The sequence below is a fragment of the Sminthopsis crassicaudata genome, chromosome 1 (assembly GCF_048593235.1).
Source record: "Sminthopsis crassicaudata isolate SCR6 chromosome 1, ASM4859323v1, whole genome shotgun sequence".
In the NCBI taxonomy this organism is placed as follows: domain Eukaryota; kingdom Metazoa; phylum Chordata; class Mammalia; order Dasyuromorphia; family Dasyuridae; genus Sminthopsis; species Sminthopsis crassicaudata.
The window spans coordinates 618,944,543-619,055,609 of record NC_133617.1 but is presented as its reverse complement, the minus strand read 5'-3'; the positions used below and the strand labels follow the sequence as shown (position 1 = coordinate 619,055,609).

At 34.3% G+C, this 111,067-nt stretch overlaps 1 protein-coding gene across 2 annotated transcripts; it reads left to right on the top strand.

Moving 5' to 3' along the window:
- The first annotated feature begins 42,528 nt into the window (after positions 1 to 42,528).
- C7 (complement C7) lies at positions 42,529 to 109,099 on the top strand. Of its 2 annotated transcripts, none has more exons than XM_074282598.1 (18): positions 42,529 to 42,824; positions 44,887 to 44,939; positions 45,121 to 45,196; positions 49,645 to 49,786; positions 51,844 to 51,988; positions 53,182 to 53,320; positions 62,088 to 62,222; positions 63,803 to 64,046; positions 73,210 to 73,323; positions 75,601 to 75,767; positions 79,610 to 79,838; positions 81,029 to 81,200; positions 87,406 to 87,493; positions 89,665 to 89,797; positions 91,611 to 91,799; positions 99,498 to 99,594; positions 107,855 to 108,039; positions 108,733 to 109,099. In XM_074282598.1, the coding sequence occupies exons 1-18, from the start codon at positions 42,819 to 42,821 to the stop codon at positions 108,915 to 108,917; spliced, it is 2,499 nt and encodes an 832-aa protein (XP_074138699.1). In that variant the 5' UTR covers positions 42,529 to 42,818; the 3' UTR covers positions 108,918 to 109,099. The 2 variants fall into 2 exon arrangements, with proteins under 2 accessions (XP_074138699.1, XP_074138698.1); XM_074282597.1 differs by having other exon boundaries at positions 42,530 to 42,824; positions 63,803 to 64,061.
- Positions 109,100 to 111,067: the final 1,968 nt, after the last annotated feature.

Genomic DNA, 111,067 nt, shown 5'->3' with positions numbered 1-111,067 from the left:
CTCACCTCCCTGAGAAGTCAGGGATATGACCACCTGTGTACTAAAACAAAAGAAAGCTGGAGATGTAAAGGGCTAAAACTGAGATGCACTTGAATAGCCAAGTACTTGAGGCTAATTACCAATTGGACAATATTCTATTAGCATATGCCTGGAGAATGGCCTGGCCCACTATCCTGTGCTGGCTCAATCTGTAGGTGTATACAGAGAATTATAAGAGGCATCAGGGTGGAGTAAGACAAGTGGGGATTACTTTTTGGTGGTGGAGAGAGAAAGAAGGTGTGGAGATTCCTATATCTATTCCCTTGACTGGGACCCCAAAAGACTTAAGAATAAAGATTTGCTTATCCTGACTCTGGCTGATTCTAAGGTATCCAGGGGGCTAACTTGGTCTTCACAATCTTTCACCACCTGCTGCCAACCCAATCTTCCTATTGGAATTTGAACAACTTCCAGTGCAAAAGCAATCCTTCCTTCAACAATAAGGCCTCCAAATCTCCTGCTGTACCTGTCCTTTAAGGATAGAAGACTGGTACTCTGCATTTAATATTAAACATTCTTACATGTGATCATTCCCTTCACATTTTAGTGTCTCTTAATTCTCTAATCATCATTTAAATCATCTAAAATCTTTTGAAGAGTGGTATTCAATCTGTCTAAGCAAACTTCTTTAGCCTGGAGTCAGATGCTCCTGACTTTCAAGTATGGTTCTCTATTACCAGGATTCAAGTTAGGATAGTTGCATATCTGGAAATCAAAGAAATGATTGGGAAATAGAGTGGTTAAGGAGAATAAAAACAAGAATTTAGAGAAAAGAATGTCATTGGGTTCTCTACCTTATGCCATCTTTATGTCACAAACAAAGGGACATCCAGCAATGTATAAGACAATGTTAACCATAGCTGTTAATGAGAGATAATCTAAAATCTAGAAAAATGTTTTCCTTAACAAATAAATTTAAGAAAAACATAAACAGAAGTAAGACTGGGATAGGGTAAGTCTGCCTAATTTTTCTGTGTCTGAGTCTGTTTTTTCCCCAAATTCCTTCTCCTGAGTGAACACACAGTCATGAAGTTGTCCATTCAAATGGATGTCATTTCCATGATGTTACAATAGAAAACTGCAAACATAGAAGTACCAGTTGCTGTTGCAGTTTAGTGTCGCTGCTATGGTATAATTGACACCTCTCCTTTCTATCTTTATTCTTCTTGAAAGTCTCTCTTAACCTGCAATAGTCATACATGAACTTTCATGATAAAAATTGATTTTCCATTGATTTCTTCTATTCCCAAAATGGGAAGAACTATAAATCCCAGAGGATTTTGTGACCAGTGTTTTATCAGGGACTGTTACATTGAAATAGAGGGAATATTTGTCTATGATTAAAGGAAGAAGGTAAAGAGTTTTGTAGGCGAGGTAGAAGATAGAAGGAGAAAAGACTACATAGGAGAAATAATGCTATTAAAATGCCTTTGATAGATGCAATGAAGCAACTATAATGCTTTGTGGTTTTCCATTCCCTTTTTAAAATGTGCAATCCATTTAAATATATTTCCATATTTGTCATGTCGTGCAAAAAAAATCAGACTAAAAGGGGAAAAACCACGAGAAAGAAAAAGCAAACAAGGTTATTGTCCATCTTAAGGATGACCAAAATGACATAGCTATGTTGGGGTCAAGATATAATATATTCAATTGTGGCTGATAAGTTTCTAGCACAGATCAGGTGATACACTCACATACGAACATTTGGAATGGAGATGTCTATGCATCTTATGTTTCTTTTGAGCTACTGCAATTCTACTTTTCATAGAATGTAGAACCTTCTTTGATGTGGGCACACAATGTTGGGGATTGTTGTGCCAGTATTTCTTATGTTTCAGAGTAGATTCCAGAGTTCTTCATAGAGACTTTGGGAATGTCCTTATGTCACTTCTTTTGATCTCTATGTGAGTGCTAGCTTTGCCTGAGCAAGTTTTCTGTAGAATAATCTTTTAGGCAAGTGTGCTTTTAGCATTTGAAAAATGTGGCCAGCTCATCTGCTGTTGAGTTTGAAAGCTGGGCAATTCTGCTCAATAAAAGACCTTCAGCTCAAGAAAAGACCTTAGAAACTGTATCTTATCTTACTAGATGATCTTTAAAATATTTCTAAACAATTCAGGTGGAAATGATTCAGTTTCCTGCAATAACATTGGATTTCATGGATATACAACAATGAGGTCAGCACAATGGCTCTGTAGACTTTCAATTTGACAGACTATCTAATATCTCTTCTCTCCTTCTCTTTCCTTCAGAACCTTCCACTGAGTTAGTTCTACTAATATATGTTTATATCCCTGAAAAGTATACTGTGAAGATAAGTGAACTTATTCACAACATTCAAAATTTCTCCATTTGCTGTAATAGATGGTTCGATGTATGAATGGTACAACTGCAATGAGTATCGAGCATTGAGCTGCATTGTGAACAAAAAGTTGCACACCATATCTCTCTCCACTTTAGTCTTAACTCACAGTCTTTTCAAATTAAACAATTTACCATTAGTGTAGTAGCTGATATGATGCTATTTTCATTTTTGTTGATGGCATCTCATAATATCACTGAAAACATACTAAAAAGCATAGGAGTAAGCACATAATCTTGCTCTTTTCCATTGGTGACTGGGAAAGCATGAGAGCAATGTCCATTATCTAGAATTCATGTAAGTATAGCATCATGAAACTGACATCTTATACTGATGAACACAAGGGAATGAAATTCTGCCATAATTTTCCACAAACTCTCATGGCTGACTGTCAAAAGCCTTAGTCCAATCAGCAAACATATACAGACCAACAAACATACAGAAATGCTCCTGGCATTTTTCCTGAAACTATCATGCAGCAAACACCATATCAGCCATTCCTCAGCCCTTTCTGAAGCTACACTGGGTTTCAGGTAGATGATCATCTTCCAAGTGAAGGATCAACCTATTATGGAGAATTTTGCAAAGAATTTTTCCAGCAATGGTTGAGAGACCTCTCTGTGATTGTCATAGGATAACCTATCTCCCTTTCCTTTATAGAGAGGGACATCCTTGAACTTGTGGGGACTAACTACCTTTTGTCATTATGCCTGAAAAGCTTCAATTGGATTTTATATGAACAGTAGATCCTATTTTCTAAATTTCAGCTGGAATAAAATCAGTACCAGATGCTTTGCCACATGAGAGGAATCTAATGGCATTCAAAATCTCTTCTTCAGTTGGAATTTAAGCTAGAGAGGAAATGACTTCAAGTTGAGGTAAACAGTAGTACCTTCAGCATTGATTGATTGATGACAGTCTATAGAAAATACTTTGGAAGCCCATCTCTCCAGGATCATATCCCTATCACTAATTAATGCGGTTCTATCAATTATTGAATTACTGAGATGCAGCACAAGTCTTTGGCCCATACATAGTATTCAGGGTACCATAAAAGTGCTTTGGATTATTATTATCAGCATAAAACTGAATTTCATCTGCCTTCTCACTGAGTCAAGAATCCTGCATCTCTCTTAAGTTTCAATTGTACTTTACTTTTGATGGAATTGAATGCCAATTTTTTTTTTAATAGTATAGCTTTTTATTTACAAGTATATGCATGGGTAATTTTTCAGCATTGACAGTTGCAAAACCTTTTGTTCCAACTTTTCCCCTCCTTTCCCGTACTCCCTCCCCAAGATGGCAGGTAGACCAATACATGTTGAATATATTAAATACAATATATGTATACATGTCCATACAGTTATTTTGCTTCACAAAAAGAATCGGACTTTGAAATAGTGTACAATTAGCCTGTGAAGGAAACCCGAAATGCAGGCGGACAAAATTAGAGGGATTGGGAATTCTATATAGTGGTTCATAGTCATCTCCCAGAGTTCTTTTGCTGGGTGTAGCTGGTTCAGTTAATTACTGTTCTATTGGAACTGATTTGGTTCATCTCATTATTGAAAATGGCCACATCTATCAGAATTGATCATCATATAGTATTGTTGTTGAAGTATACAATAATCTCCTGGTCCTGCTCATTTCACTCAATATCAGTTCATGTAAGTCTCTCTAGGCCTTTCTGATATCATCCTGTTGGTCATTTCTTACAGAACAATAATATTTCATAATATTCATATACCACAATTTATTCAACCAATCTCCAATTGATGGGCATCCACTCGGTTTCCAGTTTCTGGCCACTACAAAGAGGGCTGCCACAAACATTCTTGCACATACAGGTGCCTTTCCCTTCTTTAAAATCTCTTTGGGTTATAAGCCCAGTAGTTACAGTGCTGGGTCAAAGGGTATGCACAGTTTGATAACTTTTTGGGCATAGTTCCAAATTGTTCTCCAGAATGGCTGGATGTGTTCACAATCCCACCAACAACGTAACAGTGTCCCAGTTTTCCCACATCCCCTCCAATATTTAGCATTATCTTTTCATGTCATTCTAGCGAATCTGACAGGTGTGTAGTGGTATCTCAGAGTTGGCTTAATTTGTATTTATCTGATTAATAATAACTTGGAGCATCTTTTCATATGGCTAGAAATAGTTTCAATTTCTTCGTCTGAGAATTGTTTGTTCATATCCTTTGAGACCATTTATCAATTGAATAATGGCTTGATTTCTTATAAATTAGAGTTAATTCTCTATATATTTTGCAAATGAGGCCTTTATCAGAACCTTTGACTGTAAAAATGTTTTCCCAGTTTATTGCTTCCCTTCTATAAGCTTATCTCCTTTTGGCACATTGATGATGAGGGTCTCATAAAATTTTTCTTTGACTTCATCATTTGTCATGGGAGGAACTTATGCACTGATGATGGTTTCCTGCTTTCCTGCAAAGAGTAATTGCTTTGCCTTGAGTCTGTTCACTTCTTACGTGGCATACAAGTTAGACTAGATTAGTTTGATTTCAAAACATTTGGTAGTTTCATGACACTTCCCATCATTGTGGCCACTCCCAAAAACCATTAGCATTCAGAGTCCAGCATGTTGCAGATTCTTTTTTGCCATCAAAGACTTTATTCAGTCACTGATTGATTCTCTCTGACTACTGTTCTCTTCCTCTGATCACATTTTCCTAGATGATGGTATCTTCCCTTTTTTTTTTTCTTATACATTTCCTACTTTTTTTCCCCCTTTCCCTTTGTGTACCTATTTATTGCTTTATCTCCTAGTTGGTGCTTTTTTGTGACTTTCATTATGTTTTGACTAGCTAGTAGAATTTACAAATTTATACTCTGTGAAGCTTACTTATATGAACATGTTTTATCTGTCAAACTAGGGCTAGATATTTTGTTCTCTTATAAGGATCATACTTTGTACTTAGTAGATGCTAAATAAACATTGATTAATCCAGTCAACCTTTGAATAATAAGTTTATGACTAATTTACTCATCCTTTCTCATATTTTAGGAAAATTGGGAGAAAAAGAAAGAAAGAACAAAATTTTAAACTATTTTAAATTGTCAGTTTAAGGAAATACAATTTTTCCCTTCAAGAAAAAGTGCCATTCTACTGCCACCTTCTGGACAATTTTAATAATTACATATCAATGAACAATAGGGCATTATTTAGGAAAATTTGTTATTTATAACCAATTTATATACTTTCTTGATGTAGCACTTTGATATTGTTAAAGAATCTTGATTTCTTGGGTAGTTCTACAACCAGTAAAGATTACAACTCTTTTAGAAAGAGAGATAAAGCGCTTTTTAAGTCTTTAGGCACTGTGTTAAGCATTAAATAATACAAATAATGACAAGCAAGACTATTCCTGTCCTCCAGGAGCTTATATTCTAATTGGATAAATTATCATAACAAAGTTGCTGAACAATATGTAGTACATGGTGTGGAGATGTCTCAGAAGTATTTAGAGATCTAATTCAGGGCAATATAAGATCAGAGTTGGACTTGTATGTTTCTTATTCATGTCTTTCTATAATTGTTCCAGGAAGATTTAATCAACAGGTTTCAGCTAATTTTAACAGTTATTGATCAATATGTGCTTAAGCTGTAAGTTCTTCATCTTTCCCACGAAATTTCTATCATGAATTTTTCCATTGTTCTTCAGTTTATTTATTTTGTTTCTTTCAAGATTCAATTCCAATAGACTTGTGATTGTGAGGGATGTAAAAGACCCTTACCTAAAATGACTACTCAATGATCCTTCAGTAAAAAAAGCAGAAAAGTTGTTTATTGAAAACCCTGGAGGATGAGTCATCCCATCACAAGATAAGAAAGGGAAAGCTGGTGGTAGGAGGGCTAAAGAAATATTAAAGATACGCAATTTTTATAGTTTCTGTTACAAAGAATTACATCATAGATTGGGGAGCATCAAGAAATAGATACCAAAAGCAGATTAGAATAGAACATTTTCAGTTTCCCTGATTCCAAGAGGAATCACCCATCAGACCTTCAAACTTCAGATTACTGAGCTGACAGCATTTAATAATCTAAATATTGATAATATTGAACAAGGACAAATGTCATCATCTCTGGTTAAGTAAATGTATCTAAAGTTTAAGTAAATATTGGCTAGCACACATCATACTTATGTAGGTCACAGAGACATAGAAATAATAATAAAAAATACAGAAAAAAAATCCATACATTCCTGTAAGTTCTTAACCTTATCTCTCTATTCCACACATGATAGAGAGAGCCATCTGCATCCAGAAAGAGGATTGTTGGGACTAAATGTGGATCACAATATAATATTTTCGCTTTTTTTATTGTAGTTGTTTGCTTGCTTTTTGTTTTCTTTCTCATTTTTTACTTTTTTTTTTATCTGATTTTTCTTGTGCAGCATGATAAACATAGAAATATATATAAAGATTGTTAGGATTGCTTGCTGTCTAGGGGAGGGGTGGTAAAAAGGGAGGGAGAAAAATTTGGAACACAAGGTTTTTCAAGAGTGAATATTGAAAACTATCTTTGCATATATTTTGATAATAAAAGATGTTATTAAAAAAAAAGAATATGTGGTTTCTAGCTACCAGGTTAAAAAGACTGTTTAAGAACAAGTTTTCTTAACATGGAGTACTTGGTGAGACTTATAAACCTGGATGGAGAAAATTTTTTGTATCTTTGTTTTCATTGGCCTTTAACTGAAATTTAGCATTTCCTTCAATTATGAATTAAAAAAAAATATTCTGAGAAGAGGTACAGAGACTTCTCCATACTTTCAGAGGAGTCCATAATACACATAATAAAGATTAAAAGCTTCTGTTTTAGAGAGATGGACTTTTGCCACAGTGAATAATTTGGATCAATGAAAACATGATAGAATTGATTAAATAGGATATATCTTCCTACTCAATCATGAGTCTAGTTCAGCACCAATTTTTTTTATTTAGAATTTTTTTCCACAGTATATATGCATGAGTAATTTTTTTAATAATATTATCCCTTGTATTCATTTTTCCAAATTATCCCCCCCTCCCTTTATTCCCTCCCCCCATGACAGGCAATCCCATACATTTTACATGTGTTACAATATAACCTAGATACAATATATGTGTGTAAATACCATTTTCTTGTTGCACATTAAGTATTAGATTTCAAAGGTATAAGTAACCTGGGTAGATAGACAGTAGTGCTAACAATATACATTCACTTCCCAGTGTTCCTTCTCTGGGTGTAGTTGTTTCTGTCCATCATTGATCAACTGGAAGTGAGTTGGATCTTCTTTATGTTGAAGATTTCCACTTCCATCAGAATACATCTTCATACAGCATTGAAGTGTACAGCGATCTTCTGATTCTATTCATTTCACATAGCATCAGTTGATGTAAGTCTCTCCAAGCCTCTCTGTATTCCTCCTGCTGGTCATTTCTTACAGAGCAATAATATTCCATAACCTTCATATACCATAATTTACCCAACCATTCTCCAATTGATGGGCATCCATTCATCTTCCAGTTTCTAGCTACAACAAAAAGAGCTGCCACAAACATTTTGGCACATACAGGTCCCTTTCTGCTCTTTAGTATTTCTTTGGGATATAAGCCCAATAACAGCAATGCTGGGTCAAAGGGTATGCACAGTTTGATAACTTTTTGGGCATAGTTCCAAATTGCTCTCCAGAATGGCTGGATTCTTTCACAACTCCAACAACAATGCATCAGTGTCCCAGTTTTCCCACATCCCCTTCAACATTCATCATTATTTGTTCCTGTCATCTTAGCCAATCTGCCAGGTGTGTAGTGGTATCTCAGAGTTGTCTTAATTTGCATTTCTCTGATCAGTAGTGATTTGGAACACTCTTTCATATGAGTGGATATAGTTTCAATTTCATCATCTGAGAATTGTCTGTTCATATCCTTTGACCATTTATCAATTGGAGAATGGTTTGATTTCTTATAAATTATGGTCAGTTCTCTATATATTTTGGAAATGAGACCTTTGTCAGAACCTTTAACTTTAAAAATATTTTCCCAATTTGTTACTTCCCTTCTAATCTTGTTTACATTAGTATTGTTTGTACAGAAACTTTTTAGTTTGATGTAATCAAAATCTTCTATTTTGTGATCAATAATGATCTCTAGTTCTACTCTAGTCATAAATTCCTTCCTCCTCCACAGGTCTGAGAGGTAGACTATTCTCTGTTTCTCTAATCTATTTATTATCTCATTCTTTATGCCTAAATCGTGGACCCATTTTGATCTTATCTTGGTATATGGCAGCACCCATTTTTTAATGACAATTTAATATGCATATATATATGTATATATATATATATATATATATATACATATATATATGATATACATATGTTGAGGTTGGGAAAGGGGACCCCAAAAACTCAGAGTCACAGACCGGGATTGCAAGGTATCTCAAAAGAATTCACAGGCTTGAATTCATCTCCTTAGCTAAGGGACAAAATTTTATTGCAATTGTAACATCATTACAAGTAGATTGAATTGTAAGGGAAATTAGAGGAAAAACAGAAGCAAGGAGGCAGGTCTATCCAGCTTTTATGCTAATTCTATGGCTCATAGGTAGGAAGAAATTTGCTTCTCATTGACCAGATTATTACTGACCAGATCAGATTACTGATCAGCAATCAGTTGTATAACCAAGACCCTAGTGCCATAAAAGCCTACCTATATTCTAGAGACAAATAAAGGAATAAAAGTTGTTTGCCAATGATGTTAGGAGGATTAACAGGAGTGGGTAAGCGAACAGTTTCTGTAATTTTTTTTTTCTCACTGACCATTTAAATGATCTCATAGCCTTTTTGAAATTGATCCTCCTCCCTCTGGAACTCCAGTGAGAGGATTATCTGATTCTTGCAAGATCTTAAAGCTTCTGTCTTTCACTTTGAGATATATATCTCTGAGTATTTTTGAATTGGAGTTTGCCATCCCACACAAAAGGAGTGCTAAGAAATCCACAAGGAGTATATAATAGAAGTAAAACTCAGAATTATAAGGCTAGAAGGCATTTCAGATGATCTGGTCCAACCCTTAACCTTATAAGGAATTTCCTCTCTAAAATTAAGTGGTCAAACCTTTTGGAAACCTTCAATGAGGGGTGTCTACTTCTTCTCAAAGGAAGCTCATTCAACTTACATGTTTTTCCTTACAAGAAGAATCTTTCCTTTTCTGCAACTTCTAATTCAATGCTTCTTGTTTATAAGATTATAACCTAAGAAGGCACCTAAGAGGTCATCTCATCCACTGTCCCAACCCCCAAGAAAAATATAGTAAAATAAAGTATATTTTGATCTGAATTCAGATCGTTCTATGGAAGTAGATAACATTTTTCCTCATATGTCCTTTGAAATTGTCTTTAATCATTGAATTGCTATGAATAAGTTACTCACAAGAGATCACTGTACAATATTATTGTTATTATGTACAAGTGCTCCTGATTCTGTCTACTTCACTTGCATCCATTCATATAAATCTTTCCAGGTTTTTCTGGAACCATCCTACTGTTCATCCTTTCTTATAGTACAATATTTCTAATATTTTTTAGACAATTTAAAATTTTTTCTTAATCTTTAAAGACAATATAAGAACTGCATGGTTTTTAATACCTTCTACTCCCTTTTCTGACATTTTGCAAATTTAATAAATGGTAGAGGACAATACAAGACTGAGAGTGTTTTTGTTTCTTCTATGACTTGACATGCCAAAAAAAAAAAAAAAGGGAAAAAGAAGCTTTCAATCTAGTGTCTAACCTTTTGGTGATCATATTCTCTTTGCATAACTAGAATGGCCCTCAGGCAGTAAGCACATAGTTTATTGCTGGGTCATATGTTTCAAGAGATGAAGTAATAAATCATGACCTAGATTATGGGGACATGAATAATTTGTAGATAATTTTAAATTATTTTAATAATTAATGACTTAATTTTTAACCTCAATTTTATATTATTTATTTAAATATATCTCTATTGATCTTAGAATGGGAGGAAGAAATCTTTCTTCAGATTTTTTGGATCAGTCAAAATCATCATTGTTATTTTTTAAAAGCACTTACAAATAGACTTGAAGGATTTCTTTAGAGATAAAGTAGAAATAAAAAAACAAGATCTGGTAGAAGGAAATCATTAAGAAGGAAAGAAGGAGCTGATAAAAGAGCAAGGTTTAGTATTCTGTAGTATATAAGCCTGGGATTAAACTTCAGGAACCTTTGTAAATCATATAAATCATATATTTATTCTATCTCTTATTGCCTCTTATTATCCAGGAGCAATGGATAGAGTATTGGACCTAGAGTCAGGAAAACCTGAATCAAATCTAGTCTTGGATACTTACTATTTATAAGTTACTGGGCAAGGCTCTTAATTTCTGTCTTCCTTGGTTTCCTCAAGAGTTACACACGGATAATACCAGAATTTATCTCACAGGATTGTTGTGAGGATTAAACAGAAAATTAAACATAGCTGGCAATTGCTTCTTTTCTTTCCTATACTTTCCCACTGTCAAGATTTCTGTAACAAATCTCTTAAAAACACTAGAGGGCAGTTGGGTACAACTTTTGGGGAGTAGCTGCAGGAAGTTGGAGAGGAATGTCCCTCCTAAAAGAGGTAGGAAGTAGTGGCAGTAAAATTGCATCAGGTTAAAACAGAAGATGCCAGAAACCAGGTCTTAGGGTTACCACAATATAGGTATGGTTCCACAATACCCGTGGAGTTCCTCTTTTTTTTTTTTTTTTTTTTTTTTTGAGTACCTCTTAATACAAGTTTAAAAAGTAATAATAAGAGTAACTCCCATGTTTGTAGCATTTTAACAGTGTTAGGGAATCCTCTCTACCAATTCATTTATGATTTAGTTGAGAAGTTTTAGATAATTGTTTAATGCATATAGCATATCTAGAGATTAAGATGAGGCTAATAATAATATTTATAGAAACTTTAAGGTTTGCAATATATTCTTTCATTTATATAATCTGCTCAGGGTCACTTGCCTATACAATCAAAAGGTGGAATGTTCCCTTAGTTCTTGCTTTATATGCTTTTATAAATTTGTATATGTTTCCCTAAATTACTCTGAATTCCTTGTATCTATTGTTTTGTTACAGGGTTATACTATTTCATTACATTCACATATACTTCTTTTTATTATCCCTAATTTATGGGTACCCACTTTATTTCCATTTTTTTGGTACCACAAAAATGTTACTATGAATATTTTAGTACATATGAAGTCTTTGCCTGGTTCTTTTGGGGGATATATACCTTCAGTCTGTTCCCCTCTAAAGATTTCCTTTTCTTTTGCTTACAATTTAATTCAATTTAACAAACATTTATTTAGCTTTCTGACTTAAAATAGCTTATGTTTTAGTTGGGAGTTACATCAAGAACACAAATGAGTAAATGTAATATAGTTTGAAGACAGAGAGGTCACTAAAATTGGGAGAGATCAGGGAAGACTTGTGGGGGAGGGGAGGTAGCACTTTAATTGAGCCTTGAAGAAAAATAAGGACTTTGAGGGGCAGTTAGGTGGCACAGTGGATAAAGTACCCGCCCTGAAGTCAGGAAGGCCTGAGTTTAAATGTGGTCTCAGACACATTATACTTCCTGGTTGTGTGGGGCAAGTCACTTAACCCCAATTGCCTCAGGAAAAAAAAAAAAAAAAAAAAAGGACTTTGAGAGACAAAATTGAGAAACTCATGATCTCTCTTTTTCCTGTTCCCCTTAACCCCTCACCCCCAATAACCTACCCCTCTTCCAAACTTCTTGATTTCTCTTGAGGTTACCATCCTTCTCCTAGTCACCCAGAGTTTTAGTCTTGGAATCATCCTTGAACCTTTACTTACCATCAAGTCCAATCTATTTCTTAGTCTTGTGTTACTCTCTCTGTGTAATTAACAACAATAATGATAGTATTCATATATAGTACTTTAAGATTTTCAAAACACTTTGCAAATATTATCTAATTTTATTCTCACAATTAACCCTGGAAGGGTCATTATCCCCATTTTACAGATCAGTACAATAAGATGCAACAACAACAACAACAAAACAATGAGGTACATAGAGGTAACGTGTTTTTCATAGAATCACACAGCTAGAAGATATCTGAGATAGCATTTGAATTTAAGTCTTCCTGACTTCAATCCAGCACTCTATCCCCACTGAATCATTTCACTGCCTTTTGTAATATGAAAGAAGCCTTTTTGTCTCCTCTCGCCCTTTTCTGAGCTCTTTGCTTACTTTCTAGTTTCTTCCTTTACTCCTCTCAGTACTTACACCCAAATGAGCATATAAGTTCATTTTGCTTTAGAGAAGTTATTTAGCCACAAAAAGTACATGGCTACTAATAATAGAATGCCAAGTATTAATAAGTTGGGGGGTGGGCTTAGATATAGAGGAAATTGATCAATCAACAAAAATTTATTAAGCGCTATCATCAAATAAGGGCCTGGATTTGAATTGTGGGAGAACTGCAATATGATACCAAAAACCTTAAAAACAAAACAAAATAAATGGTATATTAGGTGTTTCAAAGGCTTTTTGTATAAAATTCTTATTATTGGTAGAAATTGGTCACTCAATGTTTCATGCCTGCATGTAGGTTGGATCTGGGAAGAAATTAAGAAAGTAGAGAAAGAAGACACCTTCAGGTCCCTGAAGGGAGAGAAAGACTGTGGGAATAAGCCAATGTCTAGAGAAGCCAGCACTTTGATCATGTCCTAATTCCCAGCTTAATCCATGATGGACTTTGGGAAATTTCCACTTGGATAAGATTTGAGACTTTATTGGCTGATCTGAGTTATCTCACCCCTAATGGGAAACTTCATTTACTCTGTGCATTGTCTGATCTGGCTCTAATATGGATACTTTTTTTTTTGGCTATTGATTTGGATATTCTTTATGAAACTGGCATTTTGTGGGAAGGGAATTAAGTTTTGGATATATGGCTTGGGACAGCTCCATTAAGGGACAGTGAACAGAGGTACAACTTGAAACTAAACATTTTTTCTCTTAAATGAACAATATTTAAAGCACAAAATAGATGTAATTCTAGTCTAGTATCCTCTCTGTCTGAGGAAAGGAGAATAGCCAACTTCTTGCTATAACCTCCTTTCTCCTTTTCTGGTAGCAATCAAATTTACATTGAGAAGGATAGAGGAGGAGACTCTAGGGACAACTATTTTTGCCTTCCTGTGAGCCACATCTAGATAGACCATATGGACACACATTATTTGCATAAATGAAAAAAAAAGCAATAGGACTTACCTACTTAAATAAAGGGTATTGGAGAATGATTAAATGAGGGAGTTCAAATGCTTAGAGCATGAAGGAGACCTGGAAAAGACTCTTCCAAATGGTCACTTATATAGGAAACTTCTAGCATCATTGACACAATCTGAATGGAGGCATTCATGAGTTATTTAGGGCTTTGTCTTTTATTTATATTGCTCATTGGTATGCAACCTAGAGAGTCACATAAATCAAGTAAGAGACATTCTGCTAGTCAGTCTCTGGCTAAGCAAGTGTTACATATAATTCTAATAATCAGCTTCATATAGTGGTAACTATCATAACTGAAACTGAGAAACTCTTTGTTAACTATTTCTTTTCATATAAACTTTTTTTTGCAAGTTTCCTGTCTCCTAAAAATGCCTGCTGTGTGCGATGGATACAAATATGAAAGTGAAACAGTTCCTGTCCTCAAGAAGTTTACTAGAATTAGATTCCTTAGATTCTTTAAAATCATACCTATCTTAATTGCTCTGAAGTAGGTGGACCACATTCAGGATCTAGAAGTCTCCCACTCTTAGAGAGAGATAAGAGGCAGTACTGAGCAGGTCAAACAACTACTTGACAACTCTCTCCTCTCAGATGCTGATGAACAAAGCTCCAAATCCTAAACCCAAGAACCTTAGGAATAACACTATCCTCCAAGCCATTAAATTTGTATCCTGTTCAACTCATGAAGCAATCGATGAGGCTGAGAGATCACTATGGAGAGGGGATTCACCTTCCTCATCACTACCAGCAACACCTACCTTGGCTTGACAGATTACAAGAGTCCTGGGAGTGGTTCTAATCCTTAGTCCATTTGTCCTGCTTCCTGTCCAGCCCTCATTTGGGGAAACAAATCCTGTGGAACAGAGTCCCCACCAATTGCCAACAAATTGTCATTCAAATAGCAGGTGGACCGGCTTAGCTGAAGTAGGAGAATAAGGAATAAGAATAAGGGATAAGGAATAAGGAATAAAAAAACTCAGGCAAGTAAAATCACAACTGTCATCATTTTAATTAGCATCTCCCCATAGATGGACACATCCAAAGACCTTGAATCAAAAGTTTTTGGAAAAGTAATACTTCAATTCTAGCACTTACAGCTATTATCTTGGGATATAATTCTTGGAAATATAGTCTGGCAACTGCATCTATTGAAAACAGAAAAGAATGGATTTTTTCCACTCTACTAAAGTCTTTGACATTGTCAGAAATTGATATGATTTTTTCAACAGAAATGTGAAGCTTTGCTGCTGCACCCTAAAGATCATGACACTTCTCTGTCTGATTTGCAGCTGAAGTCTTCCATGTATATTCTCTTCTTCATTAGAAAATGAGTGCCATGAGAGCTGTTTGTCCTTCTAGTACCTAATATGGTACTTTGGACATAGTAATCACTTAAACACTTTATTCATTCTTTCATTTATGAAAATTGGTGAAGTGCATTGAACATTGAAGGAAAGAAGAAACAGAGGAACAAAGAGACAGTAAAGAGAAGATAGGAGTTCCAGTGAACTCACTTGTGATCTGCATCTGGCCCATTAGAAAGCCCTGTTTTCTTTACAAATCTAAATTGAAAAAAATCAGGCTCCCATCTCTTTTCATTATTGGTAGCACAATCTGCATTTTCTGCCTTTTTTTCCCCCCTATTTCAAAGGCTATTTGCAACAGGACATTTTGGTCTCAATGAGGTTTATTCAGGCCAATATAAGGAATGTAAACCATGTTTAAGAAACTCAGTTCTATTTTGGTCCACAGCTACATTCCTATTGAAAGGAGTGAATGGATGGTGATTTTAGCTTTTCATACCAAAAATTCACACATACAATCACTTGGCAGAATACCTACTACTTATGTGAGTAGTAGTAGTAATAATAATAATAATAATAATAATGAAAGGCATCTTCCTCAGCTGTGTAGAAATTACTGGTTTAAGAAATTGTAATGTACTTTCTTCCCTGGGAACAACCCCAATCAATATTATTATTATAGTTCTTTACTGGCAGCCTTCATTAATTATAGATCAAACACTTGGGAGAGATTGTTGTGAGTGCTAGAGGATATTTTTTTTCCAGATGTAGCATTGTGACCTTGTGCTATATCTGATAATGCCTCAAATCCTGTGCAATATTAGATTCTCTTGATATAGAATGAAGATGGTAACTCACTGGTTGTACAGTGGCTCAGCTGGGTGCTTTATTGCAAAGGGATAAAGGGGAAGGTAGAATAGAGAGCAGAACTATTTTTGTGCTAGCATTTTTATTTCTAAACATATATTTTAAAATATCATTAAATTTTTAAATTAAAAATAAATTAAAATTTTTTTTCCCAAATTTTCCATCATTATTATTATCCCCAGTATACTTCTTCCTCTCTCTCCCAGAGAGTTAGCTCATGTAATAAATTGAATTTTTTAAAAGAAGAAAAAAAACCAGAACTGATTGATCATTGAAAAAGCCCAAAAACATATGCAGTGTGTGATATCTGTGAACCTTCCACTTATATGAAGGAGAGGATTGGGAATGATTTCTTATATTTTTTCATTCAATTCATAGTTGATTTGTTTAATTTTTTTTTTTTACAGTTTTTTTTCAGTGTTTTACAATCTCATGATATCACTGGAATAGTACTGAAGGAGAGAGAAGAGGGAAAAAAAAATCTATTAAAAACTTATTATTTGCCAGTATCTAGCATATGTGCTAGTTTGACATATTTAATAAGTGGTTATTGAATTGTTATTCTCCACATAAAAATTGAAATTTCACAAATACATACATATATCTAGGAATGTCTTACTTCATTTTTAAAGTTTAATAGCTTAAAATTCTACTAGGACCTTTAGGAAAACTCTGCATATCAGATATTATTATATAGTGCAAAGCATATTTTATTTGGATTCAGATAACTCAAGTTTTAATGCCAGCTCTGCTGTTTCCTATCTGCTTGATAAGCAAAAATCACTTGATCACTTTGGGTTTTAATTTTTAAAAATCTTTAAAACTAATGCATTATAAAATCTTGCAAGTCTGTGATTTTGTGATTCTACAAGCTTACTTTGATGAAACCAGATAAAAATTAAATTACATACAATTTTTTCTTTAAATCCTGTGATTAAAGGAAAGTTAGTACAACCATGATAACAAAAATTGGACCCAGCAAATTAAAACCAGAAGTGGATTAGGCTGTGCTTAAAATGAAGTTATAGAAGAATTTAAATATTCTGCAAATATTATCTCTAGTATACTTCTTTTTTTTTTCTTTGAAATTTCTTTATTACTATATTGTTGTCTCAGTTAATGTAGGTGTTGCCCAAGGAGAATATATATATATATATATATATATATATATATTATAGCTTTTTATTTACAAGATATATGCATGGGTAATTTTTTCAGCATTGACCCTTGCAAAACTTTCTGTTCCAACTTTTCCCCTCCTTCCCCCAACCCCCTCCACTAGATGGCAGGTAGACCAATACATGTTAAATATGCTAAAGTATATGCTAAATACAATATATGCATATATATCCATACAGTTATTTTGCTGCACAAGAAAAATCAGACTTAGAAATAAGGTAAAAATAACCCAAGAAGGAAATCAAAAATGCAAGTGGACAAAAACAGAAGGCGTGGAAATTCTGTTATGGTTCACATTCATTTCCCATAGTTCTTTCGTTGGGTGTAGCTGGTTCTCTTCATTATTAAACAAATGGTACTGATTTGGTTCATCTCATTTTTGAAGAGAGCCATGTTATTGAAGTGTATAATGATCTCCTGGTTCTGCTCATTTTGTTCAGCATCAGTTCATCTAAGTCTCTCCATTCTTTTCTGAAATCATCCTGCTGGTCATTTCTTACAGAACAATAATATTCCATAACATTTATATACCACAACTTATTCAGCCATTCTCCAATTGAAGGGCATCTATTCAATTTCCAGTTTCTAGCCACTACAAAAAGGGCACTACAAATATTTTTGCACACATAGGTCCCTTTCCTTTCTTTAAGATCTCTTTGGGATATAAGCCCAGTAGTAACACTGCTGGATCAAAGGGTATGTACAATTTGATAACTTTTTGAGCCTAGTTCCAAATTGCTCTCCAGAATGGCTGGATGTATTCACAATTCCACCAACAATGTATCAGTATTCCAATTTTCCCACATCCCCTCCAATAGTCAGCATTATTTTTTCATGTCATTCTAGCAAATCTGAAAGGTGTGTAGTGGTATCTCAGAGTTGTCTTAATTTGCATTTCTCTGATTAATAATGATTTGGAGCATCTTTTCATATGGCTAGAAATAGTTTCAATTTCATCATCTGAAAATTGTCTGTTCATATCCTTTGAACATTTATCAATTGAAGAATGGCTTGATATAAATTAGAATCAATTCTCTATATATTTTGGAAATGAAGCCTTTATCAGAACCTTTGACTGTAAAAATATTTTCCTGGTTTATTGCTTCCCTTCTAATCTTGTCTGCATTTGTTTTGTTTGTACAAAAACTTTTTAATTTGATATAATCAAAGTTTTCTATTTTGTGATCAATAATGATTTCTAGTTATTCTTGGTCACAAATTCCTTCCTCCTCCACAGGTCTGAGAGGTAAACTATCCTATATTTTTCTAATTTATTTATAATCTCATTCTTTATGCCTAAATCATGAACCCATTTTGACCATATCTTGGTGTACAGTATTAAGTGTGGGTCAATTCTTAGTTTCTGCCATACTAATTTCCAATTTCCTAGCAGTTTTTGTCAAACAGTGAATTCTTATCCCAAAAGTTGGGGTCTTTGGGTTTGCCAAACACTAGATTATTATAGTTATTGACTATTTTGTCCTGTGAACTCAACTTATTCCACTGATCAACTAATCTATTTCTTAGCCAATACCAAATGGTTTTGGTGACCACTGCTTTATAATATAGTTTTAGATGTGGTATAGCTAGGCCACCTTCATTTGATTTTTTTTTTTTTTTCATTAGTTCCCTTGAAAGTCTTGACTTTTTGTTCTTCCAGACGAACTTCGTTGTTATTTTTTCTAGGTCATTAAAATAGTTTTTGGAAGTTTGATTAGTATAGTACTAAATAAATAGATTAGTTTAGGTAGTATTGCCATCTTTATTATATTTACTCTATCTATCCAAGAGCCCTTAATATTTTTCCATTTAGTTAGATATGACTATATTTTATACTATTGGCAGTTACTTTAAATGGAATTTCTCTTTGTATCTCTAGCTGTTGGATTTGGTTAGTAATGTATAAGAATGCTGATGATTTATATAGGTTTATTTTGTATCTTGCAACTTTGCTAAAGTTGTGGATTATTTCTAATAGCTTTTTAGTAGAATCTCTGGGGTTTTCTAAGTATACCATCATATCATCTGCAAAGAGTGATAATTTGGTTTCCTCATTACCTACTCTAATTCCTTTAATTTCTTTCTCAACTCTTATTGCCAAAGGTAGCCTTTCTAATACAATATTGAATAATAATGGTGATAGTGGGCAACCTTGTTTCACTCCTGATCTTATTGGGAATAGTTCTAGTTTATCCCCATTACATATGATGTTTTCAATAGATGCTACTGATTATTTTAAGGAAAAGTCCATTTATTCCTATACTCTCAAGTGTTTTTTAATGGGAATGGATGCTGGATTTTATCAAATGCTTTTTCTGCATCTATTGAGATGATCATATGGCTTTTGTTAATTTGGTTATTAATATGTTCAATTATACTAATAGTTTTCCTAATATTGAATCAGCCCTGCATTCCTGGAATAAATCCTACTTGATCATGGTGTATAACACTGGGGATGATTTTTTTAGTCTTTTTGCTAATATCTTATTTAAGATTTTAGCATCAATATTCATTAGGGAGACTGGTCTATAATTTTCTTTCTCTGTTTTCAACCTACCTGGTTTAGGTATCAGTACCATGTCTGTGTCATAAAAGGTATTTGGTAGGACTCCTACATTCCCTATTTTTTCAAATAGTTTATTGGGGCTAATTGTTCTTTAAATATTTGGTAGAATTCACATGTAAATCCATCTGGTCCTGGGGAGTTTTTCTTAGGGTGTTGATTAATAGCTTGTTCTATTTCTTTTTCTAAAATGGGACTATTTAAGCAATTTATTTCCTCCTCTGTTAATCTGGGCAGCCTATATTTTTGAAGGTAGTCATACATTTCACTTAGGTTATCAAATTTATTGGCATAAAATTGGGCAAAGTAACTCCTAATTATTACCTTAGTTTCCTCTTTATTGGTGGAAAATTCCCCCTTTTTATTTTTAAGACTAACAGTTTGATTTTCCTCTTTCCTTTTTCTAATCAAATTTACCAAAGATTCATCTATTTTGTTGGTTTTTTCATAAAACCAACTCTTAGTTTTATTTATTAATTCAATAGGTTTTTTTAACTTTCAATTTTATTAATTTCTCCTTTTAATTTTGGAATTTCAAGTTTAGTATTTGATTGGGGGTTTTAAAATTTGCTCTTTTTCTAACTTTTTTAACTAGCAAGCCTAATGATTGATCTCTTTCTCTATTTTATTCAAGCCTCTAGAAATATAAACCTCTAGAGAAGCCTCTAGAGATATAACATTTCCCCTTATTACCGCTTTGGCTGCATCCCACAAATTTTGGTATATAGTCTCATTGTTGTCATTCTCTTGGGTGAGATTATTAATTGTATCTATGACTTGCTGGTTCACCCATTAATTTTTTAGGATGAAATTATTTACTTTCCTATTGCTTTTTGGTCTATTTACCCCTAGCTTTTTGTTGAATGTAGTTTTTATTGCATTGTGATCTGAAAAGAATACATTTACTATTGCATTGTGATCTGAAAAAAATGCACCTTTCTGCATTTAATTTAATTTAATTTAGGACATAATCTTTATGTCCTAATTTTTGGTCAATTTTTTAATAGGTTCCATAAACTGCTGAGAAGAAAGTGTACTCCTTTCTGTCTCCATTCAGTTTTCTCCAAAGAGCTATCATAACTAACTTTTCTAATATTCTATTTACCTCTTTAATTTTTTTCTTCTTTGTTTTGTGGTTTGATTTATCTAAATTCTGAGAGTGCAAGGTTGAGATCCCCCACTATTATAGTTTTGCTATCTATTTCTTCTTGCAACTCTCTTTAGGAATTTAGATGCTATAACCACTTGGTACATATATGTTTAGTATTGATATTGCTTCATTGTCTATGCTACCCTTTAGCAAGTTATAGTTTCCTTCCTTATTTCTTTTAATTAGATCAATTTTTTGATTTTTTCTTGATCTGAGATAAGGATGGCTATCCTTGGTTCTTTTACTTCACCTGAAGCATAATAGATTTCTGCTCCATCTATTACCTTTATTCTGTATGTATCACTCTGCTTTAAATATGTTTCCTATAAAACAACATAGTAGGGATTCTGGCTTTTGATCCAGTCTGCTATCTGCCTTCTCTTTATGGGAGAGTTCATCCCATTCACATTTATAGTTAAAATTACTAATTCTGTATTTCCTACCATCTTATTATCCCCAGATCATACTTTTCTTATTCTTTCCCCTCTTACCACTCTCCCCAGTATTAAACTTTTGGGCACCACTTGCCTCACACAACTTTCCCTCTTTAAAATCTCTCCTACCCCCTTTGAGTCCTTCCCCCTTTCCCTTATTTTTTTTTCTATATTCCTTTCTATTTAGCCTACTCTTTTCCTTTTATACCACTTAATTCTGTTTGTCTCAGTTTCTTTATCTGTAAAATGAGCTGGAGAAGTAAATGGCAAACCACATCCATAACTTTGCCAAGAAAATCCCAAATGGAATCATGAAGAATCAGACATGACTGAAGCAACTGGACAACAAACTTTAATAGACCCCATGATACCACTTAACATAACTCCCCTCCATCTCTAATATTTTATGATTGTATATATATGCAAATAAAGTATAAATCCACATTCAAGGACCAGAGGAAACAGAAGACATTTCCTTTTTTAAGTGGTATAAAATTCCACTTGATCACAACAAAAGATTTCTTGATAAATAACTGTAGTTTGACAGGATTTTATTTAAAAAATTTTGAAGTCAATGTTCATTAATGATATTGGCTGATAATTTTTCTTCTGTTTTGTCCTTCCCTGCTTTAGGTATTAGGATTATATTTGTCTTATGAAAGGATTCTGTTGGGATTTTGCCAATTTTTAAAATTAATTTATAAAGTTTTGAGTACTAAATGTTTTTGAATAGTTTAGTAGAATTTTCCTATGAATCCATTAAGAGTGAGAATTTTCTGTTGTCTTGAGTGTTTACAAAGCAAATTATCTCTTCAGTTCTGGTTTTGTTATAAAAAATGTTTCAAATCTCTCTGTTATTGAGCATCCATATTTTTTCACTTGATTAAGCTCAGATTTGCAAAGTAGGTGATCCTGGGCTGCTTCCTGAGCTCCCTTGCTGTTCTGAACACACTGTTTCATTCCCTCTTGCATCTTCTTGTGGGTGTAGGATAGTCATGTTATTCAAATTTCCTTTCAATTTTAATTCCTGATGGTTTGCAGAACTCATTTCTGAATTGAATTACTAAATTTAACCACTGTATATTTTGGTGTTTGAAACTTTTTTTTGGTAGATGATCTATGAATTCTTTCAATTGGTATTTCATTTTCTATATTAAGAAGTTTTGGGCAATTCTTTTATAATTATTTTTTGCATTGTGGTGTTAAGACTATTTGTCCTGAAGTATTCTTTTGTAGGACCTATGACCTTTATATTTTCTCTCTGCATTCTGTCTTTGAGATCATTATGTTTTGCTTGAATAGTGAGTCTATTTTCCTTTAATATTATTATTTTTTGCTTTTCTTCTTCTATAATGGCCTTCATTTCTATGATTTGTATAAGCAATCTATTGTTCTTTTTAAAATTTTTTTGGTGAGGCTTGCCATTTCAGATTCCAATTTTTCTATGTTGCCCATTATTTTTGTCATACAGGCCATGAATTCTGCTTTCATAATTATTACTTCTTTTTTTCAACCTCTCAGGAACATCATGCTGTGGTTCCATATTCTTCTCACATTCCATATAAGCCTGTATCTCATCAAGCTTTAGATTATTTTCTTTTTGCTAGATCTGGAAACCATATTTACTTTTGTTGTTATCATTATGTCTATAGATTTATCTGCTAATGTTCAAGGTCTTTGAGTTTTCTCTACCCTTAAATCCTTGGTAATTTCAGTCTTTTTTCCTCTTATTTTCCCTTATTGTTTCCCTTATAGACTGAAATCATTTTTTTGATTTCTTCCCCTCTGATAGTGGCTTTCCAAGGAGATGAATATCAAAGCATCTCAACCTTCTCCCATACTGGAAATGATTTATTATCCTAGATTTTTGCCCCTAAATGACTTTTGAATGCATAAAACTGGCTCCAGCTGGATGCTGAGATCATTCCCTCAGACTTAGTGAAATGCCACATTATTGTTCAGTGATTGATTCAACTGTATCTGACTCTTCATGACCCTGTATGGGATTTTCTTGGCAAAAATACTGGAATGGTATGGAATTTACTTCTCCAGCAGATTAAAGCAAAGGGTTACATAGCTAGTGAGTGTTTAAGGCCAAATTTGAACTCAGGTTTTTCTGATTCCACCTGGCTCTCTATTTAGAAACATCTAGCTACCTCTAGGAATGGCACATGGCTCTCCATATATGGAAATCTTTTCTAGTATCTTGTTCCACTCCTTACGCTCAGCATTGGCAGTTCAAAACATCTTGATGCTTTTTGATTTTTTGTATTTCGAATTTCCATGACTTTGGGGGGGACACCTATGTGAGGTTTGGTGTTGAACTTTATTTCAAAACCAGATGCATATCCTGATTCATTCCCTCCATTCTTGGTTTTCTTGGAAAGATCTTTTGTAACAGAAACTGCTATCCACCATGATTCTGTCTATGGAGTCCCCAGCACCTGCCAGGGTGCTGACAATGGCTATCTGTCACTGTCTAGGCAACAAACTTCTGCATCCTGGAGCTATGATCTCTATGCCACTAGAGAGAGGGAAGAATTGGGGTATGGAGTTCCATTTTTTTGTGAGCAAGTGCAGCTGTTGGTGTAGGAGGTGGGAGATAGGCAAGAGATGCTGAATGAGCTCAATGCAAAAAAATCAGTTCATTTTAAAATATTCCTTAATATTCATCTACCATAACTTATTTAGCTATTCTCCAACTGATGGGCATCCACTCAGTTTCCGGTTTGTAGCCACAACAAAAACCCTATATTATAAATTTTATACATTGTTTTTCATAGCTGTCCACCTTTCATTTTAAATATTTTTAAATTTTTTCCTATGAGATATTTCACATTTCATCCTTTCCTTCTCAGCCTCCTGTTAGACTTTTGATTTAATTTTATTATTTCTTGATGTCTCATGTGCCATTTCCTCCTCTTTGGCTTAGGAGTCATCTTCAGAAAGATTTTTTACCTTTTCCTCCAAATTGTTAATTCTCTTTGTTTATGTCTTTTATAATTTCCCTGTGATTTTTTTTTTTTTTTTTTTGGCTGGGGCAATTGGGATTAAGTGACTTGCCTAGGGTCATATAGCTAGGAAGTATTAAGTGTCTAAAGCCAAATTTGAACTCAGGTCCTCTTGACTTCTGGGCCAGTGCTCTATCCACTGAGCCATCTAGCAGCCCCTTTTCCTCTGATTTTAAGAATAATTTTTAGCTTTTTTTTTTTTTTTCCTTTTTTAAACTTGTGCTTTAATTCTACTGAGTATTGTTATTGGGCTTGTTTACAAATTGCATTTTTTTTTTAAGGCTTTGCATATAAGTATTTCCAAGTCTTTCTCTTTTTTTGGAGTGTTTATGTTTTGAGCTTTACTGTTACCAGAGTAATTCTTTATGATGGTTTTTGTTTGTTTATTTCTTCTTCCAGCCTACATCTTGATTTTGGACTTTTATAGGCTGGGAAGGATGAATGGCTTGAGTTTCTACCCTTTTTATATCTTTCTGTTTCTTTTGCAGTTCAGTTTGGAGCCTTGAAAGTTTTAAGTAATATCATATAATCATATAATGCAGAGAAAATTCTGGTCTGACCTCAGTAATTTCCTGACCAAGGTTGGGGTCTTGCTATTGGGAAGCTCTGAAAATTCAGAGTGGCTAAACTGCTCACTTCCTCTTGGTCAAGAATTCCTACTTTGGTTATTTTATTGCAGGGTTAGACTCTAGGCTAAAGATTAGAATTGAATTGCTCTGCTCCTGGGATCAAAGCCATATAGTTACATTATATGTTCCCTAATCAGTACAAGATAGGCCCCATACTTTTAACTACTCCTTTTCATTCTGAATCTGTTCTTGTTCTTGTTCTTCCTCTTCTTCTTGTTCTTCCTCTTCTTGTTCTTGTTCTTCCTTCTTTCTTCTTTCTTCTTCTTCTTTTTTTCTTTTTTTTCTTTTTTTTTTTTTTGCTGAGGCAATTGGGGTTAAGTGACTTGCCCAGGGACACACAGCTAGGACATGTTAAGTGTCTGAGATCAGATCTGAACTCAGGTTCTCCTAACTTCAGGGCTGGTGCCCTATCCACTGCATCACCTAGCTGCCCTTCCTTATATCTTTTCTTATCTCTCTTTTTATCTCTATGCAATAGAGTGCTTTTCATCAAGAAGACTTTTGATCAGACCCTGTTTATGTCTTCATGGTCTGCAGACTTTCTGTATGTCTCCCTAAGTTGACCTAGGCTGGACAGTTGTGACTTTTTCTTGATTTTTCTGATCAGAATTCAGACGTGATTTTTAGATCATTGTGGAGAAAGGGTAATGCTGAGCTAGATTCAGTTTTTCTTCTTACTCCTCCCTCTGGCATCTTGACTCCCTCTTACACCAGGAAATTTTTTTGAAGGTATAGTTAAGGCCTTAATCGTGTTAGGAATTAGCAAGTATTATTCTATTAAAACATGCATTGACTAGCTATAAGTTCCAGGTCTGGCCCTCTAAATCAGTCCATTCATCAATAAAATAACCCACAGGCTTTTATTAAATGCTCACTGTGTGCCAGATACTGTGCTGGTTGTTAGGGGTATAAAAGTGAAACCGTTCTTGTTCTCAAGAGGCTTAGATTGTACTAGATTCTGAGGCTATATCATTGTCTACTTACATCCGAACTTTTCCAGAATGGCAACCTTCTTTTAATCTTTGGATTACTGTCTTGCTTTTCTTCTTAAATTTTCAATCCCAAAGGGAAAGGTGATGAGGTCTAACACCCTGCAGTATTCCTAGGCATCTTTTGATTGTCTAGCTTTTGGCTATTTTATCAACTAAATCATGCTAATCAGTTTACCAATTAAAATCAGTTTTGGCTGGACTGTTGCTGACTGGCAAATTATATCATGTACTTGTATTTTAAGGTACCCCCAAACTGGTTTCCTATTGATGCTAACTTCCCACATAGAGTCCTGATAGCAATGCATAAAAAAACCTCAGCATCTTTTCTGATTCTGGTTTTCATCTCAGTGGAATAAAAACCGACTTTTACTTATGATTAAACATTAGGAAATACAAGGGTGCAACTCAGAAAACACGACAAAATCTGAATTTCTCAATCCACATCTATCTAAAAATTGATGAGATTATTGTTTGGAAAAGAATGTTTCTTTTTTTAAAAAAATGTTTAACAATTACATTTTCTTCATGAAGTTTTCCTGTCACAGAAGTTACATAAATTAGTGCATGTATAAAGTTGCTCAAAGATTAAGGACTACATTTTAATGTGAAACACAATAATAATTTATAACCAGAATTAGAGGTGGAGAGTGATAAATTTCAGAGGCAATTTAGCCTTTTTGGCTTTTCTCTTTTCCTTACTCTTTACTTGGAAATATGAAAAAGAATCAGAGGTATATCAAGTATCAGAAAATAATAGAATCTCAGATCCACACAATCATGTTAAAAAGCAGTTTTTGAAATTATTTGGAATTGAGGGATATAGGATCACATTTAGAATTAATTTGAGTTAAAGAATGTTTTTCTAACCCAAAGTAAAAGTTTGAGACAATAAAGTGGCTCTTATTTGTAGGAAGAAGTGAATTTAAAGAAAAGACTTGATCTTGTAGTCATTTTTTGTTTTGCTTGGCTCAATGTAATGGATTATAACCAAGGAGCTATAATTTAGAGGTTTTCTAGTCACCTCAGGAACTGATGGAAATCTTAAGCATTGCCATTGTGCTCTAAATTAAAAGAATCTACCCAAAGAAAAGTCAAGAAGTTGCTAGCCAAGAGATGTGGAGAGTAGCAGATATGTTACTTATTACCACCTACTGAATAAGCGAATTAATGTTCTTATCTTAGGAACATAGGATCACTGATTCAGGGATGGAAGGGACATCAAAGGCCATCTAGTTGAATTTCTTTTATCAATGAAGTGACTTGTTTTCTAATTGGTGATGTGAAATGTATAGCCATAACAAAAGTAAAGTCCACCAATTTTACCTTTCTTTATCACTTATTCCTTAGCAAAGAATTTTGGCAAAGGTCAACTTGATTAAAACCTTTTAGCTCTTAAAAGATCAATATAAAATAAGAAATTTTTATGAAAGTTTCCTTGGAAATGTACCTGATTTAAAAAAAAAACAATACCTGACTGAATCTTTTTGTCCATTTTCTGCCTATGATATAGTCTTACCTTGATTATAGTCATCAGCAGCAAGACTGCATTTGTGTGTGTATACACAAATGTAAGTGCATATGTAAGTGTATATATATCTATACACACATACAACTAATATATATCCTCTCTATATATGTATGTGTGTGTATGTGATTAGCGTATTTTGCTGTAGGGTGATAAATATATATCTATATATATCTATATACCTAATGTATACATATACATAATTCATTGTTGCTATATAGTTACCAACTTGGGAAAACTGTGCTTGTCTATACACATACTTATAAATATATATGTATATATGCTCTCTCTCTCCATAATGCACATACATATGTGTTTGTATGTATGTAAATATATGTCTATATATGTATGCACACATACATATATACACACATACATTCATATACACATATATCATTATTAAACCTTATAGCAAGGAAGGAAAGAAGTGTGTTTGTATATGACTATGTATAAATATATTCAATATCCTTTTTATTTTCAGATATGTTATGTATAAGATGGAATTAGCATTGATAGGTATGATTATGCTCTTTGTATTAGTCCAATATTGTTGTTCAGTTGTTTCAGTCATGTCCAATTCTTTGTGACCTCATATGGAGTTTTCTTGGCAAAGATACTGGAGTAGTTTGCCATTTCCCTCTCTAGTTCATTTTACAGAGGAGGAAATTGAGATAAACAGAGTTAAGTGATTTGTCCAAGGTCACAAAACTAGTAAGTATCTGAGAGCAGTTTTAAACTCAGGAAGATGAATCTTCCTGACATTAGACCTGTTTCTCTATCCATTGTGCCACCTAGCTGACCATGTTAGTAGAGATGCACACACACACACACACACACACACACACACACACACACACACAAATGGAATATTCAATTAAAATTTTCTACTTGTTATTTGGCTTTCATTCTCAAAGAGGATCACTACATTGGGGAGAATTTAATTGAGGAAGGGCTGGGCAAGGTCACCTGCCTCACTTTCCCCTCCAGAGCCATCTGGGTCCAGGAGTCAGATATGATGCCTCATCATGCTGTGGAAAGAAAATTGGGTTTTCAAAGTCTCTACTACTTGGAATCAAGTTCTGGAAGGTTGATGTCAAAATGAAATCTTCAACTGTGGACCTTTGTGGAATTTGTATCTATTGTCCAAGATCCAATTTAAATAAGCTTGAAAAAACTTATCACAGGAGATTGACCATATAGTTAGATTTCAATCACTGCAAACAGAGAATCTCACAAAGTGATTTTATATTTAAATATGCACTATTTGAAGTCATAATTATGTTCACATAGTAATTGGTTCCAAATCAAATTGAAATATATGGTGGATTAATTCCTGAACATTACTTAGGTTCTAGCTGTGGTTGACTATCAGACTGAGGGAACTGAGTGACATTGACTCCATCTTGTATCTCATTTCTGGTTTTCACTCAGGTCTCTTTCTATTCAGTTATGAGTCTAGTACAACTTCTGTCTTATAAGACTTTAATCAATTATGGGAATTGTGAGAAAACTTTATTGCATTGCTTGAACCTAGTCCTGAAAGGTGAAGCTGCATCATCTCTTATCTGTTGCTTAGAGATTTTTAACTAAGGATCTAAGTTATGCTGAACAGAAAGTCAGATTCAAAGATTGATGCAAGAAGTTTTCTCAGAATTATACATGACATACAACTCATATGTTTTATTTGAAAACTAGTCCTGGTCAGTCACTTATTGTTTCTTTTTCCTTTGACTGTATACAGATACTTGAGGGAGGAGGAGAATGGTACACGTCTTTTTCTGATTTCAGGGAATTATGCCTGTTTACTCTCCCCTTACCAACTTGTAAAGTCCCTAATCTTTCCTCCAACTAGAAATCAAATTACCTCATTTCATATTCTAATTAATTTTTTCTTTTAGTTAATTGGACTTATTTGATTAATTGTTTTTAATACATAAAAATCTTTTAATACATAAAAATACATACACAAAAACTCTATTCAGGGTTTTTGGACTGACTGGGCAGTCCATTGACCTGTTTATTATGCCTGTTTTGCTAATAAATTGTATAGGTCAAATTGTTCCTCAGTCATCCACCCCATGGGTGGATATTAATAAAAATAATGGGATTGTGATCTGTGCTAATGGAGTGTAATAATGTGCTAACGGGGTGTAATGTAATGAAATCACAGACCCATAAAGCAATATATAGGTATTTTAAATAATAGCAAGATGGAGAGCCTCATAGTTTACTGGTGCTGATATAATGTTAAAAGACCTAAATGGATGGATCTCTTATGGAGACTAATGAGAATATATTCATTAGAGAGACACAGGATGAGATTCTGGGGGTGAGTTGAATTACTCAACATTGGAGGTCTACCTACATTGATGAGATTATGGATTCATTGAATTGTAAAAATATGTATTATTTAATAAGCCTTAACAATAGAGACAACATCCACTCGATGGAACACACAGATGTGTGAATATTATAAACTTTGGCAAATTAGAGTTGATCTAACATTATATTTTGTTGTGCTCCTCCTCTTCCTTTTCCTTCTCTTTTTCTTCTCCTTTTGTCCATATGGGGGAGTTATACCCTTACATGTGGATGCTCTGTTCAAAGCAGTATAAACTTTGGTTACTTATATTTTCCAAGGTATCTCAAGGTTTGGGGCTGAATTTTTTTTTCTTTCTTATTGATTCCATTACTGTTTCATTTTGTTCCCTATACTAGGATAATTAACTTTTTGTCTTATGAAATTTTCATTTATAATTTCTTGAAATATGCTTGGGGAAACCAAGTTTTGATAAAGACCATTCATTGATTAATGCCTTTAAATCCAAATCACTGGTGCTCACAGACTGGCCAATAATAGATCCCAGCCCAAGCCTCACTTGCTCAGAGTTTGGGTTCTGATGGTTCTGGATGACTGTAAATAACAAGTGTTTTTTTTTTGTTTTTTAATTTATTTTTTTAAATTTTATAATTATAATTTTTTGATAGTATATATACATGAGTAATTTTTAAAATAACATTATCCCTTGTATTCATTTTTCCAAATTTTCTCCTCCCTCCCTCTATTCCCTCCCCTAGATGACAGGCAATCCCATACATTTTACATGTGAAGAACAAGTGTTTTTGTTCTGGACAGAAATTCTAAGGATCTCCTCTTCGATAGATTCTTATGTAAAGGTGAACTAGGGCTATTTTTACCTCCATTCTTAACTTAACCTTTAATTACTGAATGGGTGTAGTTTCAGACAAACTGAGACCTGGAAAAGACATGACTTAAAAAGGCCAAGGTCTCCCACTACATCCAGAGCCATTTCGAGTCACTTGACTTATGTCTTGCTATTAGACTCTGATGGAGTAAAGAGTGAGTTGATGACTTTGCACAGCTTTGCCTTACTCAAATCCAATTCCCTTACAAGTTAAGACACCATCATTCTGATGTCCTTTTTGAAAATACAGGACAAACAACAACGGCAAAATTTTATTATGCAGAGATGTTCTCAAGACCTGACTAATGACTTCAATGCTCTCTAAGAATATAAATCTAATAAATCCCTTTTTTGTACCAATGAACTTTTTGTTTTACATGGACAATTCAATCAGTTTTGTTTTGATGTAAAATGCTAATCATAAGGTGAACCTCTAAGTCTTTTAATGGTATTTTAACAGATTGTCTAAAACTTTCCTGCTCTAGATTTTCAGATTTTTATACTATTTCAGTGGTCCCATATCTCTGAAATTTTACCTTCATAGGACCATAAATTTAGAGTTAGAGGGATTTTGCATGTCACATTGGAGCTTACATAGTGGAGAAAGTACTGAGCCTGGAGTTAGGAAGACCTGAGTTAAAATTGGGCCTCAGATATTTGCTGACTGCGTGACTCTGATTACACATATATAAGTTATATATAGGTTACACATGTATAATCATGTTAAACATTAGTAAGACATATAATTTTAAAAGACAATTAAGGGAAGTGGAGCTTATACAAAAGATTTCCTGTGAAATAATCTGACTTTTCTTGAAAATGCAACTAATTTTTTATTTCAGGGATATTATATATTGAACTCTTGGCCTATAAATATGAATGCTACTGACCCGGCTCCACAAACTATAGTATTCTTCACATAAATGAGCCTCTCTTGGGAATCTGAGTCCTTTAAAGAATCTTCAGTATTGCATTATGGAAAAACTACTGGTAAATTCTTTTCACTTCAAATCTTTCATCTCACAGCATTGACATCCAAATTTAAACCAAGTGAAATGTATTGGGGGCATAGAGACTGAGGCAGCAAAAGTGAGTACTTTGATGATAACTAGAAAACCCAGGTGACATTATAGAAACCCAAGCAAATCTAGAATTTCCCCTAAATTTAGAGCATGCAAATACTAATCAAGAATTCTGAGACAAAATGTTCAAACTCCAACTGATTGTAATATGATCTTTGCCATTTGTAACAATCAGTTATTGTCAGATGAAAGATTTATCTAATATAGTAAAGTGTAGTGAAGTCATTCAGAATAGAAGGTACAGGGTCATTTATATAATTTTTATGCTTCTTAAGCTTCAAAATCATTCTTCTGAAGGGCTGAATGACCTTAGTTTAAATTCCAATCCAAATCACATCATTTTATGCAATTCTATTTGCAGCCATGGACAGAATCATCATTAGGCTTAATAATAAAGTACTTTACCTTTCATCCTTGTGTTGAAATCCTCAGTCTGGGGGAGGCTTTGTATGTCAGGCCCCCCTTTTCATTTCAAAACCCATTCATGCAGTGACACATTAACAGAAAAGGCAATGCCACCCAGAGTACTTATTAGTTTAACAATCTCTTGACAGAATTTCTGAGCAGAGCCAATGCATCTCCTCACTTCTGTTTGAGCTAATGTCACACATGCTATTCTTGAAGCCACCATCAAAATCTAATAGAATACTGCTCCAGGTATAGTAGACAGAGGTACACCTGACATCTTCTGTGGAGTGCTGCTTTTTCCTTACTCCATTTCTTTATAATTTCTGACCATTTGAGTATTAAAGTATGAAAGAAATAGCTCTTCTCTTGGTCCAGCTTAGCCTCTTTCTGTTATTCAGTTATTTTAGGCTTTTATATCAATTAAAGTAGAAATTAAAGGGACACAGTATAAAAAAATCTTGCAAATAATTTGGAAATATTTCCCTGTGGAGGTCCAGGATAGGTCTTTTCTTTCTTTAAAGACATGACCTAGTTTGATTAGAAGGAGAAAGGACTGATTGTAGTGTAAGCAGCAGGAAAAGTGAAAGGTGTGTGTGTGTGTGGTGTGAAAGTAGAAGTCAAGAAACAAGGATATGTATCAATAGTAACAGCAGAAGAGGAGAAGCAATGATTCACAAAGTAGGACTCATGGTCTTGTTGACGATGGGCTCAATGTGCCCTCATGCTGATCTGGATATAACAGCCTACAGCCTTCCAAACTTAATTCATTATATAATCTTCAGAAAGATCAAAACAGCCTATCTTTTTCTTAGGTCATAAGTATATGTCCATACGATAAGATAGCAATACAATGGAAATTATTAGAAGTAATGATTAGTAAAGTATCAGTAACAATAATTAATACTATTGGGGCAGCTAGATGGCACAGTGAATAGATTACTAGGCATGAAGTCAGGAATACTCATCTTCATGAGTTCAGGTTTGTTCTCAGACATTAGCTGTATGATCCTGAGCAAGTCACTTAACTCTGTTTGTCTCAATTTCTTCATCTGTAAAATGAGTTGGAGAAGTAAATGACAAACCACATCCATAACTTTGCCAAGAAAATCCCAAATGGGATCATGAAGAGTCAGACATGACTGAAGCAACTGGACAACAACTTTAATAGACCCCATGATACCACTTAACATAGCTCCCCACTTAACATAGCTCCCCTCCATCTCTAATATTTTATGATTGTATATATATGCAAATAAGGTATAAATCCACATTCAAGGACCAGAGGAAACAGAAGACATTTAAAGAGGAAGAAAGGAATAGATGACTGATATTTCGTGAAAGGAAAGAAGAGAAAGAGAAAAGGTAAGATTTGGATAGGAGATATATTTCTATTAAAGACCTTCTTATAGAGAACATGGATATCCTAATTACATATCAAAGGCAACAGAATAAATGAATGTTCAATTGTAACAAAACATGGAGAAAGCCCAGAAAAAAAGCAGCAAGTTCACTAAATAAAACCATGTTTAAAGGCTCCTATTATAACTGATATGGATTACAAACAGGAAATTTTTCATGGATTTTGGCCATATGACATAAATGTTAGAGCTATAAGATTGACAGAGATTTGGGAATCTCACTTCTGGCAAGTGTGGAGAGAAATGAAAATTTTTCAGTGATTTATAGATTTGAACTCATTTCTTCTAATAATAACTAACACTTTGGTTGCATAAAATGAAGACTGGTCATTTTCCTAAAATAGAAGATAAAAAGACAGGAAGAATGTTTAACACTAGGTGGTGGTATTAGCCATTAATTGAACCTGTTCTGAATCGATCTGTCCACAATTTAAATAGCTCTGAGCCTCCACCTACTGAAAAAGTTATCTCCTTCTTAATCTATTCTCTTTCAATCAGCCCTAAATATAGATAGATAGAAACTTCTGTGTTGAACATTCTTCTGCTCAGTGCACTGTTGACTACTTATTAAGATGGTTAGTTCCTTGCTCATAGAGTAAGACTAATGGGACCAAAGACAGTCCTGGACATGGAAATCCTGCTCAGCCATTCTCCTCTCTTGCCTCTCTGATCTTGGAGTAGAATTTCTGGTGACTAAGAAGAGCTTCAAGTCCATCTTTGTCCCCTTAGTACTCCTCGCCCCTAAACTTTTGGCTTTTTGGTTCAGAATAACCTGAAGTACATATCTAAACTTATCAAATGAGGTATAGTTATTTACCCCCTGATTAATATGCCTCTCTCTCTACAGTATAGTGTATGAAGAAGAATGACCATCTTGAAATATTGGAAGAAAATTTTCAAAGGAGAAACAAAGAATAAGAAGAATCTGAATAGGTAAAAGAGCATGTTAAACTTTCATGGGAGAATGGATAGTTGAAGAATGTGACAGAGAAAAAGAAATGAAGTACAATACTTTATCCCAGCTACTCTCTCAATTCTACTTGAATTCATGAGTTGAGTCCTCATAGAAGCACTAGTATTCAGATACTACTCTTATACTCAGAATGTAACGGGGATGAAGCACAAGAGTAGGATACATGTGTGGCAAAGATAACTCACAATTTCTGCTACTCCTAAACCTGGAAGTCATTTCTCTGTTTGTATCATCTTCATTCACTTCCTTTGGTTGTAATAATTCTACTGGGGTGTAATGGTGGTCAGGGAAGACTAATACATCTGGTGTGAGGGCTGGTGTGAGCCCTTTTCCAGCCTGTTTTCTATTTTTGGTATGCATTTGATTTACCCAACTCTCACTTGTGGCTCCTAGAAGTTGAATAGTAGCATAATAGACATAATAGGCAAATAAGAACAATAGCCATTAAGGCAGCAGAAGCAGTGTTGGGAGTACTTAGAGCTTGGTTGGACATCAAAAATTCCATGGTTATCTAAAGCTTCTAGCAGTGGTCCTCAAACTTTTTAAATAGGGGCCAGTTCACAGAACCTCAGACTGTGGGAGGGCCGGACTATGTAAAAACAAAAACTCACACTCTGTCTCTGCCCCTCAGCCCATTTGCCATAACCCGGGGGGGGGGGGGGGGGGGGGCTGCATAAACGTCCTCAGCAGCCTCATCTGGTTTGAGAACCCCTGCAGCCATCAGAAGCTATTTTTGATTTTTATCTTGTCTTTGGTCTCTGATGCTTTTAAAGAGGAAATGAAGCTGATGCTTTGTGCAACTCTGTTTCACTTGTGTGAGAGTTAAAAGATATCACCCATACCATTTTACCACTTTTACCTACTTCAAAATCCTGCGGCAAAAGACAAATGACAAAGCAACACTGGGAGCTATTGCCACAACCTTGCATGTAAGTGACCTAGGCTACCGAGTATCTCCTCATAGTGGGATTTAGTAGGCCCCTATGTGTCTGAGCAGTCTTTTAAAGTCATTACCTAGTATGAGGAAGGGGCTAGAAAAGGTGCTTTAAAATTATATGTTTCACTCAGCCCTGGCCTTCTTACTGTGGTAGGTGGGGATGCCACTCTACAGTCAAAACACACTCAAAAAATGTATGAAAATGTTTTTTGCAAAGATGATTGCATTCACCATTGTTACATGGCCTTGGGAGGAATGGAATCAGACACAGCAATAATAACAGTGACTTACAGAAAGCATGTGTATCTCATAACCTTCTTATCATCAAGATTATCTTCAATTTACCTAAATACAATAAAACTTTATAGATGCACTCTTGCAGCAAATTTTGGCATTTAATAGATTATTCATTGTAAGAAGAGATAAGCAAGATGTGAGAGTGACAAAGGCAATGGTGTGACATAGAATTCTGGACCACTTGCTGACTTATGCTCTCCAAGCTGAACATTCACATTCAACAAAAGTGAGGGCCCTAAGGGAAGACAACTGTCCAAAGACTTTTAATGTCAACAGATTAGAATACTTCTTCAGGGAGGAACAGTTTGTTGCTAATTTGGAACAAAAGCTGAGCCAACATATGATCGACTATAATGAAGCAGAAAAGGAGGAGGAGGCAGCTTTCACAAATTTACTTATGCAGTGTAACACTGCATTTACTTATCTGTGCCAGAATACTCCCAAACATCATAATTGGTTTGATAAAAATGATGGGGAAATTCAGAAACTGCTAAACAAAAAACAAGAATTTCACAAGGTTTACTAGCAGAATAATGCATTCATCTCTAAGAAGGTAGTATTAAACTCTACCAACAGTGAAGGGCAAGTGAAGCTTAGAGAGATGCAGGCTTCTTGGCTCAATAGGAAGGTAGATAAAATTCAGTTTTATGGTGATAGTAATAATCCAAAATGCTTTTATGATGCTCTGCAGGTTATTTATGGGTCAAAGATTTATGGTATACTTCAACCAATGCTGATGGTGCTAAATAGATTAGGGATAAGAATATGGTCTTAGAGAGATGGGCTAACCACTTTCATAGTGTTTTTAACAGATCTTCATCAGTCAGTCCTGAAGCCATTGACTATTCTTCAAGTTAAAGTTGATACTTCTTTAGTGAAACTTCCAACTGAAGAAGAGATTTAAAATGCCATCAGGATCCTCTTATATGGTGAAGTTCTTAGTATTTATTCTATTCCAGCTGAGATTTACAAAGCAGGGAATTCACTGCTCATACAAAAGCTTTCTGAACATTTCCAGACTATATGGAAAAAGTTCAAAGGATGCCTCCAAGTCCAACTCTATAAAGGAAAGGGAATAGGTTGTCTTATGACAACCACAAAGTGGGAGGGGGATCTTGCTTTTACTCATGGCTGGAAATATACTTGCCAGATTCCTACTTAATAGACTGATCCTTCATCTGGAAGATGATCATGGCTTCAGAAAGGGTTAAGGAATAGTTAATAAGATGTTTGTTGCTCAACAACTGGAGAAGAAATGTCAGGAGCAAAATAGACATCTGTACATAATGTACATCAATCCAACAGAGGCCTTTGATACTGCCAGTGGAAAATTAGAGCAAAATTTCATTATCTGTAGAACGTTCATCAGGATTGTATGTCAGTTTCATGTTGTTTATGCTTGTATGGGTTTTGGATAATGCTCTTGTCTTTTCTCAGTCACCAATGGTGCGAAGCAAAATTGTGTGCTTGATCCCATGACTTGCAACATTATATTTTCAGTGATGTTGCCAGATGTCTTGAAGGAGGATAAAAATTGGTCATAGTTAGCTATCTCATAATTGGTAAATTATTTAACTTGAAAAGGTTACAAGCTAAGACTAAAGTAGAGAGTTGGTGGGTGTCTTTTTGTTTGCAAATGATTGTGCATTCAATGCAGCCTCTGAAATTGAAATGCAAGAAAGTATGGATTGATTCGTCATTACTAGTGCTAATAATTTTGGCTTAACAAAGGATCTCCATCAGCCATCACCAAAACCATCCATACATGGAGCCATTGGTTGCAGCAAATGGAGAATTTTGAATGCTATGGATAAGTTCACTTACCTTGTCAATATTCTTTCCAAGGGTTGTACACACTAATAATGAGGTTGGTACATGCATTGCCAGAGCTAGCACAGCATGTGGGAGGCTCAGAAGGAAAATGTGTGAGAGAAAAGGTATTAGACTGACTACCAAATCGAAAGTCTACAGAGCCACAGTGTTGATCTCATTGTTGCATACTTGTGAAACCTGGACACTGTACCAGCTCCATTCAAGGAAACTCAATTCCATTTGAATTGTTTTTAAGAAAATTCTGAGGATCACCTGGCAAGATAAGGTATTGGACACTGAGGTCTTTTCTTGTGCTGAATTGCCAAGCATTCAGATTCTACTACAGAGAGCACAACTCTGATGGGATGGCTACATTGTTCAAATGCCAAAAATGTACTTGCCTAAAAAATTATTTTACAAATAATTCATGCAAGGAAAGCACACACATGGTGATCAGAATAAAAGATAGAAGGACATACTTAAGGTCTCCCTGAAGAACTTTGGAATTGATTGTATAACATGGGAAATATCTAGCAAAAGAATACCCAGCAGGGGTGCCTGCATCAAGAAAGATCCTGTGCTGTAGGAGCCAAGCAGAATTGCAGTAGCTCAAAAGAAGCATAAGATGCCCAAATTTACAGGCATTTTCCTCCCATATGATCTTATGGAATATTTGTGCCCAACCTGGAGTACAGCTTTCTGAGCAAGTACTGGTCTGGTGAGCCAGTTGTACTTTAACATTGTACTTTAATTCCAACATAGTGATGATGTCATTTTGATCTTCTTTGAGAATGAAGAACTTTAACTAACCAACTCTTTTCTGCCCTCTGGTAAAAATGAAAGGCTTTGCCTTCAAGGCAAACTTCTGAACTTGGATTTCTTTAACTTTCAAATAGGATGTCATATTACTGAAAATCATCCATTTAAAGAAACAACCCAGAGTTGTGGCTAGTTTGTTTGCCAAGTCCATTGACCTGTTCTAGTTCTTGACACAAAGAGGTTTGATCGTCATAAAGGAATAGTATAGACACATCTTGTCTGTGATTTTATGACATTATTCTTCCTCCCTCTTTCCTTCCCTCCATCGCTCCTCCCTCCCCCCCCATCTCTTCTCCCTCCCTCCCTCCCTCCCTCTATTTTTTCTTTCTTTTTTGACTTGCTAATATGGGAGTTTGTTTTGCATGATTATTCATATTTGTAATAATTTTTTTTCTTTTTGATCTTTTCAATGGCCAGTAGAGGGAGGAGGAAGAGAAAGGGAAAGAATTTGATACCAAGAATAAAATAAAATTGAGTTATTAGAAAAGAAAACATAATGACCAACTATGATTTCAGGGAATGGATGATAAAGAATGTTAATCAACTCCTAAGAGAAAGGTAATAAAGGTAATAAACTATTTCAACTAAGACACACATTTTAATATGTAATATGGGAGTTATGAAATGAAAAAAATTTGAATTTTGCTTGACAATTCATATAGATGTTTTCTATATCAAAAGTGGGGAGAGGAATTGGGATGGAAAGAGAATAGATGCTAATTGCAAATAGTAAAATTCAATTAAAATATCATTCTTATTCAGATGACAAAAGTCTATACATTTGTCTTAATTTCTCTTCTGAGCTCTGTTCTCTCTCATGAGTCCCAATGTCAAATCACTGTTTTTTAACTCCTGTAAGGAAAGGAAGAAGGTGCATTTCTTGTTTCTTCTTTATGGGCTTTGTAAATACACAGAATTCTTTTTTTTTCTTCCTTTTTTGAGACTAGATTTCTTCCTTCCTTCTTGTACTATTTTTTCTAAAATGTAATCTTCTCTTGTTGGGGTTTTCTTGGGGTCTCTGGAGGCAATCTTCGTTTCAGTTTAGTAATCAGCCAGGGGTTAAAGTCCAAATCCTTTATTATCTCTTTCAAAGTCTTATCTCCTTTCCTGGGGCCCAGTTAGCTTTCTTAGAGGCCTATCTCTCTCCTTGGTTCCAAGAGCTTGAGCTAATGCCTGCCTTCTCTGGTTTCTGAATCTTCCCCACTGAATCCTGGTTGAGGCTCCTAGCTTATATAGGCTCTCTTAAAGATGTGAATCTTGTAAAACTATAGTAACTACTAAGTACATGTACTGAACTAGAGAACTGTTAAGTACCACACTAAATTAGGTAACTATTTTCTCTATCAATTCCACTGATTTAGCACCTTGTTTCAAGTTCTGGCCCATAACACCCCCTTCCTTCCTTCCTTCCTTCCTTCCTTCCTTCCTTCCTTCCTTCCTTCCTTCCTTCCTTCCTTCCTTCCTTCCTTCCTTCCTTCCTTCCTTCCTTCCCTCCCTCCCTTCCTTCCCTCCCTTCCTTCCCTTCCCTCCCTTCCCTCCCTTCCCTCCCTTCCTTCCCTTCCTTCCTTCCTTCCTTCCTTCCTTCTTTCCTTCCTTCCTTCCTTCCTTCCTTCCTTCCTTCCTTCCTTCCTTCCTTCCTTCCTTCCTTCCCTCCTTCCTTTCTTCCTTCCTTCCCTTCTTTCCCTTCCTTCCTTCCTTTCTTCCTTCCTTTCTTCCTTTCTTTCTCTTTCTTTTTTTTTTTTTTTTTTTTTGTTGAGACAGTTGGGGTTAAGTGACTTGCCCAGGGTCACACAGCTAGAAAGTGGTAAGTGTCTGAGACCAGATTTTAATTCAGGTCCTTTTGACTTCAGGGCTGGTGCTCTATCCAGCTGCCCCACCTAGCTGCCCCAAGACTAGATTTCTGTATCTTACTAAGGTAGGCTCAAGTACATTGGCCATTCATGGTTCCAATCCTACTTCTGATTGGCATGGAAATTTGACCTATCCTGTTTTTAACTTGGGATGGTTAACCATTATTTAAGCAACATATATTGGAGTTTTCAGCAGCATGTCAGATAGAAAGACCACATGGTGTTCATTGGGCAGTGGCAAAGAAGAGAGTAATGTATCTTCTTTAATATTATTTTTACTGATAAAATCTTGTTTCTAATCTTACTCTATTTGTCAGTATCAGGAACTTTGGTGTCCAAAACTTTGGGTCTATGGTAACTGTGTATGCTGGAAGTATGGTGTGAGGTGTGGTGTGACTGCAGCAAAAGCAGAATCAGTTGCTAGGTCATATGCCTAAAAGAATTACTTACCTAGAGGGTGACTAGTGGTCCCCGGAAGGAGTTCCTGAGTATACTTGTTCTTTCATACAAGTTGGTTCTAGGCGGGTTTTAGTAACAGTGTGAAAGCTATTTTCCCTTATCACAGAGACTACTCACCTCAATGAAACTACTTCATCTGTAAGTATGTGCTGTTCCCATAGCCCCTTTTTCTTATTGAGTGATTCCTCCTAAAACATCCATTTTAAGAAGAATAATCAAGCCATTTATGTCTTCCTTCTTCAAGTTCCACTACTGACTTTCTGGACTTTCCTATATTGCCAAAGTTCATTCAAATGTTGTTTTCCCCCATTAGAATGTAAACTCTTTCAGGGAAGATCTTATCTTTCTTTCAGCTCTTGTTTTTATTCCCAAGGTTTAGCACAGGTCCTGGCACTCAACAAATACTTAATACATGCTTGTTGGTCTAACTTGATTGTAAACCTAGCCTGGGAGTAAGGTAGGTAGTCTGGGGGTGGTATAGACAGGGCAGCAGTGGTATAGACACTGTTATGTCCAAGACTTTTGGGCTTAGGACCCAGAAAGATCTGAGAAAGAGAATTGATGATTTCTCCTGGTCCATTTTCCTTCTTTATCTAATTCCAAAAATCTTAGTGCTTTGGTGCTGGAAGTTGTCTGGTTTGTATGCTTCCCGAAAATGAAACGCTTAGATATGATAGAGAGAAAACAGTTTTTAAAAGAAATTTATTCTCAAACATCTTTCTCCCAAGATACATTCTCCTCTCACCTAAAATTCTCATAATCTCTCTAATGGTTTAGATAGGCCAAATCTTTTGTCTTTTGCCTCCAGGAGGCTGTTCAGTCTACCAGCCTTTTCTCAGCACTCTTTAGTTTATCTGATCAGGAGGTTAATCCTATAAGGACCTGAAGGGAAGTAAAAACTGAGAGGTAAATTTCTTTTTTTTTCAAATATATTTTTATTGATATCATTTATTTATTTACCAGAAGTTCTCCCTATACTCCTTTTGTGTTTTCCCAGAGAGCATCCCATATAATAAATAATATTTTTAAAGAAAAGGAGGGAGAAAAGAAAAAAATCAGCAAAACTAATCAATATGAAGAAAAACCTGAAAACATATGTAATGTTCCATACTTCCTACCTCTTCAAGGGAATAGAGTATTTCTTCCTTTCTCTTCTTTGGGGCATACTTATCCTTTGTAATTTTGCACCATTCGTGTATGATTATTTTGAGGTTGTCATTTTTCTCATTTACATTTTTGTGGTTATTGTGTGTATTGTTTTCCTGATTCTGCTTTCTTCTCTATTTTTCAGATCATGTAAATCTTTTTACTTTTGAGAGATTAATTTCACTTGGGAAGAATGTGACAATGGCATTAGCTTGCATGGATGGGAAATTGAAGAATTCTTGGAAGAGGAGCTCCAAACTAATGGGGATTATTAAGTGCAAATGAATAGTAGAAGGGAAGAGGGGTAGACTCTCAGCACAAAACTTCATGTGCAGCATGATTTTCCCTGATGACTTGACCTAATGTTCTTGGGTCTTGTAGTTGTTTTTTTGTGAGCTACTTGACATCCATGATACTTGATTAAACTCTGTCTAATGTTTTAAATTCCTTTATATTTTGGAGAGAGAGAAAGCCATATTTGAAACTTCACCTCATCCCTTGTCTTTTACAGGGTTTAATACCAAACTCTAATGTTTCAATATTCTATAAACCCTTCCCCCAACACATATGCCATTTAGCAGCTTTCCTCCATGAAAGGGAGATAAGACTCATCTTTTGGCTTACATGACATTTCCTCTCTTGGAAAGCACTTAAATGTGCATGAACTGGGAACACTTTCTGCCCTTCCTGATCGACAAATACCATTTCTCAGAATAACAGTTCCAGGCAGCCCCAGCTGGCTGCAGTCAAGAATTGTTTAAAGGATAAGATGTATCTGGCTTTAAGACATGGGATCAGTGTGAGGGCAGACTGTTTGTGTCTCTGGAGAATCCAGATAGGTTAAGAGTTAAAGTCCTCAGGATCACTCACTTTATATGTGAATGAGTGCTAAGTAAAACAACCGCTAAGCAGAGACAGAGAAGGAGGCAGACTGACTGACTCTTTCCAGCTCTTGAGTAGCCCCAACTTGACTCTCCCAGGAGATAAATTTCATTCCTTCTCTGCAGAGACTGTGAATGCTTTTTTCCAGACATGAAGGTAAGATATGCACACCTCTGATTTGTGCCAATGAAATCATCTCTAAAGGGAAACTATTTACTGAGAAAACAGAAAAGGCAATTCCCAGCTATGGGTTGGGTTAGATGATTTCTGGAGCCACTTTTAACTCTTAGATCTATGAAAAGAGAGAGGAAAGAAACATGGGCTGGTGATTATTACAAAGCTTTAAAAATCATGCTTTAAAAGACTTAAGAACTTTGATCAAGTCACTGCTTCATAATGATTCCACAGGGCTGATGAAGAAATAAAGCAACCCACCTACTGCTCAGTAGTGAGGGACAAGATGCAGAATAAGCATGATTTGTGTGAAAATTTATTTTGCTTGACTATTTCTGTTCATTACAGGAACTTCTTTTCCTTTTTTTTCCTTCTTCCTACAAGGATTATGGGAGGCAAAATGAAAGTAGAAATAAGGTATTACAAAAGGAAAAAGGAAAAGAAGGTCATTGACATTTTTAAAAAAAAGAAATATGCATGTAAGAGAAGGAAGGCCAGAGAGAATCACAGAGTAGTAGAACAACTTTGAAAGTTATATATTGAATTTATTAATATAACTATATATTCAGGAGAAAAACAGGATATATGAAAATTCACATTTCAATGGGAAATCTATTATACTCTGTATACAGAAATGACCATTTTATTTGGTGTTCAAAATAAATTTAGTCATTTTGAACTCAAATCTATTTAAACAGATAAATTTAAATAGTTCTCTAAAGAGAATTCTCTGTAAACTATACTGTCCTTGAGGGCAGGAACCATTTTTTTGGGGTAAGGGATTTCTCCTATTTAGCAGTTCCTGGAACCTAGTAAGTGCTAATAATGGTTGTTGATTAATCAAATGGGTGAGTCAACAAATCCATGTCTGGAATTTGATAGGAACTGAAAATAGAGACAATATTTAGGAAAACAAAATGAATCAGACTCAGAGTTATACTTCAAAGATTTCATCTTTATAGGTATTCCTTTATTAATGCAGAATTTAATTCCATTCCCACAATAGAAAGTTTTAGGAATTGTTGTGACCAATATCTATCATCTATCTATCCTTATTATGTTGTATAAAATAAATATGTAAATAAATATAAAAAAAATAAAAATTTATTTATAAATAAATAAATAAACAAATATATAAATATAATATATATATACTATCATATATATGTGATATGTATATATATCATATATACTTTATGTACTGGCCAACTCTCTGATGTTGAGCCTCTTTGAGGTTATTAAGCTGGTTCTTGGATAATATATCTTACATCTCCTTGGGCCTATTTAGCTTGATATGTACCTGCCAGAGGTAGATAGGCAAGTAAGAAAAATGTATTGTTTATTTTTACTATGTTCCAGGCATTGTACTAGTTGCTAGGATTACAAATAGAGTACAAAAAAAATCCAGTCTCTGCCCTCAAGGAGTTTACAATTTAGTGAAGAGAATACATATTGTTGATGGTTGTTGTTCAGTCATTTCAGTTGTGTCTGGCTCTTCATGATCCCATTTGGGATTTTCTTGGCAAAGATGCTGGAGTGGTTTGCAGTTTCCTTAGTTCATTTGACAGATAAGAAACTGAGAAAAACAGTCACAGAATCATCCAGCTAGTGTCTGAGGTCAGATTTGAACTGAGGAAGATGAGTCTTACTAACTTTAGACTTGGCATTCTATGTACTGTAACACCTAGCTGTCCACAAGAGAACACTTAAAAATGAGCTGAAAAGAGGAGGAAGAGAACATGACACTTAGGATGCAGGCAGAAAATCCTGACAATTAGAAGCACAGTTGGGGTGTAGGTGGGGGGGAAATGGGAGTCTCAAAAGAACTCATGAGTGGAGTTATAAGACTGACATAGCATATATTCTAGAATGAGAAGGCTCTAAACCCTGAGAGAGCTTGGGTTGTGCTAGCATATTTTTCAAAGAGCTCTGCCATGATGGTTTTGGAAAAGAGGTTTTAGTTTTGAAGGAAGTTTCAGCTGGTTATAGCAAATTAATGAAATATGAGGCTAACCTGAAGCTCTTTTCTGTTGTTCTTTTCCAGGTGTTCATGTTCATTTTAATGGTGTTGATGGAAAGTTTTCAAGTTTTTTCCAGGTGAGAATTTGGAAATAGGGTAAGAAGGAGTTGGACCAGAAGATCTCAGTTTCCATTTAGTTCTGAAAGCCTATGCCCAGTTTCTATGTTAATTAAGAATGTTCATATTTTTGACAGTTCTTTTCTTTCCTTTTTCTTTCCTTTCCATTAATTTTGTAATTGATGGTTGCATATGTGGCAGTCCTTTCCAAGCAGTTAATTGCCTTTGGCATCCCTATGATTCCTGGTCAGAATGTGATGGCTGTACAAAGACTCAGGTAGGACTTCATCATGTTTTTATTTATGTATGTGTAGAATGTCACTTGTGAAAGTGAAGTCAGGCAGTATCAACTTTTTAAATACTTTGTGTGTTTTTACTTTCCTGGGAGTAATACTTTTCTTCAGGAAAAAACAAAACAAAACTATGAATGTTATTTTGAAGGCAGAGGAGAGACAACTGAACATGGTGATAACTAGTTCAGAGAAACTGAGGTGTGTTCCCTTTACATTTCTGTGATAAGGAATTCTTAAGACAGAGCTAAGAGGGGGCCAATATGCAAAGGGGGATTATGGAATATTTTTTCATTATTGATAATATTAAGGAATAGGGAGATCATTAAAACCTCAAATTAATGGTTGGCTAATTTGAATTTCACATTTCCCTTCCCCCCTTTTACTTTTGAGTGGAGAGATACAGTTTTCTCGTTAACAGTGAAATAGCCGAAAGGTCAGAAGTGAAACAAAGGGGATGAGTATTTCACAAACTGGATAATCAATGCCTAAGTAATTTAGAATTGATCATACCAACTAGCTTCCCTGTTTTCTAGCTATCATTGAACTGGAAAAGGAATTTAATATGCATGTAGATGAGAGAAGGGAGCTCTGGGAATTGATTCCAGACTTTTTAATCAGCGGTTGGGTCAGTGGCTACAAATAATATTGAGAAATGTGTTACATCATTATGTATATTCTCACAGTGAGAAGAAGCCTGACTTAAAAATCCTGTCAGGATGTTGTAGAGTTCATCTTGAAATTGGGGGATGCTTTTTGTTTCGCTTATCTATCTATCTATCTATCTATCTATCTATCTATCTATCTATCTATCTATTCATTCATTTATTTAATTTTTCTTTTATTTATTTACTTATTTCCCCTTTAGTTACATTCAAAACTGAAAAAAAATTTTACATTTGCTTCTAAAATTTTTGAGTTGTAGGTTCTTTCCCTTATCTCTACCCACAATTAAGAAATCACTTGTGAAGTTATGCAAAATATTTCCACAAAATTCAAGTTGTGAAAAAAAAACCTCAAATAAAAATAAAAACCCTCAAGAAAAATTAAGTTTAAAAAAAGAGAGAGAGAAAGATAGAGAAAGAGAATGCTTCAGTTGGTATTCAGATATAATCCAGTTCCTTCTTTGGGTTTGGACAAGATTTTTCATCATAAATCATTCAGAGTAGTTGTGGATGATTATACTACTGAGAATAGCAAAATCATTCACAGTTGAAAATCCTGATCATTGCTATTACTTTGTATATAGTATATTTCACTTTGCTTGAGTTCATGGAGGACTTTTCATGTTGTTGCTTTTTTTTTTTTTTTTTTTTATCCCTGAGCGCATCCTGCTCATCATTTCCCATAGAACAATAATAGTTCCATAAACTATAGTTTATTGAGCCATCCCCAATTGATGGGGCTTAAGGGATGCTTTATAAGGCTGTTTTAAAAATGTTTTTTTAAAGACATTGTCATTAGCATTATACTTTTATTCACTATCAGGATAATCATGATCATAATTTATTTACTTAAAACCTATGTGATTGTGTTGTATAAAGAGCAAGAAAAATGGCTTCAGATTCTAACTTTTAGAGGTATAGAATTCAAGTCACAGACAGGAGAGAGTTGTTTTTGGTGTCTATTGAGGTCTTTCCTAACTTTAAAATTCAATGGTTTTTTGAAGACAGGGGAATGAAATAGAGACACATGGGAGAATTACAATAAAATTTAAAAAATTTAAAAATATTTATAGTCACAAAAGATATTGAGAAGGAAACTAAAATCAGGACCTAGCAGAACTCTTAAATGCCAAAAATAATTTATTTTGACATGTGGTCAATCAAGGAGTATTTATTAAGCATTTATTATATATCAGGAATTATGCTTATTGCTGGGTGGGTGGGGAAAAGCAGGAACTCCTGCTTTTAAGGATCTCACAGTCAAAGGGGGAAGACAATAAAGGAACAACTATATACAAACAAGAAATAGACAGAATAAATTGGAGAAAATCAACAAAAAGAAGGCACCAGCATTTAAGGAGGATAAGAAAGCCTTCTTGTAGAAGGTGGAACTTTAATTGAAATTTGAATGAAGCCAGGAGGAGGTATAGATGAGGAGGGAGATCTAGGTGTGGAGGAGACAGCTAGTGATTCTCATGAAATTGGGAGATGTGGAATCTTATGTGAATAACAACAAGGAAGCCAGTATCTTTGGATTGAAGAATATATTGCATGAGAGTAGGAGATGGAGGAATAAGAAGACTATAAAGATAGGAGGGGGCCAAGTTATAAAGAGCTTTGAATGAAAAATGGAAAATTTTATGGCTGATACTGAAGATAATAGAGAGCTACTGAATTTTTTTGAATGACGGTCCAGGGAGAGTGATGAAGTGAGACTTGGGTCTTAGGAAGATTACTTTGGCAGCTCAGTGGAGTGGGTTGTAGTGGGAAGAAACTAGAAACCATCAAGTTATTGTAATAGTCTAGGTAAGAAGTGATAATGGCTTGCCTGGAGTAATGGAAGTGTGAATGAAGGACAAAGAGATTTTGTCAAAGTAGAAATGAGAAGACCTGGAATCACATTGGATATGTAAGATGAGTACCAATGAGGATTTGAAAATGATAGTACTGAAATTTTTGGGCCTGAATGATTGGGAAGATGGTGGTACCTTCTACTGTAATAGGAAAATTATATAAAGGGAAGGGTTTGGGGAAAAGTTAATGAGCTTGTTGTAAGACATATTGTATTTGAGATGGCCATGAGACAGATGTTTAATAGGCAATTGGAAATGCAAGACTGGAAGTTAGGAGAGAGATTAGAGTAGAGAGATTAAGTAAATTTGAGATGATAATTGAATTTATGGTAATTGATAAGAAGTGAAATAATATAGAGAAAGAAGAAAAGGGTCGCCAAGGCAGAGCCTTTTTGGACATCCACAGTGTGAATGACCTGGATGAAGATTTAGCAAAGGAAACAGAGAAGTAGTGGTTCAACAGGTAGAAGAACAAGAGATTGGAATTCTGAAAACCCAAAGATAAGAGAATATAAAGGAGAAGATGATTGGCAATGTTAATAGCTGAAGAGAGGTCAAGAAGAATTGAGGAAGGGCATTTATTTGGCCATTAAGTAAATTGTTCTGGAGAGAACAATTTCAGTTGAATGATGAAGTTAGAAGTCAGACTGAAAAAAGTTATTATGAGAAAGAGGAGAGGAAATGAAGACATCTATTCTAGAAAACCTTCTCAAGGAGTTAAGCCACACAATTAGGAAAAATATGAGGAGATAGCTAGTAAGTCTGGATGAAAGCTTTTTGAGGATGGGGGAGACATGGGCATATTTATAGGCAGGAACGATGCAGTCAGCAAATGGAGAGAGATTGGTGGATAGAGGTGGCAAACTGCTGGAGAATTTAGTATGTAATGGGATTTACAGGCAAGGAGAAGGGATGCCTTTTCATGTGAGAAATAAGTGAAGGAGGAAATAGTGATGGATGGCATCTTAGTGATGTGAGATGAGGAAGAATTCTATGAATGGCCTCATTTTTTTCAATGAAATATGAGACAAGTTTCTCAGCTTGATCCCCTGGGTGGGGAGGAGTCATGAAAGGATTGAAGAGGGATGAAAAGGTTTGTAAATTCCACTGTGGTGAGTGGGATAGTGAATCTGTTAAGGAATTACAAAAGGATTTCCTTGACCAAATGAAGATTAATCTGGAATCCCTCCATCCCCTTTTTTTTTGGTCCAGACAATTGGGGTTAAGTGACTTGCCCAGTGTCACACAGCTAAGAAGTGTTAAGTGTCTGAGGCCAAATTTGAACTCAGATCCTTCTGACTTAAAGGCTGGTGCTCTATCCACTGTGCCACCTATATGCCCTCTTTTTCCCTTTATTTAGGAACACATGAATAGGATAATTGAAAGCTGAGGTTTGATAGGATAAGATTGACAATAGGAAAATGGGCAAGGGAATTAAAGGAAGGAAGGGAACAAATATTTATTAAGCATCTACCATGTGCTAGCCATGGTGCTTTACAAATATATGTAATATTATAATTAATTATTAATTAATTAATTATATTTAATATTATAATTATAATGTTATTATTCTCATTTTACAGATGAGGAAACTGAGAACAACAATGATTTGAGATTACATAATCACTAAGTATCTACTGCTACATTAATTTATATATATATATATATGTATATATATAGTTATTTACAGGTTGCTTCCCTTCATTACTGGAAACTCCTAGAAGGCAAGGCCTGTTTTTGTCTTCTTTGTGCCATGTTAGCCCAAGGCAACACAAAGTAAACACTTGATAATGCCTGTTGACTGAGATACAACTTCTGGGCCAGTTGTATCTCCTACTGTATTTCTTTCGTGTTTTAATCTTCAGAAAAAAGAAATGTCGGGAGATATTAAAAAAAATCCTGTTTCTCTATTTTCAGATTCGAAGGCGGCATATAGCAGTTTATGGGCAATATGGTGGCCAGCCATGTGTTGGGAATGCTTTTGAAACACAAGCATGTGTGCCCACAAGGGGGTGCCCAGCAGAAGATGGCTGTGGAGAGCTTTTCAGGTGTTCCTCAGGTAACTTGTTTGCTATGATCTTTAAATGTGTTCGATAAATTTAAGATAACTATAATATTGGAACAGGATACCACCATTTCCTTTTGAAGGCCAAACTCTAACAGATTTTGATTGACTTATTGTTTACATCCACCTTTCCGAGGGCCCTGCAATTTAAAATGATATATCTTATAAGAAGTATTGACACAGGGTAAAAAATATACAAGAATCTATTTTTATGGAGGAACCAGATTCTAATGTCAAGGAGGCAAAAATGAGAGAAAGCAGTGATGCTGGCCTCTGAGACCTTTTGAAATGACATCATTAGGTTTCACCAGTGCATCAGAACAATTTCATCAATGGCATGTATATCTAGGAGCAGTGAGGTTTTAAAACATTCTCACTCTCTTAATATTGGTTTGTAGAACTATGGATTTAGGGATAATAGGGACCTTAGAGATAATTTTATCATCAAAACACAAAATATCAGATTTGGAAGACTAATCAGAGCCACATAGTTCAATCAATAACTTGAAAAATAATTCCCTCTACAAAAGAAGTCCTTAATCTTTGTGTGTGTGTGTGTGTGTGTGTGTGTGTGTGTGTGTGTGTGATGGATCTATTTGCAGTCTAATGAAACTTTTGGACCCTTTTGCAGAATCTGCAAAATTATATCCTGTGATATGTTGCCTACTTTTTTATTAGAAGGAAATGCTAATATCTGGCTAATTATTAGTGAAAATAAAGCTATATATACATAAATATATCTTTATTCTTATGTTATATATGTGTATGTATGCATACACACACGTATATAGTTTTTTTCTAATACAAGTTCACAAAAACCCCTAAAATCTATCCACAGACCTTTTGGGAGACCTAGAAACCTCAGGTTAAAAATCTATGTTCTATAACACAAATGAAAAATAGTATGATATAGTGGCTAAAATTTCGGACCCAGAATTAGGAATACTGGGATTCTACTTATTATCTCTGTACCTTAGCTGTATAACTACTGACAAATCACTTAGTCCCTCTGAACCCCAATTTCCTCATCTATAAAAAGGAAGGGACTTGGATTAGATGATGTCTAAGGTCTCTTCCAGGTCTAAATCTATGGTCTTTTTTTCTTGGAGACTTCCAGTGAGGGGAAACTCATTATCTTCTGAGGAAGCCCATACCACTTTTGGACAATTCTTTATGTCAGGGTTAATTCCATATGTTCCTTACCTCAAACTTTGTTGTTCAGTTGTGTATGACTCTTCATGTAAAATGACTTTCATTTTATTTTTTCTAAAAAAATTTTTTTTTTTGGCAAAGATGCCAAAGTTTGGAGTAGTTTGCCATTTCTTTTTCTAGTTCATTTTATAGATGAGGAAACTTAGGCAAACAGAGTTAAGTGACTTGTCAAGAATCACACAGTTAGGAAGTGTCAGAGGCTGGATTTGAACTTAGGAAAATGATTATTTTTGGTTCTAAGTCCAGTGCTCAATCCATGATACTAGCTGCCACCCATTTATTAAATTCTAGTTCTGACCTCTGTGACCAAACAGGACAAATCTAATCCCCTTTTTTCCTAGGTAAAGGCCCTTTAAATACTTGAAAATAATTGATTTGGAAATGGAAGGATCATAGACTGCTATTAAAGCCTTTTAGCCCAATTCCCTCTTTCACAAAGAGAAAGATGAGCCCCAGGGAAAAGACTAAGTGATTTGCCCAAAATCATATAGATAATAATTGTTAGAAAAACCTCTGACTCTAAAACCATTCTTTCCATTGTGCCATGACTTTAGGAAAACAAACAAACTATATCAAAAACCTGGAATTCTGAACTCAGGTCTTACCTCCATTATATTGTACAGCCCTGTACAATTGTTAGTGAAATTTCTGGATCATTAGTTTATTTTCTGTAAAAGAAAGATAATAAAGATTGCTTGGTAGCCTTCAATGTGACACTGGAGGGCCTTGAATTATATTCACATTATTCTGCCAGTGAAGTACATATATTAAGAAAATGACATAATACAGAAAATGGGGCAATCGATTTTTCTTCTGTTCCCTTTGTTCCTGGCATTTAGGTCAGTGTCTTAGCAAATCATTGGTCTGTAATAGAGACCGAGATTGTGAAGATGGCAGTGATGAAGATCTATGTGAGATCCCTGAAGACAAACCTTTGTGTGATGTTGATAGACCTCCTCCTCATATAGAATACACTGGAGCAGGGTAAGATCAGGTTCTACCTGACATCTATCAATTGGCATCAGTGGCTCCATTCTCCATATTAGTTCTGTGTGTCTAAGTAAATACTATTCTTTTTTCTGGTCTTATCAATTGCTCATAGAAATTTGGTTACCATTTAAAGAAAAGATGGCTCAAACTTTTTTTTCCTTTTTCCTTGTTGATAAGTATTTATGATGGTAAGAACATAACTAAGAGAAGGTTAAGAGGAAATGAACATCCATTGATGAAACTGGGGCATCAGACTGGAAAATTAGAAAAGACAAAACAGAGAGACAGACACATATACATACACAGAAAGAGGTGAGAAAACATATGAATTGCAAGTGAAAAAAACAATGTATTTTGCCACACTGATTGGAAAATGCTTCCTAGAGATATATCTTCAGTCAAGATATTCTTTTTTCTAGGAACATTTTAATTTTAAAATAAAAGTTGGAAAGAGCTACACTGTTAGAATCATAGAATGCTGGAAGCATCTTCAGCTTCATTTTGTTTCTCTCATTTTACAGATGAGGAAGCTGTGGTCCTGAAAGTGAGTGTTTTGCCCAAAGTCACTCTTTTAATTTAGTTTCAAGTTTTCCTATTCCATTGAAATTCTGAAAGCTACTTATAGTTTCCTATACTTATAACAAGCCATGAAAGCTAAATGATCCATATAAAAATGATAGTAATCAATGATTCTCACATTGTTTTTTGTTTTTTTTAAAAATATGGTATACATGAAGTCCTAGAATAGACTCATTTTGGGAGTCAAATTGCCAAAACATAATTAGTTTCATTTAGTTTTAGAGAATTATTGCTTCTCAAGAGCCACCTTAGTTGTGGTACAGTGGAAAGTGGCTTATTGGTTGGTCTTTAAACTGAGCTAATTTTAGCTATTGATATAGCTGTAGACATAAACTGTTGCCATAGATACCATTGTGCTGCAGCTGGTGTAACAAATATGCCCTTAATCTATTTTATTTTCCATACATTAGCGTTAGTGACTACTTAGAGCATGAACATGTGGAAAATGCTTCAGAAATGGTTTGCATTAGTGCTCTGTCCTTTCTATCTGAACTCAATTGAACAGATGCTTCGTTGTAATGAGTTTTAGAGTTTAAAGACTTTTCTAACTTGTGCTTTTCCAGCTATTGCCATTTTGGTTTAAAAGTATCTCTCCTCTCTCATTACAGGTTTAATGTACTAACTGGCCAGATTAAGGATACTGTTATCAATACAAAAACTTTTGGTGGTCAGTGCAGAAAGGTATTCAGTGGTGATCAGAAAGAGTACTACCGGCTGAGTGCAAATGTCCTCTCCTACACATTTCAGGTATTTGATTTAATAATTAAACTTCTGTTTCCTCTCTCTTCTTTAAGGAACACGTTATATCTTTGGTACCCTTGGGTTTTTCATGCATGATTTCTCTGTATTGAATTCATTATGGGTCAGGCAGGGCTGTTTGGCACAGTGAACAAAGTACCTGGGCATGGAGTCAGAAAAACTCATATTTTTGAGTTTAAATCTAGCCTCAGTCACAGAGTCAGACACAACTGAAAAATAACTGAATAAAATGGTACAATTGTCCTCATGATATAATTTTATCTCAGAAGAATCCAGTTATTCATTCATTCAGTAAACATTTTTGGACACCTAACATATTTAGGGTCTACCTTTCTAAACTTATTATGTATTATTCTCCATTCCAGCCAAAATGGGCTTCCATATATAACATTCCATTTTTCTATCTCTGCTTTTGCATAGTCTATCACTCATGACTAGAATGCATTTTCTCCTCAAATTCCATCTTTTAAAGTCTTTAGGTTCCTTCTGAGTTCAGCTCAAGAATTACCTGTTATGTGGGATCTTTTCTGAGTTGCCCACCTTCTATTGTCCTTGCAAGGAAATTACCTTGTAGTAGCTTTGTATACATTCTTTGTTTACTTATAGGTGTACTTGTTTAAATTGGTACATGTTGTCTGGTAGCTGGTGGCTTAGTGGCTAGAACCCTGGTCCTGGAGTTAGGAAGACCTGTTCTCAGATATTTATTAACTGAGCAATCCTGAACAGGACACTAAACCTCTTTGTGCCTTGATTTCTCATCTATAAAAATGTGATAATAGATAAAACCTACCTTTCAAGGTTGTGAAGACCACACAGAACTGGAAATTATTTTCTTTTTTCTCCTCTTGCAACTTTTCTGTCTTACTTTTACCAACTGAAAAATGGAGATAATAATAAAATCTACCTCCCAAGGTTGTTGTGAGGACCAAATGAGATAGATATTTGTAAAGCACTTTTAGCACAATGTCTGACACCTAGTAGCCAGACTAACAATAATAAAACTTGTTCCCCACTTCCTCACTTTCCCCCCAGAATTTAAACTCTGTGAAGTGAATTTAGTCTGTTTGCTTTCCTATTCCAGTATCAGGCACAATGATTGACATATAGTGAACACTTAAAAAATGATTGCTAATTGATTAATAGAAGGCACTCTATTAGCTGCTCTGAGGGATGGAACATGAACAGAAATGCTCATTTCTTTCAAGAAGTCTGCAATCTACCACAAGGGTTGATAAATGCCTGTACAAAAACTACTAAATGTGGAAGATGATAGGTGCCATTTAGAGTATGTGTGTCCAATTTGTTGCCAACTCCTGTAGAATCTACTTTGTAGCAGCTTTCATTTATGTCCTCTAGTCTTCTCTGATTCTGCTATCATTTTGATGTAGCCACTCATCACCTCATGCTTTGGACTATTACAGAAGCCAGGTGTGAGTCTATTTGCCTCAAATCTCTCCTCACCCACATCTATTTTCTGTTCAGCTGTCTAACTGTAGATTTGACCATGTCAATTTCTTCCCCTCAATTCAAGTCAATAAACTCCAATGGTTCCCATCACTTCTAAGATCAGATATAATCTGGCTTCTTCTTCTTACCTTTCTAATTTTTCATGCCTTTCCCCATACCATGTACCTTGTCATACAGGAACACAACCTCTTTATTCCTCAGAAAAGGTACCCCTTCTAATTCTGTGCCTTTTTTCACTGGTTCTCTCCCACCCCAAACCCATGTCTAGATTGTGTTCCTTCCTCATTTCTATTTCCTGCTTTCCCTGGCTTCCTTCAAGTCTCAGCTATTCCACTTTCTGCAAAAATTTTTTTTCTAGATCTCCTTAATCTTGTGTTTTCCCTCTGAGATGATCCCCAGTTTATCCTGTATCTTATGTGAACATAGATATTTTAATGTTGTTTCCCCTGTTAGAATATAAGCTTCTTAAGAGTAATGAGATTTTGGCATCCCCAGCACTTAGAATATCTTAGCACATAGTTAGGTGCTTAATAAATGCTTATTGACTTGGTTTCAGAGAGAGCTTACAACTCCTACATTCTGTGATTCTATAATCAGTGTTTTTCAGCTCTTCCTCTCATGGTGGGAATTTTTATATAATTGTTATTTGATCACTGAAAATTTTGAAACTTCGGCAGACAACATTAGAAGGAAAGGCCACAGGAGAGCCTTCAGGATAGGTTTAGAATTAGAGTTTTTCTCACCTTCTTCTAGGGCTATGTCTTCCCAGCATGTTCTTGAGATATTTTGAGAATGACCCATGGTATTTGATAAATTCAGAAAAGTTGGAAGAAGAAGAATAATAACAAAGAGGAGAATTTCCAACTCTGTGGGAAAGTAGCAGTCTGTAGAAGAGGAATAATTGTGTTAACAGTATGTAGCCTCATTTCTGTTTCCCACAGTGTGGCAAAGTTTTTGGATTGGTATCTAAAATGACTTTCAAGTCACTGAATTTGAAGAGTTTTGATAGAAGTGAGAAGAAATTCTACTTGTGGTAGAATAAGGAAAGGGAATAATCTGACAGTCTTAGACTGGGTAAAAGTGAGTTGGATAGTTGGAAGAACTCTTTGAAATCCAAACTGAATCACTTCCCTGAGGTAGGGAAAGTTCAGGAAAAGGTAACTCAGTTTACACTGGTCCTGAGAAAAATACTTAGAATAACTATTGGTGTGCTAATTGTTACATTAAGCTAAATTTTAAAAATCAAATTAAAAAATTATTCTTATTTTAAAATTTTAAAAATTTTATCACATTTATTCACTTTTTTGAGAGAATAGATTTACAGAGTGGATCCCTGAGATAAGACAACCACCAGATTCAAGGTACTCTATTCATATTCACTTAAAACCATACTAGGATGGTGAGAAAGTAAGAAATATGGGTATCAGATTCAGATATGCCTATATAGAAGTAATAAGCAAAGATATGTCTAGATAATCACAGTGCATCAATTGAACATCTAGGCAGGGCATAGTAGAGAGGTAAATATTTCTATAAGTAGTTAATACATTTTTGTTTTGATCTAGACTTATAATTCCATTAGAATAAAAAACCTCTACTAGTAAGCAAACACCCTCTACCACATGTTCTATTTTATAATCTTAGGGAGATACTTGGGGGCACTGAGAGTAAGTAAATTGGAACTGCTCTTATTGCTAGTAGGTATATAATGCAGGAATTGAACCCAGGTCTTAATGACTCTCAGGCCAGTTCTCAATCCAGTATGTCCTAGCAGCTTTTTGGAGCTATGTGTATGTAGACTTTAAAAGAAAGTTGGTTAATTATATTATTAGTAGATCATGACTATTATGCTTTATTTATAGAAAATTTAGTTTTCAAATATATTGATCATTTATAGTCAATCTATAGTCAAATCTATTGACTATAAATACCTACTTTAATATAACTTAATTACTTTGAGTAAAATTGTTATTCATACTTTTTGTTTATTTTTATTTTAAATTATTTTATTAATCTTTTCTAGCTTTTTTTGCTCTCTGACAATTTTGTGATCACCATAGACTTCTACTTTTTGTATAGAAAACCATAAAAATAAAGCCAATTAGCTGAGCCAGTGTGCTACATATATGTAGCAGTCAGTATCCTATGCTTCTATTGAGAGGAAGGAGACTAGTTTCACCATCTCTCCTCCAAAAACAATATTTTATTTCTTATATTTTGCATGTATAGGAAGAGTTTTGCAACTTAGCACTTAATCGTGTTCCTGAGCTGGAGAAGCTTCAGAAGAGGGTAACTCAGCTAACCAACTGGTGTTGAGAGCAACACAAATGATACCTTTTGGCAATATTAATTGTTTGAATGTTTCCCCTTATACTGAGCTAAACAGTTGATTGTTGATTTGAGAGAATAGACATTTAAACAGATGTAGCACCTGGTGCATCCTCCCATTTCAACTCACAAATTGAGCCCTTCAGTCAAGACTAATCCATGATCAAGGTGTCCTATGGATTTATAACCATTCATAAACATAGTAGAAAAACAAATCAGTGAGATTAATACCACATGCCACACTTTCAGTCTGAATGTAGTAGATTGTAATGGTAAAACTAGATAATTAAAAAGCATTTGCTGATTATCCACTTAGGCAAGTTGTGGATAGTTCTCTACTAGGTATTTATAGGTAGTTCTCTCCCCACCCCTCAAAAAATCTGGAGTAATGTCTTTGGAGTAAAGAACTCCTGCCAATGAAGAAAGTCCTTTTGCCAATGGGAGTCATCTCCTCCTCTGTAACTAGTCAGGGAGGCCATGTGACATTCCAAAATATCCCATTTCATTTTGATATAACTTTTATGGTGGAAAAAATTTTCCTGATATAAAACCTTATAAACTCCTGTAACCCCTACTCATTTCTTAGTTTGCTCCCCTCTTCCTGCTAATTTGTTAAGTTAGAACACATCTAACAACTCTTCCTATGGTAATTTTTTTTTCAGTACTTGAAATGAGATATGTTGCTTCCTCATCTTTTCTTTTCCATGTAAATAGCCCTTTTCCTACAAATGGTCCTTATTTGGCATGGCCTTCAAAGCCCATGTTCTGCTTGCTTTCCTTTGAATATTCTATGATTTATCAGTGTCCTTCCTAAAATGTGGTAGACCTGTACACAATTCTCCAGATGTAGTCTTACCAGGTCAGTGCAGATGGGTAGGCTTTCATGTTCTTTTTATTTTTTTAATTTTTTATTAATTTTTATAATTATAACATTTTCTTTGACAGTACATATGCATAGGTAAATGTTTTTTTTTTACAACATTGTCCCTTGTACTCCCTTCTGTTCTGAGTTTTTCCCCTCCTTCCCTCCACCCCCTCCCTTAGATGGCAGGCATTCCCATACATATTAAATATCTTATAGTATATCCTAGGTACAATATATATGTGCAGAACCGAATTTTGTTGTTGTTGTTGCAAAGGAAGGATTGTATTCAGAAGGTAAAAATAATCTGGGAAGAGAAACAAAATAAAACAAAACAAAACAAAAACAATGCTCACAGTTTACACTCATTTCCCAGTGTTCCTTTTCTGGATGTAGCTGATTCTGTCCATCATTGATCAATTGGAATTGGATTAGCTCTTCTCTATGTTGAAGATATCCACTTCCATCAGAATACATCCTCATACAGTATCATTGTTGAAGTGTATAATGATCCCCTAGTTCTGCTCGTTTCACTCAGCATCAGTTGATGTAAGTCTCTCCAAGCCTCTCTGTATTCCTCCTGTTGGTCATTTCTTACAGAGCAATAATATTCCATAACATTCATATACTATAATTTACCCAACCATTCTCCAATTGATGGACATCCATTCATTTTCCAGTTTCTAGCCACTATGAAAAGGGCTGCCACAAACATTTTGGCACATACAGGTCCCTTTCCCTTTTTTAGTATTTCCTTGGGATATAAGGCCAGTAGTAGTAGTACGGCTGGGTCAAAGGGTATGCACATTTTGATAACTTTTTGGGCATAATTCCAGATTGCTCTCCAGAATGGTTGGATTCTTTCACAACTCCACCAACAATGCGTCAGTGTCCCAGTTTTCCCACAGCCCCTCCAACATTCATCATTATTTGTTCCTGTCATCTTAGCCAATCTGACAGGTGTGTAATGATATCTCAGAGTTGTCTTAATTTGCATTTCTCTGATCAATAGTAATTTGGAACACTCTTTCAAATGAGTGGAAATAGTTTTAATTTAATTATCTGAAAATTGTCTGTTCATATGCTTTGACCATTTATCAATTGGAGAGTGGCTTGATTTCTTATAAATTAAAGTCAATTCTCTGTATATTTTGGAGATGAGGCCTTTATCAGAACCTTTAACTGTAAAACTGTTTTCCCAATTTGTTACTTCCCTTCTAATCTTGTTTGCATTAGTTTTGTTTGTGCAGAAACTTTTTAATTTGGTGTAATCAAAATTTTCTATTTTGTGATCAATAATGGTCTCTAGTTCTCCCTTGGACACAAACTCCTTGGTCCTCCACAAGTCCGAGAGGTAAACCATCCCATGTTCCTCCAATTTATTTATGATTTTGTTCTTTATGCCTAAATATTGGACCCATTTTGATCTTATCTTAGTATGTGGTGTTAAATGTGGGTCCATGCCTAGTTTCTGCCATACTAATTTCCAGTTTTCCCAGCAGTTTTTGTCAAATAATGAATTCTTATCCCAAAAGTTGGGATCTTTGGGTTTGTCAAACATTAGATTGCTATTTTTATTCACTATCTTGCCCTGTGAACCTAACCTATGCCACTGATCAACTAGTCTATTTCTTAGCCAATACCAAATGGTTTTGGTGACTGTTGCTTTATAATATAGTTCTAGATCAGGTACAGCTAGACCACCTTCATTTAATGTTTTTTTTCATTACTTCCCTTGAAATTCTCGACCTTTTGTTGTTCCATATTAATTTTGTTGTTATTTTTTCTAGGTCATTAAATAGTTTCTTGGGAGTCTGATTGATATAGCACTAAATAAATAGATTAGTTTAGGGAGTATTGTCATCTTGATTATATTCGCTCATCCTTTCCAAGAGCACTGAATGTCTTTCCAATTGTTTAAACCTGACTTTATTTTTGTGGCAAGTGTTTTGTAATTTTGCTCATATAATTCCTGACTCTCCTTTGGTAGATATATTCCCAAATATTTTATACTATCAACCGTTATTTTGAATGGGATTTCTCTTTGTATCTCTTGCTGTTGGATTGTGTTTGGTAATGTATAAAAATGCTGAGGATTTATGTGGATTTATTTTGTATCCTGCCACTTTGCTAAAATTCTGAATTATTTCTAATAGCTTTTTAGCAGAGTCTTTGGGGTTCTCCAAGCATACCATCATGTCATCTGCAAAAAGTGATAATTTGATTTCCTCATTTCCTACTCTAATTCCTTGAATCTCTTTCTTGGCTCTTATTGCCGAGGCTAGAGTTTCTAGTTTCTATTGAATAGTAATGGTGATAGTGGGCAACCTTGTTTCACTCGGCTTTCATGTTCTTGATGATTCCTGGACATTTCCTCTTTTAATACAGTCTAAAATTTTATTAGCTTTTTTGTTTGCCATATCAAATTTTTGACTCAGCTTAAACTTTTAATTTACTGAGACCATTAGATCCTTTGCAGACAAACTACTATCTAGCCATACCTCTCTCATCCCGTATAAATGAAGCTTACTTTTTGAACTTATGAGGAACATCTTGTCCCTTGACTACTTAAAAGATTGTCAGTAAAGTTTGTGTGTGGCAAGGTAATAGATATGGCAGCCAAAAAAAAGCAATATAGTGTGGGATTGGCACAAATGAAATATGTCTTATCTTTGCATTTCACAAAAGTGAGAACCTCTGGGAAGAGGAGTTTGTTAGTTGATATGTCTGAATAAGTGAGAAGGAACTAGGAAAATGCACCTGATGTGATTGGATTACTATGGATGAAAGCTACTGACCTTACTAGGGCTACTACTATTATTTCTCAAACATACATCATATTATCCTATCTCTGCTTAGGCAGCAGATGCCTCTTTTTCTTTTGTTTTTTCCCCTCTTTTGATATTTATCCATTTCCAGTGTGTCTTTCAGAACCCAGTTTAAAAGTTTTTTCTAGTTTTCTCTGATTAGGTGTTCTCTGTTCTCTGAACTTCTCTGCCACACTTTTATTATACTTTCATATTGTATCTAGTATCTTAGTTACTATGTTGACAGATAATATGGTGTACAGCACTAGAGGTTTTTTTCACCTGTAAGCCAGGAAAACTTGAGCTCAAGCCCTATCTCAGCCACACATTAGCTTAACCTTTTTTATAATGTAGGAAAAAAATGCTCTAAAACTATAAGGTGTAGGAAAGGTGCCTTTCTACATTGGTAGAGGGAATTATTTTAATCCTGGAGTTTCCTCTGTCAATGAAATTACAGGACAAATCCATATTCCTATGGTATCTGCCTGTGTGCTTGTTCTGTCCTTCTGACTAACTTAAACTTTTCTTTTTTTCTTTTTTATCCTGGAGACAATTTAAGTTAATTGTCCAGGTCACACAGGTAATAAGGGTCTGAGGCAAAATTTGATCTCACATCCTCCTGACTCTAGTGCTGTTCTCTATTTATTTTACTTCATCTTGCTGCCTCTAACCTATACTTTTCAGAAGTGCAAAGATGCTCTCATTAAAAAAAAATATTTCTCAGTGTGTCACACAAAATAGGTATTTAGTATGCATATATTGAATGAATATGCCTTTGTTATTGCAGTCAGTCTATCCTTGCTTACCTATATATTGATTACAAATAATTTTAAATTTGGGATAGCTTTTTTTTTTCTCCTCCTACCTAGCATATATAGTGATTTCTTCTCTTTTCTGCTCAGGTAGCATACACTGTTAGAAAAAATTAAACTAGTATGAGCACTTGCTTAAGCAAGTAAAATGCAATCCAAGGCTTTAATCTGTTACAAAACTGTTTAATACATTCCCATGCCAACTAAGATTTTTTTTTCCTTTTTTATTTTATCTCTCTCCTCCACTATTGACTCAGATCCTTAATAAATCACTTTCTTGTTTCTTCTTATTCATAGCCTTAGTTTTTTAATGTTGCATGTGAAGATCTTTGCTTTGCATTTTGAATACAGAGAAAAGAAGCTTCTAGAGTAATGGAATTGGGCAAAAATCTTTCTGAGGATAGGAATCATAATAGTTGTTCTTTGTAGCTTCTGAAGCCAGATTTAGCCATAAATAAAATTTTCTGTTTTCTTTCCAGGTGAAAGTAGATAATGATTTTAGTTATGAATTTTACAACAGTAGTTGGTCTTATATCAAACATAAGGAAACTCATTTTACATCAAATCATGGACACAGGCATGACTCAAGTAAAAATGAAAACCGAAATGAAAAGGTTAGTAGAAATTGTAGAATTTGTAGAACAATGGATGAGAACAATTTTCCTCTACTAATAGTCAATTGGTGCTACTAATGTATGGGACTTTTCCTTTAACTGAAATATAATGTTTCTGATGAATCATTAACTTCATATTTAGCAAAAATAACTTGATAAAAGGTTATTTTCATTTTTTTTTGCCAAAAATGAATATATCCTACTATGAAGGAGCCAAAATAATCTATTCTTTGAACACTTATATTGTTAAATTGTACTAATGAGGAATTTATTTATAATTTGAATCTCTCATTAAATATTCTATTCTTGTTGAATTTATTGGGCTTTTTTTTTTGACAGAAAATTGTATTCGTAAAAGTTTATCACTAGTTAAAACTTCTTATCTTTAAGGTTGAAGCTACAAAAATTCTCCTAGTCCTTATAGAATAAATTCATGGCCACTCACCATACCTTTTTTTTATCACTTCCATAAGAAAATTATTAGTTTCTAACTGGTGTGTGCATTGATATAACCAGATGGTGTTAATTGTGTTGGACAAAGTAAACTTTAAGGTTAAAGTGATTTTCAAAAATTTAGGATATAGACTTTTCCTCAAAAATCTGAAGCACTTCTAAAACACTTGATAACTGAGTGTTTTTGAGTCTCCTAGCATCTATAGTGGAAAAAATAAACAGTTGAAATAATTTAAGCTAATAACTATGTGCTTATTTGCTTATGCATTTTTAGAGATTATTATTATTCATAATGTACATATTTTTATAGCATTTGCAAATAGACTCTTCCCTAATAATGCAAGCCAAAAGAAAGCATTTACTATTTGAATATGTGATGGTGGCATAAATGAGTGAACTGGCAAAATGGTTTGTGGGCTCTTTTTGTTTATTTATTTGTTTTGTTTGTTTTATTTTTGAACTACTAACAATTTTAGAAGAGGTATCTGGTAGGTCAGTAGATAGAGCACTGGACCTGGTCAGGAAGATCTATTCACTTAATTTATGATTTTCTGACAGAATGATACACTAGAGAAGGAAATGGCAAACCATTCCCCACATAAAGTCATGAAGTGGGGGATACAACTGAAAAATGACTGAATGAAAAAATAGAGTGTGAAATTTTGGCGGACCATTATTGGTTACAAAGAGAATTCAGTATAGGATAGATTGAATAGATCTAAGGGAATTTAATTACTTAAGTAAAAATAACTTTTTTATATTTTATTTTACCTCTAGAATATTCTATTCCCTAAGAGACAGCATTAGAATAAATATTAAGATTGTTTTAATACTTAATGAGTTTAGTTCATTAATTAAGTGACTCTGTGCTTCCCTTCCAAGCTTGAGAAAGAATACAATTCATCCTCCAAGGTCATTAAAGTTGTTCAAGGAAAAAAGACAATGTTCCATTCAGGGAATCTTTATGGATACTAGAACTATGGAAGACTCCTTGATTGTTGTTTTATTCAGAAGGGTTAATTATGAAATATCCAGGGGACTGTGAATGGGGTTAATAGAGGATGGGAGTGGTGATGAGGTGTATGTTGGGAATGGACCATTCTAATTTATTTTTGTTCTTCCTTTAGAATTATCAACTGATGGTTATACAGAACAATGTTGAAGTAGCTCAATTCATTAATAACCAACCAGAATTTCTAAATCTTGCTGAACTCTTTTGGAAAGATCTCTTACACCTCCCTTCTCTCTACGACTATAGTTCCTACCGAAGAATAATTGAATTGTATGGGACTCATTATCTGCAGTCTGGATCCCTAGGAGGAGAATATAAAGTTCTCTTTTATGTGGACACAGACAAAATGAAGGAATATGGTATAGTTATAAAAAGTGTGCTGTTATTCTGTGTTTAGTTGTGTATTACTTCCCTTCCTCATGCTCTGTGAAGTAGTCAAAACTAGCATCTTCTCTCTTCATCACACACAATATCTTTTTGTGCTTTTGTTTGAACTATCTTCCATGCCCAGAATGCTGTTTTTTGGTGAACCAATATTCCATAAAGTAATGTTATATGATAAAACAACTAGTACTCAAGGTGTTCTCTTCAAGAAACTAAGAATTTTGGGATCAATCAATCTCTATTTCTTATAGGACAAAATTGTATTCACCCCCAAATCATAAATACATGTATTTTCTTTGATGATATTTGCATTTTGTAGAACTTATATAGCACCATATACAAATTCTTCTTTCCATACAGGTAGGAGAAAATCATACTAGTTGCCTTAAGTTAAAAATCATCCTACCAAGGGCAATTAAGAGAAAAACTGCATTTTATTCTTCTATCCTACATTAACTCTATACTTAATATACTGGTTTACTCTCTTTTTTTTTTTTTTTTTACCTACATCTACCTTCTTTCCCATCTCTGTCCCTTTACTCAGCTTTTCCAGCCAGGGATGTCTGCATATTTCCTCTTTACTCTTTTATCTAAAAAAAATTTTGATAATAGCTTTTTACCTTCAAAATATATGCAAAGATAGTTTTCAACATTCACCCTTGCAAAACCCTGCATTTCAATTTTTTCTCCCTCTTTTCTCCTAACCCTCTCCTCTAGATAGTGAATAATCCAATACATGTTAAATATGTGTGATTCTTCTATACATATCTTCACAATTATCATGCTGCACAAGGAAAATCAGATCAAAAAGAAAAAAAAATGAGAAAGAAAACAAAGAGCAAGCAAACAACAACAAAAAGGTGAAAATACTATGTTGTGATTTCCATTCAGTCCTGACAATCCTCTTCCTGGATGTAGGTGGCTCTCTCCATCACAAGTTCATTGGAACCAGCCTGAATTACCTCATTGTTAAAAAGATCCATATCCATCAGAATTGATCACTGCATAATCTTGTTGATGTGTAGAATGTTCTCTTGGTTCTACATTTAGCATCAGTTCATATTAGCCTCCCCAGGCCTTTCTGAAATCATCTTGCTGGTCATTTCTTTTAGAACAATAATATTCCATTACATTAATATACTATAACTTATTTAGCCATTCTCCAACTGATAGGCATCCTCTAAGTTTCCAGTTCTTTGCCACTACAAAAAGGGCCGCCACAAACATTTTTGCACATGTGGGTCCTTTTCCCTTTTTTATGATCTCCTATGGATACAGGGCCCAGTAGAGACACTGCTGGATTAAAGCATATGCACAATTTGATAGCCCTTTGGGTCTAGTTCTATGTTGCTCTCCAGAATGGTTGGATCTGTTCACAAGTCTTCCTACAATGTATTAATATCCCAATTTTTCCACAAGTCCTGCAACATTTATCATTATCTTTTCCTGTCATCTTAGCCAGTCTAAGAGGTATAAAGTCATATCTCAGAACAATCTTAAATTGCATTCTCTGACCAATAGTGATTTAGAGCATTTTTTCACATGGCTAGAGATGGTTTTAACTTTATCTGAAAATTGTCTATTTATGAACATTTGACCATTTGTCTATTGGAGAATAGCTTGAATTCTTATAGAGTTGTATCTATGTATTTTAGAAATGAGCCCTTTATCAAAATCCTTGGATATAAACATTGTTTCCCACCTTTCTGCTTCCTTTTTAATCTTGTCTCTTTTGGTTTTGTTTGTACAAAAACTTTGAAACTTAATATAATCAAAATTATCCATTTTGCATTTCAAAATGTGATCTAGTTCTTTTTTGGCTACAAATTCCTTCCTTCTCTACAGATCTGAGAGGTAGACTATCCTTTGTTCTTCTCATTTGCTTACTTTTTATGTCTAAATTATGATCCCATTTTGTACTTGGTATTATATTGGTCAATGCCTAGATTCTGCTATACTGTTTTCCAATTTTCCCAGCATTTTTTGTCAAATACTGAGTTGTTATCCCAGAGGCTGGGGTCTTTGAGTTTACCAAACACTAGATTACTATAGTCATTGACTATTGTATCTTGTGAATTTAACCATTACACTTACCAAGTACTCTATTTCTTAGCCAGTACCAAATGGTTTTGATGACCACTGTATTATAATATAGTTTTAGATCTGGTACAGCTAGGGTACCTTCCTTTGCATTTTTTTCATTAATTCCCTTGAAATTCTTGACCTTTTGTTTTTCCAGTGAACTTTGTTATATTTTTTGTAACTCTTTAATTTTTGGCAGTTTGAATTGTATGGTACTGAATAAGTAGATTAATTTAGATAGTATTATCATTTTTATTATATTAGCTTGGCCTAATCATAAGCAGATGATATTCTTTCAACTGATTATATATGACTTTATTTGTGTGAAAAGTATTTTGAAATTTTGTTCATAAACTCCTGATTTTGTCTTGGCAGATAGACTCCCAAATATTTTATATTATTTACAGTTATTTTATAAATGGAATTTCTCTTTGCATCTCTTGCTGCTGGACTTTGTTGGTAATATGTAAAAATGCTGATGATTAATGTAGATTTATTTTGTATCCTGCAATTTTGCTAAAATTGTTAATTGTTTCTAGTAGTTTTTAATTGATTCTCTAGGATTCTCTAAGTATATCATCACATCATTTTCAAAGAATGATAATTTGGTTTCCTCATTATCTGGTCTAATTCCTTTAATTTCTTTTTCTTCTCTTCTTGCTAAAGCTAACACATATAATATAATACTGAATAGTAATGTTGATAGTGAACAACCTTGTTTCCTCTCTGATGTGATTGGGAATGCTTCTAGTTTATCCCCATTTTACATGTCACTTGCTAATGGTTTTAAATAGATGCTACCAATAGTTTTAAGGGAAACTCCATTTATCCCTATGTTCTCTTAATGTTTATAATAGGAATATGTATTGGATTTTGTCAAATGCTTTTCCTGCATCTTTTGAGGCAACCCTATATTCCTGGTATAAATCCTAGTTGGTCATAGTGTATTATCCTGGGGATAACTTGCTGTAATCTCTTTGCTAATATGTTATTTAAGATTTCACTAGGGAAATTGGCCTATAATTTTCTTTCTTTGTTTTGATCCTAACTGGGTTAAGTATCAGCCCTATATCTGTGTCATAAAAAGAATTTTGTAGGACTACTTCTTTCTCTATTTTTCCAAATAATTTGCATAATTTTGGAATTAATTGTTCTTTAAATGTTTGACAGAATTCTCTTGTAAATCCATCTGGCCCTAGAGATTTTTTTCTTAGGGAGCTGATTAATTGCTTGTTCATTTTTCTTTTTCTAAAATGGGACTATTCAAATTTTGGGAAATCTATATTTTTGTAAGTATTCATCCATTTCACTTAGATTATCAGATTTATTGGCATACAATTGGGCAAAATAGCTCCTTATTATTGCCCCAATTTCCTCTTCATTAGTGGAAAGTTCATCCTTTTCATTTTTTGATACTAGCAAGTTGATTTTCTTCTTTCCCTTTTCTAATCAAATTAAAGGTTTGTCTATTTTGATTTTCAAAAGTAAAACCAACTCTTAGTTTTGTTTATTCAATAGTTTTCTTACTTTCAATTATATTAATTTCCCCTTTTATTTTCAGAATTTCAAATTTGGTATTTATTTGGGGGTTTTTAATTTGTTTTTTTTTTCTAGCTTTTTTAGTTGAATATCTAATTAATTGATCTTCTCTTTCTCTGTCTGAAGCAAGTAAACACCTAGAGATATAAAATTTCTCCTAAGAACTGCTTTGGCTGCATGCCATACATTTTGGTATGTTGTCTTATTATTGTCATTCTCTTGAATGAAATTATCGATTGTGTCTTTGATTTGTTGTTTCATCCACTCATTTTAGGATGAGATTATTAAGTTTCCAATTAATTTTTGGTCTATTTTCCCCTCGTTCTTTATTACATGTAATTTTTATTGCATCATGCTCTGAAAAAGATGCACATAATATTTCTGCCTTTCTGCACTTGATTTTGAGGTTTTTATGTGCTAATACATGGTCAATTTTTTTTTTTTTGTAGATTCCATGTACCACCATGTATATTCCTTTCTGTCCCCATTCAATTTTTTCCAAAAGTTTATCATACCTAACTTTTCTAAAATTCTATTTTCCTCCTTAACTTCTTTCTTATTTATTTTGTGGTTCTATTTATCTAGTTCTGGTAGAGCAAGGTTGAGATCCCCTACTAGTATAGGTTTGCTGTCTACTTCTTGCAACTCTTTTGACTTCTCCTTTAGGAATTTGGATGCTACACCACTTGGTGCCTATATGTTTAGTATTGATATGGTACCCTTTAGTAAAATGTAGTTTCCTTCTTTATCTTTTAAAATTAGATCTATTTTTGCTTTTGGTTGATCTGAGATCAGGATCACTATTCCTGCTTTTTTTTTTTTTTTTTAATTCAGCTGAAGCATAATAGATTCTGCTCCAGCCTTTTACCTTTATCCTGTATGTATCAATCTGCTTTAAATGTGTTTCTTAAAAAAGATATTGTAGGATTTTGGTTTTTAATGAAGTCTTCTATTTGCTCCCATTTTATGGGAGAGTTTATCCCATTCACATTCATAGTTAAAATTACTCTGTATTTCCCACCATCTTATTTTCTCCAAATTATACTTTTCTCTTTTCTTTCCTTTTTTCTTGCTTCTGACCACCACCTCCCTCAATTTTGTCCTTTCTTTTTACAGTCCCTCCCCCTTTCTTATTCTTTTCCTCTTCTACTTCTGTTCTCCCTTCTATCAGCACCTTCCTTTCTTTTTTCCCCTTTCCCTTCCTACTTCCCCATAAAGTGAGACAAGTTTCTCTGAGCCAAATCTGATGAGATTAAGATTCACACAATACTCATTCCCCTTTTTTTCTTTCCCTCAATTGTAATAAGTCTTTTTGGCCTCTTCATGTAATAAAATTTATCCCATTTTTAACCTCCGCTTTTTTTTTTCTTTCACTTATTTCCACCTCTAGTTCTTTTTTATATCACCACAATAAAGTCAAATTATATCTACACCCTCTAAGTATATCCTCAATGAAGATACAATTCTCAAGCATTAAACTTCCTTCATGGGGATGTATACATTTTAACCTTTTGAAAACATTGTTTTTTTCCTTCTCTTTTTATTCTTCTCTTGAACTTGGTATTTGAAAATTAAAATTTTTGTTCAGCTCTGCTCTTTTCATCAAAAAACAAATGAAAATCCCTCATTTTATTGAATATTCATCTTCTAATGAAGCCTTTAAATATATAATGCTTAATTTTGCTGGATAATTCTTGACTGTAGTCCCAGCTCCTTTGCCTTCTGGAATATCACATTCCAGGCCCTTCTATCCTTTAAAATGAAAGCTGCTAGGGTTTCTGGGTAATCCTGATTATGGCTCCTCAATATTTGAATTGTTTCTCTTGCAGTACTTTCTCCTTGATCTGATAATTCTGAAATTTATCTATGATATTGTATCTATACTATATCTATGCTATATCTATATATCTCTGTCTCTATCTATCTATAGAGTTCCATTTTGGGATCTCTTTCAGGAAGTGATTGGTGGATCCTTTCAATGACTATTTTACCCTCTAGTTCTAGGACACCAGGGAAGTTTTCCTTGATGATTTTTTGAAAGATGTTGTCTTGGCTCTTTTTTCATCATGGTTTTCAGGTAGTCTAATAATTCTTAGATTGTCTCTCTGAATCTATTTTCTAGATCAATTGCTTTTCCAATGAGATATTTTACATTTTCTTCTTTTTTCCCTTTTTTTTTTTTTTGGTTTTGTTTGATTGATTCTTGATATCTCATTAAGTCACTTACTTCTATTTGTTCAATTCTAATTTTTAGTGTTTTATTTTCTTCAGTTAGCTTTTTTAACTTTTTGCACTTGACCAATTGAACTTTTAAATGAATTGTTTTGTTCATTGGATTTTTTTCCATTTCATCAATTCTATTTTTTAGGGAATTGTTCTCTATTTCCATCTCACCAATTTTGTTTTTCAAGGAGTTCCATTTTGCCAAATGTATTTTTTAAGGAGTTTTCTTCAAATAATTTCTGTTTCTTTTCCACACTCGCCTGTAAAACTCTCATTCCTTTCTCCATTTTCTTCTAAACTCTTTTTAAAGATCTTTTTGACTTCTTCCAAAAGAGTCTTTTGAGAAGTTGTTTTACCTTTAATGTCCTCAGGGTTTGAGGTCTGTTCTTTCCTATCTCCATAAAAACTATCTATGGTTAGAGCTCTTTTTGCTTTTTTGCTAATTTTTAAAGGTTGAGGTTTGCCCTTAGACCAAACTTCCTCTCAAGGTGACAGCAGCTTTACATTGCCTGGGCTGGTGCTGCCGGCTTCTTTCCCAAGCTTGGTGGTCCTGGCCAAGTCCAGGGGAAGGGGTTAAGGGTCTCACTATTTGCCTTCTGTTGTTGTGTTGGATGTTTCACAGCTTGTTTGCTGATTCATTAGCTTCTGAACCAGGACAGAGTAATGAACACTGCTGTATTTTGGTTAAGAACCTCCTACTAAATTTCCTGGTGCATAGATACCTATCCACCCTGAGTCTCCCTGCATTGCACCTGCATTGAGCACTTCTCCCCATGCCAGATTGAGACAAACCCTTCCTGAAGTTCTTCAAAAATATCTTCTGCTGGAAATTTGTTACACTCCAAATATTTGTGGGTTTTATGACGTCAAAACCTATATAGAGGCTTGATTCTAAGGGAAACCAGAAAGAGCTCAGACAAAGTCCTGTCCATCTTAACTTTGCCCTCCCCCCACCCATACCTCCTCTTTACTAAGATAATACTACTAATTTTTAGAAGCCACTAATCCCATTTCCTTCATGAGCCTTCTCTGGCTATTTTAGCTAGAATTAAATTCTTCATCCTCAGAGTAATTAGGAAATGCATTGTTTGTATTCTTCATCTGACAGTTATTTGGCTCTTACTATTATTGTATTTATATTCTCTCCCCATCTAATCTGGAATCTCTTTCAGGGCAGAAATAATTTCTTTTGTTTTTACACAACATTCACAGTACATGGTAGTAGGCACACAGTAACTATTTATTGATTAATTTCTTTCTTCCTTATCTAACAAGATTGACTGCAGTTCCAGGACTCACTCTGCTTTGTCCACTCCTTTCTCTTTCATGATTGATACCTTGACCCAGATTTTTACACATCCAAGAATGTTGTTTTATCCTTTTCTTGTTATGATACCGACACTTATTAATATTAGTTTGCTCCTTGTATTCTGAGATGTAAATATCAACTTCTATAATTAAGAAACAATAGTGAACTCACGGGAAGGGTGTGAAAGTGGTCAGATTTTCAATGATCCCTGTCATTCTTCAGATAAAATGCATTCTGAGACATTTATCTGCTATGTATGAAATGTGCTTTTTACATTTCAAAATTACCAAATGTGGCACAGAAACAAATTCTCGGAAGCTATTACATTCCAGTATTTCTTTTTAAAACTCACTCACCAATTGTCCTCACCTTATTTTAAGAGTCATTTTCTTTACTGTAAAAATAATGAAAAGTACTTGTTTTTCAACCTCATAACTTAAAAAGATTAGATTTATTTCTTACTTTCAATTTTCTGAATTCCAAATTTTTCCTTCCTCCCTCCCTCATTGAAAAAGCAAAACAAACAGACAAACAAAAAAACCCCAAAACATTTGTATAGTAGTGCAAAACAAATTTTTGTATAAGCCATGTTTTTTTTAAAAAGCAAGAAAAAGAAATATGCCTCAGTCTGTACTCTGAATTTATCAGTTATCTATTTGGATATTCCAAATTTCATTATGAATGCTTTGAAATTATAATGGGTCATCGTACTAATAAAAGCTACTAAGTTTTCAAAACTTCTATGTATTTCCAATATTGCTATTATTGTATAATTCTGCTCACTTCCCTTTGTATCGCAAAAAATATGATGCACCACTTTAGATATTTTTGTACATATGAATCTTTTCCTTCTTTCCTTTATCTCTTTGGGGCATAAATCTAGTAGCATTATTGCTGGGTCAGAGAACATAAACAGTTTCATAGCTTTTTGGTTATAGTTCTAAATGCTTTTCAAAATAGTTGGATTCATGATGGAAAAACTGAGATTGAAAAATTGAGTAAGTTGGCTAAGGTTATACATATTTAGAAGGAAAGATAAAACCATTCTCATTAAACCGTTCTTTGGGCATTGGAGCTGGGGCGCATTATCCTCTCCTATACCAGCAAACATAGTTAATGGTGAAAATAGGTTACATAGTATATAGGGTACTATGATAGAAGTCAGCATGGATCTGAGTTCAAATTTGCTCTCAGACACATCAATTGTGTGTCTCTGAGCATATCATGTTTGCTTCTGTCTGTCCATTTTCCTCAACTATAAAATGAAGATAATAATAACAACTCTCAGGGTTATAAGGATCAAATGAGATGATAATTGTAAATATTTATTTAAGTATTTAGTACAGTATGTAATGCATACTAAATACCACATAAATGTTAGTTATTATTATTAATTTCTTTGAACCTGTGGTTTCATTGTTATAGTGAACAGATATGAAAACTCCTCTCTCTGACATAAAACAACCACTCAATTAACTATAAATTGTTTTATAGTGTGCAAGATTGTAACTTAGCGATTGCTTGGACCACTAAAGAGGTTAAGTGAACTGCATGCTCCTAAGAGTTAGGACTTGAATCTCAATCTCCTCAACTCCAAGACCATATCTTGATCCACTTCTTTTTACTATACTCTTTCTTATTTATGACCATAGTTAATGGATAGAACTGCCTTTTCTAGAGATTCAGTTATGACCAAAACTGCAGTTTTCCCCTAGAGCTGACCTCACAGAACTAATGAAAAATGAACAACAGAAAGAATAATAATTATAATGCTACTAATTTGAATATTAGAATATTGTTTTACAGTTTACATTTTAATATTGCTTTACAGTTTACAAAATGTTTTTTCATACATATTATTTGATTAGTTGAGATATTCTCTTGTCCCATTTGATAGTAATGACTATCAAAGAAAGGGAAAAAAACAAACAAATGAGGTTTTAAGTTAATACAGAAAATTAATCATATATATTTTTTTCTTTCAGATTTTAGCTTACTTGACATGCAGGAATGTACCTCACGGAACTTGAATCTTTTTTTTGTTAAAGTATCTAAGCAGAAATGTGAGGAACTTATTGAGTTATTAAAATTGGCTTCAGGTGAGTTCAATGTTTCATCAATTTGTTTATGAATTAAGAAATACTTTATAATATGATCAATGTTTGTAAAAGTGCCATGCAAAGGTGAGAAGTATGTATCTTCTTTGTAATTCACAGTAATTACTAGAGATGCCATATTCAATTTTTCTAACTAAAGGTAAAGGAGTCAGTTTGTTGGAAGGAGCACTTTCTAGCTCTGTATTTCTCTTGCTCTTACTTTTTATTTCCTATTTAAAATCTTTTAACTTTTGAAAGAATATTAAACTTGGTAGAATTAAAGGAAAATATTACTCTATAACTAATTAACAAAATAATTAGGGACCCTCCTTTAGGCCAGAATGATGGAAAATTATTCAGCCCAGTATATGAGGGCTCCCACACCCAAAAGTTTTTCTGTTAATCTTCCCTTAGTGTCCTAAATGTCAACATTTATAGCAGGGATTTGCTAGTAATAATGGAGAATATATTGGGTCAGAAGACTTCAGAAGATCACATTTCTTTTTCTTTTCTAAAACACACATGAATGAAGACAGATTAATAGTTGTAATAATTCTTTATGTCTATAAGTTTAAAAAATATAATTCAATATGAAACAGCAGGTCTTTTATTCTGTTCCTGTTAAGAATCTAGTATGTTGCTGTTAAGTCCTTTGAGGACTTGACACATTTCTTCTTTTGTCTAATGTTTTCCTTCGAAGAACGTATATTCTTATACTTTGTTCTGGACTTTTCTTCCTGTCGAATTCCTCTAGTTCAGACAAATCAAATTTGTTATACAATTTTATTTGGGAGGTGGGATGCATTGGGCCTTAGAAGGCAAGACCCATCACCTGTGCTAGCCATACTTCGGTATTTTTGCTTTGTATAGTGTCTTCCCAAGCTTCAGTATCTCTAGTTTCCTTCTCTTCATGGGAATAATTCCTCAGTCTAAATCTCTGAACATCACCTATAGGTCTGCCTCTTTTTCTTACATTAGGACCCCTCCAAAAAGGGATTTTAAATAGACTCTCATAGATATTTTTTCCCTTTTTTGGTTTTGATTTATTCAGACACATCTTTTTTGTTTGTCATGAGGGACAGTGTGACTTGTGTTCAAAGACCCAGCTTTGAATCCAAAAAAGATTTGGATTTGGGTTTCATTTCTTCCATATACTGATCCTATATAATTCCCAGGCAACTCCCAAAGTAGGGGGAGGTTTAGGAAATCTCCCTTTTTTGTCTAGAAGGCTATATTCCCAAATAACTCTGCCAAAGGAAGATAAAATTTCTTCTTCTTTGCATGAGTTGGAGCTTATGAATATTGTCTATGGACTAAACTCTTGAGCTAAGTAAGCATGAACAAGTCTGCCTCTGCCATATGCCTTTATTTTTAAAAATAACTTTTTCATTGAAGAAGAATCTGTTTTCTTTACCTCCCTCCTTTATCCACATTCTTAATGGAAAAAAGGGAAAAAATCTTGTATTAAATTTTTATTGTCAAGTAAAAGAAATCTCCACATTGGTCATAGCCAAAAATTCCTTTGCCCATTTAGTAGGTGGTCAGCATATTTCATTATTGTTCCTCTGCAATTTTGGTTGGCTAGAATTCTTAAATCTTTCAAAATAGTTTGTCTTTACAAAGTTATTATTGAATGATACCTTTTCTGATTTTTTTCACTTTACTGTGTATAATTTCATATTTTCTGAAGCCATCCCTTTCATAATTTCTAGTGAAATAATTGTATTCCATTAAATTCATATTCTATAATTTGATTAGTTACTAATCAATTGATGGTTACCCCACAGAGCACAGATTTTCTTTAATGAAATTCTGGTCTGTCTTAAAGTCCAAGAGAGAATGAAAGACAGGGAGATAAAGTCTCACAGCTTGAATTTTAGTCCATTAAGAGGACTACCTCTTCTGATATAGAGTCTATCATCAGTCAGCCGATTATCAGAGTTCCTTCTATCCTTTCATCAGGGTACCAGTGGCCATATTTATAATCCAAATTAAGGGGTCCCTTAGATACTTCCTAATTAAAATTCATGACATGATTTTAAGTTGATTTGGGAACAGGAATTCCTCTGATCAATGCCCTTATGTCAGAAACATTTTGAATCACTGTTATGGGTACTGCCTTTAAAGGTTCAGATCACAATTCATTTTGTGTTTATTAAAATCTTACTTATATTTTATGCTTCTGTAATTCTTAATGCTGTTTGTGAATGCTTGCTAGATTTTTCATTTTACATGCATTTCTATATTCTTACTTGATATTTTAAATTCCTTCTTATATAGAAACAAAAAACAAATTGCTCCGTGGCAATGCAGTTGTCAAAGGAGGAAGCCCAGCTTTGGTAGCTGGTCTTAGTTATTTAAATATAGATGATCCTACTGCAAATAGACGCCGGTATGCTTCATGGGCTGCAACTGTGGGACAGTATCCCCAAGTAATAAAACAAAAGGTAAGTGATGTTCTACTTCAGGCAGCAGGGAGCAGATATGCTTATTTGTACTAAAAAAATGAAATGGTTAAAAAGAGACTACTTTAGCATTTCCTAGTCAAATTCTGCTTCATACAGTAAAAATTTATGCAAATACAATAATAAAGAATTGTAAATATTTTATCAGATTGATTCTATTTTATCAGGAAAAGTTTAGTGCTAAATATAGTACAAGGGAAATTAGTCACAGAATTCCTATTTCTAATTATTAGTTGCTTTTGTTTGGGTTTTACCTTTGCCCTATACTCACAAGGAGCCAAAACTTAGAGAGGAGGTCACTTGGTCTTGCTTCCTCCCTCCAAGTGATCTAAATCTAATATATCTATGACAGATTGTTTTCTATTTTTAATTTTTAAGGCTAAGTACAGAGATTCTATATTTAATGGGTTGCTCATTTTTGAGTTAAAACAACCATCCTTCTAAGTCAGACTATTTATTTTGCTAATTAATTGAGACATGGTGGGAAAATACTGGTTCTGGAATCAGCAAATCTAGGTTGGAATGCTAGATCTCCCACTTGATAGCTGTGAGCAAGTAGCCCACTATTTGTTCAAATAACCTCATTCTATCCCATCTCCTCTATCCAATTGCCCTTTTTGTCATCCCCACTCTCACTTATTTTCAATGTCTACCTTTCAGTTGGCTCATTTTCTATTACCTGCAAACACTCCCATGTCTCCTCTATCCTGTAAAACAATGCTCACTTAATCGTTCCTTCGTTCCATCATCTCATCTGCCCTTTGTAGCTAAACATGATAAAGGCTGACTTCAATAGGTGCTTCTACTTTCTCTCATTTTACTTTCTTCTTAATCTCTTACAATCTGGCTTCTGGCCTTATATAATTGAAGCTACTCTCTCCAAATCTCCTAATGTTTTTATTTGAGAAATCCAAAGGCCTTTTCTTGATCCTCATTCTCCTTTCTGCAGCCTTTGATACTGTTAATCACTGTCTCTTTTCTGAAACTCTCTTCTCTGTAGAATTTTGGGACACCACTCTTCCTCTTACCTACCTGACTGATCCTCCTTTATATTCTTTGCTGGATACTCCTCAAAATCATGCCCTTTAATCATAGACAAGGCTCTGTCCTGGGCTCTTTTCCCTTCTCCCTCTATATTACTTCACTTGGTGATTTCATTAGCTCCTGTGGATTTAATTGACATCTTCATGCTGATGATTCTTAAATCTACCTTTCTTGCCCCAAATTCTTTGCTTACTTCCAATTGTGCATTTCCAACTATCTTTCAGATATCTTGAACTGGATGTCCAGGAGACATTTGAAGTTCAATATGTTCAAAACTGAATTTATTATCTTTTCCCCAAACCCTTCCCTACTATTACCTTCTCTTTTACTGTAAAAGAAAATATCAACTTTCCAATCCCTCAGGTTCAGTAGTTATAATGAATTCCTCATTATTTTCCATATCCAAGTTATTGCCAGTGCCTGTCAACTTCACTTTTGTAGCTTCTCCTGAAAATAGCTCCTTCTCTTCTCTGACATGGTCACTGCTTTGGTGTAGGCCCTCATAATCTCATGACTTGCTACTGAAATAGTCTGCTCGTGGTTCTGCCTGTCTTAAGTCTTTCCTTAGTCCAAACCATTCTCCATTCAGTTGCTAAAGTGTTTTTCCTAAAACACAAGTGTGATTATGTCACCTCCCCATTCAATAAACTCCAGTGTCTTCTCATTGCCTCCAGATCAAATACAAAATATTGTCTGACATTCAAAACCCTTCCTATCTTTTCTACCTTTCTAGGCTTCTATATATATTCTATATCTTCTATATCTTATTCCCCAACACATACATTTCAACCCAGTGATGATGGTCTCTTGACTGTTCCTCATACAAGACACCCTATCTTTCTGCTCTGGGAGTTTTTTGTGGCTGTTCCCCATGCCTGGAATGTTCTCTCTCCTCATTCTGAGTACTACTTTTAAGTTTTTTAAAAAACTACCTCCTAGCAATTTGGAAATATGCCCAAAGAGCTATAAAATGATGCATACCCTTTGATCCAGCAGTGTCTCTATGAATTCTGCATCCCAGAATAAAAACAAGAAAAGCAACCATATGTCTAAAAATGTTTGTGGCAGCCCTTTCTGTAGTGGCAAGGAACTGGAAATTGGATGGATGCCCATCAGTTGGGGAATATGTAATGGTATATGAATGAAATGGAATATTATTGTTCTGTAAGAAATGATGAGCAGGCTGATTTCAGAAAGGCCTGGAAAAACTTACATCAATTGATATCAAGTGAGCAGAACCAAGAAAATGTTGTACACAACAACAAGAAGATTATGTGATGATCAACTAAGATAATTTAAAGCAATGCCAACAGACTTGTGATGGAATGTCATCCACATGCAGAGGGAGAAGTGTGGAGACTGAATGTGGATCAAAGATTAGTATGTTCACCTTTTTTTCTTGCTCGTTTGCTTTTTCCCCCTTTTGATCTGATTTTTCTTTTTTCTTTTTTTTTGCATAGCATGACCAATATGGAAATATGTTTAGAAGAATTGTACATGTTTAACCTATATCAGATTGCTTTCTCTCTTGAGGAGGGAAAAAGGGGGAGGAGAGGGAGAAAAATTCAGAACCCAAGGTTTTGCAAAGGTGAATGTTGAAAACTACTTTTGCATGAATGTATTTGGAAAAATAAAACACTATTAAAAAAAATACTATCTCCAAAAGGAAGAGGCTTTCCTAAAGCCTCTGAATTTTAATGCTTTTTAAAAAATAATAAAAAAAATTAAATTTGAGAAATACACAAATAGATATTATGTTATGAGGGCATAGTAGCACTTTTTCTTATTTATCCTGAATATAACTTGCTTTGTATATATTTATTTGTATATTATCTGTCCCATTAGATTGTAAACTCCTGGAGGGCAGGGATTGTTTTTTGCCTCTTTTTGTATTCCTAGCACTTATCACAATGACTTCAACATAGTAAATTCTTAATAATTATTGAACTGAATTGAATTGAATTATGCTTTTTGAAACTTTGCTTTTTCCTCTTATTAAAAAAAAAAACAACAAAACAAAAAACTAGTGATAAGTACCTTCACAAAGTCAGATCAAATAAAGTAAACCTTAAGGTGCTAAAATGGGTGTCAGGTATTACTTTTCTTTTGCATTTCAAATCCATTTTCTTTTGTTTTCCTTGGTAGAAGTGGAGAGCTGTTAGATCACAACTTCCTCACAATCCTTCACCAGTTCGAAGGCACTTTCTTAGCTTTCTTTTTATGGAGCTCAGTTTTTTTAAGGTGTGGGCCAGGACCTCATACAGGATCTAGTAACTGAATGTAGGTGTTGCAAGATTATGATTTATTATCAGTAAATGTTTGATTTGCATATCTATTTTATATATCTATATATCTGAAATGACATAAAAATTTTTAGTAGGGAAAAATCAGAGAAATACACAAATAGATATTATGTTATGAAGGCACAGGAGCAATCCAAAGAGAGACATGTGATAGTTTTAAAGGAGAAAGCTTCATAGAAGTGGTTCCTGAAAGGCCTTGAAGAATCAAAATTATCAAAAATGTGGGAGGTAACTTGTTCCAGGAATGGAGAATACTAGACTAGAAGTCTTGAGTGGAAAAAGTTTTGTTTTAGAGGACTCACATTGGAGACTCATCTTGACTTGCCTGAATTCTCAGTAAAATAAAAAAAAAAATTAATTTGTATCTTTTAGATTTAGAAAAAGAACAAAACAATTATCAGGTTTTGATTCAGAGGTATTTCTCAGCAGAGGCTGTTTCCTAAAGTAATTCATGTGTTCATTTTTCTTAATTTATAGCTTGCACCACTGTATGAGCTTGTGAAAGAGGTTCCCTGTGCCTCAGTCAAAAGATTGTATCTGAAAAGAGCAATTGAGGAGTATCTGGCAGAATTCGACCCTTGTCATTGTATGCCTTGTAAAAATGGTGGTCTGGCAGTAGTTGTGGGAACCCAGTGCCAGTGTCATTGCAAACCTTACACATTTGGTATTGCCTGTGAGCACGGATTCCTTGTGGAAGATCAGGCAGGTCAGTATTCACTCTATTTCCTGAAGCTAATTTTGGCACCTGGGCATCTGACTGTAGGTAGGATTGGCAATGATTGATGGAGACTGATTGAGTACTCAGTCCCTATGGAGAAATGAAATCTTGGTTTTCTTGCTTCCAATTTTAAAGGAAAAGGCATGTCTACTTCTTCCCAGAGTTTTTCATTTCAGGAATGTCTCTCTGAACAGAGAGAAACAGGCACCCGATGGCTTCTCTCTTCAAAATGGAGGGCATAAGAACAGGTCTCACCTACTTTTCAGCCTGTCCCCAAATCCATCCCTCAGGCAGACCTGGAGCATTGTGTCATCAATCTCTATCTTTCAAGAGGGTCTTATGCAAATGCATTTTAAGGGAGAAGTTACATTCCTCCTGTGTCAATGAGAGAACACTGCCCACTTGTTTGCATTCATGTGTGAATGTGTATGTGTGTGTAGGGAGGGATGTTAAGTGCATGACTAAGAATATAGGAATTTAGATTCTAATTCATCTCCCATCCCCACTCCCTACAGGCTAAATTACCTCAAGTTAGTCTCTTAAGCACTCTAAACCCCTGTTTTCTAACTGGAATAATAGAGATCTGGATTTGGAGTCAGATATTTTGAATCCTGGTTTAGCTATGGAAAATTGTTTATGATGTGAGACTTCAGTTGATGTATTGGTTGGTTTTGCTGAATTACTTTTATTTCTTTTGTATTCTTCATTGCATAAAAACATAGCTCAGGTGATGAATAAAAGCTTATTGTTTGATTTATTGCTTACAAGGAATGTCTGAAAGTAGAGGAAGAGGCAGTGATATATTTGGGAATGAAAGTAATTTAAAAACAAAAGATATCAACTGACATTTGAAATTAAAAAGATCAAATAAAAGCATTATGTACTTAATGTAAGCTCTATCATAATTGCTGCTAGAGTAGAGTGAGCCCTACTGTAGTCCTTCCTAACCAGTGTTAGGAAACACATTGATTGTCTGGAAAATATCTTTTTAATGCATCATACACAGAATGATTTGGGGATGATTGAAATTCTTCACTTGTAGGGTACCTCTCAGTTTCAAGTAAATGCATAAATGAGGTATATGAATTTAAGTTCTGAAGAACTAACTCCCAAACTCAGAAAGCCTTTATCCTTATTGGGGTATCATATTCTTAACCTACATATCTCTTGACCACTAGGAGTTGTTGATGGAAGATGGAGTTGCTGGTCTCCTTGGAGTACTTGTATGGGGGGGAAGAAAGTAAGGAAACGAAGTTGTGATAATCCCCATCCTAGTGGAGGTGGCAAATTCTGTATTGGAGACGCATTTGAATCACAGTCCTGCCAAAATGAAGAGTTGGAGCATTTTCGGTAAAATGAAAACAAATCTTTTGAACCACAAAAAAATTACCACAAATGTATTTTCTTATTTATTATTATTTTTATGATTATTATGATATAGAGCATAGGGTACTGAACTTAGAAACGGGAAGACCTCACTTCAGATCTTACCTTAGACATTTTCTAACTATAGGACCTTGGACAAGTGATATAATTGTGTGTGTGTGTGTGTGTGTGTGTGTGTGTGTGTATTTGCTTCTGTTTCCTCATTTGTAAGATGTAAGGAACTGGTTGGATTTAATGACCTCTAAGTTCTTTTCAAGCTTGAAACTTATGCTATGATCCAGTGGTCCTCATGTTGGGGATTTCTCCAGGCTTTTGATGTGTGAGACAAGGCGCTGATGAAATAAAAGAATTTACTAAATTAAAAGTAATATTGAGAGATCTCAGTGGAGCAGAACTCTCTGATGGAATTAGAGTTCTGTCCGTTCTGCCCACCCTGCCCATTCTTCCCACCCTCGTATTTATGATTTGAGACAATACAGAGCTTTTGGATTTGAATAGGCTTCAGTAAGGCTATAGAAAGTTTGATTAATGATAGTTCAAATTATATAGAGATTAAGTGGTGGTACTTAACATTAATTCAGTTCTATTGAAAGTTAAGTAGGGGTACTTAGCTTTTGTTCAGCTCTATAGAAAACTTGGGTAGTATCAGCTGAACTCTATAGAAAGGTAAATTAGAGGTACTTAACAGAGGTGGGGTTAGCTGACTTCTAGGTCATGAGGTTAAAGTCAAAATAACTTTTTTTAGGGTCTCCGACCTTAGTTTCCCTCATCACTCAAACTTTTTAAATAGGGGGCTGGTTCATTATCCTTCAGACTGTGGGAGGGCCGGACTATAGTAAAAACAAAACCTCACACTGTCTCCGCCCCTCAGCCCATATGCCATAACCTGGTGGGCGCATAAATGTCCTCAGCAGGCACATCTGGCCAGCGGGCTGTAGTTTAAGAACCCCTGATTATTCTTGTCTAACCCTTTTCTGTTGCCGTGCTTTTGCATATAGTATTCTCCCTTCCTAGAATAAGTTACCTCTCACATTTTTTGATGATTTAAATCCTTGCCATTCTTCAAGGCCCTGTTCAGGAGCCACTTCTAAGAAGTTTTCCTAAATTTCCCATTATTTTTCCTTTGAAACTATTGATGAGATTTGGAAAGGAGATAGCTTAAGATTAAAAGAGACAGGCCAAATGCCAGCAGGAAATTCCTTTTTGGGGAGAGACAGAAGGAGATAACAACAGAGAATTCCTGTCTTATTTACAAAACTCTCCAGAACCTCCTTACATCACTGCATCTTAATGACTGTGCTCAGGTATAAAACAGTCCTCAAAAATCTATTCTTTGCAAAATTGGCTTTGTACCTTGTAGCCATTTTGCCCACCGACTCTTTGGTGTTTCCATTCTAATCAATAAAGACTGTTTCCACACAGCATTGAGTAGGGAAATTCATTCTCTAAAGGACCACCAGGTGGTTACTTTGGGAAGGAGAGAGATAATCAGACCCAGGAGGAAAGGAACTGACCTATCTCGGTTTAGAACCTCAGTTTACTCCTCATCACTATCACATGTCTCTCTCTGGATTGATTCTCATTGCCCTCATATAGTAATAGCTTTTTGTGTATTTCTCTGATTTTCTCTACTAGATTGATAACTCATTGAGGGTAAGAACTATGTCCCATTTTATCTCTATATTCTCCCTGTAACTCACCCTGTAACCACCACAGTTCATCACCCTTAATAGGTTCTTAACCCGTCAACTATTCAATAAGTATCTACTAGAAGCTATTGAGTTCCTCTTACATACCAGATTTGGTATTAGGTGCTAAGGATACACGGACCAAATAGCAATAGCCTTGCCCTCAAGGAGTTTATTTTCCAGCTAATGAATAGTAGTTGTGTTGAATCAAATAGAAATTGAAAACAAATATTTGGCTTATGTGAATAATGGTCTCACTTTCTAATAGGCAGGATGAAGTAGGATGGGGGAGAAGTCCTTGTATAGTCAAATCAACAAGTATTTATTAAATGTCTGATATGTACAAGGCACTGTGGTTTTCTCATCATGTGAAAATGCCTTCAAAAGGCATAGAATTATCCAACAGAATCCATTTGCAAAACTGAACATGCACAGGAGTTGCTCTACTCCATATTGCATTGTGAATGAAAAAAGCATCAATTCTGACAGGATTTGAAAGTGCTGGTTTCATATTTTTGAAATTTAATTAAATTTTAGTTCTGAATTTTCTCCTTCCCCCAACTATTGAGAAGGCAGGAAAAACAATATATATTAATATAATATATACATTGATATAATATTAGAGGAAACAGACCCTATGGCTATTGACTTTCTTATGATAAATGAAACCAGAAGCCATAAGAAAGTTTCTAAAAAAAATGGAAAGATGTCTTAGAGGTTTTCCTTGGAGAAGAAAGTACAATGCCTTGGGCACTCTTTGATTTGGTAGAGGTGGTTTAACCATATGACCAAAGATAATAAAAACATAATTTTCTGGATCATTTGGGTCACCTTGTTTTTCATGAACACATGGTAGGCATAAGCAAAAGACCATTATTGAAACAATGCTAGTTGATGTTCCAACATCTGTTTATGATACATAGCACTTTAACATGATTTTTCAAACCAAGTCAATACATATCTTAATATTTAGTCAATATAATATAAAAGTTGACTAATGTGAAACACATTAAAAATATGGTTCAAGATTAAGAAATAAAAGATATCAAAGATTTAGAAATTACTCAGAATTTTCATAAGTAAACATGTATGAACATGAACACTTTGTTTTGAGAAGAGAAATGGCAAGTGTTGAACAATACACTAAAAATGAAACTTACTCTATTTTAACAGATGGGAAATGGCTGGTTACTGACCTGAGAGTAATTTCTAAATTAGCTATTTATAGGTAGGCAAACCATGATCAGCAAGTCAAGATAAAATCAGTATCAAATTTAAAAAGGAGGATATAGATGAAAAGGCACTAAGCATAATTACAACTCCAACTTTACCTAGTTAAACTAGTTGTTGGCTCTGAAAAAGAAGGAAAATAGCACATTTAGTCAGATTATCATCATTTCTTAGAGAACGGAATAGAATTAAGAGAATAAGATGGATTACATTTGAGAACTGAATAGATTGTTCAGTGATCCCCAACTGCTTCATTACATGAAATTCTATTTAGCACCAATATTCTTCTGGAAATATCTTGTGGTCACAAATCATTGAAAAACCATAATCTCTTGTGAATCAAAATTGTACTGAAAAAGGCAATTGAGAGAAGTATATCGTAGGTATGAATTGGGTACATGTTTTCAATGATGATCTGTATACAAGAAATGTCTTGAAAAGTATCACCTAGCAAATATACCCTTGGAAAGAAGGTAGAGCTGGTTGGGTCTTAACACATCAAAATCTAATCAAGAATTTCACCAGTATCCATAGTCAATCAGTTCTAGTCAGTATTTATTATGAATCAGGAAATGTGTTGTGTATTCTTAGGAATATAAAGGCAAAAATAATCCCTAACTTTAAGGAGCTTACATTTTAATGAAGGGGCAAGACCCAGAGGAAGGTCATTTGCACATTGAGTAGATTGTCTATTGAGGGAGGATTTATGGGAGAAGAAGGATATCATGGATTCTGATATTTAATATTGAAGTTAGTCAATTATATATTACATCTCAGATTAGCCAAAATATTGAAGTACCAATTCCATATTTACATTCCATATCCAGGAGTTGGATTAATTGATGATGAGGCACTAGGTTTTGTTACTACTTTCTATCTTGATTCAGTCACAGAATCTCAGATTTATTGATGAGGTGTAACCCAATGAGGAGGTCTAGCTAAGGGATACCTAAATAAAATTAGGATTAATTGAGGTCTAGTGTCAGATTCGGAGTACAGGGAATCAAATGGAGCTCCCCTGCAACCTTTTTGGATTTGGCGCAAGGATACACAGTTAAATGAGGTCTATCAGTGGCTAGAGTCCCCTGTAAAGGAGTTTACAGGCCCGAAAACCTAGATTGATAAAAAGAGGTTTATTGTAGGGTTTGGAAGTAAGGTTAAAGTCTGGTTAGTAAAAGGTATTAGATAGAGGAAGAAATACACCAAAAGTGGCGGAACAGAGAGTCTGTGATGCAAAGCATGGTTGCCTGCATGTTTCAACTCTCTGCCCAGAGATGATTCCAGCTTGGCTCTTTTATTTGCTTGAAGGGGCCTATAGGTGGAGCCCAGGTTGATTCCTCGAGGTCCAGGACCCCCAGGTGGGGGTTGGACTATCTGAGCAGATTAGAATGGGGGCTGGGTATAGCCCAAACTGGCTCAAATCTGGATCTTTCCCCTTGGAATTCAAAAGGGTGGTTTTGACCAGATCTTGTAAATCAAAGGTCAGTTCCAAAAGAAGTTAGAGATCAGGAAAGGAATCTTAAAGGGGGCTACGCCTGCATCATTATGAGTGATGTTGGAAGTTGTAATACATTTTATTTATTTTAAAATTTTAATGCTTATTTTCAGTCTTAACAAAAATATATTTTTCTCATTTGCTTTTTTGAAAAAAAAAAAAAGAAAAGCAAAACCCTTGTAACAAATATTCATAATAAAAAAAAAATTCCCATGTTTCGTCAAGTCTATATCTATCTATGTATATTTTTATATATTTCATTCTGTACCATGAGTCCATAGTCTTTCTGTTGGGAGGTAAATAGCTTGCTTCATATTTGGTCCTCTAGAATTGTGGTAGGTCATTGTAGTTGATCAGAGTTCTTTTGTGTTTCAAAGTTGTTTGCCTTAGCAATATTGTTGTTATAAAATGTTCTCTTAGTTCTGCTTAGTTTTTTTTTTAAATCACTTTATTTAAGTCTTGTAAGGTTTCTCTCAAATCATCTTTTTTTATCATTTGTTATAGTATGAGGACTCCATTATATTCATAAACTTAAATTGGTTCTGTCAGTGGCAGCACTCTCTTAGCTTCTAGTTCTTTGTCACCAAAATAAAATAAAATAAAAGCTGCTATAAATATTTTTTGGTATACATTTGAAACCTGAAAGGACTATTCTTTTTTTTTTTTTCAGTGTTAGAAAGAGGTTTTTGCTCTGGGCATTCATTTCTCTTTTAGGTCAATACATCTGGTTAATCAAAGGATGTAAAAGTCCTTTTAATATAAAGTTCTTCTTTTTTTTTTATTATATATATATATATATATATATATATTTTATAATATTATCCCTTGTATTCATTTTTCCAAATTACCCCCCCTCCCTCTATTCCCTCCCCCCGACGACAGGCAATACCATACATTTTACATGTGTTACAATATAGTCTAGGTACAATACATGTGTGTGAATATCATTTTCTTGTTGCACAATAAACATTAGAATCCGAAGGTACATGCAACCTGGGCAGACAGATATTAGTGCTAACAATTTACATTCCCCTCCCAGTGTTTCTTCTCTGGGTGTAGCTACCTCTGTCCATCATTGATCAACTGGAAGTGAGTTGGATCTTCTTTATGTTGAAGATTTCCACTTCCATCAGAATACATCCTCATACAGTATTGTTGTTGAGGTGTACAGTGATCTTCTGGTTCTGCTCATTTCACTCAGCATCAGTTGATTTAAGTCTCTCCAGGCCTCTCTATATTCCTCCTGCTGGTCATTTCTTACCGAGCAATAATATTCCATAACCTTCATATACCACAATTTACCCAACCATTCTCCAACTGATGGACATCCATTCATCTTCCAGTTTCTAGCTACAACAAAAAGAGCTGCCACAAACATTTTGGCACATATATGTCTCTTTCCGCTCTTTAGTATTTCTTTGGGATATAATCCCAGTAGTAGCGCTGCTGGGTCAAAGGGTATGCACAGTTTGATAACTTTTTTGGGCATAATTCCAGATTGCTCTCCAGAATGGCTGGATTCTTTCACAACTCCACCAGCAATGTATTAGTGCTGAAAGGACTATTCTAATAAATCTTCCTTTATTTTCTGATTTAGCTGCTTGAAACAGCAGCATACTTGTATTTTGATAATGTTATTAGTTGGCATTTTACTATATATACATAAACATATCCCCTTAACACACAAACAAAAGAATGCATCAGCATATATATATATATAAAAAATGATAAAGGTCTTTTCTCTTTTACTTTCTAGATTGATAGAACCACATTGTTTTGATATGTCTGGTGTTCCTACAACTTCCTGCCCATCACCCCCTCTCTTGGAAAATGGTTTTGTTCAAGTAGGTCTTCAGCGGTTTCTTTCCATTGAGCCTTTTCTTTATGTTCAAGCCATGCTGTTTTAGGTATAATTCAGTTGTACAAAATCACAGAATTTTTTGAAGTAAAGAGGATCTTGAAGATTGTGTAATTTAACCCTCCTTTTTCAGGTGAGAGAAATCAAGATTCAGATGGTTAAATAAATTGTCAAAAATTACAAATATCTCCTGACTATGATTCCCAATAGTGAAAGTTTGCTTCCCCAAATAGAAGTCCATCTCTTTCAGATAAATGATCTACAAAACCTTATTACAAATCATTCCCCTTGACCTTTCCTTTCTTCTCCTTTCTTCTCTTTGTTTCTTTAACTTATTTGTGACTTTTCTTGCATATCAATTACCAACTACTTATTAAGCTCCAAGTCTATGATTGATACAGTGCTAAGTCCCACGAATACAAAGAAAAAATGAAGACAATCCCTGTTCTCAAAAAAGCTTATACTCTAATTTGTAGTGAAGTGGATCAAAAGTATACTTCCCTGTTTTCTTCCTATTAGAAATTTAAGTATATCAGAAGACATGTTACTCAAACTATAAAACTACAATCCCATTTGTAAATGTAGGATCATACATCCTTGGAACTGAGAATGAATTTCTCCCTCCCAACACGTCAACTAGGCAGTCCATTCTGGTTGGAGTATACCAAGAAAGTCCATTAGACTAATAGACATTTAGCTAGTGGACTGTGAGCTACTTATAGTTATACTTTAGTCATTTTTGTAATTAGAATGGGAAAGAAAATGTGACTTGTTCTGATTGGATATACTTCCTACTTGCTTAATAACATGGGAATTTGCCCTTTCTACTTTAGATTTACATTAATCAGAAGCTTTAACTTTTCAGGAAACCTACTAATGAGATTTGAATTTTTCTCACTTCCCAATATATCCACAATGTTGGCAAAGCAAATATCACACACATTTTTTTTTAATTTTATAATTATAAATTTTTTTGACAGTATATATGCATGAATAATTTTTTTTATAACATTATCCCTTGTATTCATTTTTCCAAACTTTCCCCTCTCTCCCTCTACTCCCTCCCCTATATGACAGGCAATCCCATACATTTTACACATGTTACAATATAACCTGGATACAATATATGTGTGTAAATCTAATTTTCTTGTTGCACGTTAAGTATTAGATTCCGAAGGTATAAGTAACCTAGATAGGTAGACAGTAGTGCTAACAATTTACATTCACTTCCCAGTGTTCCTTCTCTGGGTGTAGTTATTTCTGTCCATCATTGATCAGCTGGAAGTGAGTTGGATCTTCTTTATGTTGAAGATATCCACTTCCATCAAAATACATCTTCATACAGCATTGTTGTTGAAGTGTACAGCAATCTTCTGGTTCTGTTAATTTCACTCAGCATCAGTTCAATATCACACACATTTTTAAATGATGCTGTGATTGATGTGGGCAACAACCTTCATCAGTGAAGGTACCAATTAACTCCCATTATTTTATCCTCAGTGATTCTTGGTTATGTTATTTTTTGCATTTTGTGAATGCTAGTATAGTCCTAGATTGCCTGATTATTATCTTTCACTCTTAATTATATCTCTAAATTCTAGCTGCAGAAAGGTACCTAGGTGACACAATGAATAAAGTCCTGGAACTGTAATCAGAAATGTTAATAAGTTTCTGTATGATGCTGTGAAAATTATTTAATATCTACCTCAGTTTCTTTAGCTGTAAAAAAATGGGGATTATATTAACACCTACTACCCAGGATTGCTGGAAAGATCAAATGAGACTATATTTGCAATGTACTTAGCACAGTGCCTGGCACATAATAGACTCTGAATAAATGTTTCTTCATTTTCCTCATTCCCTTCCTCCTTGATATATAATTGTAGTTTCTTTACTAATTGTATATTTTTTGATGATAATATTTTTTGCTAATTATTGAATAAACAGCTTTATTGGAAATCTTCTTTAGCCTACTTGTAACTATTGTGTACACATGTAAACATATATGCAAAAACATATATATTATATATTATGTACCTAATGTTGCTGTCTATAGTATGTAGATAATCTATTTTCTCTCTTAAAAACATGATTCACTTCCCCTTCCTCATCTTGCCTTCTGCTTTATTTTTTCTGAATTTTCCCCATTTTGTTCAGGATACAGGGCCATCATTTCCAGTTGGAAGAAGTGTTGTTTATACTTGCCAGGAGGGATATGCTCTTGTTGGGGACCCTGTTGCCAAATGTGGAGAAGATTTAACTTGGCTTGCTGGGGAAAAACATTGCCAGAGTATGTACTCTTAGATATAAGGTCCTACTTAAACCTGGAAATTGCAGTTAGGACCTATTGAAGTGGCTGCTTATTCTGGGTTCTGACATCATTTATTTGGGAAACTGATTGGCCCTAATCCAAATTCAAAGCCAAATTGAGTAATCCTCTTAGAAATATTCTGCATTGCAGTAGATGCTACTGTATGGTAGGGTAGATAGAATGCTGGAAATTTAGTTAACAAGACCTGAATTTCAAACCATTAGCTTTCTGATGGTTAAAAGCAAGTCTCAGTTTCTTTACTTATAAAATGAGGATAATTATAGTATCTTTTTTACAGAGTTGTTGAGTGGATCAGTTGAGATAATATACATGTGTAAACACTTAACAAATCTTAAAGTACTAAACAAATATTATCTATTATTAGTTATCACTTAGTTTTTTTTGAGAATTCTTTAACTTGTTAGATTACCCAAATCTCTATTTAGAGTTCCATCTGTCAATGGGACCAAAACTAACATCTAAGCAGTGGGTAGCTAAAACTGAAAAGAGCAGGCTAGAAATAGGAAAGTCAGGACACCAACAGAAATTTAATTTCAAAGTGAAAGAAATGCTTGCAAGCAGAAGTTTTGAGTAGAACAGCTTAACTATGATGGGGCAAAAGCAGTGCTTTATATACATAGAAAACCACAAGTAGGCTGGAGCATAGCCTAATCATTCTTAGATCTTGATTTCTCATGGCAAGCTCATACGAGGCTAATACAGGCATTCTTGGGTCCTATGGAAATTGTCTCCAAATTGAGGCTCAGCGTGGGATACAGAACCAGAATTAGTGTGTAAGCACTTGGTTTGGTTCACTTAATTGTTATAAGAACAGGGATTGTGAGCATGCTAAGAGATGTGATAAATATCTCTCAGATTCCTGGGAAATAGGGAAAGTTCCTAAAAATCTAAACAGTTATTGGTTAATATGAAACATAAATTCCTCAGTGAGTATCTGATTCTGACCAAAGCAAGGCATTCTGCCAAAGGGCACAAAAGTATGTTATGCTTGCTGGGCCTTAGTTCTGAGAAACAGAATGCCCCCAAAATATTTTGACATATCTTATTGCAGCAGGTAGCTATTTCTCTAACTCAGGTTAACAAAATGGAAAGAAAATTTTGTGAATTGGCTAATATGACTTGTTGAAAATCTTAGCCAGTGAAATGCATGAGATTATAGTTCTATTATGAAAACACACAAGAAATAGAGCAAATTTCCTCAACTGTTAGTGATTCAGTAAAACTTTGTTATATTTTTATCATTATTGTTCATGCTTTCACAAGCTATGTATTTCCTCTCTTTCTTTGTGATATTTTTCCATTTTGAGGACCTGATCAAACAATGGTAAGTATGTTATAAGGGATGGATAAAGAAGAAAATGAACACTTCGACAATCCTAAAAGTGTGATGATAAAACTGTCAACTGAAAATTTTCAGAAAGCAGAATTATGTTAGTTTTCTGCAGATATACTAAAACACAGCATTCATCAAAATCTCTGTGGAAGATAACTCAACTAGAGGGTTTGAAGTTTAGATAATTTTGCCTTTAACGGTAGGCTGACTTTTAGGTTTCTGCATTTATTAGTTTTGTTTAATTAAAATTTTCACTTTACTTCTAGTGGAAGAATATATGTCTTGATTTTTCAGAAAGTTCTCAAGAATGAGTTTCCTAGTCCTACTCTTTTCTCTATTCATGAGCAAGAAGAAATTAAAAATATCCATGCAGCATTAGAGTATAATAGTTTGAAAATATAAAGACCTTTACATTCTGAAACTTTATATTCTTTTTAGAAATAGGTTGTGTCTTGCCTACCTTGGAAAAAGGTCTCCAAAGTGATCCTCTGAAACCTTTCTATGAGATTGGAGAGAAGGTGACCTTGACCTGCTCAGGGGGCATGATACTTGAAGGTCCATCTCTTTTCTCATGTGGTTCCAGTCTAAAGTGGTGGCCTGATATGAATTCCCATTGCAAATTAAAAGGTAAGTTGTTCTATGTTTTCAATCATTATAGTCCAACAATTTAATGAAATTTGACAACTTATTCAGGGCATGCTTTGTACCAAGCCCTGTGCGAGGTGCTGAAGACATAAATGAGAAAAATGAAATCATCTCTGTCCTCAAAAAGTTTATGTGATTAACACATCTAATGCTGGAGAAATCCATCTTACCTACATTTTGATTCATATTCAAACTTACTTAACTGTGATAACTTTTTAAAAACAGTACTTTTTCCAATGATATGTAAAAATAGTTTTCAATACTCTTTTGGGGAAAGGGCAATTCAATCCAGGTTAAGTGATTTGGCTAGGGTCACACAGCTAGTCACCATCAGGTTCCTATACAGGAGGCTGTATTTGAACTCAGGATCTCTTGGTTCTAAGGTTGTTGCTCTGTCCACTGTACCACTTAGCTGTTCCAACACTCATTTTTTATAAGATTTTGAGTTCCAATTTTTTCTTCTTCTCTTTCTCTTCCTTGCTTCTCTCTAAGACAGCAAGTAATTTGAGACAGATTATACATGAACAATCAGGTTGAATAAAATTCACTTTGTTGTACTACCAAAAGTAGAACCAATTTGTATCCAAGGTATTTTAATGTGATATAGATGTATGTCAGAATTTTGAAGTCACTGGTGAGCAGAACAACGTTGGAAAGAGTACAATTATGCATGCAAATGAGCATAGATGCTTTGAAAACCCTGGAGAAACATAAGGGAATGGGATTTTTGAAAAGAGAACTTTGAGATTCTTTGGGATTTTCCCCATCCTTTTGCTACATGCAGAGCCCATATTACAACTTATATCAAAATTCAAATTTTCTTTCCCTAGTGTTTTTTATTTTATTTGTTGAAATTATTGAAATTGTAAATCACAGATACACTTAAAACTACAAACAAATAAACAAACAAAATCTTTAAGAAAAAGACAGTCTTGTTCAATGATGCAGTTTTTAAAAGTGGCAAATGAGGAATTTGGAATTCTAAATAGTTAGTAGACTGAACTCTTAGGCACTTAGAAAATTCAATTAGAAAATTATTCCTGTTTACAAATCTTAGAATGCATAGAATTGAGAGAGGAATAGATCTTAGGAATTACTTTTATAAATTTCCTCCCTCCTTTATTTTGCAAGTGAGGAAATGGAGGTCATGTATAACTCCAAGACATTTAAGTAAGGATATATTTAGTTGAAAATAAACTTGTTAGCTTTTTTTCCTTTGAGAACCTGAAATGAAATTAGAATAACATGATTTTGCAGTAATAGGCTACATGCTTTACATATTCAATTAATTTAACAAGCATTAATCAGGTTTGACTACAAAGGAGTCAATTTTTTGGTCTGTGTTTGCCTCTTCAAGAAGCACTATCTCTATGTAGGACTAGATTCAATTTAGGTTAAGCATTTATTAAAAGCCAACCTGTGTGCTATACCCTCTGATAGGTGTTGGAGATGAAAAGACAAAAAAGAAACATCTTTGCTCTCAAGAAGTTTTTATTTTTATGCTTTGTGTTGCAAGGAGTAAGGAAAGAGGTTACTTCACTCACTGAAACTGTCATGCAGACATTAATTTTGTTTGGAAAAGGAAGGATTGCAGAGAACTATTTTGCACATGGACCTCGGTCATGAAGTTAAAACATGGAGTGTGCTGGATTGTATCCTCTAAAGGACAAATAGTGATGTCCTCTTTACATATAAGACCATTATTAATGGAGAATAGTTTTATTTTGCATATATGCTAAAGCTAGAATGATCATGAGTTTGGGATATTGAAAATAATACATCTGATAAAGATGCATAAAGAGAAGGAAGACAATGTGGCACTGATGAGGTCGCACTTTTGTTCTGAAAGGAGATTGCACATTTATTTGTCTTTTTAAAATGTCTGTTTTCAGGTACTTTGTAATTTACTCAAAAATACTTTGGAATGAGATTTTTTTCCCCACTGGGGGAGATTATCTAGGAATATTGATTTCAAGCAAAAATATATTTTGAGGAATCAAGAAGATTGGCTAATTCTGTTGTTGTTGTTGTTTTAAAGCCAGGTAATTAAAAAAATGACAAGACATTTAGTCTTTATTCAACCTTGTGCTTTATATAATTCTGATAGGTTTGGGTTCCTGGTCAGATTGGAAGAAATTTGTTTCTGAAAGAGCAGAATTTTAAAAATTGTGATATTCTGAATTGGTACTACATTTCTTGAAGTTCCAAAAAAGAAACAATTTCTTTTCTTTTCTTTCTTTTTTTTTTTTTTTTTTTTTTTTTTTGCTGAGGCAATTGGGGTTAAGTGACTTGCCCAGGGTCACACAGTTAGGAAGTGTTAAGTGTCTGACTCCAGATTTGAATTAAGGTCCTCCTGACTTCAGGGCTGGTGCTCTATCCACTGTGCTGCCTAGCTGCCCCCCAAAAAACACTTTCTAAATAGGGTCATGATACCACTGTTTTTGTTGTTGTTTGTTTTGTTTTTTGGCTGACAAGTTATATGAAGAAAACAAAAGGTCTTTTTTTTTTTCTTTTGTTTTATTTATTTTGACTTTAATTCTTCAAAAAAAGGAAATTTAAAAAAATTATTTATTGCCTTCATTGATGTGCAATCTATGTAAGTCACACCCAAATATTTAGTTTTCTAGATTTAGTTTTCTACGATCACAAAATCTCAGTTATTGGCTATTTGAAAATTTAAAATCTGTCCAATTCAAAACTTTTGTGAATGACTTTAGATTTGCAATTAAAGATTTAGAAACTATCTCTGCTAATCATTTCTTTTTCTTTTTTCCATCTGGGTTTCTTTAATTGAAAGAACTTGTAATGTTCGGGCTAGCTTTCTGGAGGTCCTTTGGATGGGCCTTGGTCTCAGCAGGATAGATACCACGAGAATGGGGGACATCAGTGAAAAGACTTGGGAGATGGAAGATGATGTGAGAGGAACAGCAAAAAGACTTATACTGCCTGATTTTATGTTATAATACATATAAAGGCTTAAGAAGTTCCAGGAAGTGGCCAGGCTGTAAAAGGCTTTTAAGCTAAAAAAGAGTATATATAATTCTAGAGATAGTGGGAGAGAGACTTGAGTCTATTGAGTGGGGAGAGGGAGTAAAATTGGCAGAATGGCACTTGAGAAAGATTACTTTTGGCAGATGAGTGGGTAGTAGTTTGGAAGACTGGAATGGAAAGACACCTGAGGCAGGAGACCAACCAGTAGTTGTACAACAGTCTGGATGTAAAATGAAGAGTGTCTGAGGGAAAGGAGATATATGCAAGAGGTGTAATTAAAGTAGAATCTGATTGAATAAGAATGATGAGAGAGAATGAAGAATTAAAGATGATACCAAGATGGCAAGACTGGATGACTGGGAGGATGGTGATGCTATCAATTATTAATAGGAAAATTAGGGAAAGGGAAAAGTTTGGTTATAGATATAATGAATTATTCTTTGGACATGCTGAATTTCAGGTATCTACTAGATATGTACTTTGAGATGGCCAATAGACAGTTGGTGATATGACTGTACGACAAGAGAAATTAGGACTGGATAAATAGATTTGAAAATCATCAGCATATATTATGATAATTGAGCCTATGAGAATTGATGAGATCATTAAATGACATAGTATAGCTAGTAAAGAGAATATCCTCATGTTAGAACCTTGGGAGACACTCACATTTAGTAGATGTCACCTGGATGAAAAACTAGTAAAGGAAACAAGAAATGTGAGGAATACCAGGAAAGAGCAGTACAGGAATGTGTTGAAGCAAGCTTGAACTGAATCACAAGGGGCAACTGTTAAATTTTTAGTGTGAAAAGTTACATTTTGGTAATTGATGAACTATAAATCAGATTCTAATTTATAGTTTTATTGATTGTCTAGATTTAATAAAGTGATAGAGAAAATGTTAATTTTTCTCAGATTAAGTTTAAAAGTGTGCCATGTAAATTTTTTTCTCCCTAAGAACAGGCTTTTAGTTATAGGCTAGAATATCTGTGGGCAGTGTCACCAAAAACAAAACCAAACAAAACAAAACAAAAAACAAACTTAGAAAGGAGAGAACATTTCAAGAAAAAAGAATAATGAACAATATAAGAAGCTGTTAGAGACTGTAGGAATGTCATGAAGGATGAGGATTGAGAAGTCCTATAAATTGGGAAATTATGACATTATTATAGCAACTTTGGAGAGCAATTTCAACTGAATAATGGGGTGAGAAGCATGATTATACCAAGTATAGGATTGAGTGAGAGGAGAGGATGTAGAAGATTGTAAACAATCTTTGAAAACTTCTGCATCTGGAAGGCATGATCTAGAGATTGATTCCATCAGCAAATGCTTGTCCTTTGTTTCTTTATTTGTCCTGAAAGAGAAATATGGTGATCAAAGTCAAGAGTGGTTAAGAATTCAAATTCAGGGGCAGCTAGGTGGTGCAATGGATAGAGCACTAGCCTTGAATTTAGGAGGACCCAAGTTCAAAGTGTCCCAGACACTTAACACTTCCTAGCTGTGTGACCCTGGGCAAATCACTTAACCCCAGCCTCAGGGGAAAAAAAAAGAATTCAAATTCATTTGTAAAATATTATGGAGAAGGATGGTGGAAAAATTTGAGTATTGTCATTTCATAAAACATCAAGAAAAAGTTAAGAAAAAATATTTAGTCTGATAAAAAAATTTAAGTCTGGTCAAAGACTAAATCTAACCATCCCAGAAATTTACTAGCTTGGTGAACCTGGACAAATCACTTAACTCTGTGATCGGAGAAGGAAATGGCAAACTGTGCTAGTATATTTGACAAAAAAACTCTAAATGGAGTTATGAAAGTTTGAACACGATTTAAATAACTGAACAACTATAGCAACAACAACAACAACATACTATCATAAAATACCTAAGGATGAAAATGGAAGGAGGACAACAGAAAAAAAAAAAAAAAAGTCAAACTGATAAATCATCCTATTAATAACAATGGATCTGTGATAAAAAAAGAGATAACATTTTTATGCCTTTAAGGTTTGCAAGCACATATCTTTTACTTATTTTTATTTGATCCTCATAAAACCTTGTTTTGTGAGATGTCTATTATTAATTTCCTCATTGTGAAGTTGAGGAAACTTTCCCCAGCATCACACACAGTTAATAAGTGTCTGAGATTGCAATTCTGGTTTTCCAGGCTTGAAATCTAGAAATTTATTCACTCTCCTATCTCATGATGACATTTGGGCTTTTAAAAATCATAGTTTCTGTTGTACTCCAGGGGGAATTAGAGAGGACATTTTAAAAATGGGAAGAGCAGATGTATACAGTGTACAGAGGATGGACCTCCTCTGTACTATAAGAGAATGATAATGCACAATGTAGTCCCATGTTGGAAGTGATGTAATATTGAAGGCACCGAGGGATTGATGATGCATAGAGGAAGTCCATGCTGGAGGTGTTGTAATTTTGAAAACGATGAGTGATTGACTCCAAGATATTTGAAACATTTTCAGTTTTAACTATTCTCTCTATGTATTCTATATCCAGCTCTGACCTATTTTCAGACCTCCATATCTAAATCCTTTACTACAAATACATCCCCCTGAATATACTGCTCACCTCAAATTTATTATGCTACGTCAAAATCATTATCTTTCTCCCTAAGTTTGATCTTGAAGACTTTCTGTCAGTGGTACTGCCCAGGGGTAACTTTCCCAGTTAGAAACCTGTATGCTATTTCTAATCCCCCCTCTTTCAGCACTTATATTTAATCAGTTGCCACATCCTTTCAAATTTTGCCTCCAAAATATCCCTTGCACTTCCTTGTCTTCTTCCATATGCTTCCAATGCCACTACCCCAGTATGAGACCTCATTACTATTGGCTTGTAGCATTGTAACTACTTCCTAAGAGATCTTTCTGTCTCCACGTTTCTCTTTCTGATCAGCCCCATAAAATTCTGCTATCTTCAAAGATTTTTTTTTTATTATTTCTCTATTCAGAAACCTTTAATAGCTTCACAATTACTTGGCATTTTAGTTTCCAGAAGTCTGATGCCATATTATCATTCTTCTCTTATCTCATATAATTCCTTGCCATGCAAACTACTTCCAGTCAAACTGAATCATCTACTGTTCCCCTCAACATACCCCATGCTTTTCTGCTGTTACTCACATGATTTCCTACCCCTGCATTGTCTTCTCTCTTCCTTCACTTATTAATTTTTCCAGATTCTCAGCTCAAATGCCTTATCCTCTCTGAAGATTTTCCTGATTCCTTCTATCATTAATGACCTTCCTCACCTTCAACTCAGTTTTCCCATGTCACATTGTTCTGCACATTTCTAATTTGTTTATAGTTATTCTTTTTTTTTTTTTTTTTGGTATTATAGTTATATGGATATAAGTCTTATCCTCTCACTAGTCTGTAAGTTTCACAAAGACAGGAAATTTAAACATTTAGGTTAAACTTAAATTTTGTATCTAAATCCCTTTAGAATGTAACAGTCAAAGGGATTATCTATTTAATCTAAAGGGATAATTCTGCTTTTTCTTTGTATCTTCAATGTTTAGTGCAAGCACAGGAATTGGCTTGATTATTCCTTAAATTTACCTTTCTCACACAATAATTTCTTAACAATGTTTATTCTAATGAAAATGATAAAAAGCATCTCACACTTAAAGTCCTGGAAAACTCAGATATTTTATAACTATAAATCATTCATAGGCTCTTTAGTCTTCAGTAAGCTACTTTGCACCTCTACAAGAAAATATTGTGGTTGTTCTTCAGGTGCCAAACCATGCTCACTATAAGGAATAAGGAAAACCATTTTTTAATCTCCTGTAAAAATTATTTTTAGCCATCTTCTGGGCCAGGAGAGTCTTGCTCATTGGTATATAAAGTATATGGTTGATGCAGTTAGGTGGTACAGTGGATAGAACAATTGACCCTGAAGACCTGAGTTCAAAATTAGCTTTGGATATAAGCTTTGTGACCCTTGGCTAGTCAGTTATACCTGATTGTCCAAAAAAAAAAGTATTGTTATTAGATCTTGAGGATCATAACTGTTATACAGAAAGATTAGGGTACTAGTTTAACTGCTAATAAATTAAGTTTTATACATCATAAAATTAGAAATGTAAGGGACCTTAAAGGTTATCTAGTACAAATCTTTTGTTTTATAAATGGGAAAACTGAGACAAAGAGTGGTTAAATGAGTTGCCCAAAGTTGTACACATAATAAGTAAAAGAAACAAGTTTTGAACCTAGGTCACCTTGGAATACTTGTAATATTTCTGAGTATATTATATCCCCACTGAGTCTTTTGTAGTATCCTTGGATATAAGATAATAGGATAATCTAATAAAATTAAAAAATATAATATTTATGAATAATGAAGTTACTGGTAAAAGCTGCTGGGTGATCTACTCCTGTGTCTACTGCTGTGTGTAACTAGAACTGGCACATGAGCAGTATGCATCAGTATGTTCAGTGAATGCAAATTCCCATGTGGATGAGGTTGGGGAACCTGGGGATGTTCCAATTGCAAGTAGTAAAGTATTTAGGGCAGTTTTAAAATGAGCTTCCCAGTGCATAATCCCTTATAGTTTCAGAGTTTTTTTTATCAACTAATTTTAGCCCTGGAAAAGATAATCTCATTCACAATTTTTTTTTTCTTTCCTAACTAAGTGATGTCTCCTATATTGTTTTCCTTTAGAGGGCACTGAGAAACCAGTATTGACAGCACAACCATGCCAGCCTTGGGAGAAGCTACAGAACTCTAGATGTGTTTGTAAAATGCCATATGAATGTGGGTAAGCTGTATCTCTGCTCATCTGTAATGGTTTCGCCTAAGTCAAGTCAGATGACATTGGAAAGACTTTAATCTTAAACAAGACAACTTTGCCTTCATGGATCTAAGTTACTGGTTTTGGTTTACATTGCAGTACATTTGGTACTCTGTCCCCAGAGTTTGCCTGAATCACTAGAGCTGTCAGTTTTATTTATTTATAATATTATTTTTAGCCTTCTTGAAATCCTGAGAAATAGTTGGCTAGCCCTTTGCTTGGGAAAATGAAGCAAGAACCCAAAATGATCACCTGAGGATTTAGAGGTTTAAGGGATAATTAAAACCACAATTCCCTTGAGATGTAAACTCTCAAAACAATAGTTATAGAAAATTGAATAAAGGCTTTTCTATTTTGTTTTTTTATGGTTACTCTTTTAATATAAAATATCACCCAGATAGAAAGCTTGAATTTTGTTTTAGATAAAGTTAGATAGAATTAGATAACTTACATAGTGAAAAAATAATTAAATCTAATTAAACAAATATTTATTAAATTCCTATTGTCTATGTGTTACTTTATAAAATGGTGGGTGATGATGGTAGGGAGATAACAGATTTTATGATTTAGTAGTACAAATGAGAAAAATTCACAAACTGTAATATGAACTAAACTATAACAATTACATAGAAGAAATACAAAGAGCCATGGGTGATAACTAATGACATTTACAATAGTGTTTATACATTACCTTACATGGATAATTGCTCTGTGAAGTAGTTGGTATTATTATATTCATTTTAACATAGGTGGAAACTGAAGCTGAAAAGGTTGAGTTATATGCTCTGGGACACATAGCTAGTAAATATATGTGATGGGGATTGAAATTCAAGTCTTTCTGACTTCTAAACCAGTGTTCTATCCATTAGTCTATGCTGCTTCTCTGAGGACTATGAATAGCTACCATCTATATAATTTTTTAAAGCAGGAGTGGAGAATCTGTTTACATAATATATGTATTCCAGCTAGAAGGCTGGAAAGATACTTTGGAGCCCATATTGTAGAGCCTAGGAGACAGACTAAGGAACAAGAACTTTATTTGCAGAGGAAGCATCACTGAAGACTTTTGAGCAAGGGTGACTCAATTAGGCAACTTCAAGTAAGGGTACATGGGTTCCATATCAACTTCATACACTCCAGTTTGGAGTACTCAAGTTCTGGTAAATGATTCACGTTAATCAAACTTACAGGAGACATTTTGGTAAACATGATTCAAATTTATTAATTTATAAGAAGATACATAATTGTCATGTATCTAGTATCCTGCACATATGAAATTGAAAAATGGTCCACATATTTATGTTAAAATGGACAGTTAAATTGACTGGCAGTTTCCTCCCAGTAATGAAATCCACTTAGTAACAACTGACAGCTGAAATTTTTATATCACTTTAAGGTTTATAAAGCACTTTATATACACAACAGAGGATAACCTCCTTAATTTTCTTTATAACAGCCTGTGAGACTTGAAGTAAAAATAAATTATCTTTGTTTTATAACTGAAAAACTGAAAACTATATAACTATATAAGTAATATAGTAAGAATTTTGAACTTAGACCCACTGAATCTAAATCTGATAAATTGAATTAAGATCATAAAATTGTTTAGTAAATATAGAACCACAGTGAATATCACCTAATCATGCTAAAGAATGTTTTCCTCTAGCTGGGATGCCCTGGTGAACCACCTTTATCTATTTGATGATTCTACCTGCCAAGTAGACTAGATATTAATGCTATCTGATCAGAGCAACATCTCTTGAGTAATTTTTTTACTTCCTTGTTCCAGAAAGAACCTTGTTCACTCTGGCTGAATTTGATTAAAATGCTAAAGTGCTTGGAAATGTAATGGGAACTTATCTGAGAAGGTATATAATGTAAATAATTAAATTGATAAGGTCAGATTGCATGTATTTTAAATCTATATACAATGATTTTATGGCATCATGAACAAAATGTAATAAATAAACAATTTTAGGTACAACTCCTTCCCTCCTTTTTTCCCCCTTTTGTTTGGGAAGTGTAAAGCTTAAAAAAAGACCCAGCTTATTTATCTACTGATTAATCTACTTTTGGGGGAGACCTAGTGTGTGGAGAAGGGGAGAGAGGGAGAGAAATAATTTATATTTTTATAGAGATTTGTAAAATTAAAGCACTTTTCTCTAACTACTAGGTAGCTAGCACAAGAATTTTTAAACCTTGGTTTGTGAATGAGGAAAGTAAAGCTTAAGAAGGGACAAGGATTTGTGTAATTTAATAACAAGTATGTCAGTACTGGTAATCAAACCTAGGTTTTCTTATGGCAAATTCACCCATACCAGACTGCCTCTTAGTACTGGTGACTTGTACCTTTACCATTCAAATTTTCCAGTGTCTATATGATCCCAAAACATACAAAATTGACAGGGCACACAAATAGATACTATTGTGCATTCATTTTAAATATATTTAAAATTTCTATTTTAAAAGGGCAGTTAGGTGGTACATTAGACAGAGCACTAGGCCTAGAATTTGGGAGATTTATCATCATGAGTTCAATTCTTAACTCAGATGTTCACTAGCTGGGTGACTCTGGGTAACTCAATACTGTTTGCCTTGATGCCCTCACCTGTTAAATGAGCAAATGGCAAATGAGTTAAAATGGCAAACCACTCAAATATTTCTGTGAAGAAAACTCTCAAAAGGGTCACGAAGAATCAGATGTGACTGAACAATAACTGTATTTTAAAAGTCATGTATATGTAGAATTTTAGTTTTAGGTTTTTTTTTTTTCTTATTAGGTTGGATTATAACTTTAGAATCAGATTTTCCTAAGAAGTAGTATTCTCTATTATTATTATTCTTAATGATGTTGATGATAGTTGATATATCTTATTAGTGTCTCAGAAAGCTAATTATTATTTGAGAAAAATTATTCTGACTGGGGAAAATAAATTTGTATGTACTATATCATTTGATCCTTAAAAATGACCTTTGTAGATTGGTGTTATTATTATTATTTCCAAGCAGTGGTGTGTCTAGAGGTATCATAATCACTGAGGAAAGAAAGTCTTTTCCCTCCTCTCTTTTCCTCTCAACATTTTGTATCCTATTTTACAAAGAGCAAAATCTATGTGTAATATATGATGTATATATGGGATGTAGCCAGATCCAAGGAGAGTTAACTCTGTGGGAAAGCCATGTGTGAATTCATTGCTGTCTCTTTAGGTTTACCCACTCCAGACATGTCCTGGTTCTGCTAATTATTATCTGTCTGACCTTGGATAAGTTATTTAAATTTACTGAGCCTCAGTTTCCTTATTTATTAAATAAACTGTTGGACAAGATGCCTTTAGCTTCTTCCTTCAGGTTGCTTTAAATCCCGTGATACCAAGAGATTGAAATAACTGGAATTGATAGTTCTTTTGATTTCTAAAAATTGGAATAGTCATTTTATTATTGGTTGATTACTTGGCTTTATGAGTTGACACACTGACAATGGAAAACACCACCATAATCAGCTTCAAATAGTTGATTTGGTGATAACATATACAGCCTTTATTTCCTGGGAAGATCCCTGGGATGCAAATTGGATCTGTGATTTCATTGGCATAAGGAATTCCTCAGTGAGGAAACTTAGCTGGGTCAGTACTTTCTCTGCAATTGGAGAGTTTCCTGGACTACTAGAGAAAGCACTGGACTTGGAGAGAAGACAATTTGAGTTTGAAACCCACCATAAATGTTTATTAGCTGTGTGGCCCCAAAAAGGACACATTTTTTCTCATTTTCAAAGGTTCCTCATTAACAAAGTAAAGCATCTACTTTACAGGGTTGTGGGGAGAATCAAATTATATGATACAAGTAAAGTGCTATATTATCTATTATTACTAAGTAACTTGCACAGAGATTACACAGACAGTGTGTTTCAGGGGTAGAATTTGAGCTTCGTTCCAAAGTTTTGATCTAAAATGTTATCCTCTCTTTTCCATACTGAAGATAATATGGTTTAATATATTGAAGTGATATGACAATCTTTAATGTATTCCAAAAAAGTATATCAGTTCCAACTTTATTCCGTATTAATCATGGTTTGCTTTGATTGATTTTGCTCTTTACTGCTTCTCCCCCTTCCTAATTCATTTAGATTATCTTCAGCCTTTTATTTATAGACACGATGTGAGTTTTCATATAATTTCAATATGACACTCAGATGCTGATAACAAAGCAGCTTTGCAAAATCCTGGCCCTTTCAGCAGAGCTGAGTAGTTCTATTTAATATGTTTAATAAACAGATTAAAGGTTAGATACTAAGACTTGTTTCCATCATTCAAAGAACTCCAAGTGAATTTTGCTTTCAGGTGAAAAAGAAAGTATTTGAGCTAAATTAAAACACATACAGACCATGAATTTAGTCTTTTCCCATATCCTTGGGTATGAAAAGTGCTTTAGAAACTGCAGTTTCATGAATAAATTGAGTATTTCCATTGCCCTGTCTAAAATACCTTTTTTATCCAGCTTTGTCAGGGAATAAGATGCTCCACATAAATGAATTTTCCAGGTGACCCTTTAAGTATCTAAGCTATTTTGGAGCAGTTTTTTTGAATGTAAATAATATTGCATACTCCCCTGACTTCTTTAATAGTGAATCCTATACTTTGATTTTCTTATATTGACTTATGACCATGCTTATTACTATATATTATCAAGCTATACTGAAAGAAAATGTTACTCACAGGGTATCTAAAGAGGTACCTATGGCTGCTTGCTACTACATTATAGTGTCCTAGTTGGCTGTATCTCTAATTTTTTTGGTCAGGTCATGAAAGCTGTTATTTTTTTATTTGCTTATGCTTGCCTCTAAGAGCTGTTTCTGCAATCCCAGTGTTCCTTCCTCCTTCATTTTGCTTCTAATTCTCTGTGTAAAGGGAGCCTAATTAATCATAGTTAAAACAAACAAACAAGCAAAACTGTGTATGAAGAAGTATGAATATATTCAGAGTAAGATCCTCAAGCCTTATGGCACCTATATTGACAGCTCAAAGGCCTTTTTTGCTTCCTTTCTGATTCTCAATTATATTCCGGATAGTTGAGGTATTTGGATGTCACTTCTGTATAACTGAGCAGCATTTGTACTTAAAAAAAACCTTTGGTTTAGAAACCACTGTCTTCTCTTCATTGGTGAGACTTTTGAAGGGATACAAAACTAATATGTATCAATTTATTTCTCCCGTTTCTATATATCACAGTCTTCATACAAATTAAACTCAGAATGAGAGTAGTTAACAAAGGAAAGAAAACTTTCAGACTAGTTGTCTCTTTTTCACTTAGATTTTTCCCCAATTAATCAAAATCTACTTTATTGCCCTTCTGGATCTCCTTTGCTCCCCACTGAAAAAGGAAGAAAAATAAAGTCTTTATTAAAAAAATATGAATAGTCAAGCAAAACAAATTCTGGCATTGACCATAACCAATTAGATATAGGTATGAATATATGGATGTACATACATATGTGGGTATAAATATATATGTGTATAAATGCATTCAAATAAGTTCATATATATATTTATATATATGTCTCTCTCTGTCCATATAAAATGTCTTAATTTGCACTCAAGCCCTCTGTAATTGCGGTTGTTTATTGCTTTAATCATATTCCTTAAGTTGTTTTTACAATATTGTAAATTATTTTCTTCTGCACACCTCTCTGTATCAGTTCATACAAGTCTTTCAGGTTTCTCTGAAATTATCTACTTATCATTTCTATTAGTATTCTATTTATTCTATTACAGCACAGTAGTATTCTATAACAGTTTCATATACAGTCTCAAACTCAAACAAGTTATATAACTTATTCAGCTTTTCCCCTGTTGATATGTACAACTTCAGGTTTTAATTTTTTTTTACCAATTCAAAAGAATTGCTATGAATACTTTTGTATATATGGATCCTTCCCCCTTTTAATTTCCTTTTGGGGTATAGATCTAGTAGTGACTAAGTTAGAACATATACACAGCTTAATAACTTTTGGGGACATAGTTCCAAATTATCTTCCAGAATGACCAGATCAATTCACAGTTCCACCAAAAAAAAGTACTTTAATGTACTTGTTTTCCCATAACTTCTCCAACATTTGCCATTTTCCTTTTTTTGTCAACTTTGCAATCTGGGGGAATATGAGGTAAACCTGAGAAATGTTTTTAATGTGAATAACAAATTTTCATATAGTCTTTGATTGCCAGGTTATTCCTCAAACTTATGTTTCAGTATTTTCTTTTTATAATTGTTGTCAGTATAGCTAAAAATAACTGTTATTTAGCATGTAATCATTGGAAAGTCTCAGAGATGAAAGAAATGTGAGAGAAAAACAATAACATAATATATGGTGAATCTAGATTTTCTGGCTTTGTAGAAGCTATTTGCCTCTTCTTTGGAAGTTAGGAAGCATTTATATTCATTGTGGAGAAAATTCTTTCATATTTGTTTAATTAAATTCACTGAAGATTTCTCCCCTATTATCAAGGTGTATATGGTTTGTACACCTGTGAGAATTCTAACAGCTAATATTTTAAAGTTGTAAAGGTCTACCTGATAGGGATGTTGCTTGTTTTATCATTTGTGCTATGAAGTGCAGCATTTTCCAAGTAACAATTTACTCTAAGTCATGAGACTTATTCTAGACTCGGCTCAGAGACTTTTTCTTATAATAGTAGTTTTTATTTTACAAAATACATGCAAATATATTTTTCAACATTCACCATTGCAAAACCTTGTGTTCCAAAATTTTCTCCCTTCCTCCCTTTTCCATCCCTCCCCTAGATAGCAAGTAACCCAATATAAGTTAAACATGTGTAATTCTTCTAAACATTTCCACATTTATCATGCTGCACATTAAAAATCAGATCAAAAATGAAAAAAAAGTGAGAAAAAACAAGCAATCAAAACAACAACAACAACAACAAAGGTGAAAATACTATGTTGTGATCCACATTCAGTACCTGCAGTCCTCTCTCTCTGGATATAGATGGCTCTCTCCATCACAAGTCTATTGGAATTGCCCTGAATCATCCCATTGCGGAAGAAAGCCAAGTCCGTCACTGCTGATCTTCATATAATCTTATTGCTGTATACAATGTTTCCTGGTTCTACTCATTTCACTTAGTATCAGTTCATGTAAGCATCTCCACGCCTTTCTGAAATCCAGGCTCAGAGACTTATGGAGAGAAATTCCATAATTTTTGTTTAAGAAACTTTAAGAGAAACAACTTGGTGTAGGGGAAAGAGAGGTGACTTCTGAGTCAAGAAACCTTTGTTCTGCCTTGCTTCTGACACATTCTCTTTGATCAAGTCACTTTTTTGTGGCCAATTACTCAACCTCTCATCTAAGTTGCAGAATCACCCTGGAGATGCCTCTGCTTTGTAGTCCTTCCTTCTAATTAGTGAATCTCTAACTTGGATCATCATTTCATAAAGTATTCAGTCCAGGTTCATTTTGCTTCCTGTTGGTCTCCTCACTCTTCAGACTTTTCTACCTTCTCCTTGGAAACCTTGATCTTTTCTCATTTCTTTTCCAGTTCCCTTTTTTAGATGTTATCTTCTTCCATCAGAATGTAAGTTCCTTGAGAAATTGTCTTTTTAGTTTGTATTTGTATCTCAAGCATTTATTACAAAGTGCAGATTAGCACAGATCTTCTTAAACTTTTCAGTCCCATGTGAGGTCATGAAATGTAGGGCTCACAAAATTATGATTTACTATAATTCAATGTTTGATCTGTATACATATTTTACACATTAATATATCCTATGTCATATAAAAATATCTTGGGTAAAAAGAGGTCATAAAATAGAAAATGTTTAAGAAATTAAGAAATCAGTTGATGAGCATCCCCTCAATTTCCAGTTCTTTGCATAACAAAAAGAGCACACAGTTATCTTTAATTTTATTTTGTGCTTATCTTTCTAACAGCAGTTTGGAATAGATGTTCCTTGTGTATTAAAAAACCTGTGCTAATTAGCTAGTTTCTTTTTAAAATTAGCTGCATATATGAAGCATATAAATGTTGCACATTTGTATAATGATTATTAATCCCTTAATAAATGTTCTTCCTCTTCTTTCACTTGGTAGAAAGAGTTCATTCTTTGTATTTTTAGTTCTTGAGTTTAGCATAGTTTCTGGAACATACTTGATATATGATTTAATAAATGTTTGTTGATATATGGAAATACTATAATTCATTCTTTTTTTTTTCAGGCCTTCTTTGGATATTTGTGCCCAAGATGGGAGAACAAAAAGGACTGTGGCTTTGACAGTTTGCAAGTTGCATGTACTTGAGTGTATGGGGAGAAGTTATACTCTTACTAATAGTGGAAGCTGTACTCTACCTGCTCTAGCTGAAAGAACATGTGGTACATGTTCTATATGGGAAAAATGCAATGGTAAGAGAAATGCTACACATGTAATTGTAAGAATAATTACCGGTAATGATAGTTTTTGTGTTTTTTGCTTGGCACATAGTACATACTTAAAAAAACCAGTGAACAAGCATTTAGTAAGTACCTACCATGTTTCAGGAACTGCTAAGCAATGGGGATGCAAGAAAAGGCAAAAGACAGTCCTTGATTTCAAGGAGCTAACAGTCTAATGAAGAGAGACAACATGCAAACATCTATTTTCAAACAAGATATCTCTTTCTATACTCACATATCACATATATGTCATACATAAAATTGTATATTATCAGTGGAAAAAGGTGTTTATATTAAAAGAGATAAAGAAATGATTCTTCCAGAAGGTAAGCTGAGACTTGCAGGAAGCCAGTGAAGTCAGGAAGTAGAGAATAAGGAGGGAGAAAATTCCAGACAGGAGGGACAGTAGGTCCATTTAATGTTCTGTTTCCCTCTTCTATCTATTTGAATATGAGTAGTAAAGAATTAGAAAGAATACTATCATAGAATTCCAACCAATAAAATGACTGGCCTTAGCTCCACTGAACATTTAGTCTTAGAAAAGTAAAGGAACATTAATTTTCTAGTGCTTCATCCAGGAGCAAATCTCTAAATCACCAAATCTATGCCTTTTGGAGACAAATGTTTCCAATTTGTGATTAATCCCTTACTATTCTTTTCCAGCTCAGACAAATAAATGTGTGTGCCGAGAATCATCAGCAAATTGTGTGGAAGGAGGACTCAACATTTGCGTGGAAGTGGATGGTAGTGAGCAGACCATGAGTGAATGTGAGGCTGGTGTCCTCAGATGCCAAGGCGTTGGCATCTCAATTATCAGCATAAAGTCCTGTGGTGCAAAGAGCAAATAGGTGCCATGGACTTGCTTGATACTTAGCTTGAGAATTCTCCAAATCTTTTCTGTATCTGTTCATTCGGGACCATCTTTTAGACTTAGAGCTACATCCCTGCCTTTCTTGCCTATTGTTTCTCCCTGCTTTGTCACCCATCATCCTACTCATAGATATATCATAAATATTTCAATTCTCTAAAATTTGTCTCATGGACTCTTTATTTTCACTTCATAACAGAACATATTAGTTAATCAAACAAGTAAACATTTATTAAATACTTATTATATACCAGATACTATGTTAAGTTCTGAGAAATCAAAACAGGCAAAACCAGTCTCTGATATAAATTTGTCTAACATCCTAATGGTTAGACAAATTTATATCAGTAGGTACATTCAAGATATATGCAAGGTAAAAAGAAATTAATCTGAGAGGAGAAATGAAGAATTATTCCATTCCCTGCCCCCAAAGAGTTTATATTCTACTGGGGACAAACTGTTTACATACCACTGATAAAACACATTATGCAAATTGGTTAGGAAAATAACAACCCACGACTGCTTGATTTAGACAGATGGAAACTGATGAAGAACCTTGACTGCCAAAAAAATAAAAAGTATAATTATTCCTCTTCAATGTAGCAAACTTGCTTCCCAATTTACCTTATTTAATCAAACATAGATTCTCTTTTTGTCAGGGAGCCTAAAAAATTGAAAGATTAGAGTATTATGTACTTTATCATAATGAAAGGATGTACCTTTCAGTTTTTTAAATGATTACAAACACATTTAAATCAATGTCAATCTTTCAAACAACCATTTTATCAATCTTTTCTTACGTGCCAGGTCTTCTTTCAAGCACTGGGGATACAAAGACAAAAGCAGGGCTGTGCCTGTTCTCAAGAAATTTACATGAGGAAGACAAAATTTACATATGTAGACGTATTTAAAACACATATAAGGCAGATGCAAGGTAACCTTGAAGTTGTTGTTCACTTATATCTGATTCTTTGTGATTCCATTGGGGTTTTCTTGGAGTAGTTTGACATTTCCTTCTCCAACTCATTGTACAGATGAGGAAACTGAGGCAAATAGGGTTAAGTGACTTGCCCAGGGTCACACAGCTAGTGAGTGAGGTCAGATTTGAACTCAGGAAGACGAGTCTTGGCCTGGCACTCTATACATTGTGCCACCTAGCTACCCTTGATGGGAAGGCACTAATTGCTTGATGGACCTATCAATGCCTGATTAAGAATTTTCTCAGAAAGTTGTTACTTTATTATTCTTCTCTTAATGAGGATCAAAATGGGAGCCTTTTTATCCATAATTTGGAGGACATTCATGAATTTTGGAAAGACTGAATAAGTTTCTCAAAGTAGCATGCCCCCAAAATGCTGTTTATTTTCTCCTGATGTATGCACATTACTATCCTTTTCATAGACTTTGAGGCAAATTTGTTGGAAGATTTGGTTCTGTCCATCTCTTTCTAGTTTTTTCTTTCTCATCTTCAGCATGGAAACAGAAAAAACAGGCATGGATAGTGGATTGAGTATCAGTAAAGTAATATAAAATGTATTTATATACACACAATTTTATTCTTTTCTTGTTGATAAATAAATTGCAATAAAGCTACCATAGTTCTTAACTATAATTATTTTAAAACTTGATAAAAGAGAAAATTCTTTAGCGTTGTTTAATTAGTCCTTTGAAAGGTTTACTTTCAGGAGGTTATGTGTTTGTGTGTCCATGTATGTGTATTTAATAAAGAATATTCTTATTTTAAATTTTACATAAAATCAGATTTTTTTTTTAAAGAAACACTTTTAGGGGACAGGTAGATAGCACAGTGGATAGAGCACCAGTCTTGAAGTCAGGAGGACCTGAGTTCAAATCCAGCCTGAGACACTTAATACTTCCTAGCTGTGTGACCCTGGGCAAGTCACTTAACCCCAATTGCCTCAGCAAAAAAGAAAAAAAAGAAACACTTTTATTGATATCTTTTTATTTTCCTACTAGTCTCCCCTCTCCTTTATGCTTCCTTTGAAACAAGAAAAAAATAATTAAGCAAAATGAATCACTTGTATGTGGAAGGGATATTTTCAAACCTATTAATTTAAAGGGGGCGAAGAGGTCAAGATTGGTCATTATAATTATTATATTTAATTTGGT

Coding starts and splice junctions, on each gene's coding strand:
- C7 (XM_074282597.1), top strand. Junction 75,768..79,609: donor CCCAAGTAATAAAACAAAAG/GTAAGTGATGTT, acceptor CTTAATTTATAG/CTTGCACCACTGTATGAGCT. Junction 89,798..91,610: donor TGGGGAAAAACATTGCCAGA/GTATGTACTCTT, acceptor TATTCTTTTTAG/AAATAGGTTGTGTCTTGCCT.